This window comes from Dermacentor andersoni, chromosome 6, assembly GCF_023375885.2.
Source record: "Dermacentor andersoni chromosome 6, qqDerAnde1_hic_scaffold, whole genome shotgun sequence".
Classification (NCBI taxonomy): Eukaryota; Metazoa; Arthropoda; class Arachnida; order Ixodida; family Ixodidae; genus Dermacentor; species Dermacentor andersoni.
In genome coordinates, this window is record NC_092819.1 from 46,214,222 (window position 1) to 46,332,963 (window position 118,742).

A 118,742-nucleotide genomic window follows, 5' to 3' on the forward strand; every position below is an offset into this window, starting at 1 on the left:
CAATATCCTCCGCCAAGGCGGAGGTTTCTCGAAGTCCTTATAAGCACGCTTGGCATCAGCACGAATGTTCCCGTCTTGCTTTTCTTCGGAGCTTCCACGTTGGGTTACAGCCACCGGCCCCCGTACAATGCTATATATATGAAATATTTCGTTCTTGACTTGCGTAACCCGCATTCCCAACAAAGTAATTGTACTTTATTTTGCTATCTTTGATTCACTCCACTAAGATATCTAAATATAGTGTGACAGTTAACATGCATTTTACCAGTACATGCATCAGTTTTCTTACATTGTAAACCTCTTTCTAGACGCATTTTGTGCAAACCACAATTCGCCTTCTCAAGAGCTATTGTATTTGAACCGATATATAAACACACACGCACACACACACACACCCGTCCTGCGGCCAGACCTCCACTCTACCTCACATGCTCTGGGAGTGCGGGTCGACATACCCCAAGTTCATCAAGGAGGAGTGGGACTCGCTTCTGCGTAGCCCCGCTCTAGAAAAGCAAATCCTGGCCGTCCGGCGCGCCCGCGACCCGGCCGGTGGGCTAGACCTACCGGTCCCGACGTCGGACTAGCCGGGTGCGCGACGAGTTCGCGTCCTCGCAGGACCTGCAATAAAGTTCCTGTGATTTAGGCTGCTTGAATTGAGCAAGGTTTTCTGCAGTTGGGTATCGGTGCACAATGCCCCATGCTTTGTTTTGCTTTCTTTCGAGCTTGTCTGCAATCATCGTTCCACCAGGGAACTCATCTTCCGCGTGGATGACGCATTGTTTGAGTGATGAACTTTCCTGCTTCGTCAATGATAAAAGCGGTAAAATATAATATGGCACGATTTATACTAAAATTATAAAACCTCGTGATATGTACGTGGATTCCTTAAAACATTTCCAATTAGCTTCGGTTAGTTTCCAGCGAGGGATATGCGAACGGGAGTCGGGTTGTATTATTATAGGTTTAGTGTTACTGGGAGGTGGTTATTGGGCTGGGAAACTTTATTAAAACAATGGTCCAGCACTTCTAAATTTATTTTTTATTGCGTGCCATTCTAAATCAGGCAATAGAGAGGCAGAGCCAATCGACACGTCTATTGAGGAATATGAAATATGATAAATATTGTAGTACGTTGGTTCCTTCTGACTGAAGAGGCACGCACCACAGTTCAGGAGAAAGTTTTCTATAAGTCGACCTCTCGGGTCACATCGCGAGCCTCCCCACAACGTGTTGTGAGCGTTAAGATCTCCCACCAGTATATAGAGTTCCGGAAGCTGATCGACGAGATTATAAAAATCAGTTTTTTCAAGATGATAGTTTGGGGCTGTGTATATAGGACATACAGTGACCAATTTATTAAAAAGTATTGCCCGAGACTGCCTCAAGCGTAGTCTGGAGGGCCACATGTTGACAAGCGACAGACTTATCTGCAACTATTGCTACACCATCGGACGACGCTGCAACGTCGTCTCGGTCTTTCCGAAAAAATGGCGTATTGCCGGAGAAAGCTTGTTCGTATATGTTTAAGGTGTGTCTCTTTAGCACACAGCACCTTTGGATTAAACCTGTGTAGGATTTCTTTAACGTCATCGAGGTTATGGAGGAGCCCTCTGACGTTCCAGTGTAATATTTGTGTGTTCGTGTTTAATGTGGTTTTCGTGCTGTGCGTTTAAGAAAGAGGAGTTAGCTCACAGAGCCCTTTCCGGGCGTTGTGATGTGAGTTTTTTTTTTTTTTTTTTTTTTGAGCCGTCAGGAGCTCCGCGCCGCTCCTTTGGCGCTAATCGCACACCCCGTCTGGATAGGCGTTGTGTCCATTATTTTTTCAGAGGCGCTGAACACGCGCTCTTGCGAGCCGTGTGTTTGTCAAGAAGGCCTCATCTCAGGAGATGAGACCTTTGAGGCCACCAGCCCGGAGGTCACTGACCCCTTCTTTTGAAACGGCAGCGCAGCGCTAGCTGCAGCGACAGGGTGAGGGGGGGGGGGAGGGGGGAGAGCTGGATGGCGTCACTGCCGACGCACTATGCGTCCGTGCCGTTGTGTGTGTCCGGAAGCCGCTGTGGCACCGCCCCCTGACGCACCACTTTGGCAAGGCTTTTATTTGACAGGTATGCTACCCGCCTGCGTGCCTCTTTTAACGACATGTTTTCCTTGACTTTGAATGTTACTATTTCTTTTTCATTTTTCCAGGATGGTCAGGGCCGCGAATACGCGGCGTGCTCCCCATCACAGTTCACGCAGTGTGGAGTATTATCGCACTGGTCAGATGCGTGTTCTTGGGCACTACGTTTAGCGCAAGTCTGGCGGCCTCGGCAGTTCTGTGAGCTGTGGGAAAATCTTCGGCAATTGAAGCATCGGAGCGGATTGGTCATGCACGGTCTGACCCAGGTCTTTATGACGCAGACGCCCCTGCGGGGAGTCCCAGGTACGCCGTTTGTCGAGTAGTCTATGATCCTCTGCGCGAAAGAAAAATAAATTACCTAATTATTCCTTCCCTATTTTAGTCATGCTAAAAGATAGCCCTGCGATTGATTTCTCCTTCACAAAAATATAAATTTAAGTATCGCAATGACAAATGCCCTAAATTGAGATTAAAATCTGTAAAATACCCTTCACGACATACCTTTGCCCCCGCCTAATTTTTTAAAACTTTTTTCCATTTCTACGTGCTTTTTTTATTTTTATTTTCGAGGCTGACTAGTGTATTACGTATAATCATTACTTGATTGAATTATTATCAGTTTCCTTTGCATATTATTTTACCTCATTTTTGTTCTTGTAATAGTACCCCACCTTGGCGTATCCTCTACAGTGAGTTCGTGCCATTTTGATGGTTGAAGAGAAAGTAATGATGATGATGAGGAGGAGGATGAGGATGATGATGATGATGACGACGACGACGATGACGACGGCGACGACGAACGCTATATAACTTTATGAATCAATTATTTATTTCAGTAAGAAACGGACACTGTAATGGACAAACAAAGTCATTTATCAAGCTCTATGAGCTCTGCACAAAGAAGGCCCAAACTAGATTTCGAGTGGACTGATTTTCCTTTAAGCCTCTGCAGAACTGCTACGTCAGCAGACAAAGAAGACGAAGAAGAAGAGTGGCCCGCCTCCCATTCTTTGTTGTAGGCGCGTGCCATGCTTCGAGCGCTCATCATCGTCGAGTCGCGTTCCATTCTGTCTCGAGCTGGGAGCAGGACAAGAATTCAGAGCCCTTTTACCGTCCAACCTGCTCAGCATTGCGGGCCAGTGTCGAAGCTCGCTCTGATCTCTTGTATTCGTGGACGCTTCGAGTTTATCGACGTCGTCGTTGAACGGTGAGTTTGTGCGAGAACTGAAAGCGCTATAGACAAGAAGTCACAGGTATGCGACTTCTTGTACGCGTCAGGTATGTGCTGTAGGTATGTGTCACAGGTCTTGTCTCTGCTGAAAGCGGAGACAAGGGGCCGTGCAACAGCTTACTTGGGTCAAAGTAGGTTAGGCTAGGATAAGATAGTCTAGTCTAAGCTAGGTTAGGCCAGCTTAAGGTAAGGTTAGGTTAGACCTGGTTAGGTTAGGTTGAGTGTTCTTCGTTTGTATTGATGCGATTAGCAGTCTTTGGGAATTTCACGCACCCTTCAGGGGACCGACCGTCTTTAGTAGTTTTCCCGCCAACTTGGTTGCCTGGGTAGTCCTTCGAATGGGTACAGGAGTAAGGAAGCAAACAGGAATAGACGGAAAGACAGGGGCGATAGCCAGTTCTCAGACCGGCTGGCTACCCTGTGCCTGGGAAAGGGGGTAAATGAATAAAAAAGAATAGAAAATAGATGTTACAAAAAAAAGGAAATAAGAGTGAAAAAGAAAAGGAAAAGGAGAATACGACACTGCTTAAAGTCTGTCTCTAAGGCCAGTTCTCCACAAGAAGCGCAACAACGCTTTCAATGCCTTCTGTGCTACGGATGGTCTAGGCACAGAAGGCAGCGTCAGGATACTGTGCTGAGGAAACAGAATTCTAAACCAACCGTCGGACCAAGTTGGGTCACTCCGTATGTGTCAATGGGTATGTGAGCTTCTTCCACGCCACTTGCGTCACTGGTATACCTGCCACTGGATATGTGCCGTTCTTCTTTCGCAGCCAGTTTGCGTTTAAGTAAGCTTAAGCTGGTCTAGTTAGCCTACTTTCGCTGCAACACAAAAGCGTCAGTAGGGAACGACGGGAGCCTAATGTAACCCGCACCCAACTTACCGCCGCAGCGAGACAATGGGGGAGGCACTGGATCCGTACTACGTCCGCTGGTTCAAGCGGTCCACCTACATTCTGCGGATGCTGGTGGGCTATTCGGCGCCCCTCTTTTGCGTGCCGCTCATCGAAGTCGACGACAAGGTGAGGACGACTATTCATCGTATTTCGTTCGGTGGTAGTCGCATCGCTGCAAGTAGTGTTTCACGGCAGGGCGCTAAAACAGTGAGAAGAGGGGAAGCCCGTTTATCTCCTTCAAGCGCCAATTCTGTTAAGGTAGCATTTTGTTTGCGTACATGTTTATTTTTTCTTCTTTAGAATAATCAACAGCGTATGTTGCCGTAGAACAGATTAAGAATTTTCAATTCGTCATCAAGTTCTGTAAAGCTTACACGGTAAAACTCTTGACAGGAACGTCAAACGTGACAATATCAACTGTTTCATGTCGATGGCATTCTTTAAAAGCACCTATCCAGCCACTTGACACTATGTGCTCAACGTCGAAAATCCAAGGACACCTAAGCACTTCCTATGAGTTGGGAATGCGAAAGCATTAATGTCCAATTGAACGTCACTGAGCATTGAGACGCTTGGCGCGTTTTGATTTGGCCTTACTGAGGCGCATTTAGAACGCGGGTGAGAGCTTGCACGGACAAGGAAGGCGCGGATAACACAGGCTTCAGAGAGTGAGGGTGACGTAGCGTTGCGGTGATGCCCTCTCCCTCACGCAACACCTCAGAGCAGCCTTTCGCCCGCTCTGCTCCGTCGAGGAGCTCACGCGAAGTGACGTTGCAGCCAGTGGCGTAGCTAGGTTGTCTGGCACCCGGGGCCCATAGGTCTTCTATCACCCCCCCCCCCCCCCCCGCCCCCGGCTGTAGTCGAGGAAGGCGAGGATATCGACAATTTCCGGGTTTCAGCACCAGTACAGCCGCCTTCGATACCGCGCAAGTCCCCTGGATCCCCCTCTCCTTCGCTTTCTTTCCCAGAGATCACGAATGCAGCAGGTATTGGCGGCGAGGAGTTAGGCAGTCGCCATCTATCGGAAGCGCCTCGCTGGCGTAGTATGAAGGATCACGCGGCGCGCTTCTTATAGGTTTTGCTTTCAGCGCTCACTGAAAACACCACGCGCGAGCTCTCCCGGACATTTCTGTAAGTACTTTCGAAGCGAGAGAAGGTTTTTACTGTCTAAATTATAATCTTGGGCTAACTGAAAGCACCGAATGGTTTACAGACGCTATCTCTTTACCGAATACGTACAGTGAACGCCACTGTGCGCGGTCGCCGCGATAGAGTCTCCCGAACCGGCTTCTTGCGTGAAAGGTAGGCAAACGCTGAGAGCAAACTATGTGAAATATGTTCTTATAGTGTTTGTATAACTAAATTGAGCATAATAGAATGAAGCCTCAATGCAGCGATCGCACAGCTTCGCAGTGACCGACTGCGCGTCTGCATGCTTGTCCGCGCACTGTTTCGCTTTCTCCGCGTGAGCGTTTTCGCACCGTGCCATGAGCTTTAGGCCGCAAAATATGAGCATTTGACAGTATACAAGCAAGCATTGTTGCGTCGGCGCTATCAGAGCTGTTCAAAAATTATTTCATTGTAGAGACTTCGACGCCTACGGGGACTGTGATGTGCCGTCGCGACGATTCAATCTTTATTTTTTCTAAATTCTTGGACGTTTCAATATTATTTATCGAGTTGCATCGCACTATATGTTTATCGGTGTTCTCAGCGTGCGATTTCCCGGTGCTGCTTTTTTTGTAATCCAGTGCATTATTTCATAACACAAACACGACCATATGCCATGCTTTTTTTTTATGTCGCTCCCTTTCCACTCCAGCAAACTTGCCAGTATCTATAGCATCGATAAGTTCATAGACCAAACCTTCATGACGTTAGTCGGGCAGCGGACTCGGGAAAGCGTCTCAGAGCGCGTTTTTTCGAACATCGCAGACCCGGTGTGTTCCCAGAAATCTTCCTCGCGTCTGTACTTGCTGCATACCCGAGTTGTAGCCGATGACTGTTTGCCGGTTTTATGTTTCACGAGCCAAGCTTCACGCAGCTTCTTGTCCTGCGGCTACGTATGAATAAGGCTGACACTGGGCTCCGTTGCGTACGTCCGGCACCGAGCAGTAGCCTACCATGTTGCACTCCTTCAAAGGCAGCCACTACATATTGTAGTGCTTTCTATCGTTGTAAAGGAGACACTCGAAGCGGGAAAATCTCTCGACTAAATGAGGGCTGCAGCGTACGAGGGAACTTAAGCTCTCGTTTCCGGCTCGCTTCGGCGCTCCCGAAGCAGCCGACGCGGCCGCTATGTCCACGTGATCCCTAATAGCACGTCACGCCGACGGTGGCGCCAGCTTTTCCAGTGGTGCAGCTCGAGGCCAGTGCACGCTGTTTTTTCTGTGCCAAATAACACAGGGTGCTGCACTGATAACTTGTGATAAGCACATGTGCACATATTCTGTCAGACTGTAAGGCTTGGCAACCAATACAAATGCGGCATCGTGGCAAATACGGCTCACGTCACAAATAAAAAAATATTTTTATGAAGTTTTAATTACCAGTTTTAGCGGCAACATTGCATTTGCAAAATTGAAGGCCGACATTCATATCTTGCCCAGCAAAAACTTCACAAAAATCGTCGTAGGTACTATGGCCCGCAGTATTCTGGCTGTGGGAAGCCCTGAACGAAAACGAAAATTAAATTGTGTCTCAATGACGCTAATCTCCCCACCATATTACAAAAACGGAAAACGCCACCTGCCTCCCTGCTGCGCGGGCGCCAATGCTATGACAATTACGAGTTCTCTTTATTCTGATCAATAAAGCCTGGTTTTTATTTGCTGCTATGCGGACAAACGTGATTATCCGAGCTGCGGTACCACCAAAAGATTGGGAAACGAATAGAGCACGCTTCGCGTCGATTCTTGGCGTCACCATGAAGCCCGTGCCAGCGAAACCTGTTCGTCTGCACTCGCAATGGAGAGGGTTGAGGGACCAACGCCACTGGTCCACTATTTCATATTTCTTTCGCTACTGCCATACTGGGCGCCACCCGCTGTGCCAAAGTACTGTAGGTCGTAGCACCCAAAACGATTTTGTTTAAGAAAATTTTGTTGAGTTAGTAATATGACTTTGAGTCCTCAATTCTTGGAATTGAAGTGTTTCCTCTAAAAGTACTAATTAAGGAATTATTAAGGATATGGTTATTACCTATCTGCCATATTTTTCACGCTACCGAGTTCCTAGTAATCACAAAGACACATATAACTTGATAGAGTATCGGGAAATATCCTTACAAAATTCACGTTTTTATTTTTGTAAAATTCTGTGCAGCTGACACAGACACTGTACTTGTGACATGAAGTCAAACAACAACAGTTTTCTGAAACTTTCGAGGGTAGGAAGGAAAGCGTGAAAGATAACGGCAGATTTCGCAGCGGCTTCTCGGAGCGAGCGCGAGAGGGGAAGTAAAAGGCAAGTTGAACATCGCGGCGCCCGCGACTATATACGGCCTGTCGAGTCATACGCCGCCAAACTCTTCGGCCGCACCGAGTTTGAAGACGATGCAGAGAATCCCATTCGCGACTTTTGACGGCCGCACTTATGCAACGTCGCTCTCAACGAACGCTTCGCCGTAAACGCGAGCGCCGGGCGCGCTGGTTGAACGCCCTCTTTCTACTGCCCTTCTTCGTCTTCGCTGCGCGTTCTGAACGGAAGAGGGACCCAAGAGCCTCAACGCCTTATAACGCCTCACTGTATGTTTAGCGACGCCTGCTCCCAGCATGAACGCACGGCACGAGCGCACCCCACATGAAACGTTCCGCTAAGGCGAGTAGTTTAGCGACCATTTTGCGAATTAAATTTTTTAGCCCGCACATTCGTGCAATTATTTCGTGGGGTGTTGATAGAGCTGCAGCCGACAATTCTGCGGCTCAACGCGTCGGGTACATGAGCTCGGGCTACTGGATACTGGAGCATTCTTTGCCATTTGTGCCCAGTCAAGCCGGCAGAAAGAGGGGTGTCTTCAGGCGTATGACACCCCCCCCCCCCCCCCGACTGGCCCCTTGCACCCGGGGCCCACGGCCCCCCGGCCCCCCCTGTTGCTACGCCACTGGTTGCAGCCAATGGGAACTTAGGTTCCGTTTCGCTGCTCCAGACGACAGACGCCGGCTTTTTCGCACAACGGTGCATTTGACGCTTTCGCATCAATATTGTTGCTAATAGTGAAAGAAGTGAACCCGCTACACGACGGCATACTCGGCATACCAAGCGCGAACACCCAGCCGTGCCACTCGTTTTGCTAAAACACTTTAAACATACTACTCGTACTTACAGCACAGGTCAAATCGTGGTTTAAAATGGGCCCGACACGTTTTAAATGTCACTCTTTCCACCAGTGCTATTACATCTGATGCACCATTTCGGCATAACAAAATTGTGCGCGCAGTGCGAGAAGGGTTTATATACAGATCACGAGAGCCAAGGTGAGCATGCCGTTCGTATATATATGCAAGAACGATTCGTGAGAACGTGCACCGACCGATCTTTGCAGAAGCGAAGGCAGTGACAGGTGGCAGGCGATCGCGCGTGACAAGTACTCTTAGTGAATCCTCTCCCTGGATTGAGGCTGCCGCCAATGCTGCGCTCCACTCTGCTTCAATCTTGGTCGACAGATCGCAAACGATAACAAACGAGACGTCGACTATCAAATTACGCTTCGGTCGCCTCTCGAGCTTTTGTTTTCTCCGCTGCCCGTTCAGGGGGCATTGTTTACTTTATCATTTTAACGTATAATATTGTACCGGCTAACTGCGGGCTCAAGAGTCTGCAGTGCCTAACGGCAGGAGTTCTAGAACGCTTACAAAAAAAAAAAAAAATGACATGTCAAACTGCCACCATATTGTCTTTCTTTTTTTTTTTTTACGTACATGCCCAACTACAGGCGAAAATAAGAGCATCGTTTTTTTAAATTATTTCACATTCACTTATGCATAATGTGATTTAAGAAATAGGAGGGAGTGCCAAGAGAACGCAATACGTGGAGGGGGGCGGGTTGACACGCCGAGCAGCGCAGCGGCTGCCGGGGGCGCCGAGTGACGTCACGGCCTGTGTATACGGGTTCGAAAATTGATCAACGCACAGCACACATTCCTTGGTGCATGGATCACTCCTGAAGACTATAGACTGATCCTTATGGGAAAGCTTCGATGTGAGCCATGCAATATATGGCATCCTGGAAATGGCTCAGCGCTTCGCCCTATCCGATGCCATGCGTGCAAGCAGGTGATTGCGGGTTGCAAGCGCTATTAAGTTATATAAGTTATGTGTTTCAAGTGTATCGATATGGTCAGATCGTTGTGCACTCCTCGTTCGCTTTATTCAATGTGGCGCTTTCCTTGGGTGTTCTCTGCAGAGTCTGCGCTGCCTGTACGTGCTGATAGTGACGTACGAGCAGCTCTTGTTCGGCACCGTGCACCCAGGCGTCGCCAGCTTCCTACCGTTCGTGTATCTACCGCTACTCGAGATAGACACCATGTCTGAAGTCTGCAACAATTATTTCACGGTACGCTCTCAGGGTCTTCAAGTATCTTACTTACACTGGTTATTCAATCGTTAGCCGCACACTGTAAAATAATGTGCAATCCATAAAAGTGAAAAAGGGTGTAAATATCTCTATAACTCGCACAAAAAGTGTGTAAGGGTGGGAGTTATAGACAGATTTACACTTTTTACAGCGAACTGCAGCGAAGCTGTTAAGGGCTAATTCCCCCAGGATCGTTTCCGCGTGTAGACACCAAACTGTCATCATCAGAATTTTTAAAATTAAATTATGGGGTTTTACGTGCCAAAACCACTTTCTGGTGGGACTCCGAAATTGGATCACCTGCGGTTCTTTAATGTGCACCTAAATCTACACGGGTGTTTTCGCATTTCGCCATCATCTGGATTGGCTCCACCGCCGTCTTCCACAGCTGGCTCGTTCACGCCCCCGGCGCTACCGCGCGAACGCGCTGCCACTACTCCCGCGTTCGGCGTGATTAATTAATTATTAGGAAACAATGACGTAAGCAATTTTACAACGAATTACAGCGAAACTGTTAAGGGCCAGTTCCCCCTGGATGGTGTCCTTGTGTAGATACAAAACAACCCCATACGTGGACCGATCCCGAAGATAGTGCGATGCCGGGCCGACCCGCGGCGGAGGTGAAGCAGGCGTTAAGCACATAGTTTCTCACTATACTACCTAGAGAGAAGTCTGGCGCTGCTGCGCTGTGGTATGCATGGGAATGCCGGTATATTGTGACTTCGGATTGGCATCGTTCTCGGAGAACCAGGCAAGCAGCGTTCCGTCTGACACAATGATTAATTTTCTACTAAAACGCACGTAAAAAGCTGTTTTAGCTTTACTATTACAGAAAAAACATGTTTTGCTTAACTATGAGAACTTGCTATTGCATGTACAATTATATGAAACGCAATAAGTATCAGCGGACAGCTAAAGTTGAAGGACAGACGACGATATTCCTGCTCGCTTTGGAACAGTTTGTCGTCTGTTCTTGCTTTTCTTCGCTTGGTTATGCATTGTAGGTGAGTAAACTTCACTGGAAGATGTAATATGCGTGAATGGAAACATTTTATGAAGGTTTTATTTTGAGAACGCGCTGTTTGTGTAGCCATATCTACGTTTTAGACGAAGCCTCCTACAACATCAGCCAACACAAGCCTCGCAGACACATATACCGTCATTCCCATGACGGCACAGCGCCCCTTAGGGCGCTGTGCCGATTTTCCTCTAGGTATTATAGTGAGAAACTCTATGGTTAAGCACTCCCCATACGTGGGCCGACCCCAAAGATAATGCAACACCGGACCTACCCCCGGCAGAGGTGACACAGGTGTTAAGCACTGCCATACGTTGACCGATCCCGAAGGTAGTGCAATGCAGGGTCGACCCGCGGTGGAGGTGCAGTTCGCTATTAAGGGGCCCACATACACAGCTTCGCTGGTCACCTTTCTTCACAGAGTGGAAGGGCACTGAGTTTGTTTTTTTTTTTCACTTTTAAGGATGTAAGCTACCTTACAGTGCACCTGCCTGAAGAAACACAAAATTGGCGGCATGATTGCTAACTTTAGTTTGGTATCCCTTACGCTTAACGTGAACCCTTTTTTTCTTTATTCCATTTTTTCTCCGCACTAACTCGCCGTGACGTCATCAATTTTGAGCGCGTCTGCTCGGGCCCAGATATAAGTGTTTATCGCTAATTACAAGCTACATTACGCTCTAAAAGAGCCCAAGACCAAACTTCACAAGTTTCAAAAGAATTTACTTAGCCACAACAGCCAAAATACTAAGAAAAATAGGTATCAATTGAAATAGGTGACGTCACATATTGACGTACAAGCACGAAAGTTATGGCACAAACTTTCAAAATAACGAAATTAACGAAATTATAGTTTTGTAAGTAATTTATTAATCGAAACTGATGAAGCGCTTTTCTTTTGTGTCCGTGTAACCCTGCGCTTTCTTTCTTCTGTTTTTTTTTTTTTTGCCGTCCCCGTTTATAGGAGCTCTTCTTCACGTGCTTTGGGCAGCTGGCGTACACGGCTGCCATGACGACGAGCGGCCTGTGTCACCGGCTCGCACTCTGGTCGCTTCGACACATGGCGTACGGCATCGAGCTCGGGATATTCACCCTGATGGCCGTCTCCATGGCCATCTCCTTCTGGGTGGACAACGCGATCGCCACGCTGACCACAGTGTCCGTGGTCAACGAGACGTTCGGCATCATACAGCGGAACACCTACATCCGCATGACGCAGGACGCTTCCTTCAGGGAGCTGAACATGAGCTCTAGCAATAGCGGAGAAGGTTATGGTTCTCCTCCATTTCGAAAGTCCGAGACTTGCGAAGCGTGCCCGTTCCTCGGTCAATCCTATAGTAACATGTAGAAAGTTGTGGGAGTGGCGTTGGTGCGAAAATCTTGTTCTTTAAGACACCTCTTAGCTGTGGCCATGTGAACGGAAGCGCAGTCGTACTGGGTGATGCGTTAAATGCAAATTTTACAACAAGGAGTCTGCGCAATATGAAAGAGAACACTTCATTTGCATTCAAGACCGTAAGCTGGATTTGTTTTTCACACCGAAATAAAGACACACAGTTGGTGTTAGACTACTGCAGCAGCGCCGGATAAAAGGAGGGGTGGGTAATGAGGTACGAAGGCAGGGAGTCCATGACCCGATTCCGGAAGGCTGCCACCGCAAATACCCGACGAGGCAGTTCAATGGCGAGAGAGGCTCCCTGCCCTCATCTACCACTTCTTCAGACATTCCAAGAACTCGATGCTCCCTAACAGACTTCGCCCAACGTTACACATGGCCCTGACAGCAATATAGCAGAAGAATCTTGGAATAGGCTGGTTGGTTCATGGTAAACCGAAAATTTTCACCACGAGCGAGACAAGGATGAAATATAGGCACATGAAAATCAGGACCAGCGCTCACTTTCAACTTGGAAGTCGGTGCTGGTCCTGTTTTTCATATGTCGCTCTTTCGTCCTTGTCTTGTTCTCAATGCAAAATTTTTCGTTTAGCAATATAGTACTATTCCCAAGTGGGACAATATAGTGCTCGCTCATTAACACCAAAGAACTACATCTTTCGATCTCTTCCTTTGCAGACAACATCCCTATTACAGAAGAGTTGGCTGACGAATTCACGTAAGTGAGGAACGGATCCAGATCACTTTCTCTCCGTTTATTTTTATTTATGCTTTTCTGTACGGCTATTCATGCAGGAAGTTGGACCGTATGCGGCAAACCAGCTTGATTGGAGTCGGATTTTGCGCCACGCTAGGCGGCATGGGATTACTGTCGGGTCACGTGATCAACTATTACCTCCTCGGCTACATTAGAGAGTTGAGTAACGTGCACGCCGTGAGCAATGATCGCACGGCCATGCGGCGTATCCTTCAAAAATGTTTATTGAGCCAATATATGCAATACGTTTGCGTTAGACGTTTTTTAAATATACGTTTACAGATGTAGCCTAGTGAAACGTGCAGAGTTATGGCCTTACGTCTCCTTATGGTCTCCAGGCAACGACAAATAACATTACTTTGGTTCTGTCCGGCTACGTGACATTTGCATATATATAAAGGCTGGCTCAAATTACGTGGGACACGTCCTATACGTCCCAGAGTACAAGTTTATAAGGAGGCAATATGGTCTGCAAGAAGACTACGAGGCTATCTATACGCTATCTAAATTCATCTTTGCGAGGTGGTACTAAGGCTATTTTTTACTCATTTTGTAATTTGTGCAGCGCTCACCAAGATCCTGGGACAACAGAAACCGAAGTGCACAGGATATGCGCTGTCCTGTGCAACTTTTCAGTTGTACCGTATTTTTTGTAGGCTCTGCACAAATCACAATCACAAGGTGAATACGTACCAATTTGCACAGTTTATCCTAATGCTATTTCTTATGCGGCGCTCACAGGGAATACGGCTCGCTGGTCATCACTCCGCTGTCTTGGTGTGTTTTCCACCTTCCACTGTGCTTCATGCTACTCGTAGCCACGTGGGCTGTGCTTCACTACCTCGCGCTGGGCAACTCGTGAGTCTGGCATTAGGCGTCGTCTCACAGATATCGCGCCTGTATATACCTGGTGTCTCAGGGAAGTGCTAAGCGATTGTTAAAAAGTCGCAGTTTCGCCCGAAAGGCGACGTATCGATTGCGATAGCAAGTTATTGGAGAGCTATACGAAGTAAGGATGGTAGCTTTATCGGCCGTATAAACTCGTAAGCATCCACCTACGAACTGAATTAACAAGCGTCACGTCACGCACGCGCAGGCAAACAAAAACGCGTCTCATTCGACGACCGCGGACACTTGCTGTCAAAACACTGGCGTGAGGAAGAACGGCAGCAGCAGCGAGCGAATCTACCTTCGCGCTGCCTCTCGTTTCAACGCAAACTAAACGGCGAGAACACAGCGCACACGAAGCTATCAGCCCTCTGCGCACCTAGACTCTGTACTCATAGCAGATCGCTTTCAAGATAGGGCCCGCGCGACCGCGCTAAGCCTGCGCCATACGCATCTGTCGCCTGAGTGACTGCTGTGTGTGGCGCGTCTTACGACTGTTGATGACATAGCAATATATTAAGACAGAACTTGTATAGTCAGAAACTTCTAGCAAATGTGTCTAAGAAAGCTACTCCGGTTTTCTTCCTCCAATAGCCGCTTCATCATCAGCATAATAATTATAACAATCATTGCTGTCGTCTAGACAGTATAGTACAGCAAACTCTGTGATATGTCACAAACATCCTCGGCCATATTCTACTGCACTATTGCAGTTGGAGGGTATAGAAACTTTCTTGGGATTGTTTCTTTTTCAAACACTTCGCGAAAGATACGGGTGTCTCAAGAACAGTGTATACTTACGCACGGAAGCCCACAGTGCTGACAACTGTGCAGCAAGGCTTTCGTTGGCGTATCGATTTTCTTTTACGTATAATCTCTCTCTCTCTCTCTCTCTCTCTCTCTCTCTCACGTCTTAATGACAGGGTGGCATCGAGATACCGAGAGCATATCGACGAAGACTTACAGAAGGCCATCGACGAGCAAGTCGAAGCCCTAGGCCCGCTGAAGTGAGTTCAAGGACTGGCACAAATGCTAAAGACAGAACCACCGATGCAGTGGCGTGACAAACATTTCCTGCAAGCGTGAAACGCTTGACAATGTAACTCCGTCTGTAAAGGTTAAGAATGCAAAAAAAGTTATCAGCGTGAGCGTGTGAATCGATGACGTAAATGGAAATCCAGTGCTTGAGTTCACTTGCCACGCGCGGCTGCAAAGGAAAGAAAGGAAGGAAGAAAGGAAGAACTTAGCGTTTCGTGGAGTTCTGTTTCACGCGAAACGATAATCAAGCGCTCGTGTTTCTCCAATGCACTACGTCAGTTTCATCATGGTTAGTGGTGACCCATTTGACCATTTCATTACATGTTCATGTGACAAAGAAAAACTTTGTACTCAAAGGTTGCACAACACGAAGTTAATGGATGATATGTTGCGAAAATGCGGAGTCGCTTTAAGTATGACACACGTTGCTGGGTGTAATGATATTAATTACAGCTATAGTAATCACTACATCGTGTTAAATTGTCGGTCAAAATTCCCGGCCGTGGCGACGGCAATCGGTCATATCGCGCTGATACCGCGCCTCTGTACGAGATGCCTGTACGAAAGTTTGATCCCAACCCTTTGTTAATTCAGTGTGCATGGTTAAAGCTCTTCAATGAGCACTATACGGCATGCCTCGAGGCGCGCTCTGGCACTCGACGCTTGTAGATTCTACAAGAGTGTCAGATTTCATGAACCGAAGCTACGAAATGGCCCCGTTTAGTTATCAGTATACTACGCGAGGTCGCGCGTAGAATCTGCGTTCCTATTTTATTTTTCTACTGTAACTCTGTCTCTCTGATGCAAAGGCGGTCTGCTTCACTCTCTCACGGCAGGCTTCACGAGGGCGGCGTGCTCTTGAACTACATCCTGCTGAACGCCCTTCTCTTCCTGGGCAGCAGGTTCACGCACGAGCTCAGCAAGCGTTCCGGCATCTGGTTGTAAGTCCAGAAATTCTGAGAGCGTGTGCCGACTTAGGTTCCGTCCTATTGCTGATGCGCAGAAACTAGATGCTACCTTCAAGGAGTATACTGGCAAGACATTCTCAACTTGTCATTTCGTTGCGTTAACTGAAGGTCCAAACTCAGTAAATGTATACCTGCCGTGGTATATAGCTTAGTGGCTTCTGGCCTTGCACTGTTGAGCTTGAACTGATGTGCCCGATTCCAGCCACGTGGTGGCCGCATGTCGTTTGGCACGTAGAACCACAGAATTTCAAGCCCTCTAGAAGAGCTCCGTAAATAATTACTTGAATGCATGTTTCTGTAAGATATTTCCGTTTCGCTACCCAATCGGGCTAGGTGCGTCATGACGTCATGACACGTTGGGTTCGCCCCGTTACTGCAGTCGTTGCGGCCTGTCACACCGAGAGCGCAGACAGAAGACATGATGAGCAACTTTATCATGCCTAAAATTATTGTTGCATGACGTCAGCAAATATCGCGCTCTATCATGACGTCACGATCAAGTCTACGACGCCAAGTCCGGTATTTTGAGACGAACTTGAGTACTTAACTATCTTAATTAAGAGTGTTTCCCAACATTTCATACTCACCGTGTCGTCCTTTTCACGTGCGTGAATTAAGCGTACGGTAGAGTTCCTGTAACTTAGAAAACTTGTGTCAGGAGCGCATTGATTCTAGATTGCATGTCAATGTGGTTACGTACGCGTGGAGTGCAAGTCGGCCTGTTCAGATGGATTACCTGCAAATGTGAGCGGTATCTTGCGCAAATAATTGCAGTATCCATCTTTATTATGAGAGGGATTTACTAATTGACTTTCTAAGTGTTCACTTTAGGACGCACGTTCCAATTGCCAAAGCTGAAGAAGAACATTAGTATTTGAATTAGGAAAGGCAAGGCGCAGAAGACCAGGACTCAAGAACAACACAAACGACAGGACCGGCTTTTGTGTTCTTCTTGTTGAGTGGCGCCGGTCCTGTCATTTGTATTCTTCTTCTTGAGTCCTGCATCTTCTGCGCCTTGCCTTTACTAATTCAAGCATGAACCAACTAGCCCAAGCAAGAGTTTTACTTGAACATTAGTATAAAGTCACGTCTGCTCAGCAGTAATCTCAAGACTAGCGCCAAATGCGAGATGCGCGTCTCCGAAATCTGCAAAAAATGTGCACTGGTGTTGCAGTTAAGGCCATCCTGAGGACATGGCGCACACTTTTGGGAAACTGTTAGCCTGAAAGTCAATGTATTTCGCAGCGCAGTTTAAGGACAAATGCATCGGAAGTAATGCTAGACTTACAATTTCTCCTTAACAAACGTGATATTATTACCGCCTGGCTTCAATTTCGCTATTACAACATGTGACCCCGAAGCGAATAATAAAAAATAAATTTAAGCTTAATAGTGAACCAGTACTCACGTACGGGGCAGAAACCTGGAGGCTTACGAAAAGGGCTCTACTTAAATTGAGGACGACGCAACGAGCTATGGAAAAAATTATGGGTGTAACGTTAAGGGATAAGAAAAGAGCAGATTGGATGAAGGAACAAACGCGAGTTAATGACATCTTAGTTGAAATCAAGAAAAAGAAATGGGCATGGGCAGGACATGTAAGGAGGAGGGAAGATAACCGATGGTCATTAAGGGTTATGGACTGGATTCCAAGGGAAGGGAAGCGTAGCAGGGGGCGGCAGAAAGTTAGGTGGGCGGATGAGATTAAGAAGTTTGCAAGGGCGACATGACCACAATTTGTACATGACCGGGGTAGTTGAAGTATGGGAGATGCCTTCGCCCTGCAGTGGGCTTAACCAAGATGATGATGATGATGATGATAATGATGATGATGATGATGATGATGGTGGTGGTGGTGGTGGTGGGGATGATGATGATGATGATGATGATGATGATGATGATGATGATGATGATGATGATGATGATTGAACATTCTCAGTTGGCTACCTAGACGTCGCAATTCTTGGCACAGGTAGCGTCTGCCGCTATGCACGTGAACAGCGTAACAGCCTTATTCGTCAAAAATGTTCTGTTTTATCTATACAAGTTAAAAAAGATTAGAAAAAGATACAAAAAGAACCGAAAAATATGAAGCAGGTAGTAGAGCAAAAATATACCGTTTACCATTATCGGCGTACACTGGGATGATTTGTTGACCCACATGGTCTTGGAGGTCGTGCCGTGGAGCTGCGCGGCTATTCAACGTTGTGGTGTCTGCGCCACATTTCGGGCGAACGATAATGGCAACGTATTTTTTTCCTGCTTCGGTAACAAAAAGCGTGTATTTGTGCGAGCTCTTCGCGATGCCGCTTCTCGTATTTGGAACGAAAATTGCTGCACGGAGGCCTACTATATACGCACACTATCTATAAGTTAACTGTAGTCAAACAAGAAATGTCACTGGAGCCTGGACGTTTCTTCCATGGGACTTGCCTTGGAGTTGTTAGTCACATCAAGCGTCCATCTTCCTGTGAACTTCTTTCTTGCTTGAGCGTCTGAAACTATACAGCTTCTAGCACAGTGCAAAGTTTTGTTGCTTTTAATGTTACAGAAGCGAGCTAGCAATGGCGTCGCCAGGAGGGGGGGGGGAGCACACTGGGCACGTCCCTCACCCTCCCCCCCCCAAAAAAAAAGTTTCTGTGTACGAGGCCTGCCCACTTCCCCTGCCCCGTGTTCCCGGTCGGTCAAGAGGGTGCCCCCTCGAAAAAAAAAAATCCTGGCTACGCCACTTGTGCATAATCAAGTACCAAATACAAAACGCTAAATGGCATCAGCTTATATGTTCCGTTACCAGGACGGCGATAAGCAATGGCGGACGCCGGAAACAATGAGTGACGGAATGTGCAATTTGTTTAGGACGACAAGTGTGTTCATGCGTAACGCAGCCAATCGCCGCCATCACACGCCCAGCGATATCTGAAACGATTACCGATATTTGTCGTCACCTGTATTTACTTGTATAATAACCGCCCATCGTGCAATACACCGTAACGGGGTCTTTAACGTAGTAAAGTGAAGGGAAGTGAATCGTTCGCCCTTTCTCTTACTCTCCTGGGCTGAACTCCCGCTCGCAGCTCGCACAGTGCCCTGTGGGTGGGCTTCACGATCGTGCTCTTCGTGTTTCCGGCCGAGTCGATGACGCAATGCGACCGCGGTCGCCGGTTGCTCACGTGGACCGAGCTGAACAACAGCATGCCCTGGTACACCCTGCTGCTCGCCAACACTTGCGTGCTGCTCAGCACCTACTTCCGAGTGAGTCTGCCATGCGCATGCGCGAATGCATCACGAAATGAAAACAACACGTGCTTTGACATTGTCAAATATTTAACTTTCTATCAAAAATTGTTTCCCGTGAGCAATAGCTCAGGGGCCGTGGAACGAACCGCAACTGCAGCAAAAATTTTATACCTCACAAGAAGCCCAGTTCAGAACCAGGTTTAGTCGAGTCCCGTTGATTCGATCCTTGAGCGACCGCGAGATTTGGTCGAATTATCCGAAAGGTCAAATTAACAAATGACAGCAAAATAAACGAATTAAAATCTATTATTTTGTTGTTGTTGCTTGAAGCAGTGTGTAATGTATTTCTGCTTCTTCTTGAAGCACTACTCAACCAGCAAACCAGCACACGGCGAAGAGCACCGACAAATTTAAACTATGCCTCAGCGTGTCGTTGTCGATGCGTGGCCCACAAACCTCAACACTGTTCTCGGCTGTGACAAAAAATTTTAAAGAGACGAATGCATTAGCGTTATCTGCTGCATTTCATGTCTTTTCAAGGTTTTGGTGGGAAAGTGGGGTGTCAGTATAAGTGTCGAATAAACGGAAGTGCCATGCGCTCGCATTCAAACTAAACGAGTTTTCCTTCCATAGCAATGTCCTTCCATAGCAATGTACGGGACTTTTCCGCCCGTTCGAGTTAAGCGAAAAGTCGAATTAACTGAGGTCGAACTAACCAAAGTCGACTATATAGTGTAAAGTCATAGTGTGTTTGCCTTAGTGTAATTTCTTACGTTTAGAATGCTAGTGGATGCATCACGAAAAGCTCGCAAAGAGAGAATTTTGATAGCGAAAAAAGACCATGGCATTACTACACGCTGAAGGTGACGTGTATGCATTGTCTGGTTAGAAGCTACTTAAATTGTACTCATAACAAAGTTAGGCTTGCAGCTCTGCCTAAATTGCTCCAGTAACTTAAACCATTCGTTTATAACCAACTTAGCCCAAGTGAACTTTCTTGCTGTATGGTTTCGTTTTCGGGTTCTGTATATTTTTTTAATGTGGGGAGTAAAAATCTGACATTATTATTAATGAGAAAAGCCTGTGATAACTCGGGATTTGTGTTGGCTGGTATGGCCCAAAGCCCCGCATTTTTCTGGTAACTTTCACAAATGATTAACACAGGCAATAGTCTCCTTTTGAAAACACTTTTTGTTTAAAGAAGCTAAATCTCTCATTAGAACATATACCGACCAAAAGACCTGCTCGCAAATCATGTGACAATCATATTTATGGAAATATTCGTTAACAGGCACTTTCAAAAGAAACCACATAAGCAAAAACAAAGTCGTGCTTGGCGATCCCTTGTTTAATTCGTTCTCCAAACTTTTCTTTTTTTTTTTTTTTTAACAAGAGGGAAAATGTATGATTGATAGTGAACTGGGGCAAGCTTCACAAGAGGTGTAATGTTTGTAATTGTAAGTTTTTCATACCGTCGTTTTCATTATGATAATTTCTGTGTCTATCCTAGATCTGACAGGACTTCGGATGTACCTAGTTAGTCGTGAAAATATTCTCTCAACATCACAACTACCTTTCTCAATACGATATCAATGCTACATTCTCTAGGTTGGAGTATAGGGGTGGTGGCGCCTTGCCAGTATAGGCCAGCACATGAGTGCTGTTCTCGAAACATGAAAACGAACGCTTGTCCTGTCCATTTCACGTTTCGTGCCAGCGCTACAAATATTCCGATGTATTTGCGTACGCACAAATTCAACTACGAGCATACATGTTCACTAATGAAATCAAGAACATATTTTGCCGAAGACGCGTTATTACCTTAACCTTATTTCATCCTCAGAATCATCACTTAGTATTTATTTTAGGAAATACACATATTACTGTCATTTGTCGCCGACTCAGCGTGCACGTACAAAACCAAACAAATCAAACTGGAATGATGTTGCTTGTTTTGTCTAAACTTCTTGCTTTGTCTAAGCGACTTTTCTACATGTGCCGAACTTGTTCAGCTATTATCTCAGTTTTGTTTAATGGTTTACTTAGCAGCTTACTCACGAATCCATTGACTCCATGTTTCTTACTAATACCAATTACACTCTGTTTGTGCCTAACGCCAATTTTCTGCTGCCTAAATTTTGTTTTTTAATGAAAAAATAACATCTTCATTTACTCCTGTAAAATTGTCCGACGGTCTGTTTTATTTTCTGAGACCTTCTTTTCTGCATTTAAACTTGAGCGAATGCGTACCTCTACGACTATAATTCTATACACTGCTTCGTTTCATTATTATATGTAATTAGGGCATTGACTCTGATTCTCTCGATAGTGTTCTCGTTTCGTTTCTTTTTTACTTACAAAGTTCTTTTAGCTTGCTCGCTTTATTCTCTTTTATGTGTTTGCCTATTCTTGTCATTAACTGAGTGTCCCGTCGTAGTCTCGTCCGTATAACATACCGATATGCAATCCGCTCACTGTTTGAAAGGGTAGTAAACTAACGAAGTTCGTTGTGCTCGGAATGTTGCACGCAGACGACCGGCCTGCAGCAGCTCATGAGGGACGAAGTTTACGAACGCTCGCTGCCCAGGCCGCTCTACGTGCAGATAATTATTTCCGTCGTCACGTCGGTCATGTGCGAGCTTTGCCAGAACACGGTCGTGGTTGCCATCTTCGCACCGTACGTTACTCACCTGGCAAGTACATCGACTGTAACTATCACGCGTGACTTAGTGCGTCAGCAATGACGTCACACACACACGCAGTTTTAAAGGGATTCAAAACACGCGCGGTTAGTCAATCCAGAACAATGTACGGATAGGACGAACTTCGATTTAACGAAACCCGATTCTGTGAAAGTTTCGATTTAACGAAGTGCCGCTGATTTCACGCCACATATTCGTTCCGTATTCCTCTCGTATTTAAATGACCTGCCTGACAATGTGCTATCATTTTAAATCCGTATTTACGCCGATGACTCCGTTATCTATCACGCTATTACCAGTCATGAAGGTCACGATGTCGTTCTGAATAGAGCATTTTCCAACTTTTGTCCTTGGTGCAACAAGTGCCAGAGGGATATTTATTTTCGCAAAGCTGTCTTTATGTCCTTCTCGACACGTACTACACGTGTGTATCTCTTATTGTTTCGATGGCTTTCCTCTGGAAAAAGTATCTCGATATAAGTACCTTGTGATTCTCTTCACACACATTGTTATTTATTTTTCTTATTCTTTCAATGGCTTTCCTCTGGAAAATGTATCTCAATATAAGTACCCTGGAATTCTCTTCACACACAGTTTAATATGGTCCAAACATATTGACAACCTATTCTAAAGATCTAGCACGTCTAGGTTACCTAAAGCGTTCACTGCGCTCAGCCCCTAAAGAAACAAAATTGCTCACTTATAAAACTGTAGTGCAGTCCATCTTGGAATTCGGCTGTGCCATTTGGAGCCTATATTTGAAATCCGACATAAAAAACAATCTGTCCCAAAAAAAAGCTATTCGATTTATTTACCAGCGTTAGAACAAGGAGTTCTCTCCCTCTTCTAATCTTCCCTCCTTGAACTTGTCTTCCCCAACAGAGCAGTGACACGTAGAAAGCCTTCAACTGTTTGCACCACTGTTAACTCTGGACGTTGCTCATCTTTGGAGTGCATTAAGTTTTCTAAAGCATCTACTACCAAGAATTTTCACCCTCTATATATTACACCTCTTTAAGTCAGGACTGAAAAACTCAAATATAGTTGTTTTTTTCCCGATTCATCGAAATGCGACACCAGCTAGCCCCTAACATTCGGAATTTGCTATTTGACACGTTCGTTGTGGCAATCACTGGTTGCATGCCTTGTGATTCTAAGGACTATGTATTGTATAAAATGTATGTATGTATGTATGTATGTATGTATGTATGTATGTATGTATGTATGTATGTATGTATGTATGTATGTATGTATGTATGTATGTATGTATGTATGTATGTATGTATGTATGTATGTATGTATGTATGTATGTATTAAGGCCATATGTTTTATATTAATTGCACTTGTGTTTTGCTTTGTGCTAGGTACCTTTGATTTTCTTGTACCTGGCTCTTGCAATAACTACTCTTTGGGCTGCAGTATATGTAAATAAATAAATAAATAAATAAATAAATAAATAAATAATTTATGAACAAACAAAATAAGTAATAAATAAATAACAGCACAATGCATCGAAAGCCTAAAAGCGACGCAGTGATTAACTCAACAACTCGCCCAATTGGGCGAAGTTCTAGGGACAATTATGGTTATTATGAGTCAGGCCACAAGTAAACTGTTTTTTTTTTTCGAGATGCCTTAGAGTTTATTCACGTATTGCTACAGTAAACACATTACTATACCGGTTTAGGCGAGCTGATTTTCTTTTACAAAGCTGTCCATTGCGGGGCCTCTTAGTTGTAAGCTCAGCGTCTGCTCTAACTTGGGACATTCGCTGGTCAGAACGAGAACACTGAAGCCTGACATCTTCAATGATGTAAGAACTTAGCGGGCGCGCCACGATGAAATTTAAAGACGCCGGCAAATTGAGGCAAAAGTAAGTTTGCACAAGGAGCAATAGGCAGCTCGAGTAACCGGAAAGACAGAGAAAGGAAGAAGGCAGGCGTTCGGCGGAACGACCTCTTGTGTGTGTGTGTGTGTGTATATAATATATATATATATATATATATATATATATATATATATATATATTATATACACACACACACACACACAAGAGGTCGTTCCGCCGAACGCCTGCCTTCTTCCTTTCTCTGTCTTTCCGGTTACTCGAGCTGCCTATTGCTCCTATATATATATATATATATATATATATATATATATATAGAGAGAGAGAGAGAGAGAGAGAGAAAGAATTTATCATGTCTCTCGAGTACACAAAGTGATCGAAGTAAATAAATAAATTAGCTTGGTAATTTTCTCCCATCAATTTCGGCAAAATCACAACATAATATAGCCAGTCCTATAATATAAAGCCGTCTTGTTTTGAACGATTATTTCCCTATGTTTGACACCTTCCACATCCACAACCTATCTTTTCTGTATTGAATGTGCAAGCTCAACCGTGAGCCTACCAGCAATTTTGTCATATTCGTCGCCAAACGAAACACAATGGCATTTTTCATAGTTCAGCATGAAGGATGCTTACAGAAAAGAGAGACAGAGTGTGAGAACGCAAATGTATATCGCTACAAATTTACCTAGAATTATCTCCAAACAGTGGGTGCATGTCATCTGAAAGGCAGTTATTGATTGATTTAGTAGACTACACAGTAAATATTAGTAACTTGTTGGTGCGCTTGGAATTTTGTTTTATATGTATATTTAGCGTGGTCGGGTCATCGCATATCCTTGAACAACGAAGCACTCTGCGTGGCCTCCGATATTGATTGAGCCGAGCGGCCTCTACCCTCCTCTGCCACGCCGACTGATCTCGAAGTCTACGTTTCTTGTACGACGACAGCGCCCCTGTCCGACAGCCTTTTATTTTACCGTAGACTGCCTTACGTCAAAAATAAATCTTTTGCTTGCGTAACCTTCGAGATACCGGAGGTCGTGAATTTGTTGGTATCCACGTTTTTTTTTAATTACTTCACAAACGCAGAAAGGGGTGGGGAATAGGGAAATTTTCGAGGGGCGGGGGGGGGGGGGGGGGGAGATGCTCGCGTACCTGCCAGTGTGTCCCATTATAAAGCGTTTTTTTTTATTTCTTCCTGCGAAAGGCTGACGTCATGCAGGTGCATCCAATGTACTTCATCCTCGCTGTTTACCACGCCGGAACGTTGTCGATTATGTACCCACGTTCCTGCGTCTGCAACGAAATCGTCTTCGCAGAGAAGTTTATCAAGACAACCGACATGGTGCGTATTGCTTTCAGTGCCTTCACTGTTTTTCATTATATTCTACCGTATTTACTACAGCTGTTATTTTTTGTTTTACTTGCAGGCCGTTCCCGGACTGATCATCAAACTAATGGGGATAGTCTTGAGCCTCATATCCATCAACACGTCAGGCTACTACCTATTCAACATGGCTGCACCACCATTGCGTTTGCCTCATGACCTCTCAAACGCTACAAGCTCAAGAATGTTATAACCACCGGGTATACATGAATGCATCCTTGCGAAGAGAATTTTAAGGCTTATTATTATTTGGAACTAATTTGACATTCTGTGGTGTGCTAGCAACATTGTGTGACTACTTGCGCCACCTGTCAACTAGGATTTGATGCATTTATTTGGTGTTACTGCAAACTCTTGTTAATGAAGAAATCGTCGGAGGACGCTACTGACATCTGACTTTGGGGCAAGGCGTTGTCTGCATTGCAACTTTTTCGGCTTATTTTGTTTTGTGGGCCGGCAGACGCCTCATTTGTTTAACTGTTTTAACGGTAAAAGCCTTTTTATGGCCTCAGCATTGTTCGCATGCACAAGATGCAACGCAAGGCACCCGTTCGAAGAACTTTCTCAAGGGCAACAGCTTTGTAAAGTAGGTGAACAGTGCTCAAGTTTCTTGTTCATTGCTTTATGCAGATTCGCTGCGTACAGTATGAGCAGTTATTGCTATTGCGCTATTGATACTACGTATTAATTGCGAAAGTAATCGCAGTACATTGTTCCTGGCCGACTAATCTTTCAACATTAGGCTTAGTGCTGCTGCGTTTAGTTGAAGCAACCGGAAGGAGCTTGTTTTATAATACCATGACCTAAGCAAATGTTCATTACCTTGCTGTATACGCTGTACCAGCGAACTTCGATTTATATCATCAAATCGAAAGCAAAAGATTCAAGTCGATGCTTGATGTTTGGTCGCTGATTTACGCAATAACCGTGCTGTGTAGCAGATCACCGTTGTAGTGCTGTGCTGTACGCTACATTTTGAATTTGTCGTGTGCGCAAGTATGGGAATAGCGTGATTCACACGCACATCTGTCAAGGTTAAATGCGTAGTAAATAATCTTCAATGCGAATAGGTGACATAACGGACTCCAGAACAATGTTCAGAAGCTCGTTTGACGTCAGAGTGAGTCATAATGGCCGCTATCTCTCTACACTACGATTTAGCAAGCCTCGAGATACATGCGAGTGCAAATGACAAGAGCCAGCTTGTAGCTACTAATCGGAAAGTAGGTGGGTTAGCAAGCACATCGAAATCCTCGTATGGCATGGTAAGCGCCAGAAGTTGATCATGTCAAAAATCGCATAATATTCGCCTTGCTTTCCCAACACACCTGGTTTACGTGCGAAGGGATTTTAATTGCGTAGTAAGGATTGACGTTGTTATCGCGAGACGGTGGAGAAAGCGTTGGTTGAAATCAAATTTTGACTCTCAGCTGGAACTAAAAATATCTTGTGCACTAAAAGGCCGTATGTGGAAGTGATTGGTTTATGCAATGTTAAACGAGAATTGTTGAACGAGAACTTTTTACCGCTGACTGAATACGTATGTTGAGCCTTACCATGGAAGTTTGATACTGAATCTTGGCGGTTTCACTTCAACTGTTTCAGCTGGCCTTTAATTCTTTAGTGCTCCATGTCATGGGAATTGTCTTTGTTGTTCATTAGTCGCTGTTTCGCATATTGTGCCAATGAAAAGTGCCACCACTGCTGCATAAATTGGCTTGTGAAACTGCTTCACACTCTCCTCACACATTGAATCACCTCAGTCCTATACTATGTTCATACATAGCAGGGAACAGTATAACAGAGACACTTTTGTCATTGCTCATATTTGAGGCCAAGTAGTGAGTCACATAAAAAATAGACATATAGGGTATGTAATACCCCTGCCACACGGGCACAGAAAATGACATTAACTGGCTAATGGCTTAAACTTTAATGTAATTCACGGGGTGCCACACGGACATGCTTAATGGAATTAAAGCTTAATGCCATTCGCGACGTAGTGTGTTCTCGTAACTCACTTTGCCGTCAAATGCGTACTCTCGTTCCCAATGTCTCCACATTCTGATGTGACTAAACGAACTATTAGTGAAGAATAATTAATATATTCTTCACTTAATTTTAAAAATAGCTCTTTCTCCCGGCGTAGTGCGTTCTTACAATTATTACAACTCACTTGGCCGTCGAATGCGTACTCATGTTTACAATGTCCCCGCCATGACCGTAGTGACCACATTCTCACAATATTAAATAAACTTGTAGATAAAACAACTAGTATATTCTTCACTTTTAAGGAGCTTTTTATTTTCATGGAGATCAGCAGGCGATCTTGCCGCTACTCACGGCTAGAGCACTAATCGTGAGCGCATTAGCCTGGAGAAGCTGTTGGATTGCACGGCGGTGGCTCCTTGCCTTGTTGGCCTCCTACTGAAGCCTTCGAATTTCTCGACGATGCTTGACTCGAAGAAGCTCATACGCCAGAACAAACTGGAGCACACGGTCATATTCTTCAGGATCGCTGCTTGAGAGCTTTGAAGCTGTGACCGCCATTTTTCCAATTTCAATGCTTTGGCTACGCTATGGATTGGCCGTCTAGCTAGCTTTGGCTTCAAACAGTTTACGGCTGGGTGCAATAATGAAATTCCTGCAGTAAACTACATACAAAATGCTGATTAATGTTTCTCATGCCATTTCTTAAACATCTGCTCCCTAGATAACTGTTTTTTATTGTATTAAGATTGGCAAACAAACTTAACCGTTTTCACTGCAGCCATCGCAACGCTTGAAGTCATTAAGTATGCGCGTGTAGCAGCGATCAAAGTATAATGGCATTAAGTAACTTAAGGTCTTACACCTTTAATGCCATTAACCTCGGCTGTGTGGCACAGGTATAACGTTAGGCCTTCTAACTTTATGTTACAATATGTGACGAAATTATTACACGGAAAGTATCGCAGATTTTAACCCGGTTGAGATCAAACGAGCATAGTGACACATTCCTGCAACTAACTGCCACCTTGGCTTGTACCCGAAACATTTTGTATTACACAACAAAGATGCATGGGTAATACATGGTTTGATGTTACGTCCTAAAGTTGTAGTTGTGATCTATGAAGTACTTATTCCATGGAAAGCATTACAAGTAAGGAAGAACTCCACTGCAGAACATGCGCATTGAGACTTCTACGACCGCACTACTAGCATAGGTTCCACAGCGTTGCCTGCTAAGTGTGTGAAACAGAGTGTGATAAACTTAAAAAGCCGTGATAAGTCAGAAATGTGGCCTCACTCACTGGCTATTGACACTATGTGCGACTCGTCTCCATTATGTCGTTGCTATTTTACATTATCTTAGACTCTGGCAGTTGGAATGTGCTGCCCCTAAAGCAAATGAAACATGAAAATGCTTGAAATCAAACGTACAGTGCTTTATAGAATCTCATGTTGCTACCGTCATGGGCTGCATATTCGTTTTTGGTCACATATTTCATTTTTCAACTTTGGAAATTGAGGCCAAGTTGTAGGAACCTGCCGATCGGGGTTTTGTTCATGTGGTTTGTTATGCATTCTCATATTGATGGGACGTTCTAGTGGTGCTATTTTGTGGTACAGCCTGTCAACGTAGCGTTTAAATATCAAATGTGGTCACCATGGACTTTCTCACCATGTTACCTTGAGAGAAATATGGCACCACCGTTGGTGCGACTTTCGTAATGGTGCTGTGCCAACATAGGGATGTCAGTATGTTGGTTTGCGAGGCTTGTTTTGAATGCTTGGAACAGTCATTTGCACACAAGTCTTTGCTTCTCCATAATGCATCTCTTGGTGTCATTTACTTGCATTTAATATAAGCTTATGGAAAAAAAGAGAGGGAGTGATGGTTGAAATCGACGCAGTCGAGTGCAGACCTCGTGTTTCATCTTCGAAATTTAACAGCCAGTAGTACTGTTTGCATTACCTCTAATTGCACAAGCTAACGAACTCTCACAGCATAATAAAAAAAAATGTATTTAGAGTAACTAAAGAAAAAATCATTTTACATGCTGTTCATAAAAGTGTTTTCATTCTATCGTGGCTCTTCAAGAAAGATGCCTATCTGAAGCCACCATGTTCGGACGTTCCCACGCGCAGCAGTACCAGCTTTTCTAATAAGAAGTAAAATCTGTGGGGGCCATGTTACAACTCTTCTTCCTTTGTGAATGTCTTCTAAACATCTGTGATTGACATTGTTCCTTACATTGAGGAGCCAAAACTGGATGCATCTTCAGGAAAGTCAATTTATTTGCAGAAACAATGAGAAGTCTGCCAGAGTTTGCTTGCTCTGGCCTGCAATGCTAAGCCTCTTTTACACTGACGTCACAGAGGGCTAACTAAAATGTTGATTGTAAGATTTATCCCAGTTTGAGTGGTGTTGTGTGATTGTCCTGAAATTCGTTGTATTGCCTCCCTTCCACCCTTCTTGCTTTTTCTTTTCTTTTTTTTTTCCCCCCCAAAGCTACTCAGCTCGAGGTTGCAGGTCCAATCCCAGCCTCAGTGGCCCCATTCTGATGAGGGTGGAAGGCAAAATTTCTTGTGTGCTGTACATTGGGTGCACATTAATGAACCCCAGGTGGCCAAAATTAATCTGGAACTCCCCACTATGGTGTGCCTCATAATTGGAACACGATTTTGGCACGTAAAACCACTTTTTTTTTTTTTTCGAAGTTACCTCTCCTCAGCTCTGTGTTCAGATCTGTGCAGCTATATATATATGTTAACTGACATGGTAGCCACCTTGTTCAGTGGGTTCCACTTTCCAATACATGCAATGAAGGCTGACTATACCTAGTTGCTTTTGTGTCACTGGTTTGCAGCATCATGATCGACCATATCAGTCTCGCTTTCACTTGCTGACATTGGTTTTACAATGCACCGCGTTGCAACTATATCTTTAATGCAGATGGGTAAAGAATCATAAGGTCTGCTCAGTATGCCTGAGCTGTTTGTAATCAACATTATGCTATTGTATGACATGCAACCTTTGTTTGTTTGCTAATTTGTGCAACAGCTGTGATAAGTCCAATGCTATAAGACATGACACTTCTCAAAATCAGGAGATAAGGGCTGCGTCCTGAAGCAAGCATTTTTGGGATTATCATTTCCTGTGTGCATCAATAGACAGGCCTCGTGGAAAGTTTAGTACATGACGAATGCCACCAATGGTGTCCGTAGGGATAGTTCTCTGTGTACTAATTCATGTGAACGGTTAGGAGCATAAAGCTTTATATTTCTTTCCTGTTATAAACTGGCTTAACCACAAAGGATAAGATTGAAGGTTTCGAGGTTGAGGAGTGCCGCAGAGGCAGGGTTTTAAAGAAAAATTCATGCAACAAATAAATGTTTCTAACTTGTTATGGTCGAAGTGTCACATTGTGTCTCCGAAAGTGTTATAGCAAATATGTCATTTGATATTCTTGCTTGTGTTTCTACTAGCACATGTACTTACACTAAAACACACTAATGGATTACGAGTTATTCATTTCATGCTTTCAAGGTAGTGGGTATTGGGTCCTTTGTAACACACGAAGAGGACTGCCAAGGGAAATTGCCACTACTAAGGGAACTCTGGAAGTGAGGTCAACTGCCACTGCGATGTGGGCTTTTTAGAATGTTATCTTGGAATACCAGTGTAATGCAAATAAGACGAGAGAACAGCACAAGTCATAGAAACACACCAACACGGCTCCTATCGTTCGATAACAATGTTGTTTCTGCCATTCTTGATTTGTGGGACAGCCTTTGTATAAATTTTTATCCCGATTGTGCACGGTTGACATATAGCTCTGCTTGTTTTCTGCACGGTTCACACAGAACACTATTGCACAAGCCATTGCTTTTCACTCAGCCAGCACAAAAATTAACCTAACGTGGTCTTAACATGCTTGCAATACACTTGCTAAATATGTTAATTTGAGCTAGCAGTGTGTGTGGAAGAGTTTCAGTCTGCATTTCATGTACACTATACTGTCTAAGCACCTAGTTCGATTTTGCCTTCTGGATCGAGTGGAATTCCAATGTGAGGGGCACACTTAGGACAGGGCTGTGAGTGAACTATAGTAAGCACATGTTACCTAATACCTTGTTAGTCAAAATAAAAGGGTGAGTACATTTAAAAACGTTTTTTTTTATCCATTACTCATAAATTAAATGTAAGCACTTAGTATCTGAAACTTTAAACACTTATTGTTTTTGGGACAGTACTTCTGTGTCACAAAGCAAGCGTAATACTTTTTAGAAGTATAGATGCATTGAACAGTTCCCATGGCAACTGTTGCCACAGTATTTGGCTTTTTTAGGACAGGGCTGCTGCTGTGGCATGAACTTTTTTTTTTTTTTTTTCATTGTAAGGAGTGTTCTTGGTGTAAAAGAGCCATATACAGCCAAGGAGTGCCTTACAATGGTTAGATGATATGGTAGGTTTTAGTAAAATAAAATGTGTTAAACATCTAATAGGTCATAATGGCTAGTGTTTATCTTCTGTGCTGTTTGTTACTTGTCTCATGATGATCAGGATTTGTCCAAAGCCTTTCGCCAACCCTATCCAGACCAATTGCTATGTGGCATAGAATTGCTTCCTTGCGACTATGCAACTGTAACTCATCGCAAATAAATTGGGCACCATTTAAGTATTAGTGGGGAGTGAAGCATAAATACTTCATGTGTTGTATGTGTGGGTTTCGAGAGAGTAATGGAACCTTAAATGGGTCACTGCAACCCTTTGAACATGGTGAAAAGACATTTGCGATTGTAGTCAATGCTGCCATGAACATGCAAGCCAGATGCATAAAATGACATTTTTAATTGTGTTTATGATCTGCTCTGCTCAGACTGAGTGGAGTGTCAGGGATTCCCCACAGCCACTTGAGCATGTGAAGTGGGAGCGAAGCGTAAATGCCCTGCTGAAATTGTGAGCCTAGACCTGAATTTTGAGGGCTCTTCTAATATGTCCAGATCGTTATCTTTTTGAGCAAATGGTGAAGCAGCAGTTGTTGAGGCTTTCAGCACTGTTGGTCACATGCCGATCTTGAATGGTGACCATTCGAGGGCTGTTTATAAGGTTTCTATTGTCAGTACCATAATTTTGAAGCCTAATTTATTTGCCATGAGTTGCAGTTGCATAGTTGCAAGGAAGCAATTCTATGCCACATAGTAATTGGTCTGGAAGGGATTGGCAAAAGGCTCATATGTGAAACACCGTCTGAGGAACAAGGCATCTACGTCTCAAGTGTTGGAAGAGTTACCAGGTTTCTCTTGGCCACAGCTGTCTGAACCCTGAGAAAACATGTTCATATGCGTCAAAAGTTGACAGGGCAGAGGATTACCAAAAAAAAAAAAGCTTAATTTCCGCGAACCCTGAAAACAAACTTGTACTCAGTTTTGTTTGGCAGTGTCCTATACACTTTTGACGCTGACTGTAAATGTATCCATGCACACACATATTTGTATGCTCATTTTAGTAAATGCATTTGACCTGTGCTATGGTATGTACTCTTATATGTGTCGTAGATGTAGTTGCACCTACTGTCCCTGTTATTTGTCTGTTGCCATATGTGCCTGTGTGTTTACATATGTGCTATATGTAAAGTGACTGTTACCTCAAACGGGTCAGAGAAAAAAACATTTGTAGGTAGAGTTTCAATTTCTGCCAGCATTGTGGATGGTCTACCATGACGGCTATGAAGACAGCTTCGAGACTGAGTATTGTCTCTGCAACTTGGTGCCACTTCGTGTCGACAAAAAGTTTTTATGAAATGTATTACTGTTACATTTTAACTGCTTGCATTTGTTAACCTAAGAAAAATACAGTGTGGCCTGCTGTGAGTGCAGCAGAGCGTGACTATGCTTTCTTGTGCGCAGACAATGTTTCTGCCGTGCTTACAGGCCAACGTCTTGTTTTGACAGGAAGATACCCTGCATTGTTTTTGACTTTAGCATTATCTTGGCACAGCTGTCTTCTTTACCATCAGTAGTGATTATTAGAACACATCGATGATTGTCGTGGTGCTCTCTGTTCTTGTCTCACAGCCTGTACAGCCCACCATGAAGAGTGCCTCCACACTAGAGAGCTCAGTGCCTCTCGGCAAAGGTAAGGCAATGCCCAAGTTCTGTCCATTGGCTTTTTGTCTTGAGGCCCAGTGGCCTGCAGCTGGATCGCGTTGTGTGTTGTTTTGAGTCTCTCAAAGCGTTGCGGCTGCAAGTGGGTCTGACCCCGCGCGAGTCTTGCTTGGTCAACTATAATGGTAGTGAATAACCACTAACTGCGAAACCCTAAGTATTTCTTGTGGTCTTAAGCATGCAGTAAAAAGGAGGTAGTTGCACATTTTTTTTTTTTTTTTCAGGGGTGTGCGTCCTTATGGATATTAAAATCCTTACCTTTTTTCCCCCTCCATACAATTACAAGTAATCTTTGTTCACTCTGGTGCTGTTTAATCTTCACAATGCTTTTTTTTTTTTTACATCCAATGAATTTTTGCAGTGTTTTCCAGAGCGAATGTTTATTTTGTAATTGTAGTCGTGGACATTGTGATAGCATTTCAACATAAGCAAACGTATCAGTTTCACCTTGCTGATTCTTCAATACAGCCATTTAATAAGCCAGACAAGGGGAATGGGGCATCCTGCAAAGTAAAATAAATGTAACAGCAGCAATTTTTGGAAAGAAAAAAAATAGTTAAAACAACACACAAAGCTGTCCAGTTTGCATTACTGTATAAGAATAAAAAGAAAAGGTTAACAAAATATGGGCACTGAATTTTCTGAGCTGAAGGTGTGTGGAGGCACTGCTCATTGTGGGAACATCTCAGGTCTGTGTGTATCACAATTTGCTCTCTACGTCAGTTGCATCTGGACCAAGATGAATAAACACGGCTGCTGCAATCATCGTACATTCCACTGCCGAAATGTAACACTTGTTGCAATGCTGCAACAATTCTATCAGGATCACGCTTGATTTAGAAAATAGCTGAAAGCTAACTGTAAGACTGTACAGCGAATTTTGAGAATTGCAAAGCATAAAATCCATCATCCTAACTAAAAGTGTACGATTGGCCAGCCTTCCATCATATGTTAAAAAGCACTGGTGGAGACCCATCCCCCTTTGCTGAAGCTGACAGACACAAAAAGTGAAGTACATGTTGGTTGCGAGAGTGGCTTGTAGAAGGCTATCACTGGCATTCCATAAAAACAGATTGGGTGCATCGACCTCTTGTCATCAGCTAGGTTGCTTCCTTTTGTTGCGAGGTTTCACCATGGCCTGTGCTCAAAGTTGAAGGTGTCAACTTTTTTTTTTTTTTTTTTTTTTCGCTCTGAGAACACTTTTGCACTCTTGTGTGTATCACAGTCCTCATTCCTTCAACTTTTGCTGCTAAAAGGTAATTGTACTTGTTCCTCACTCTGAGCTGTGCCTCCACATTATTCTAGCATCATTACTACATTCTTGCACTGGTGCCAAGTGTCATGTTTCTGATGTCTACTTACCCTTTTTCTTTTCACCTGTCTTTTTTAACAGGACTGCCGAGGTGCTTTTCCCATCGTCAAGTGCACCTACTGCCGAACAGAATTCCAACAAGAAAGGTCGGTACTTCTATACATTCTTCCGCAATATTATCCTCTTCATTTTCAAACACTGTAATCAGCTATAAAATGTTAACATGCGTAGCATTCTAAGAGCAGCTGCAGGGGCTTCCACCTGTGTTCCAAGATTCTACTTATTAAGTAGATGTGTGACCTGGTTTTATTGCTGTAATTAAGACAAACTGCAACAAAATTTCACTTCAGCTAAATTTGTTGTACAGTGAAACCTGGTTAAACCGTAGTGGACCGGAGCTCGGAAAAAGTATGTATTAAACGGTAGAACTGCTTAACCGAAATAGCATGAGATCGCCCACTTACCTGTCAAAAACAGAACTCGGAGAGAGTGCGATGAAAGGGGAAAAAAACATGCAGTATTTATTCACTTCACTCAAAGAAAGTGTTATTTTCATTTGATGCTGCGGCGACCTAGCAGCGACGATAGCGGCCTCAAACTTACCGAAGCTGCGAGCCAGCTTTTTTCAGCCAGCCCCCTCCTCGGCAAACACTAGCATGGCAGATTCCTCGTTGGCGTTACGTATTCTCCGTGCACGCGCTCGTCTGTATGTACCTTATGATAAACTAGGCTTTTTATGTGGTCCAACATTTTGATGCAGTTGGCCTTCAAAGGAAACACCTATCTAGTATTATTTTGTCATAGATTACAGCTGAGACAGGGCATGAAGGCCTAAAGAATTTTTTTATGTGTGCAGCCTGAATAACGCATAATGTCAGCCACTTTTTGCTCGTAATGCTTTAAAAAATGTGGCAGCCATGTTGCCTTAATTACCAGTCATGTTTTACATGAGATTGTTTTACACAACACTGTACAGTGGGCTGTTCTTGAGTCACTGGCAAGGTTTTCTAAACCTATTCATTATTTTTTTTCCCCCATTTTGAAGCGGGAAACTCGGAACAGTGGTCATCTGCAAGAAGTGTGAGCAGAATGTGAAAGCCTATGGAAAGGTAAGGGTACCTGCCACCTGAGGGTGATGGTGCATGTATCCGTTGTGCTGACTTGGCGTTTCTCTTTCTATTCAAAATCAGCCGACAGCATGCGAATACTGCAACATCATAGCTGCTTTCATCGGTAGCAAATGCCAGCGATGTACCAACTCCGAGAAAAGATACGGACCTCCTGTGAGCTGCGAGCAATGCAAGCAACGCTGCGCTTTCGACCGTAAGGATGATAGTCGCCGAAAGGTGCGTATTATATTGAGTTTGCTCAACACAGGAGGTGCTCAGAGCAAGAGAGAATGCACCTTGTCGCATGAAAACAAGATATCACTGGAGTGCAGCTTGTAATGTGCCTTAAAAGGTCTCTGAAACAGTTTGGACAAATTTTGTAGATGGGTGTATTAGAGCTACAGTAAAACATTCGCCCTACACTTTAAGTGAAGTGTCTCATATTAAGAAAGCTGTGGGCAACTACAAGTTACCCACTTCGCTAGTCATGCATTTTCTCAACTCATTCGCCAAGTACAGTAGAACCCCGCTGTTACGTTCCTCACTGCTGCGTTTTCCCGGCTGCTACGTCGTTTTCATCCGGTCCCGGCATAGCTTCCATAGGATCCAATGTATAAGGAACCCCGCTGTTACGTTGTAGCTGTGAAAACGTTCCCGCATGATACGTCGCAACTTAGCACCCCGAACCCGCCTGGGCTAAAGTAGACAACGCGCTCCAACCGCCATTTTGGCTTTTGACAAGTTTTGGCTGGGCTTGGCCGGGCTTGGCTATGGAACTGGCTGTAAGAAGCCGCACGCCAGTTCGAGAGGCCGCATGAGGCCGCCACTAAGTGGCCATTCGTGAAAAATGATCTTACTATCATCACTGTGATTACGGTCACCGCATGGTTGTTGGACGGGTCGACTCACGGAGGAAGGAAACTCAGGAGAGGCCCTGACGTCACTCTTTGTGAAGCTAAAGTGAAACTGGAAGTTGGCGTTGCTCGTGGCGTTGCTCCGCCTATCGGGCCTGCTCTCCTCTCTTGTTTACGTTTCTCCCACGCCGCGCTGCGCGCAACCGGGCTGCTCGGACGCGCGCGCTTCGCAGTAATACTAAACAGTCGTTAGCACGTTAGCATGATTACGCCAAAGAGGGCAAAATTTCCCGCGGATATTCGTTCGTTCGTCCGTTGCCATTGCCGTGGCGCGGTGACGACAAGAAGCACGAGCCGCATGATGCCGGGGAGTTGCCAAATCCTAGCTTTGGAGAAGCCGTCGCGGCTCTGGACCTCCTCCGCAGGTACGTCGCACCTCACAGCGACGCTGACAGCAATGCGGCCTTCCAGGGTATTGAGAAACGTGTGGCGATTTCTAGCGAGCGAAAGAAACGGCAAGCCACCATTCTAGACTTTTTTTAAGTCCTAAGCGCACTCTGTGGAAATAACTTGTCTATAGTTGAAGCTGCACTTTTTTAATTCATTTTCGGAGCTTTCCTCACTGTTGCGTTTTCCCGGCTGTTACGTTTTTTTTCCCCGGTCCGGTGAAAAACGTATGAACGGGGTTCCACTGTAGTCTGGGCTAAGCTCCGCCTTCACTGGCTCTGCGTCATGATATGGCGTCTTGTCTACTTCAGCCTCTCTGCTAGCTGCCTGGCTGTCGGTTGCCAGCAAGAGCTATCCAAGTAGCATGTGTTGCAAGCGTTCTGTCGCAGCGTCACGAGTGCCTAGTATTGAGGTACCCACAGGCTAGCTGGGCGTTTTGACAGATGGGCAGAGTCAAACTCAATCCCCTCAATACTACCGAATTTATTTGAATATAGGCTGATAGTTTTTTTCAAATAATCATACACCAAGCTGTAGGATCAGCTTAGATTCGAGAATTTAAAAAAAGAACTCCCCACTTTTTAATTGAAATTGATAAATATTGTGCATAGCTAGTGCCATCTAGAAGTCAGCATCACAGCCGCTACTAGCCGTGCCATTAGCCAACTGAAGTACACGAGCGAAGTCGCCGTTTTGACCCGTGTCGGTATCGGCGTGCAGTGTGGCATTATTGTGATGGTACCAAACAGTCGATGCCACTATGCTACCGCTTTCAAATGAAAAGTTGTGTTAGCCGCATAAGCATTATCAAACGTTCAAGCTAGGCAGGACTTCGGCATCGATGAGAAAAATGTCTGTCCTTGGAGGGGCCAACGGGAGACGCTTTATGCGTGCGCCGGCCTTAACAAGGAGATGACAGCGACACGGAAGGTAGCCATGGGGAATGAACTCTGCATGTTTATATTCAGTAAAGGCTGTTTTCGTTTTGTGAACGTCGTCCTCACTTAACTGTGCAGCCTACATTCAAGTAAATACGGTACTACCGTTGTATTGAAGGAGCTTTAGCGTAGATGTACTTGAGCCTTTGAGCATCCTGATAGGCCTGCACAGTCCAGCCACCTGGTGGCGCAGATCTTAGGGAACCAAACACAGGGCTAATTTTTCTGGAACCAAGTGTAAAACACATTAAACATCTAAAAAGAGAACGTCTTCAACATTATGCTGCTGCTGAAAATTTACACCAGCACCAAAGTGGAATACACTTGGTTGCGCGCTCTGCTACCAGGTGGCTGCACCGTGCAGGACGTTCATGTTGGCGTTTCCGCTCATCCCGTAAAATTCCCAATCCACTTGTTGTGCTTTCATTTGCCCGAATGCTGGACATGCTAAACTCTATTGTGGTAGTAATCCTCCAGCATGAAGTGACGGCTGCAAATGCGTAGATCTTTGTGCTGATCAGATATCGACGCTGCATTTGCAGCCCACAACGCAACGGTGACGAACCATGGTGCTTACAAAAAAAAAAGATTTGAGTCCGCTGACAGCACAGCTCATTTCAACATGGAGGACATTGTAACACAAGCAGGCAACGCTTGCTGTGTGCCGGAAGTGCCTCAGTGTTGGGATAAATTGGCATTGTGTATTGTCTTTCTGTTACCTTTCTTTATGGAAATAAATTAACCATTATCACAGCTATTATGAACAACATTTGTTCACCATAAAGTTGGAAAAGTTATCAATGACGTGCCCTGGGTAGCCAATTGGATAGCTCACCCTACTGACGTCAGATGGACAACATGCTGAAAACTCAGGGGAGCGGCACTGCTGCAGTCGGTAGCGATGTACATATTTAAAACCTTGCAATAAATTTCACGCTTTCAGGGTGTCTACCAACCGGGAAAACTGAGAATTCTCAGGGAATTTGAATAGTCTGGAAATACACGGGGCAAACTCGGAGAACTTGTGCTTCTATCAGGGAGAATCAGTATTTATTTTATTGAAAGGGAGCGAGAGTCATGCCAGTGTTGGCTCAAGTAACAGAGGAATCGCAACTAATCGTCATTGACGCTGTGTCATCGGCTTGAGCAGTTGCCAGAGTACAGTTAACGACCGATTTTCCAGACTCTGGATTTTTCGGACATGCCCGATAATTCACACGGCTTCGTGTCACCACCACGTACCCCGTAGAGTCAATGTATAATAGCAATATCTGAAATTTAGGACGCAAGAATACTTCGCCATCCGATATTTCGGACTTTTTGCCCTGACTGCAGGTCTAAAATGGCATCAATCAAAGCCACCGGCGCTTTTGCACGCAGATCCGCTGTCGGCCGTAGCCACCACTGCGGCAACGCTAGGCCTAGCTGCTTCTATGTTCGCTACTAAGCTTCTTGCCATGCAGTGCGGTGTTTTTCATTTAAAGAATTTGCCGCTATCAGCAATGGCACCGACTCTGCCTTTGTAAGCCACGCGATTGGCTTTGAAGCTTGGAAGGCATAGCGCGTTGTGTAATGCCCATTTCCAAAAGTTAGCTTTGCCTCAATAAAGCGATGGTACGCGGTGAAGCATACACAACTTATTGCGTGAAGCTTAGCAAGCGTGCGAAGGAGCAATTGTCACGGGACACACTATGTATTGCTTAATTTTACGCACCTTTCACAGTACGCCTGTACACCTGTCACAGTACAAGCACCGACATGCCTAATAAGTGTACTGGCAGGCCTCTTTTTGGACGTGCTTGTGGCAGTTCGAGCCCTTATGGGTTCAGACTGCCCAATTTTTCTGGCGTTTTCGGACTCCTAGGGAGTCCGAAAAATCAGATGTTGACTGTACAACTGACCAAGAGGATAGTTCAAATGGTCCGTGGTTCGAATGCATGGCGGAGAGAGGACAAGAACAGAAAGGACCGATACAAAGCACACCGCTGCCTCTTTAAGGGAGCTTGAGCTCAAAAACATGTGTTGGCTCATGCCGAGATGCAGGTGTGTCTCATCCAAACCAAAATAAACTCTTGGAAGCAGTGAAACCCAACACTGATATGTTGTATACGGGCTGAGAGTATGGCATGACAGTTGAGGTTGACTTTCCAGCTGCTGAGAGAGAATCTTAGTTGTGACCAAGTTCAAGCCTCATATACCAATGAGCTTGCCATCAGTTGATAGAAATAGCTCATATTCGAAAATATTTACCTCTGTATGCATCTCCTTTTCATTCGTATTTGAAAATGTTCGACTCGGATTGGAATAGGTAGCACTTCTTTTTTTTTTTCAAATATATTTTATTCGCTGTGCATTTTCCTAACACCTTCATTTCATTTCTTTTTGAATAAATTTGATATTACTCCTTAATATTCAAACTAGATTGTCTTTTTTTTTTTTTTTTTTTTCAACATGCTTACTAGAGTGACAGCATCGGGCAACATGGTGTCAGCCCGTCTTGACATAACACAAAGTTCTATCTCCTGCAAAGAGAATTTGCAAAGGCGCTCAGGGCAAAAGCCCGTCTTGACATAAAACAAAGTTCTATCTCCTGCAAAGAGAATTTGCAAAGGCGCTCAGGGCAAACCTGAAATACTCTGGGAAGTTGGAAATGTCAACTTGGTAAACAACCTGGCTTTACACGGAGCACTTGGGTGTGTCACTGAATGGTCAGAAGGAACTACCCTAACGACTCAATACATTTGTGCAAAATTGTCACGATCGTTTCAGGGTTCCTCTAATAATAGGTGCCAAGTAGGGGTCCTTGAACAGTGAAACTTCTGGATCAAATAAATACGAATATTGGAGAAAAATTATCTTCAATCATCGAATATTTTATAAGTTTCTGAGCAAAGCGAAGTGCAAGTTTGCGTGGAGTCTATTTGTTAAAAAAGTAGGCTTATTTTCATTATTTGGTATAGTACATGCATGTAGTGCCGTTCTCAATAGAGGGCATCCAATCAACTGAGGAAATTGTAAATGAGAAACAACTGCTTTATGTTGTTATTCCTTATGTTAGAATATTGTAAGGAGTACAGTGGAACACATTTAGAATGAACTTGATAGTTCAGTGGAAAGTGGTCATTTTATCAGCAGTTTGTTATATGTGAGCTCGCCGTTCAATACGTGCGAAAATTACACTGAAGCCAACATGGCAATTACAACACCACTTTGCTCCGCAAATTGGATTTTCATTATCTTCATTTTTGTTCCCACTATTTTCCCACGTCTTACTGTAAGTTTCTATTCAAAACATCATCTAAAGGAGGAAATGTGACATCACAGCTCTTCCAATACGGCACCCAGCAGATTCTGATCACTTGCCACTTCAAAAGTTCAGCCGCCACCATTCTTTCCTCGAGAGCTTGTAGTATGTTTTACTATCAACGAGGCACGAGTCGATCCAGCATGCAATAATGAAGTACTTTAGTCATTTGGAAATGCAAACTACCGTATAATGCAGAATATAGGTCGAGGCGGAATATAGGTTGACCCCCTTACATTGACGCAAAGAAGTCAACATAAAAATTATAAGGCACGAAACTTTGTTTTATTTAGTGGTGCCGCCAGACTCGCCACCTGCTCATTCGTCTGAGCTGTCTGAACTCTCGTCCGAAGACGACTGCTTTTCGCTGGCTGCGTCCCACATGTCATCCTCGGTGCCGTCGAAGGAGTTGCTAATGCAACACTTCTTGAATGCCCGCACCACCATATCGTCGGGCAGTGAGCGCCAAGCCTGCGACACCCATGTGGCCACAGTGGCAAGAGGCGGCCTGCGCAGCCAGCCGGTTGGGGTCATCGAGTTGTCGCCGGCCATCCACTAATTATATTGTTCATGGACACGGTCTTTAAAGGGCTTGTTGAGCACGATGTCCAGTGGCTGAAGTGTTGAGGTCATGCCTCCCAGAATGACTGCGAGTTCCATCCTTCCGGCGCGGAGTGCCTGTTTCACACCTGCAATCAAGTGCCCGCGAAAGGCATCCAAGATGAGCATGCTCGGACACCGCAGGAGTGCGCCGGGTCGCCGATTCCAGACGGTCTTAATCCAATTGAGCATGAGGGCCTCGTCCACATAGCCAGCCCTTTTCATTCACGTGAACGACAACATCTCGCGGGAAAGCCTCTTTCGGCAGCGTCTTCCTCTTGAAGATTATGTATGGGGGCAGCTTTCTGCCGTCTGCAGTACACGCGAGCATCACCGTGAAGCGCGAATGCTTGTTCCCCGTAGAAAGAAGCTTGACTTCTTTTGCGCCGTGTTCGCACACTGTGGTGGGCGACAAAATGTCGAACCACACCGGCGTTTCATCCGCGTTGCCAATCTGTCCCAACATGTAGCCATGCTGCTGCTGGGGACAGATAACATAGCGCTGGAATTCGACCAGTTTGTCCTCGTATGCCTCTGGCAGCTTCTGGCAGATTGATGTGCGCCGTCCAAGTGCGAATCCCTTGCGTCGCATGAAGCGACGAACCCAATAAATGGAGCCCTTGAATTGTTCCTTGGGCAGTCCGGATTCTCGGGTGATCTCAATAGCTTTGATGCGGATGAGTTCCGCTGTCACTGGCAAAGATCTGGCACGATGCTCGCGGACGAAATCCGCCACCTTGTCTTCGAGCTCCGGGTGCACCGCGCGGCGCCCGCGAAAGGACGTCTTCCGCGCGTTGCAGGCAGACAGCTTGACTTTCTGCATTCGCCAGTACTAGATGCTTTTTTCCGAGACGCTGAATTGCCGCTGGGCAGACATGTTCCCATGCATTTCAGCATATTCGATGACTTTCCTTTTAAACGCCGCAGTGAACTGACGTCGAGTACTCGTGCTCATTTTGTGGGTTGTTGGGAAATTAGCAACGCCAAGAATGATCAGTGCACAAAAAGGGAAGATGCCGTTGGTCCAACTGCGTAGGCCGTGTTAACGTTGGGCCACGTCGGTCACCAAGGAGGCGATAACGATGCGGATGCCGAAAGGTCTGCGCTCTCACATGTTGCCAGACGACTATTCGTGTTGTGCCAAGGGCTGGTATATAAGTCGAGGGGTGACCTTTTAGTAATATTTTTTGGAAAACACCTTGACCTATATTTCGCACTATACGGTACTACAGCGTGCCAGAATTTTGCAAAGGTCTTGTCGTTACAGCTGCAGCATCAGCCACACACACACCGATAACTGCAAAGTTAATGTTTTCTATGTCGCTTAAGCCGAAAAAGTACGAAGTTCCAAAGGTAGGATGCCAACGTAAACCGCAATTTCTTGACAACTGCATAGTAACTGCCGACTCTGCAAACCTGCATGGCAGTGGCGCATGTCGCATTCACACCAACTCTGACAGCGTAAATATAGACAGTAACGATAAGATAGCAGCATGGGAGTGGACGTCGGTCCAAATTGTCGAAATAGGCGTAGTGCACATAGTGCCGCTCGAAGAATGCAAAAGCAAGTGTCACCGTTGTAACCTCCGAGATGGCACTGGTGTACACGGCCAGCTATCTCGGAGGCCACTGCCACCACTTTACTGCCTCGCCCTGATGCACACTGGAGACATGCCTTGAAAGCATGGATACCCTAGCATGGTTGAAAGCAAGCGACTTCTTAAAACTTAGACTCCTTAAAAGAAGCGATAAAACTACAAGTGGCACTTGTTCATCTCGTTGGTCGTATCTTCGTTGTGGTTGGTCCGCAGCAGGGGGCGTGCTGCCCTGCGCCCAGTTCAGGCATGCTTCCGTGCTTTGAAACTTCACATGTGCCTTCCCTTTACCTCGAGCTAGTTTGAAGTGTTCGTGTTAACAGTATGGTGCTTTTGAATATGTTTTATTGTATCTGGACGCAGTTTCCATAGGCACGGTCAGAAAATTGTGTAAGTGCATTGAAATGTGGTCGTTATGTGACTGATAAATCGTTGCAAGTGGGTTCGATTGTATTTGACATTTTCCAGTGGTGAATTCTCAAATAGAGTACAAGTTGAATAGCGACGACATTTCGAACATTCGCACACCCCAAGGGCCATATAGCCTAGCCCTTCCACCTGACAAAGCCAATTCCCCTTGTCAAAAAAATAGCTTCAGTCTCCTGAGGAGTCTTTTGTTGAACCGCTGTTAGATCACCTCAAATCTTAATGTTCCCGTGAAGCTGTGTCTTGCTTGGGTGTGTCGTGTGGTAGCTCTTTGTATCACTACAACCCAGAGTCGAGGGCAGCAGACAGTTTGTTGGAAAAGCAATGTCTAGAAATTTTTTATGTACAGTCGCCGACCGTTTATTTGGACCTTACGGGAACTGCGGAAATGTCCGAATAAACAGGTGTCCGAAAAAGCAGATTAAAAAAAATAAAATGAAATCCTTTATCCGGAACTGCTGTAGAGCCACTCTATTGAACCAGGCAGAAACGATGATGATGAGCGGGGATTTCCAGTAGCGCCACTTCGTGGGGCAGCAAGGAGGCTCCGTTCAAAACAAAAATGGCGTTCAGCAAGTCGAACCATGCACCGGCCAGAGTTGATGCATGGTGCTCTCGATCGAGTTGGCTCAAGGAGTGTCCGAAAAATCAGATGAGAGGTTGCAAGGTGTCCGAATTTTTTGCAGATATACATTATGGTCTATGGGGAGAATGGTGGTGCCGTGAAGCTGACCGAATAATCGGGCATGTCCAAATTTTTGGAGTCCGGAAAATCAGTCGGCGACTGTATTGACAATTTTGCACATGCCTTCGCACTGTGAGGGTGTGGCCTTCAAGAAACTTCAGTCTTAATCTGTTATGCTGAGTAAGGGCATGTTTTCAAGTTAGCTCAACATAGGAGACACCCCGTTTTTAAATAAAAGATACTCTTTATCATGCCTCATGCCTAGATATCATGCCTAGATACTTCTAGTTTTCCGTGTGTTGTATGGCAAAATTGATTTTCATATTTGTGATTACCAGCAGAGCAAGACTCCTGTAAATCTGCGGGATTCGGTTTTTCCACACAACTGCGGCTTGCCATTGTCTTTCTCGTCCACTTTATTTCTGTTTTGGAAAACTGGAAGCTTGCCGAGGTCCCCATTTACAAACCTTGAAATGGTCTGTATGTAAGGTCAGATTTGGTTGGCACGAGACAAAGGTAATGTGAGATTTTTGGGAAGCGTACTTATTTCACACTGATTATTTGTGGTGAACAATGAGAATCATAAGGAAGCAGCTAACAAGAAGTTCTAGACCATTGTCCATAAATTAGTATTGTGTAGATTGCAGATCACTTCCGCAAGGGTAGAATGCATTAATTGCATTTAGCATTGGGTCGTTGCTATTTTGCTTCTGTGCATTCAGTTTTCACCTGCTCAGTCTGCACCTGCCAATGCAAAAATGCTTGTGTACTGTGTATTGGGCCGCATGCTAAGAAACCCCAGGTGGTCGAACTTAATCCAGTGTTCTCAGCTACGGTGTACCTCATGATGTGATCATGGCTTTGGCATCTAAAACCCCACAACTTAATGTTTTTTTTTTCTTGGTAAGCAAGTGTTCTTTCACGTGTGTTGAAAGCAACCAGCTGGAAGTAGGTGCAGTCCTTGTTTCTAGTGTTTGTCCTCATTCTTGCTATAAATTTATGGTGATTGACTGACTAGCCCAAATGTGTACCCTTAGCTGAGTTGATTGTGAATGGGCCTGTGTGCAGGTTGAGGGCAAGCTGCTCTGTTGGCTGTGCACGTTGTCATACAAGAGGGCCGTGGCCAAGACCAAACACAATGACCCCATGCGGCATACGGCACTGGGCAAGGCCACCTTGACATCGCACCACAGCCACCACCACCATGGCCATCACCACCACGGCCACCATCACCACCGGTCGTCATCAGGCTCTGCTGCTGGAAGTACCAACACGGCTTCCTCCGCAGGACAGAACCATCACCACCACCGGAAGCACTCCCATTCTTCATCGTCACTCTCGAACCACAAGTGAGTGGGAACAGCATTTTGTGGTACTAGAAGCTAGTTACAGTCAAAGGACTATACTGTATACAGTCGCCGACCGTTTATTCAGACCTCACGGAGACTGCGAAAATGTCCAAACAAACAGGTGTCCGAAAAAGCAGATTAAGGGAAAAAAAATGAAATCCTTTATTTCCACGCACTTATTCGGGCTCGGCATAGGCTTGAAAAAAATCGTGAAGGCGCCGTTGCCCACTGTTCCGTTTACGTGCAATCAGATAAGCCTGAATCTCGGAGAGGGTCATACGGTCACTATAGGCGGCTGAAAGCACAGTCACTGCTTGTACATGCTCCACATGCCATGGAAGCATAGCACATGGTGCGTCATCTTCCGACTCGGTCATTGTCCAGCAGTGCAGCAGAAACCTGACGAATGATCTCACCGTCGTCGAGTTCTGCGCATGTCAGTACAACAGTGTCAGCACCTGGGAAACTGTCAAATGAGACGATGTCTGGAATCGCTATGCAACCAACCACTGCGCAGGTCTCGGCCGAACATTTTCCACGTCGGTAGGGAGCTCATCGGAAGGTGATAAATCTTAGGCCTTCCGGCACCCGCTTGCCGGCATTCCCCAGCGCTGTCGGCGCAGGCACTGTCGGCGCCATTAGACACTTGACACAATGTTTCCATATGCCGCATTGGATCACTGGAACCTCGACACAGCACACAAAGCAAACACCACCATGCCGACACCAGTCGCACAAACGAAAAACGTGGCCTACTCGCAGCGTCGTGCGCGAAGAAACAAATCAGCTGGATTGTCTTGACATGGCTTACTAAGTTGAAACCGGAACTGCTGTAGAACCACTCTATCGAACCAGGCAGAAACGATGATGAGCAGGGATTTGCAGTAGCGCCACTTCGTGGGGGAGCAAGGAGGCTCCGTTCAAAACAAAAATGGCGTTCAGCAAGTCGAACCATGCACCGGTCAGAGTTGGTGCATGGTGCTCTCGATTGAGTTGGCTCAAGGAGTGTATCCACCGTATGGGATCCCCATCAACTCACACTGAAGAACATACTAGAATCCATCCAGAATCGCGCAGCACGGTTCATCTTATCTAACTATTCCTGTTACGCCAGCATTACTTCCATGAAAAACACACTTACATTACCGGAGCTTTCATTGCGCCGTAAATGTTTTAGACTGTCTTTTCCATAGGCTGTATCACCACAACCCACTATTAAAGGATAATCTTATTACTCGCCCTTCATACATTTCATCCCGTTTCGATCACATGCTTTTAAAGTTGGTGTTCCATATTTTAGAACAAAAATGTGTCATGGTTCTTTTATTCCTAAAACCAGCGCCGACTGGAACAACCTTCCTCCCTCCATCGCTGCCATTTCTGACGTTGGCAATTTCAAGACTGCTGTATTTTCTGCCGTTTTGTAATACCTATTATTGTATAATTATGTACTGTTTTTTTTTTTTTTTTTTCACTTTCACTCCTTTCTGTAATGTGTTCGGGCCAGGAAAGTATCCGAAATAAATAAGTATGACCCTCTCGGAGATTCAGGCTTATCTGATTGCACGTAAAAGGAACGGCGTGCAACGGTGCATTCACGATTTCTTCAAGCCTACTGCCGAGCCTAAATAAGTGCGTGGAAATAAAGGATCTCATTTTATTTTCTTAATCTGCTTTTTCGGACACCTGTTTATTCGGACATTTCCGCAGTCCCCGTGAGGTCCGAATAAACGGTCGGCGACTATATTCGAGCCTAGGCTGATAGTTCTCTTTTTTCTTTTTTTCCCAAATAATCATATGCCAAACTCTAGGGTCAGCTTACATTCAAGGATTTTAAAGAACGCACCAGGTTGTAATTTAATATGATAAGTATGTTGCATAGCTAGCGTCATCAAGAAAAGTCAGTATTGCAGTCGCTGTTATCCACGCCAGTAGCCAACTGAAGTACACGAGTGACATTGCTATCTTGACCTGCGTTGTATCGGTATGTGGCGTGGTGTTATCGTAATGACACCAAGCAGGCGATGCCACTATAGTGCCGCTTTCAAATGAAAAGTCGTGCTAGCCGCAGAGGCATCGTCAAACGCTCAAGCCAGGCAGGACTTCAGCAGCGATGAGAAAAGCATCCGTCTTTGGAAGGGACAATGGGAGGTGCTTTTTGCATGTGCCACAACGAGGAGATGACAGTGATAAGGAAAATAAGTTCACGATAACAGAGGGAAGCTGTTCACCGAGATCACCTCATGTTTCGATGCGTACGAGTTGTGCCGTACTGACTGTGCATGCATGGGCGTGTGGACGCGAGCTTGCGCGCGTCCGCAAGCGTGCGTGCAGTCTGGGATATGGCGACGAGGCTAGTGCCGATGAGAACGTAGGGTGAGCTCAACATATTCATATTAAATGAATGCTCTTTTCATATTGTGAACGCTGTCCTCACTTTCTTGTTCGGCCTACATGCGAGGTGAGTTTTTTTATTCTTTCTGGCTTCAGACATTCGGGGGTCAGCTTAGAATTGGGGCTGGCCTAGATTCGAGTAAATACGGTGATCCGAAGTCCCACAGTACGCCGTGCCTCAACATCAAATCGTGGTTTTCGCACGGAAAGCCGCAGAACCTAATCTTCAATTGTCAGTGACTTCAAGGGGCCCAGAGCCACCCCTCAGGCTTGGTGAAATAACCGTCTGTGTCGCATACGCTGCTGTGAACATCTCAGCCAAGTTTTGCTGTCGTGCCTGGTGTGCGGAGCTCACAAGCGGAGTGCAAGGTCGTCTTTCTCTCAAACACTCTCAACAGAAGCCTACTCCCTATTCTCTTTTGGACGCCTTATTTTGTAGTAAAGCAAATTCCCTTACACGGCTGTTATTGGTAGCAGTGGTCTACTACGTAGCATAGATACCACAGCCGCCGCGGGGTGCCACCACGATTCCACTTGCTAAGCGCACTGCCGCTGGCTGAGGACCACATTTGGCTTCCGGTTAGCGGCCTCGTAGGCACCAAAATCTGAAGTCGTATCGTCTACGTTAGCATACAAAATTAGATTTGAATCGTGCGGCACGGCGACATATAGAAAGCGCAGCGTTGTGGGCACGCCCCACTCCTCCATAGCCTTTGCAGTGCAAGGCATTGAAGAATTAACGGTAGCACAGCGGCGACCGTGTTTGATTGCCAATGACTCCGCTTCTACGAACACATTGAAGTGCTTGTGGCAAAGTATTTCTGAAATAGCCTATTTTCACTTCAAATGCCTTTCTCCACTTCGATAAAAAGTCGTTCGGGCCCCTTTAAGAGTTTTGTGATTGGTCTTTTATTGTCTTTACACAAGGTTGGGACTTCTGTACACGAAATACTGTGTAATGTTGATGTGGGCATACAGACTTGCGCTGTGCTTCATTTCGTCTTTTGTATTTGATGTTGCAGAGTTGGCAGTGAACACGGTAGTGTCAAAAGGCCACGGCTGGACCCAGCTAAGTTGGCCAATGGAAGTACCCCTCTAAGGTGAGTTATGAGATAATACACAACACGTCACCCCTATCCTTTTGCGGTGGACATTTTTTCATGTATCCACTGCCCTAAGTGTAACCTGCTATATGAACCAAAATATAGTTCCAAGATTTTTAATTACGATGAGAGCTTTGAACGGTGCAATTTAAGTCTGCGTATGTTGAGTGCATCGACAACTGTGCATTTAAAAAAAGGCTGAGAATTGCCAATGCAAAGTTGCATGGGAAGTATGGGACAAGACAGTGTTGACATATGCCAGCTTATGAAGATGTGTGCTGAAAAAAGGGCATAAATGAAAAGATGTGCATGACAAAAATCTGCTTTGAAATTTGCTCATGGTGCCCCTTAAAAATTTTAGTATACCTTTAAGGTATAATTTTGCTGCCAAACAGTAGCTGTCGTCCACCTTGCACGATGGGGTTTTTTTTTTCTTTTTTTAATTGCTACTTACCTATCTGAACATCATGCCCGTCTTGGCATCCTGTAGTGCTCTTGACAAGAAAGGACCGTGTGCGCAGTGTTGTAAAAAGAAAGTGCACACGATTGAGGACTCAAGAGTGTGTGACTAAGATCTAAAAGAATAAAGAGTGTTGTTAAAATATATGGTCCCATGTCTGTTTAAAGTAAGCTTACTCTGCCCTGGCAGCACATTTTGATGTACTATGTTTACTCGAATCTCATGCACTTTTTTTTTTTTTTTTTCCGACGGGTCCAAAAGTTGCATGCACGTTAGGATCGAGTACGACCGTAAATCTGCGTTACCATATCACCATTGGCATCTCAAAATGGCCTCCTCGCACGCTTTGAGCCTAGCTGCCGTAGCTTCTTCTATGTGCTGTAGTAAGTGGGCTTAGGTTAATGCGCCATTCTTCTTCCTAGCCTTCCCGTTTTGTGCATTTGCTCTATCAGCATGGAAGTGCCGGCTGCAAAAACATGCCGAGTTCGTCACAATGCCGCAATTAAAAGCAAAGTGATCACGTGTGCAGAGATGGGCGGAAATCGGGTCGCATCACGGGCGTTCTGAGTTCCCGAAACTTGCATGTGAGACTGGTGCAAACAGGAGAAGCTTTCTACTCTGGCGGCTGCTATGCACAGTGCGGCCGTGTGACCCCTATCTTGAAAGCGATCTGTGATGGAGACAGTCTACGCATCTAGGCGCACTGTGCTCTGTTCTCGTCGCGGTACTGTGAAGGACTTTTCTTTGTTTTTTAGGTCGCGGCAAGCAGGTATGTGTTAGAATCGAGTAACTATGGTATCTTGTGTCCAGAGTGGTTTTTAAGATGGGACGTACTTCAGCTTGCATGCAGATTGTCTGATTCACCTTTTTGTCATTGCATGTCAACAACAGGAGCACGCCAGAGACTAGTGGTTTGTTGGACCCGAACAGCAGCGATCACGTAGTGGTGTTGACACAGTTGCGTGAGCAGGTCTCCTCCCTGCAGAAGCAGCTGAGCCTCAAGGACCAGCAGCTGCTTGCCAAGGACAAGCAGGTTAGGCACCGTTTCCTTCTGTTTCCATCATCATTACCGCCCTCCTCCCCCACCCCACCCCTCTTGCTGGTATCGGTGAGCTTAAGCTTAGCGAATAAAAGTTGTTTCACACAGAAATGCTTCTAAAAAATCCAGAAGATAAATTTTCAGTGCAAGGGACCTGCGCAATATTCCAGCAAACATGAAGTTTCTCGATATACAGTAGAACCTCGTTCATATACAGTCAAACCTCGATATATCGAACACGGATATATCGAATTATTGCGTATATCGAACACTTTCTTTATCACGTGGAAAATCGCATGCATTTTTAATTTTTTATTTCGAACGGGGCCGGATGTAAAATGGATATATCGAACTCCGCCGCCCCAGACCAAGTGCGCTCTGTTGACAGGAGGCGAGCTTTCCCGCAACACTCTCGAAGATAGCGGCGGCGCGATGGGCGTTCCGGACTTTCCGGACCAGGGTGCCTCGATGTCCTCCTCGCCCGGAGCGGCGGGCGAGGAGGACATCGAGGCACCCTATTCCGGACGGCTGCGTACGACAGCTGCCCACATCGGTTGCGCCGAGGGCGCCATTTGAACGTGGCGGCGTACACACGCGGCGGCTTGGAGCCAGCACGGCCGCCTCGATCAAGCGCGCACGGCGGGGCAAGCCGCCTCGATTACGCGCGCACGGCGGGGCTCGCCCCCGCCGTGCGCGCGTGATCGAGGCGGCCGTGGAGCCAGTTGGAGCGCTTTGTCGGTGCTGAGCCACACAGCATGTGCATTGAGGACTTCGTTGGCGGTGACGACAGCACCGGAACAGTGGCGGAGTTTGCTCGAGCCGCCCATCGCCGCAAGCCGCACGCATGCAGTTGCGCGAAATATTGCACGTATCAAACACTTGTGCACAAATTTCGGTTTACGATATGTAAGGTATACACTGTGCACACAGTGTAAACGGTAATTTGTGCACAAGTGCTGGATACGTGCAATTTTTCGCGCGACCGCAAGCGTGCAGTGCGGCTTGCGGCGATGGGCGACTCGAGCGTAACCGTTTGGACTATGTTGAGGACGCCGTGGTCAAGCACGCGGTTGCCAATATGAAGTAGGCTACGCTGCTTCAGTACTTTCAGCAAACAAAATAAATACTTTGTTTGAAGCTTCATGTGAGTATCTATTGCGCCACGATTGGTTCATTGATTGATTTGTGCTAGTTTCTGACGCGTTTTCTACGTGATTTTATATATCGAATTCTGGCTATATCGAACTATTTTGCGATCACCGCGCTGTTCGATATATCGAGGTTCGACTGTATTTTGAAAAAAAAAATGTGAGAGAAAACAACATCCGAAGTAAAAAAAAATTTGACAGACTCTACTCTTATTGACATCTAGGTAATGCGAAATGTCGCACGGATCGTCGCAGCATGAAACGCCGACGCGCATCGAGCTGGTGGTGCTCCAGCAGCCCGAGAGGTGTTATGTTGTTTTCCTATTGCGTCGTGTTTTAAGAGAGCGATGGGAAACCAGAACGAAATCGAGCTGATTGGTGATGCCGGATGCCGCCGAAGCGAAACATCATGTATGGCTACATCGCGCTGCCTACAGCAGGGAACGTTTGGATTGTCGCCTACTAAACGCATGCAGTGCACTACCAATGGCACTGCACACCATGTGCTGCTAAACAGACCGGTGAAGTTGCAGTACAGTCAAACCCATTTATAATGATACCGGTTTTAACAATATATCGGTTATAACAAGCTGCTGCACTGTCAACTTTTGCATGTTTTCCATGGTGAAATAACTCGCTTACTACAATGCCCCGATGCCGCATTATCGGTTACTGCGATGAAGTCTGGCTGCTCGGTGTCCGTGCCAAAAGGTAGTGAAATGTGAAATTTTTCAAAAGAAAAAATGAAAACGAGAAATTCGAGCCGCTCAACGATGGCCCCAACAGCCGCCGTGCACTCACTTTCCAGCCTTCTCCGCGCGCCTCTTTCTCCTCACCCTTCCATCCCTTTGAACACAAATGGGCTGTGCCCATAGCTGTACGCCACGCCACCCTCTGAAACACGAATGAACTGTGCCAACTGCGCTGCTCCCAGATTGCTCTCTGGCTCCTCATTCGGCACAGTCCATAGAATAAAGAACCAGCTTTGGCAGTTCTCCAAACAGCTTAATCACTCGCGTTCGTCTTTGTTGGTTGTGTGGAAATAGTTCCTGGCTACGTGTTTTCTCAGCCTCATTTGCTTGCCACCGAAATGGAAGATGGCTGATCCACCCCCTGATCATCGAAAGTGCACATCGTTGCCAGTGAAAAGAAAGGGCACGGCTATAAATTTTGAAACTAAGTGCTTCTAACTGATGAGGCAATCGTCGCGAATGTGCTTGCATCGGATAGCGGCGGCGATAACAGTAGCAATGATGTGGTAGGGCAGGCTGCCTCAACGTTTTCCTCACACGAGGCCCTGCAGATGATGCAGTTCCTCCAGTGCTTCGTTTTCGCGAGGCACCGACTGCCGTGCTACATGGAGCACCTGAATGCCTTGGAGAAGAATGTCCGCAAGTTTCGCGTAAGGCGTAATGCTGACGGACATAGGGTTTTTTTATGCAAGCCACTGAGAAGTACGTGGTGAGATGCTGGTGGCGATCTCGCCACAGTGTTTGTTCTGGATTTCTCAAGCTGTCAGGTTGCCGCGGCAACCGTCTCGCATTTTTTTAAATGGGCTCATTTGGGGCCACCCAAGCGATGGCTCGGCGGAGTTCGCATATCGCTTGCAACCCGTGAGCCCTCTTTGCAGTTGGTTTAGCAGTGCCATTCATTAACGCCAACAGTTGCGGCTTGTTACATGTTATTGGAGGAGCACCCAGGAACCAATTGGACACAATTGGCAGCCGGTTCGAGGAAGGTGGTGGGGAGGGGCGCTGGCCACCCTGCCATTATAGTTTTCTGACAACAGCTTTACCATCCCCTATTTTGATTTTTTCATGCAACCCAGTTACAACACAATGGAATTTTTGCGGCACTTGGATATTGTTTTAAGTGGGTTCGACTGTGTTAGTTTTGCGTGCTCTCTGGTTAGATACTGCGTCACCAGATATTGCTACCAGCGTTGTTCATGCTGTACGCTTCACCAGTAACCCAGCAAACCACGAACGACAAGAAGATTGCGGACACACTAAAACATTGCTAAAACGCTCTATTGCTGGGATCATACTACGAGTAGACTGCTGCGCAGACAAGTGCAGTTGAACATAGCGTTAACGAAACCGGCCAGGAACGCGAAAAAAATGTGCTTTCGCAAGAACTTCGTTGTTGCAAAATGAGACGGCACGCATAGGTAATGCGTCGAGGAACGAACCTTTACTTTCCAAATTCCATTAGCCTACTTTGGCAAGCTTTGCCGCATTGCCAACAACCGCATTGCTGACAGTACATAGTGTGGTGCATGCGTTGATCATCAGTGGCAGCACTGCTGTGGGGCGGTATTCTCAATCACTATTGCGAGATTTTGCATGACTCGGTACCGGACGCAGAGTTGTAGTGCTCCACGCAAGCAGTAGCATTTCTCCAGCGCCCGCTGTCGCCCATAGACACTGATGCGTCCGGTGCCGAACACGAAAGTGATTGTGTTTCGTATACCCGAAGGCATTCGATCGAGATTAACGCCCCCTTAGCGCAAATCTATGTCCGGTGCCGAATCCACACGCCATGCCTATCTGGTGGCTCTGAAACAGCGCTCTTGAAGCAAGGGATGCATGTTCCCAAACAATCGCTTAATCACGGCCATATTCCACATCGGTGGGATGTGGGTTTCCTCGTCTTTGATGCATTGTGCTCACCGAGGCGCACAATAAGCACTGCGCTAGGTGTGCAAAAACTGTTGTCACATGTCGGTAGCAACCTGCAGGCCACTTCGAAAGGGCGATCATCAAACAAGATGGCAGCCCTTATGTGTTTCCTGTGCAAGCGATCGCTCCCGGCACTTGGTTGTTTTTGTAAGCAAGAATGGCGGTACCCACAGAAGTGTAATGTGGGTGTCATTTACGAAATTTTAGTGCAAAGCAATCGCATTATAATGTGCACACAGTGTAAGCGGTAATTTGTGCACAAGTGCTGGATACGTGCAATTTTTGGCGCAGCCGCAAGCGTGCGGTGCGGCTTGCAGTGATGGGCGGCTCGAGCGTAAACAGGCCCTTACTGAATAAATTCGTAACTCTTGCTTTTATTTCGCAGAAGCAGCAGTTCTTGTCATCTTGTGACTGATTAGCACTTTCGGAGGCGAGAAACTTGCGAATTCCTTCACAGTGCAGCCAGTTTCACCATGGCACAAGACCAAGGTCTGCATCTGAGCAGACTTGCTTTCTGCTGCGTGGACAACCCGGTTATTCTTTCGCCAGTAGGCCGGTCAGCAACTGATTGTCCGTCAATCACGATGTAGTCGTGGGCCATGTAGCCGATGTAGCCACATGCCAGCATGTGGGCCATGGTAGAATCATCCTTGACAGCTTCAGCCACATTTATGGCATTGCACGTGTGTTGGACCAATGCAAAATGGAACCACTGCTCTCTGCAACTGCTGTGGATGAAACCATGGTCGTTATCAGTACAGTCATGGTTTTGCATGGTTGCCATCATGAATGGAAACCCTGCAGTTCTAAAGGCACGCAGCCAACACGTGCGCTGAGCCAGACAAAACTGCTGTTTGCCGCAACTGTGCTGTTATCAACACGATCAATGATGGCGGCTACGCAGTTCTGAAAGCGTGTGTGGCCATCGTGGTGCCACGTGCGGCGTGAATGCAAAAACACACAAATAGACATAAGCGTTTAGTGTTTCTGTAGTTTCTGTACGATTTCCGCTGATGACCGGGATGTGGACTTTGCCGCTTTGTTTAAATAGGGTGCTAGTGCCACTTATGCTCTTTTGAGTCACAAATTCGCGATGCTTTGCATTGTTCATATTGACTGGCGTGCAGCCAAATACGTCTTAATTGACAAGAGTTCGATCAGCATTTAACAATGCTTATGCCTGCCTGGACAAAAGGACAAGTCCGTATTCTCCAAATTAACAAGGGTTGAATTAACCCTTTCAGGGTCAATGACTTAAATATACGGCGCCGCGAACGAGTCCAAAATGTTTGATGCCATATATTTACGGCATCATCTGTACGTTTAAAAAGCGCGCCAGTTTCCTAACTTTTTCTTTCCTGGCATGTGCTGCCACTGTGTGGGAATTTTTCTCACACCTCCCTCTTTCGCTTTTCGTTGCATGGTTTGTTTTAGATCTAGTTCGTTTGCTCCGGCACATCTATATACTACCGCTCGCACATTGGCGCGCGTGCAAGCGGTGGTTAGTTTGTGTTTTGTTCCACGGCTGGTTTCGGCTTCTTGCGCTTGCAAAACTCATGGCTATCTCGTTACTAATCGCTCAAAGAGCGACTGCCTGTTACTCGCTCGTTTATTGCTCATAGGGGTGCGCATACGAAGGATGCCGCCGTGCATGTGTTTCCTTTCTTCTTTTGGAGACTTGCAAAAACTAATTGCCTCTGGTTGGCGGCAAGATGAAGACTACTGGAAGTTTGTCACACATTTTGCTTTTCTGATGTGCGCACAACCATACAGTTTTCTTAAGTGCGCTCACCTATGCAGTTCGATTACGTTACGGACAAAAATATTAGTGTAAAAGCAGGAACATTTGAGACTTGCAAATTATTCTCATACGCGCATTTTCTAGGCCATCAACTGTGTGTATAACGATGCATCAAATTTTTCATTCCTATAAGTTTATTTCTTTTTATTGTTATTCATGAATAAACAGTACATATATATATATATATACCAACGCAAAATATCTTTTTCTCACTTTACGATCACCCTAGAAATATTACGGTACATTTTTTTCAAAATAGGTCCCTCTGAAGATTTAAATCTGCAGTTTAAAAAAATCCACCCTGAAAGGGTTAATGAAGTTATACTGTTCCTTGCTATTACTTTCAATGCTTCACTGCTTGGGTGAAGCTGCCTAATGTTCTTTTGGGCCAAACACTCACGTTTCTTGGTTTCAGATTGCAGAGCTCAAGGCTCACATGTCTTCGGATGAACGCAATCATCGATCAAAGCTGCAGGCAGAGCAGAAGAAGCACTCGGAAGTGGTCCAAGACCTCACGGTGGGAACTCTTTGTTGGCGCGTTTTGCTTTTTGCGACTATCCTAGTCGAGCAGCTTGCAACTGTAAATAAAGTGCCATTACCAATCTCCATCTAAGCATGACATGTGGTCTATTCATTGGCACAAAAAAAAGAAAAAGCTGTTACGCACCTTATTTGTCTTCCTGGAGCATTTGCACCTTTTGTTGATAAAAAAATCTGTTCTCTGGAATTCATTTGCTTGTGCTTCAAGGTTTAGCTTTATGAAGGCTTACCATAAGGCATCCTAGAGTTGTGCTTTCGGTTTTTATTTTTCCAAACTTTGGCCTTGCTGTTTTCAGTTTGTTCCCACCTAAAAATTCATCCCCCACCTCCCAGTGAATATACATATTTTTTTTTTAGTTTCACAGGTATTTTTCTATAAATAATTTCTCACATTGAGCTTATCGGTATTTGTTTCCTTGGTGAACATTTGATAACTAACTGTTGTTGCTAAAACACTTTGTATGACTGCACATCCTGCTGTTGAACGTCATAGTTGCATCCGGTATGAAAAAACATTTTACAAAGACTCCCCGGATAAGTACCCGCTTCTTGCTTTTCATATTCGTCGTAGCGACAGGCAAAACAGATGTGAATAAGAAAAGAGTAAAGATTGCTTGGGCAGCAGGTGATTTTGAGCTCTCCAGGAACACTAGTAGATTCGCAGCTGTTATCTAAATTAGAAAAAAAAATTTAATCTTTTCTATTCCTCTTTTTTTTGCCCAGTTTAAGTGGAACATGCAGTCATAATTGGCATAATTTTTTATATGCTGAATTAAGGTGTGTGTTGTGAATTGAAGGTGTTTTGTTTGTACTCTTCCTTTATAACCTTGTACACCTTGACTTTCTGCAAGGGTGAAAGATACTTCAAGGGGCCATAAGGGACACCAAAGAGAAAAATAATTTGAGTTTATTAATGAGCTTTTGTTCTGCAATACCGAGAAAGCCACTCTTACCTTGAGAAGAGGCTTTATACGGTGAAAACCACACTTAAATGCAAGACTGTTCATGACGCTGCTTACTAGCTCCTGCGCTGGCTTGCCCTGATGTCGGGGATTTTATCAGTGCTCGGGCCTAGTTAAAATTTTACTGGTAAATATGGATTGAATTCTGTTCTAGAAGCACCAAAACTAAAGCTAGCGAGATTATAAAGAACCTATTCCAAGCTGCAATCCTGCAAAAACAAGAAAATGAATTTGTGACATCACAATAGCGTACTCCTGTGGTTCCGATGTGAAATTTTGACTTTCATTTTCTATTCTAGTAATGAACTGTAATAATGTAATGTAATACTGGGAGCTGGTTTCACAAGTTTCAGTTTAAGAATTGCACTCTCCCATGCTTTAATGGAAGCAGGGCCTTTTAGGGCAAAGTGGTTTTGAACTGAACTCTTGTTTGCAGTTATTTCCGCACACTGCGGAGTGAAAGGGGCGGCAAGTGAAAGTCAGATATTGTATTGCATGCTTGCAAGTAAAATTTGCCTGTGCGTGTTTGAGTGAGAATTAGCATGTTTTTATGGCTGGTAAGTCTGTAGCTGATCGTCTGCCATTGTGGGTTAATTAGTGCATCGGTTAGTGCATACCTGATCCACGTTCCCTGCCAACTACATACTAACAAGGTTTTACTGTATTGAGTTTCCTATGTAAAATTACTAGAGGGCTAGTGTCTAGGATGCGCGCTATGGAAGTTGCAAGTATGACGGTTCAACCAGCAATGGAATGATGATGTGCATGGGTCTGCCTAAACATTGTCCTTCTGGCATTGTATGGCCATGTGTTTTCATAAATTGGTTATCTTTTACAAATTATTGTGTTATATATGCAACAATTCACAGTGACTATGCGTGCACACTTATTGCATTCATGTGTTGAAAAATGATGTCTTGGGAATGTAGAAAGATAAAATGCAATGAGTGGTGCCAAAAACATCTGAAGTCACAAGCGCCAAGATTAGACAAACCCGCGTACTAACCATCATTCCCATGGTAGCTGCACAATTGCAGCGGCAGAGTGTCCCCTCTAGAAATTTTGGTAGGAAACTCTGTAACATATACAGTGCTTCCACGTGTGGCAGTAGTGGAGTAGTTCAAACACGTTCAATCCCCTTTTTGCTGGCGATGCTCAAGTGTCAGTTTGTGTGCACTTATTTCAGAACAAGCTGCTGACACTGCAGAAACAGATTGCAGCCAAGGCCAAGAGCAATCGAAAGAACACAATGGCAACAGACAGCCCGTCTTCCCTGATCACATGACGGAAGTCTCCCACATTTTGTCTCCCACTTTCTTTTCCCAGCTTAACTGGAAAAAGTGGTCATTATCCAATTTCTTCACCATCGCTCATCTTTGCCATTTTATTTTCCTTCCCCCCTCCTCTCCCCCCAGCCCTTTAAAAGCAGGCGATATCATCTCATCTCTGTTTCTTTCTTTATTTTTTTAATTTTTAAGATTTGTAGCAGTTGTGCGGGATTTTGTTATGAATGATGTGCAACCCACATTTAGTTGGGTGCTGGTTCTCGAATCATGTCCTAAGGTGATTGAAATGGCAGTGGAGTACTTTGATGTTTCAACAGCCCAGCTCATGGAGCAGAAGTCTTCAGCTGCAGAATCTCGGCACTAGCTTTTACAATCGTGGGCCAGTTGCTTGCAGCCTTGTCCGGCGCGAGAACAGGTTGTCTTTTCTTTATTACCCCTCCCCCTCCCCCCCCCCCCATGTGTACATGTGTTTATTTCCTGTAGACATGGTAAATGTTCAGATTAGGCAAGTAGTCACATGTACACGTCCAAGGTCGCCATCGACCAGGCACGACACATTTGGCATGTGCTGTATCACTTTGTGAATGCGTTTGCCACCAGAGGCACAAATTAACTATCAAAAAGGGTTCTATTGCCTTGCAATAACGTGCATGCCTGCACGTTTAGTGTGGACCGAAGGGCAACCTAATGAAATTCACGTAGTGGCTCCACAGATCCAGTGTACGTACTGTTGCATTCTTATCTGCGGCCAAGACTTATATGACACTAATGATCCATGACAGATGGACACTCTTAAATTTTGCATAGATTGTGTACAGTAAAAAAATACACTAATAATGGTTGCTGCTGGACTTTATGTAGTTGGGAACAGTTGTGCCTGGTTCATTAGTGTGGTGAGTGACAACTACACTGGATAACGGTGACTTGTAGGGTTGCTGTCGTTTCAGGCTTGGATCATCTTGCATTTCTTGCCTAAGTAGTGTATGGGAGTTTCATCTTTGTTTAGATGCCCTGTACCGGTCTCGTGGTAGAATGTTTTCAGTGGTTCTGGTCTGTAATGACATTTTCTGCTGAGGTTTTCAGTGGCAATTAGGCCTGGATACCCGATTTCAGGCCACCACTAAATTAAGAACGTGCAAGTTATGTACTGCTTTTTATCCATTTATTCTGGAAGGGAGGCGGCCAAGAAAGTTTGAGTGTGTCAAGGAGAGTAGTATGTACTCCATTGCCATACTGAGATGCTATCGTTTGGGTTTTAATGGTGGCAAGTCAACGTGTGGTGATTTCTTTAGCGCAATTCAGCGCCATACTGCCAGTACTGGCAAGCTGTAGGTTTTTAGTCGCTCGTGTGGAGCCTTCAGGCCCACTTCATCTTGCTGTTGTTTTAGTGGAAAGTCCACATTTACACACGCAGACAAGAATCAGTTTGCATGAAATGATAATTTCGTAATGTGTTTTTCTCTCGGAAGCATTGAGATCTCTATTGAGAGAACCCGCAGTTCACCTGGTGATTTTATTTTTTTACAAAGTCTCTTTTTTTAAGTGTGTACTGTCAAAATCATTTCCATTCTTGTTTCGTATATCTTGTGGAACCTCTTTGTTAAAATATGTTTTGCTCGAAGCAGGCTGGCAGGAGTAGAATTGAGCGATTTGGAAATGTCGTGGTATTAGTACTTTTCAGCGGGCAAAGTGGAGTACCCAAGTGTTTCTTTTAAAGAGCACTGTTGCAACAGCTTGGTGATGCCACAAATATTGACAAGAGCTTTTGCAACAGTGCTGTTGGAGCAATTCTGAGTAATCCTGTATGCCTGCTGAAAAAAAACGCCACTGGAAAGGCATAAAGAATTGGTTTGTGCAAGCATTACGTGTGTCAGCATGTGCCATGGATTGTGCTACTTGGTTGTGTCATGCAACTGTGAGTGGCGGTCTGCTTCAGCAGTCATCTTGCAAAGTTTGTTTGCAACACTGTACATTCTAAAAATGGTAAAAACAATAAATTTATTCAGCAAGACTGGCTTGTGTGTTGTTTTGTGGAAGCATGTTCATTTCATTTCCTTTGCAAACCGGTATACATTGGTAGCTAAAATGGAAATTGCCTATAGCAGTCCAAGGAAACCCTAAAAATATGGTATACAAACAGCTTCCAGTATCCAGTGTTCACAGATAAGCTATTTGTAAATGAAAGGAGTGCTGCAAAATTGGGTAAAAAAGGGTTTGTGGAGTCTTCCTTGAGACCTGGTACTGTGAACCATGGTCTTGAAAATAATTTTTAAAGGTTGTCGCTTTCAACTTTCATTTTATTGCAAAGAAAAAAAGGAAAAGTGTAAGCTCTAGGGTAATGTCCATGGTGTCCTCTTAATAATTTAAATAGTTTTCATGCAGTGATTTGCTTAGAGCAAAGTAATTAGTGCCGCAAGAACCGGCACTAATATTAAAGCTTCTGCGTGCACAACACTCTGTAAAGGTAGGGTTACACTGAAAATTTTGCTGGTGGCTCCACCAGCTTTGCCATTACAGGCCGTCAATATCTACAACTTCACTGTGATATCATTTGTAAGGATGCTCCAGACATGTTCATGCTGTTGGTGCATCCATACTGTTTGGGGTTTCACAGCACATGTGCGGCCTTGTATTGTGTGTTAGAAGTCGCATGATCTGCTTAAGGTATGAGGGCAACAATAAGGGCGAGCCGAGAAGGCGGGTGCCTTAGTGGCGCAGCGCCTTCCCATGCACCCAGTGTTGGTAGTCGCATGATCCGCTGAGTTTCGGAAATGTGGCACAGTGAAATGGTGAAAGGAGTGGCAGCATGGAACGCTCTCTTTGAGTCGAGCGGACATACCCCCCACTGCCGGCACTTGTCGCGTCAGAATCGTGGCCACTAGTGAACTTAGTTTGCGTCTTTCCTTGGCCACGTGACACCAGGCATGTTTAGTTTGTAAGAGAAGCTTACTGCAATTTGTACTGCCCATGAAACTGCAAGGCTTACTTCATGTGATATTCTAATACCTCGCTAATGCTGTCGATTCATCGCTATTAGCAAAAGAATTCGACCCACCTCATGACTGTAGGGTGGTGCTTCTAAAGGGCGCAAGGTTGCAAGTTAAAAGTCATCGCCACCGTAGCTTTGTTCCGATTGCGGCAGATTGAAAAAATCACTCTTGCACCAAGCCTTAAGTGCACATTGGGAAACTCCGGTCATCAAAATAAATCTTGAAGTTGCCCACTATGGTATACTTAATGGCAGGCACGTACGCAGGATTTTTCGGGGGGCGCCCAACCCAAGGTAACCCTTCTATGCAAATGAGGTGGAGGGTACTTTTATTAGTACAAATGTGAATAATTCCCACCATTTGCTGTAAAGACTTGTAAAGCCGTAAAAGAGAATTGTAATAACGTGTATCTCACAGGTACGCCTGTGAGACACACTTCTTCTTTACTTGGCAAACAAAGAACCACATCAAATGGACTCGCGAATGAAAGGTGTGCGGGAAGAACCTTGCCAAGAACAAGTTAACAAGCGAAAGTGCAAAATAAAGATTTCTAGTAACGCTTTATGAATTAGCCCTGGAAGAACTTCAGATAAATGTATATTTGCGCATCAGTCGCAGTTCTTTTGCATCCCTCGTTTACTGCTCTACCAAGCAGCAAAACCGACTCGTTTCGTTATTTGGGAAGTTGTGTAACGATGCATGGTCACCAGTCCCGTACAACTGCGTAGAGCGCAGGACACTGTGGTTCTAGACGTACTGCGCCCACCGCTGAAGGTTATAGCCCCCCCCCCCCCCTTTTAGCACAGCAGGGAAGTGGCTACGTCAGGTGGCTCGATTGATAACTGTAGAAGCGTAATTCAAAACACACGGAATTATTCTCCAGTTCCGGCGGCGTTTTCTCTACTTCCTTTTTAAATAAGAAGATGTTGATCCATAAATATTTTCACAAACAATTTTCGCTTTTCCTCCCTGTTTGGCTGTTGCCTTGGCTTTCTTGTTTAGTAGATCGCTTAATTTCGCATCTCCTTGCGACTCTTGTTTCCAGTTGCCAATTTTGCCCGAAACGTGCTGTACAAAAAGGGAAAAACCACACGGGGTAATGGGTGACTGTCATATTGCTTATGGGTTTAAGGGTTATTGCAGGGTCTGATAACAAACGCTTTTTCGCAATATCTTATTTTCCAACCTTATATAACCCATATCGTGGACATATGGTTCCGAGGATCTGCCAGCATCGCGGCGAGGTGTCACTCGAGGAAATAATGAAGCAAAAGGAAAAGTTAAACGCAACTGGCGTTTTCTCTGGCCACAACTCATTCCACGAGCTTACTCTGAACCAAATCCCTTTCCTGGCCCCTGGATTAGTATAAACAAAGAACATTGAACTAACGAAGCAACAGGGATGCGCGTGATCGTTGAATCGACGGTGACATAAAAATTGTGTTGGGCATTATAAAAAAAATAAAAATACAAATAAAACAATAAATAGATGGTGCAATAGATGGTGACAACTGAATTCATCTTGAGTTCATCGTGCAGGCACCGAATCTATGACAAAACTGGCATCCACACCCCAGGAGATGCCGATAACTACCGCCCTCCAAAAGGAGTGAAAAAATTGACAACTATTCCACTCCGTGAAGATGGAATGGCAGCAAAAGCTGACGACAGTCAAAGCTCTCAAACGAAAAGCAAAGTGTTTCACATCCGCTGCCAGTCGGCCTGAATATAGTGTAATATCGGGCCGACCCGCAGCGAAGTGAAGCGGGCGTTAAGCACCCGCATACGTGGGTCCATCCCGAAGGTGGTACAATACCGGGTCGACCCGCAGTGGAGGTGGATCAGGCATTAAGAACTCCCCATACGTAGGCCGATCCCGAAGATATTCAAATACCGGGCCCACCTGCGGCCGGGGTGAAGCAGGCATTAAGCGCTCTCCTCACGTGGGTCCATCCCAAAGGTAGTGCAATGCGGGGCCGACCCGCAGTGCAGGTAAAGCAGGCATTAAGAACTCCCCATACGTAGGCTGATCCCGAAGATATTGCAATACCGAGCCCACCCGCGGCGGTGATGAAGCAGGCGTTAAGCGCTCCCCACATGTGGGTCCATCCCGAAGTGCAATGCCTGGCCGACCCACGGTGGAGGTGAAGCAGGCATTAAGAACTCTCTATACGTAGGCCGATCCCGGTGATATTGCAATACCGGGCCCACCCGCGGCGGGGGTGAAGCAGGCGTTAAGCGCTCCCCACAGGTGGATCCATCCCGAAGGTAGTGCAATGCCGGGCCGACGCGCGGTGGAGGTGAAGCAGGCATTAAGAACTCCCCATATGTGGGCCCATTCCGAAGATTCCGAAGGGCACGTTATAGGTTCCCCGAGTCCACAGGGGTATGTGCCATTGATCTTGGACCCTTTTTGCACTATCACCAGGATCGGCGCACATCATGATTTTTTCTGTTAACGGACGCCGAAAAATACGGAACTTAGTCATACACTGCTTTCGCCGTAAAAGGCAGCAAAGTGTTGACCGCCGAGTTGATTGATTTGTCAAAGCTTTAGGAATGTGTGTGAGGAGTGGTGCCTTGGGCGGATAGGGGGGGGGGGGGATATGCCGCTTAATTTCGGGGGGAGGGGGGGGGGCCCCTTGGGTACGTGCCTGCTTAATGGACTCTGAGTTCCTTTAAGACAATACGCACCATACAATTGATGTGTAAGCAATTTTGTGGCCGGTTTAATAGCATCGGTGATACAGACAGTAGAAGTATTCACGGTTCTATTTCTGAACCAGTTCACAGAAGGGCAGTGACACTTCTGTACTCCTGCACAATGAGAGCCTAGAAGTGCAAGAAAAACAGCAAACTGAACTTGCACAGAGAATGCATCGTGGGAAACGAATGGCAACATGCGGGTGCCATCACGCATCACGTGTGTAATGAACATGGAAGCGCTAACCAAGTTCAGGAAGTGCAGGGATAAGCCTGCCACCAAGGTGTCCAAGAGTAATGAAGGAGGCTGAGGAAAAGGCTGCTGTAACACAGATTACACAGCCCTCAGCCCACTGTTGCAAAGGCAACACGGTACACTGATAAGAGCAAACTTGTGTAATGTAACACAGAATGCAGAGCTGCTTACCTTTTCAGGAGCCAATTCTGTTCATTGAAAACTTACTTTAACTGCATTTCTCGCATGTACAGGATCTCAAAAAGCATGCAGCTGTAAAATAAATGAACTTTACATTGTTTAGTGGGTTTTGTCAAGTTTACGCAATGTGAACTCCATGTGAAAACGCTACTGGAACATCAGACAAGTGAAAATCAACTATTTCATGTCCAGCAGGCTTGAAAAGCACTAATCCAGCCACATGAAAATTATGCCTGGTGCAAAACAATGAAGTTAATCCGCTACATACAAGGACCCACTGAATCTGGCAAAAACAACCGTCTACCTTCCTACTCGTTTTACTGTAGTAAAATGTTTTGCGCATGTTATTCAACCTTGCAGAACAGTTCCGATCGGAAGTGTTTCAAGATGCATGCGACACGTTTTAAATATTGTTACTTTCATCAATGCTTTTGCTGTTGATGCACTATCTTGGTGTACACATTAACGTACACATCACTTGAAAAGGGTTCAAGAATAACCCCTTGGACATATGGGAAGTGCCAGATATGATACTGAATTAGGGATTTAATGAGCAATGAGCTCCGGAGGTTTCGTGGTCTACATGTCATTACCGGATTGAAGGAGCCAGTTCAGTAACCTAAACATGGTGTTTCCAAACATCTGGTGCCCATAACAAGTTGTAAAAAGAGCTAGGTGCCAATGCTCAGATTTGTGTATGTTGCATATCAGTTATGTTTTGTAGCAAGTTTGCCATTTCAACTGTTGCATTATCTTTTCTTGTTAGTGGTGATGTGGGACGCAATAGGAGATAGTGGTTCGAAACGTGTGTTCAGTTTGCGCTTAGTTTTGCCTTGCACGAGTAGCCTTGGCCATGCCAACATCACCAGCCACGCCTCTCGGCGTGTCCTAGGCCAATCGCGTTATGCAAAACTGAACACAAACTGAATGTGCATCTTGAACAACGATTTCCGATCACACTTCTGTTGCAGTTCCTGTAGCAGGCTTAAATAAGAAGAAAGGGGGTTAACCGAGGGGCCCGATTTTTATTAGTCATATCGTAAGAAGCAAACAAACACTGACACCAAGGACAACATAGGGGAAATTACTTGTGCTTAGTAAATTAAGGAAAGAAATTATAAATTAATGTAAATCAAAGTAGATAATAAAACAACCTGTTGCAGGTCGGGAACAATCCGACAACCATGCGAAGGTTGTGGGATTGTTCCCCACCTTCTGCAAGTTGTTTCTTCATCCAGTTTGATTTCCATTAATTTATCGTTTCTTTCCTTAATTTATTAAGCACAAGTAACTCCAAAGCTCAGGGAGTGTCCCACTCTATCCCTGAAGCCTCAGAGTTACAAGAATTCTGTAGAAGCCGCACTTTGCGACTAAACACAGACTGCCCATAAGCATAGTGGCTCTGAAAGCTCTTACAAACATCTAGTAACCAGCTTCTTGACGATAAGTTGACCCACTTTTGCTATAAAGCCGGGAAATTTCATCTATAGACTTGCATGGCTGGCCTGAAGTGGTTACATGTTGCAATCCGTGGTCCGCAGAGATGCTCTTTTGCAGTATGTGTTGCTATTGTGAATGACACTTGTGTGCTGTACCTTCAGAATAGGGATTGGTAGAAAACAGCTGCATGCCATCAATCCGCTAGAAAGTGAGCTTGGGGCTGGTGCTACCAGCAGCAGCTGGGGAACGTTGGAACAGGGAAAACAAGTTGTGCTCCTACTGTCTTATTCTAACGTAACCTGAGCAACGTGGCCCACCATCTGGCAGTTCTCTTTTTAGCAGCTGGGATTGCGTTCACAGGATGTTTTAATGCTAACGGAGGACCACTTATGTTAAATGCACCAACTGCTAGACTGTTAACATTTCTGCGTAATATACTTGGATCGAAACAGGAAAAGTGAATACAGTTCAACTGCTTGCATTCTTGGAGCCAGAACATGTGTGCTTTCTGTATCTTTCCAAAAAGATTAAGCATGCATGTGGTGGCGTACAAGTATGTTATACACTTGTCCAAGCTAAGATTTGCTTGTGTTCCCTTCAGAATCCGCACGTGCAGCTGATGATAATTAAAATTCGGGACTGGCAAATTCACAACTCCCCGATAAAATGTTAAAGCAGCATAGTTTCAAGCTCCTAAGCCTAGGAGGAAGGTTGTTTCACAAGCTTCACAATGTGCCAAAAAAGCGTGTTGCAACTTGCATAACAAATAAAACTGCTTGCTGCGTAGCTTTTGAAGAGCAGAGGTAGACAGACTTGTAAATGCCATTTTACCAAAATTGTGGACTGTATGGAAAAAAAAAAACACTTCAATGCATGTACATTGTCTGAAAATATAACATGGCTGAATAGGTGCAGAAATGATAAAGCTATACAGCTTATGGTTTCAGGTGGCCTACTAAATGCTCTGTACATATTTGCAGATTGTTTGGCATTACTTTTCTTGAGGCTTATTTTGTTGTCGCACATGCTGCTGCTAAATGTCTCAGCGTGATTTATTCCTTCCAGAATTGGATAGACAGTCTGAACATCAAGGACAGAATACCCGTAATGATTGTTGCCAATACTTTGACACGTGCTTTTGGTGGAAGATGACTCGGTAGTGGCTAAGGATGGCAGTGACATGGGGGGGACAACTAATTATTTTGTTACATTTCATAACACTGTATCGGCTCGCCTAATCCTATCACAACTTTCTGCATCAGATTAAACTTGATCCTTTATTTAAAGGACAAAACCTTGCTTGTTTCTGCCATTTGGAATACAATATATTCGCGCGACAATTTCGGGACACGCTCCGGATGGTAGACAGCCCCTTTAAGCTAATTCACAGACTATTAAAATATTCCACAAATATATGTTTAGCTCAGTCATTTAAGAGAAGTGTTATCAGCTTATACTATATGTAAATCCCACAATTTTCTACTGAAGGGTGAATGACTTTCCTTAATGTTCCAATATGGCAAGGCATTGTGCAAGTTTGTGGCCACCATAATGAAATATGTTAAAGGGATACTATAGGAACACGAAATAAGTTTAGATTATTAAATTATGCTTTGCACATTCATTATTGTTTATATCATGTAACAGGTTAATATTAGGAGAGAAAATAAAAATTTAACTTTTTATACGTTGGTACCGAAACTGTCAGTGCTTGTGCTTCACTGCAATGTCAAGGATTTCAAGAGTATTTTCTCGTGTTTCAGCCATTATGGTGCAGTAGAAGTTCTTAAAACTAGCCAAGTTCTATCTTTGGCTCCATTAGAATAAAGCATAGTCCATTTTTACCAATAAAAGAATAATCTAGGCCCAAGCAGACGCAGTCAAAATCTGCGACATCATGGCAAGTTGGTGTAGGGACTTCAATGCAGCGTTCCCACAAATCTTTTGTTCTTACACCTTTTTTTAGCCCAACATGCTTCTCCTTACACTTAGAGATTCAGAGGTGGCATAGTATTTTTATTTTAGAAGTGTAATTTAACAGTTCAACTTATCTTTTTCTTCATAGTTTAAGCATGGATGAAACGCTGAAGATGGTTAACAAAGGAGCATTACAGATGCTTTTGTGAAACTGGCTCCACACAGCAATAATGCTTGACAATGCTAGACACAGCAATAACTAGCCCCATATACAGCCTCATAACCACCACACTGGAGTTGAACGGTATGACATTTTACTTACTCAAAAAATACAGGATCAATAGGCCATTATAATAACTAACCACTTTAAATGCATGGTCTATAAAACTTTTATTGTAGAAGATTCTGAAAGTTCTACAGTTGCACGTTGAACCTGTAATTGCTGCTCAATCCAGGAGTCAAATGCAATCCTCGACATTTGCGACGGGAGAAAATGGGGCACTTCTATTACCTTATATCCCACATGCCGCAACTGACGCAACTTCATGACCTCGATGCCCAAAAGCTTGTTAGTATTAGTGCAGTACGACCCTGGCCCGTGCACGACTACAGCACAAGCAACTTTTGTGTCACTTTTGCATGGTTTCCATACACCACTGGCAAGCTGCAACTCGCATTTTGACGGTTTTAACTTTCCTTCCTGTTCAACACAAAGCAGAATGTCAGGGTAGTGATGGTGCGGAAGAGTACGCTTGATAGTGCACACATCACCGAACTGGGTCTGCAGGCGATCTAAAACTTCTAGAGTAACTTGCTCTGTGTAGACCAACCCTTTTGTTCCTTCATCAATGTCGCGCCCTACGATATGGCGCTCCGTCTGTAAGCTCTTCAGTACGTGCAGGCTCAGAAATGGTCCAGTGTACTGGGGGAGTTCAATCTGCACAGAGCTCTGAAGTGCCTCCGCATGGAAACTAACGTCCTTGTGTTTGCAACTCCCATGCATACGATCGTCATTCATTGCCACAAGCAGCAAGTCCGCAGAGTATATGCCAAGAACTGCCAGATACCACAATGCTGACACAAATGTGTGATGGTGAAGTTCAATTTCTGCCTTCCTACGTAGGCTCGCCAGCTCATGCAATACAGATTTGTAATCAAACCCTGCAGGGTTATGGTTGAACAGTGCTACTGCTTTCAGTGTCCTTGTGATTTCCTTCAACCGAACAGTTGTTATCTCGGCCATTAAGTTCTGCAAGGCAGTGTCCAGGAGAACAGGGTGGTAGCTCTTGAGTGCAGTTGCCAGTGCCATTACATGCGCCACTGTGGCTGGCGCCCACTTGGCTACTCCAGGCTCGCAGGCTATCAGAGCTTTATCCCAAACAGATGTGTCATGAGCAGCCCGGCTGTAACGAAGTGCCTTTGCTACTGCTCCAATCAAGATACTGTCCGCTTCCACTACATTTTCTTCAAACGATTTCACGATCCGTGCCATAAGCCGTTTGTCTTCGATTACTTCCTGAGACTTGAAAAAGCTTTGACACACCAATGCAATTTCAGCAACATTGAGCACGTCAAAAGATGACAGAAGCTTTCCCTCAATGGCGGGCTTGATTTTCCGCACCATCCGCCGCTGCAGGTTCGTGAAGTATAAGTACTGAATCAATTCTCGGGGCGTTAGTTTGGTGATCGAGCGCCCAACAATATTAAGCATGGTTCTGTTGTACTTTGAGATCCTGCTGAGCCGCAGATGATAGAAACAGTCAGCCAGCAGAAGCTGGCGATGTTTGTCCCATAGAGAACACCGTGCGCTACACTCATTGTCAAGCGCGTTCCACAGCTGCTTAAAATGCGGAGTTGTGGTCGACTCCGTCTGCGGCCACAAGCAAAGTCCTGCAAGAGCACACTTTAAGCCATCGTTGGATACGGCAGGCAAGCTGGCAACGACAGTCTCTATAATCGGCTTGTGCTCTTTATTTTCGATACATGAGCTACGCTCGTCCGTGTGCACGGAAAGCTCGACGAAACGACGTACGGAGTCGTCTACTGTAGGGAGAGAAGCTCTAAGCAATTTGCGCACGCTGTCGCTGTTTGGCTGCGTCATCACACTGTGCTTCAGGTCGGGCTGCCTCTCCAGAACTTTGTGAAAATACTCGTTCTCGAGCTCGCGATGAATTTTCCCGTGGAGCGCTCGCCGAAACATCCAAAACTGGCACATCCGGCGCATCGCGGTCGCGAGCTGCGGAGTGTTAAACTTTGTGGCATGCATCAGGTATCTAAGAACATGACCACGGTGCTTGAAAGTTCTATCACGTTCGCACTCATTTGGTCATCGCATAAGTTTTAAAGGGTGCGATCCGAGCCGGCATTTGGAGCCGATCCGCGGATGGTCTTGAGTTGCGTGATTGTAGGGTGGCTAGAAGGGGAGGTGTGAATACCAGCGGCACTTTTCTTCGGGCGCTCATGACCCCCTTGCGCACCGATGCCACCAGGGGGAACGTGGCGCTGCTGCTCGCGGCGTGGTATTACGGCGTGGTACTCCCGCGCTGGCCTGCGCCCTCCGCTGTCAGTTGGTCTCGTCGCCTGTTTTGGAGCGTTCCTCCCAACATTCCGTCATTCGAGGGCGAAATGCTGTGGACCACCAAAGTTATGTTGAGCACCGCAGCGGCGCACGGCTAGTTTATTACATTGCAGGTTATGCGGCGAGAAGGCGTGTTTTGCCGATACATTGTGAAGACTGCGAAGCACCATAAAGGCAATATCCCCAGAGAGCTTCCACCAGAGGCATCCAAAGAGTGGGACCTTGGGGTCCTTTTATATCCCTCAGAATCGTTCTAAAGCTCGACAATGCCCTTGAAAACAAACTCGTTTATTCAGTGTAATAACCGCCGTGGTTGCTCAGTGGCTATGGTGTTGGGCTGCTGAGCACGAGGTCGTGAGATCGAATCCCGGCCACGGCGGCCGCATTTCGATGGGGGCAAAATGCGAAAACACCCGTGTACTTAGATCTAGGTGCACGTTAAACAACCCCAGTTGGTCAAAATTTCCGGAGCCCTCCACTACGGCGTGCCTCATAATCAGGAAGTGGTTTTGGCACGTAGAACCCCATAATTTTTAAGTAAGTGCAACACGCTAGCATGCCAAAGCTGTGGCCGAGATATTTTGCAGTCAATTGGTTGAACGTCAAAGATTGGTTGCCTAGACCATTCTGCTACCCTGACAGCCTGAGTTATACGTTTTTATTGCCTCACAAGGATTCACTTTTTGCTTAAAGGTGCCAATCAGCAGAGCAGTGAGAAGAAACGGAGAACACTGAAACCTTGCATGTTGTAAATTTCTTTTCCTCACTTATAAATAAATGATTTCGTGACCAGATCTGTTGCTTGACTGTCTGCAATCATAGTAAATTGCTTATATGAGCGTCAAAATGACATGCTACAGGTCTGCAAGCGCAGACAAAATGTGGTTTGTAAATACGTCCAGACGTTATCAGGTAATGTCTGCAGTTTACAGGTCTTACGGCACGCATAGGATGATTGACTGCTGATCTCGAGGACGACGGTCGCATATTCAGGGAGGCAATATGCAAGGCACCCGTGTGCCGTATGATGTCAGTGCGCGTTAAAGAAACCGAAGTGGTCGAAATTATTTCGAAGCCCTCCACTAGCCCCTAACACCCAAAGCCAGCTCACGAAATGCGCACAGACAAAACGCGTTTGAATCTCGATACAGTGCGAACTGGGCCCGTAAAATTTCACAGGAGTAATGATGTGGGCTGACATAACATTGTTTTCATGATAAAGATTCATTCTTTGACGCTCGCAGAAAGCGCGCGATACCCGAAACGGGCTCACTTTCACTTCGGTGGTAGAGATGCAGCCCATTGCAGCCGACGCGAGGCTGGCGAGGCGCTCATTTCGGCTGCGTGCTTACCCCGCCTTGGTCAACAGCGCCGCCCCGCGGCATCGGTGCGCTGTGGGGTCACGTTTGCGCCGCCGGTATTCACACCTCCCCTTCTAGCCACCCTAGTGATTGCGCCCATGCGGATTCGGATATGGATTGAGGCTTACACAAAAAAACAATCCAGCGAAAGGCCCAATCCAACAAATAAGGAAAGTGTCTGCGTTCACCCGGTCGACGGAACGCAGGCGTTAGGTTCACCCAAACGTCACGTCCGGGATGTCGCATTGATTCTTTGTTTTTCGCGTCCGTGATGTCACATCCGTCTTTGGTTTTGGCGGCAGAATGGCAAGCTCAAAGAGGAGCTACGCTCAAACAACTGCACAAAGATGTGGATCGTTTATTTTTCGGGGTTTGTGCTAGCGTAAGCTATCGTAAGTACTTCACTTTTCCATTCGATGTGCCTCTACTATGCAAACCTACGCTTTCGGCTGCCTGATACTTCATTTCCAGGTTCCTTACCAGCTTATTTTCCTTGTGACGCATCCCGCGGACCGCCGCACCGATCAGCCAGTGCTACAGTGTACTAGCGCCGAGAACGCATATTAGACGACACTGTTTATCTTAGGTTCCTTCAAACTTGTAAGAGCCTTTTTCACAATCACTTAAACGTAACATTACCTGGTTACGGTGCTGCTACACGGCAGAATGTGTAAATGGCAGATGACCCAAGTGCGGCATGTGCGCGCACTTGTTTAGAGAAAATAAGGAGTATTCATCATTTATTTCGCAATGTAAACGCACATTCCTGACACATGGTTCAGGTCTGCCGTCCGCCGACTAAGGGCGGTAGTGAATGAAGTCGCTAAATGAGTGCTTTGCGGCGTCATTAAACGCGCGGGAAACAGCGTTCCTTTACATAGTAATATGAGCCTTTACATAGCAATATCGCTGCGCTGTCAACAGCCATTCTCTGGTAACCTTTCTCCGCAGCGTAACGCTCGAGTGCTCTGTGCAGATGTGACAAAGGTTGTGTGTGCGGTCGGTATTTGTGATTTTCTAGAAAGGAACTTCATTACAAAGTGCGTGATCAGGCTGCGTGGTCGTCCATTCTACTAGAGCGGGACAATCAATAAACGATACAAGCATGGACATACACATGCTGTTGCCAAATAACCCTTAAGGTGGGTCCATTTAATACTGGTGATCTAATCGTGGATGAAGACTGGGATGTTCTCTTTATGTGCTTGCTTCAAAGTAGGATAAATCGTAACTTGGCCAACAAATTTTACTAGTGTCATAGGGTTTTGTGAGAAAGGGTGTTGTGTATGGCTTTGTAACAAGTCATTGTCTCCCATCGCACGTGTATATCCAGGCTGGAAGTTATGTTCATGTGCTCAAGAGTGCTTCAGAAACCCTCTGAGCACTTGCACGTTGATATTACAGCCACTTGTGAATTCTGGTCCTATGTAAGCATTAAGGGGTTTTAGCACTCATCTTAGTGATAACCTTAGACGTTAATTCTATAGTGTATATTGTTAACTGACAAGCTGGGTCTGGTAAGTTTTACATCTTGACACTAAGAACCTGTGGCATGATGAGTTTGCGCAAAAGAACAGTGCAGGTGCCATCATATATACATTCATTATCATTCACGCACACTATTGGAGGGACTCCAATCTACATTAAGTACAGTGCAATCGGCGCCAGTACCAGTGGTCGCTCAATGTGTGGTTTGGAATTTACGCCAGTGCAATAATCAGTACCATCTTCAATCACGCACTGACTGGACAGCGTTATGTGAACGAAATCCTTGAAGGAGTGGTTGATGAGTTTCTCAGCAAAGTCCCGCTGTCACATTTTCCACTTCTGCTGTATCAGCAAGATGGGCCACCTGCATGCAGCAGCAGCCGAGCACGAAACTGGTTGGGTGCTACTTTTCAAATAGATTGGAAGGCAAGAGCCTGTAAAGAGGCTGGCTAGGTCACGTGACCTCTCCGTTAAGTTTCTTTCTTTGGGGTTATGTGAAAGATTGTGCCGGACGTCACATTAGTTCAAGGTAAGGATAACGGATGTCTGCCATAGAATTCCGGCATCGGTCATCAAGAAAGCCACTAAAGGTGTGATAAAATAGACAGTACTGCGTAGCTGCAAAAGGAGACCTATTTGAACACGTCCTCTAGGCTGATGTTCAACGCAGCTTACGAATTAATAGATAGTAAGAGCACACAGTTTTTTTTTTTTTTTTTTTTTTTTTTTTTTTTGTCTGTGTGTGTGTGTGTGTGTGCCGACATTCTGATTGCCAGTTCGGCTCACAGAAGTGGTATATTTAATTTCGTGAACGCATTGGTTTTGCCTTTTCTCTACAAGTTGGTCGCTTTCCAGTGTGTTTATTTCGCTTTTATTTGTTGACACGAACCTGTTTTTGCAGCACGTGTACACTTTCATGAAAAATAAAACGCTCACTTTATATTGGCTTTGGTCCGAAGCAACTTTCTGGTGCGAAATATAACTTCGCCCGCACTCTTTCGATGCGGTGCGAGCAAAGTCTGGATTTTGAAACATTCTGTGCCTATTACATTGCTCTTCACATTTCGTGTGTGGTCAGAGCTGCACTTTGGCTGCGTTATCAAGGTGCTTTTGTTATCATTTATCAGTCGGCCTTGAGAGAGGGATAATAAGTGTGACATAGAGAGAAAGGAGAAGCTGCGAAACCTGCTGTTGGGGCTCCTTCCGTACCATTATCAAGGTGGTGCGCTGTCTCTTCGGGTTTGCGATAGGCAATGCAGTTACTTTCAATCAGCTTATTTGAGGGCACTGCTTTATGATGTGGGTGAGAGTTCGCTCACATGGTATTTTTCATAGTTCGTGAGGTTATTTTCCAGTCGGTAAAATTGTACGCAATTAGTATGTCGCTGAAAACACTGCAGTTAGATGTCATTTTGGGATGCCAACAAATGCCTCATTGACACTGAAAATTATGAGAGTACTTCTCGAGTTAGATAATTGTAATTACCAAATTAAATCTCAGTAACGAAAGAATTACTGGCTACTACTCCACTTTACTGGAAACAATATGCACTAGGTTTTCTTCGAGTAACGGAACTGTTTTTTTTTTTTTTTTTTTTTTTTTTTTTTTAAATCTTAGTGCATGATAGCTGTGGAACACTCTCTCTCTTCGTCCCTATACCCCGTTTTCCAGTGGAGGGTAGAAAAACGGACATGCGTCTGGTTAACCTCTCTGCCTTTCCTCTCTTCTATTTCTCTCTCTCTATAATTCACTCAGTAACCATAATGAGGCCAAGCCAGATTCACTCGAAATCAGAATCAACAGCAGTCATGTGCGGCAGCACTTATGCTCGGACTAGCAGAAAAAAAAAGAGTCTGCAGTTTTGCAGAAAGGCGAAGCAGTCTTAGTGATAGCCAAGTATGCGACAATTACACGAAGGAAGATTACACCAGCAAGGGGACTCAGGCTGTGAAATTGAACTGTCTCCTACTATGAGGTCTTGTATATGCTTAGCGCCGTTACTTCAGTGCTCAAGTCTTCGAGGTCAAACGAAGTTTCTTGAAGTGCAAGAAAAAAAAAAATATATATATATATATATATATATGTATCGTAAGGAACCGCTTTATTCCAGCCAAGCTCGGACTACTACCTCGAGGATTAAACTGTGCTGCTAGTGATGATATATGCAGATGAAAAAGATGTGCAGATGATGAAGTTGAAAGTCAGGCATGTGTTGTGCCCATGCTAAATCTCTCTCTCTGTGGAAGCGGCCGCCTGGCTGCGCGTAAGTACTATAAAATGCGTCAAGTATTTGGTTTTAAGCGGGAGACATGCACTGTCTCTGTGCCACAGCAACGGGAATCGGGTGGCGTTCTAACAAGCGAGACATGGTAATTGACAGGTGATGTCTGCTCAACGACCGCGGAAAGTCGAATAAAACACCAGAAATTTTTTGCATAAGCCAGGAACGCACACAGGAGTCCAAAGAACTTCGTCACCAGGAGAAAAAGTCACAGCACAGTGGGTCAAGTCGTAACGAAACTTGCGAGCGTCCTGGGAGACGCCTGTGTTAAGCAGGGCAAGGCGACTGCACTCCGCGAGGCAAGACACAAACTGTTCCAAGAAAGGAACTGATGGGGGTACAGGAGTCGAAAGGAATGATACATCAAGAATGAAACTTGGTGAACAGCCATAGATGAAGAAAAAATGTTAAAAGCCAGTAGTACGTTGCGTAGCCATGTTATAGGCGAATGTCAGGAACGGCAGGATTGCATCCCCGTTCGTGTGGCCAGGGCGGATGTACATCGCAATCATGTCAGAGAGGGTATGGTGAAAACACTCCGTCAAGCTGTTGGTCTGCGGATGGTAACTGGAAGTCGTCTTGCGAATTCTGTTAGAGGCGCACAGAACTTCGGTAAAGATAGAAGAGAGGAAGACTGCTGCGGTCACTGAGGAGAACGCGCGAAGCGCTGCGGTGTAAGATAATGTTGTGTAGAAAGAAATCAGCGACTTCAGCAGCAGTCCCGGATTGTAGAGATGCTGTCTCCGCATAGCGTGTTGGATGGTCTATGGCCGTTATAATCCAACGATTGCCATGTAAGGTCGTGGGAAGAGGACCGTACAGGTCTATTCCAACTACTTCAAAAGGCGAAGCGGGACAAGGCAGAGGTTGTAAAGAGCCAGAAGGAGCTGTTGGTCGTTTGCGGCTTTGACAATGAACGCAGGGTGCAACATACTTCGCAACGGCTGAAGGTGGGCTAGGCCAGGAGCAGCGACTTCATATTCTGTTGTAAGTCTTGTGGTAGCCTAGATGACCAGTCGTCGCATGATCGTGAAAGGCTTCAAGCACCTCACATTGCAGAGAACATGGTATGACCGCGACCCATTTGTTGCCATCGATGTGATAAATGTTGCGATGTAAAACCTCATTGTGCAGCTTGAATTGATTAAGTTGTCGACAAAGTCAGGCGTTTGGAGGTGACGAAGAATCTTCCATGCGTTGGAGAATAGTTCAGCAGTATGGGTCGATGCGTTGGTGGGACACAAGGACAGATGGGCTGTCGTGTCTTAGCCATTCGAGGGTTACAATGGGTAAAGCCGATGAAGAGGACTCGGGACGTACACAATTCCGGAGAGGTTATGGTGAATCGTCATGATTCTTCAGAGGGTAGCAAGAGAGAGCATTGGTGTCTTGATGCTTCTTTGCAGCCCTGTAGGTGACATTGAAATCGTACTCCTGTAGGTGGAGCACACAGCAACCCAGGTGACCTGATAAATTCTTTAGCAATGAAAGCCAGCACAGTGTGTTATGGTCGGTAACGACTGTGAAATGGCGGCCATGAAGATATGGGCGAAATTTTTGCACTGCCCAACAGCAAGGCACTCCTGCAGTAATTCTCTGCACTGGTTAGTGCACGACTAGCATAAGTAATTACTCGTTCGCGGAATGTGTTGTCACGTTGCAGTAGAATGGCACCGAGACTGACTGCTAGCGTCGGTATGAAAGATGGTGGGCGCGGTCGGATCAAAGTGGCACGTACAGTACTGGGTCTGACGTCAGGGAATGTTGCAAAAGCAGGAAAGCATGTTCAGGGTGTCTACCAAGTTGACATTTCCAAATTCCCTGAGTTTTCCAGGTTTTCCCTGAGTTCCTTTGCAAAATTCCCTGAGTGATGCAGAACTATGTTTTATATCAAGACGGGCTGAAACCATATCGCTCGATGCTGTCACTCTCTAGTAAGCATATGAAAAAAATTAAGAAAGACAACTTAATGAAATTTGAATACTAAGGAGTAGTGTTTATGCTATTCAAAAAAGGAATAGAAGGGAGGGGTTAGTAAAATGTACAGCAAATAAAAAGCCTTCGAAAAAAATCGCAAATCGAGTCGGACATTCTCAAATACAAATAAAAAGGAGATGCATACAGAAGCAAATATTGTCAAATACGAGCTATTTCTATCAAGTGATAGCAAGCTCAGTGGTATGAGGCCCGAACATTGTCACAATTGAGATTCTCTCTCAACAGCTCGTAAGTCAACCTAAACTGTCCTGACATACTCTCAGCCCGCGAACGACGCCTCAGTGTTGTGTTTCACTGCTTTAAAGAGTTTATTTTGGTTTGGATGAGGGACACCCGCATCTCAGCTGGTGGCCAACACTGAATTCTGAGCTCAAAACGGCGGCAGCACGCTTCCTTTCCCGTTCATTCCCCAATGCGTAGGTCCTTTCTGTTCTTGTCCGCCTTCCGCCACTCATTCGCCACAAGAACCATTTGAAGCATCTTCTTGGCCAGTTTCAAAGTCCACGTCTGATTTTTCGAACTCCCCAGGGGCCGCGAGAACTTCCGAAAATCGGCCAGTTGGAAAAATAAATGCATGTCATTTACTGCCCTTAAGGGCTCAATCCGCGACAGGCACATTCGAAAACGCTCTGCAGGCATGTTAGTACACGTATTAGGCATATTGGTGCTTGTACTGTGACAGGAAATACCGGGTGCACGCGTGTATAATTAAGGAATGCATACTGTGTCCCGTGGCAACAGCCCCTTCCCACGCTTGTTATGCTTCACTGCAATACTTTTGCATGTGCTCCACCAAGTAATTTTCTGTACAGAGGCGAGGCTGACTTTCGGTAACCGGCATTATGCAACGCACCGTGCTTTCCAAGCTTCTAAACCAATTGCGAGGACCACAAAGGCGGAGTCCGTACCATTGCTGACAGCAGCAAATTCTTTCAATAAAGAACGCTGCACTCAACGGCAAGAAGCTTCATAGCGAACGTCGAAGCAGCTAGGCCTAGCGTTGCCGCAGTGGGGGCTACGGCTGCCAGCGGATCATCGTGTGAGAGCGGCGGTTCGAGGCGGCGAGGTCATCATAATGGCAGTAGTCGTGGCTTTGAATAATGCCGTTTTGGACCTGTTGTCTCGGCAAAACGTCTGGAAAATCGGACGGCAAAGAGTTCTTGCGTCTGAAATTTCAGACGTTCTGATACATTGACTCTATGGGGTACGGTGGTGTCGCGAAGCCGTCCAAATTATCGGGAATCCGGAAAGTCGGTCGTTGACTGTACACTGGCAACTCCTCCAGCCGACGACAGGGCGTCAAAGACTATTCATTACGATTCCTGTCTGTTACTCGAGCCAGCGTTACCGCGACTTTCAACCCTTTCAATAAACTTACAACTAATTTTCCCTGATAGAGGCACAAATTCACTGAGTTCTCCCTGAGTTTTTCCAGACTACTCAAAATCCCTGAGAATTCCCGGTTTTCCCGGTTGGTAGACACCCTGATGTTCACATTCGTCGGACGAAACAAACGGTGCATTACTGGCGAGGAGTTGATGGAGCGGGGACGTAAGCGTAGCGAAGTTGCATATGAAGTGCCGGAAGAAGCAAGTCCAAGAAAACTGTGCATGTCTTTTTGACGCAGTAGACACAAAATTCGAGGATGGCAGTAAGCTTCTCGGGGTCCGGTCGAATACCTTCTTTGCTGACTATGTGCCCCAGAACTTTGATGGCCTTGCTGGCGAAACTGCATTTGTGTGTGTGTGTGTGTGTGTGTGTGTGTGTGTGCGTGCACGTGCGTGTGTTGAGCTGCAAGCCAGCATTTGCAAGAGAGGCAAGGACTTCATCAAGACGTTGCAAATGTTGTGAGAACATGGTTGAAAACACAATGTCGTCGAGATAGCACAGACAGGTTTTCCATTTCAAGCCACACAAGACTTATCGATCATGCGTTTGAATGTGGCAGGCACATTGCAGAGTCCAAAAGGCATCGCACTGAACTCGTAGAGCCCATCAGGGGTTGCAAATGTCGTTTTTTCTTTGTCGGATTTGGACATCGGTATTTGCCAATAGCCTGGTCTAAAGTCAAGGCTAGAAAAATATTCAGCACCGTGGAGTGAATCTAGTGCATCATCCATCCATGACACGGGGTAAACATCTTTGCGCACGATTTTGTTCAGCGCACGGTAATAGACGCAAGAACACACTGAGCTGTCTTCGTGACAATTGCAACGACATGAGTGTCAACAGCTCAAGTGACAGTTGATCCACGAGGCAACAGTTGGGGTTCGAGAGTTTGGTTTATTGCAGTAAGCAATGCAGACCCCTCAGAGAAGCGAATAAGGCCAGGGGTAATCAGAATTGCTCGAGATAGGGTATGGTCATAGGGTAGAATGAGTACGCCGCCATCCACAATGTTACAGGAGTTGACACCTATAATCTCTTCTCTAGGTGGCCAAAGAACGTAATCAGAAGAGGTGACGAGACGAATGCGTTCTTCATGGTTAGGAAAAGAATTGCCAGTGGCATCCAGTTGTGTGAGGTGCTGACGACAAGAGATAGAAGCAGACGCCAAAGAAGTCCCACCCCAAGATGAGTTCATGGGTCACTCACGAAATACCGCAAAAACAATGTGGTGAAGAATTTAGTCTATGGACACACGAACAGTACACGGTGCGATTGGACGAATAATAACGTTGGCTGCTGCACAAAGAGAAAGGCCGGAGTAAGGCAATTCTTGTGTTTTATAGAGTCCCGAACAGTCACATGGCAATAATCGCCAAGCGTCTTGTAACATGGAGCCACCTCAGAATTGCACCAAACAAAGATGATGGATGCAGCCAGTCTTGCCAGATAACTACATTTTGACTATTCTGTATTGTTTGCATTTATTGTGCAAAAGGAATTCTCGCAGAGAGTTTTATCTTCAGTGGCCTTCAGTTGACGTCATCTGCTACAACTAGCACATAAGTTAACTCCATAGCACCACTAGGATGGAGACATTGCGTCGTGGGATGCTTCCTTAAAAGTGGACAAGAAGATTCTAAAGGAAAAGTGTGAGATGGTCACAGTAATAACCAAGGCATTTGGCATGGGAATGACCCAGCTATGAAGGTATTATCAGATGTGGACAAGCATATAATACAAAATGGCGCCTTGCACGAGTCCCAAGTGTCAAATGTAATGAGTATTGTGCATTGAAAGGGCCAAAAATGTTTTGTACATGCAAGGGAACACTATGGGCATTTGATAGCAGTTGCTTAGATGTACTACATTAAAAGGAACCAAACGAATTCCCTTAGACATAAGCATGCAGCAAATTCAAGGACTAGATGAAGCTTCAAAGAAACTGCATTTCATGTAGGATAGGTGTGAATGACCTTTGTGCATGAGATCAGTGACAAAAACACTAAATGAATGCAGTACAGTGTCTGTATCATATCTTGTGCAGACCAAACTAGCCTGGAGTTTAAGCATTCCTTGTCAGTACATTTAAATAGGCACTACATTGTTCAAAGTGCAATATTGTTCTACAAAACATAATATGCAAGATGTAGCATGCTAACCCTTGTGGCTCAACAACTACTGAACCGAAACCTCAATGAGCAGTGAAGCGTCCTTGTAATTTTCATCGTAACCATACTTTTGCTCTTGAAAGTGAACCTCTTTAGTGAATTTGCTTGTGTATTAATTTTTCTTTAGGCAAGTATTTTTTATACATGTTAATGTCTCAATCCTGCTTTCTCTTTCCGGAGCTAAGACAAAATGCCTCTTATTTCAATTTGATCTTTTGACCTAGGAAGCCATCATCAGGTGCTGTGTACAGCAAGCACATGCTTCGGGCAAGGAGGGAGCGAGCACCATATCTACATCAGCAAGAACCTCGGTGCTCAAAATAAACATTTTCTGTGCAAATACCTGTCTTTTTATACTTCCAGCATGAATTAATAACTTTTTTTTGCCTTCACATGCAGGAAGGTTTATAGGAATAAATAGTGACTGTTGAATGCCCATGAAAAGCCTTGAAGCCATTCTACGTGTACAGTGATAAAGTACATGTGTACTTGAACTTGATAGTACAGAAACGAAAGGCAAAGTAACAGGCAAAATGCTCGGGGCAGCAGTCGTATAAATGGTAGATGAACACAGCTAATTGTGCTGTCCAGTTTCATTCAGTTTGACCAAGTGTTGCAAGAATTGCCTTCAATATGAATCATTCAGTTTAGCCAGCTAAAGTCGAACTCATACAAACTTTGGAATGTCTGCTGAGAATTTTAGCATACATGGTATGTGTGCATCCTTCAGCAGCACTACAAGCCCAATAAGGTTTTTGCGTTACTGTCCCCCCTCCCTTGGGGTTATTGCAGTGTCTACTTCAAGTGCTTGAGGGTATAATGGAGAATGACTCCAATTTGCTATAAATATGTGCAGTGTTGATGCAGAAATGAGAAGGCTATATAAATATGCAGGACAAGAGCTGGTAGGCCTGGTTATAAGCATGAATTAGAAATTTATAGATCAAAGGCAATATGAATACAATATGTTAAATGACATCCGTATGTGGGAACTGCCCACATGAAAGGAAAGAAAGTGCAATGCTTGCAACCTACCAACACAAACATCAGTCGGGAAGGATTCTGTGAGGATCCACTAAGTGGACTATTTCAGCACACACTGTTTAGGTAGAGCTCTAAGCTGGTAGAGCAAGCGGCAATCGTCACCGTGGGCTCTCGTGCTCTATTCATTCAGCGTGTACTGGAATGGACAGTCCACTTAGTCAACACTTACAGACTAGCCCCCTAGGGCTGTGGAAGCACGCAGTATATTAAGCTTAAGTCTGTGTGGAGTGCTACCTCCTGCTTATGTGGCAAGTCCTCCTGTTTACCTGTTCCTTTCAACTGAGAGCTGAGCACCGCCTAGGTTAAGTCAGAAAAAGCAACCAGCGTCCATAGAATTCAAACTATTACTATTTGCCCTATAAAAGGGGACAGTGAAGCCTAAAATGACACTTGACTTGGGCCATATTTTTCGCAATATGCCAGAGAATATTGGGATTTCCCATCAATTTTACCCTTCCTACATCACACAGTGAACAACCTGAAAAGTTAACACTGTTGCGCAGAGCGATGAAGGGTCAGGATTTGAGCGAGAAAACAACACGACACCTGAGCGCAAACTACAAACTGGTTTATTTTTCTGCAAGTGAAGCGTACATAAAGCCTACACGCATGCACAGGAGTCCTCTTCCCGGTCTACCTACACCCTCTATTGTCAGCGATTATGCTAATCTCTTTATTGCTGAGTGAAATAGACGGCGGGCTGACACATGAGCCCTGTGGGTCCACCTTGAGGTTGTATGCTTCCACGACTTCTCTTTTCCTTTGGTTCCTACTTTTCAGCAGAATCATTGTCTTGTGATAATCACGTTGATAGTTTGTGCTCAGGTGTCGTGTGTTGTTTCCTCACTCAAGTCCTGTCCCTTCGTCACTCCGCACAACAGTGTTAAGTATGTTGAACCAACTAGCCCACTGCACAATTTTCCTGAACTTGAAAACAATTGTAAACTAAAGTCCGTGAGAAACGAAGTGTTCTGTCATGACATACAGATTTATGCATGATCACTTTGCTATATAAAGATACAATTTTAGTCAATGTTAACGAAGAGCTTCACTTTTGGAGTTCACTTAAATAATGTCTGTGATGCATTGTGACAGTACAAGGTCCTGGAGATGCTACTGTGGAGATATGTCAACATTGAGCCTATTCCTGTTTAATCTATGGATAGATGCCTTCACGAAGAGTTGGAGAAACTGTACAATACAATGTTTTATATCACATGTAATAATTATGCTGTGATAAAGTGTACACGCTGAGCTTAATGTTTTAGAAAAGCTCAAGAAAAGGCTCCAGAATAGGTATGATGGATAGGCAACCTTTTATTTGGCTCTCTTCATAGTGAAGTCTAGACGCATCACCTCAGCCACACTTAAAAAATCTGTGGGCTCGTACTGCCCATGCCTTTACTGCACAAGTTGCCTTGGTGCTCCCAGTCTTGACAGGTAACACTTAAGCACCCTCTCATGCACATGTTTGTTCCAAAGCTACAGTTGCTAACTAAAGTAACTCCCGCATGCGATTCTGTAACTCTAGACCTAACTGCAAAAACGCATGCAGTACTAAGAGTTTGGCATGGAGTCCACATGAAATGTGCACAACTTCAAATTTCGTATAGGCAACAGATAACTGGTAACCTGTTAGAGTAACAAAATGGATGCCAAGGAAAATTCACCCAAAGCCTTAGGCAGGAAAATGAGGTGTTGTGATGAGATAAATAGCAATCACATGTGATCGACTGACTAAAAGCTGGCAGGGGTATTGCATTTGACATGATTGAAATGAGCTGCAGCATGGCATGGTAACTGTGGCAGCCTTTACAATGCCATGCTCTCTGAATTACACTTATGTGCATCCATATGCTGCAGCGACCAACTGTTTTTATTCAAGAAAGCCAGGTTTGTGGTTCAGCATGCACACATCATACGCTGGCAAACTCACTGATGAGTCAACTCCTTCAGATCATCCCATGAGTCTGAGTGAGCCCAGCTGAGCAGTATTTTGGCGAGTTTGAGCACGAGTGGGCTCGGCTGAGTAGTATATTCTTATGAGTTCAAGTGAGCAGCTAAGTATAATTTTTGCGAGTCTATAGTGAGCTCCGATTATTTTGCCAACATATATATGGTCCGTGTACTTTCGAAATTCAGGTACGACACTTGCGCATAGGTTGGAAATTAAGCTTCTCGCCAAGTGACTACTGCAGAAATGATCATAGAGCTAGAGAAGAACGATACGCCTTAATGATGCAGCGTGCCGCGCGGGATCCGTGGTGTGCAGCGTGCCAGTGGATGGGTGCGTGTTTGGGAAATTAGGGGGTTTCGACCCATCCACAGATAATTTCCATAATACCTTTCTCCATAGTGTATTATTGCGATAGCAATTTTTGGACACCCTAAGCGAATTTTCGCCATCGCCCTGATGTTTGGTTTAAAGTCCAAGTGTGACAAAAATTATAGTGCCCCGTTGCATCCCACGTGCTGGGGTTAATTGCGAATGAAAGGGTGCGAGGGTGAGCCGAGTAGGATGGCAGCTTTATGCGCGCTGTCCACGTCCCGTGATCAAGCGCGCGCTAGGGTAGGAGAGCGCGCGAAGTCTCTTGCCCGGCCGTGCGCGTGCATACGGCTGTCCGCGCGCAGCAGAGTGCATACACGGCCCGCGCGTGCCACATTTTTTAAAAGTAATTTGCGGCCGGTGTAAAGGCGGCAAGCCGACGTGGCTGCTGGTTTCACGAGTGTTGGAAGTAGCGTTATTCAAGTTTCGGACGAAACTTAGAGAACAGTGACTTAAAACAGTGACTTCCTTAGAGGGGCCAAAATTTTGGGGCGCATGCGCCCCAAAATGCCGCTCATGCATGAGCGGCACGTATAGTAGAATGCAGTGTTCCATTGTAAAAAAAATGTTTGATGTAACAAAGTAGAGTGCTGAGTGTTACGTCTTTGTTACATCAAGGTTCAACAAAAATTAAGCGCTGGAAATCAGCGCTGGGCGCATATGCAACTGGATCAACACTGAAAACATTTGTGAAAACATTTTTTAAAAAATACTCTGTACATTTGTATAAATCCCTACCTGCAGATATTCCTCTGGTTTAGCCTAATTATGTGCTGCCTACTTAACTTACTGACGCAGCACACGTATCATTGCGAAATTTGCTTTTAGAAAAAGCACTGAGTTATTGAATTTTGCGAACAGAAAAAAAATTGCAACTTCCAATATAGCGCGTTTCCTAGGCTATTAAATAGCTACAATGTTCAAGGAACGTACTGTTTCCATGAGTGATTTACTCATGCAGTAAGATATGTACTGCTCCTACACCTTGTAATAAAAAGCATATGCATCGATCGACACATAGCAGCTGATATTCTTGCTTATTTTCTCATCACAGAGGTAGATGGGGCACATGAACCTATATGCTCACACAAATCAACGTGACCAACTACTGTGGAGACATGGCAACGAATTCTTTGTTTACCTTGTACACCACAAGTGCGAGGTTTGCGCATTCATTTGACTTCATGAAACCCTATTTATACTACAGGCTTTACGGCAATGCTTGCATGCAGTGCGGTGAAGCGCTCGACAAAACTGCACATATATTATATGGTTTGTTTGATATTAACTCGAGATGCAAACGTTTGTGCAGGCAGGCAAGCAATGTTTCCATTCACGCAGCGCACCAAAAGAGCGTGGTATATGCATTGATCTGGTTTCATGACATCGTACTTTTGCCACTAGCTTTACGGCAGTGCTTGTGTATAGTGCTGCGAAGCACGACGGAACTGTACATTATTATACGGTGTGCTCGAAATCCACTCGAGATGCAGACGTTTGTGCAGGCAGGAAACGAATGATTTAATTCACGTAGCACAACACGAGAGCGCGCTCTATGCAGTCCTTTGATTTAATAAAACCCTATTTCTGCCACAGGCTTCACAGCAATGCTTGTGTAGGGGGCTGTGAAGCTCGACGCAGCTGTAACAACATCCCACGGTACACCCGATTTTTACCGCGTTTGTTTTAAAGGGCCCCTCACAGGCTACATAACAAATTTTGGTTATACGCTGAAAGTTGTTACGTGCTCTCGAAGAAGTGTTCTACCGCAAGCATTTTTCAAATTGGTTCATTAACAGCAGAGAGAGAATGATTGAAGTGCCGCGAACACGATTTCAGGAGGCAAGCGTCGCCGCCTTTATAAACACTCTCTCGACTTTCCCCGTTTCGCCTGTGTAAGCGAATTTCCTTCACTGCGTTCTCCCATACCGGAGCCGAGGGGTCGCGCGGCGGGTATACCCTGCCGTCTTCTTTTTTTCACCGTCACCGGCACACTTCCGGTGACGGTGTCGTGCGAGCTGTTGCGCTTGTCTCGTTTCCTGTAGCGGACGATAATGCGCGCTCTACACGAGAACACGTGATTAGCGGTATAAGTCAGTGCCCCAGCACTGAGGCAAACGCGAGGGGATGAAGGAGCATGATCGCAATGCTGGAACACAGTAGACAATGACGTATAGTTTCGTTCTCTGCGCGCGTGCAAACGTCGGAAAAAGGAGACGAAACGGAAATTCATATTGCTACAGTGCGAAGTAAAACAAAAGCACCCAGACATTCGGGTTGTATTTTTCATTATTTCTCTTAACTTTAATTAGTCCACTGAAGCAACAGATTCAACAAATAACTGCTGCCTTGAATCTAAGTCACGTGTCACTCTGAATGACATCACAGCACAGCCTGTGCTCCTACGCAGCAGCAAAGTTATGGGCATTCATCTGCTTGCTGCTGCGATAACATTATGACACTTGAACTCAGAGGTACGATTTTTGTTGTGTGAGGTTATAGATAGCCAGTAGACTACTCGTCTGATGTTAAATGCTATGACCCACTGGCAATCCACGATGCACTCAATGAAAACGTTTTTATGCTGTGTGCGGCGTGACTCTCCAGTGACCCACACGCAAGAATTCTCGCTCTTGTGTTGCCATCTGAGGTTTGAAATTGCAACTAACATATATTTTTATTGCATTGGACACGGGGTGGCATGTTTGTTTCGGAGAGTCGAGTGGCGGCGCATTTCTCAGTTGGGTTTCTTGCAAACTTTCGCCGCAGTTTTTGAAATACGTGCCGTTGGAATAAGTACCTGCATTTTTCCTGCTACTCCCAAACTTTTCAGCGTGTCTAATAGATAGATCCTCATGCCCCTTACGGATGCAAACAAAAAAAAAAAAAAGCACAATGCAGAGGATACAAATAAACTTAGTTTTGGGCCAGAAGAATGCACCAGGAACTTCGCGATCACCAGCGGATGAGTCAAGTGCTTCAGTTTCAGATGTTCAGCAGTGGACAGACAGTGAAATCAGTGACAAAGATAGTGTTTACGAACCATCACAGACCTTAGCCAGCATGTCGAATGGAGAGTCAGACCTGACTGATGATTCTGAGGTGAATGATTCAGGATACGATGCTCTCATTTCCCTCAGCCCATCTCTAGAGAAATGGACACCGGCAACAACCACTTCGCCTAGTGCGACACCGCACTCTAGGCCGCCCACTATCATTCAGTTGCCATCTAGCCGTTATGCCCCATCTTTATGTTCACTGTTTATTACGGATGACATTTCGCAAATGATGGTCAATGAAACAAACAGGTTCACACAACAAGTGTTGAAGTCAACTACTCCTAAATCTAAATCACGGTTGAAAAATTGGACGGAAACCAATGCCCAAGAAATTAAAGCATTTATTCGAAAACTGATTTGTATTGGTCTCCTCTGTCTTCCTACTCCCAAATCTAAATCAAAGTTGGAAAATTGGATGGAAACCAATCTCCAACAAACGAAAGCATTTGTTGGAATACCAATTTGTATTAATCTCGTCCATCTTCCTATCTGAGTCACTACTGGGCAAAAAGTAACCTGTATGGTGTTGAACTCATTCGTCAAAATATGAGCCGTGGCCGCCTTTTCCCTACTTTTGAGGTTCCGGCATTTTGCGGACAATTAACTGGTTGCAGAGTTGCAGGATCATGTCTTTAAGATCCATCCTCTGGTAGAGAAATTGAACCAAAATTTTTGCCACTGTGCTTGAGCCGGGAAAGGAGGTTGTGATAGATGAAACAATAGTGCCATGGCGTGGCAGACTTTCGTTCTTACAGAGTCGGGCTGTTCAAGGCATGTACCAAAGACGGTTACAGGCTAAAGGTTGATGTATATGCCGGAAAGTGTGACTGAACAGTTGGCATCGGACATGCCGAAGATGTATGCTTGAAACTCCTGCAAAATTACAAGGAAGTCGTGTGCCCGCTGTACGTAGACAACTTCTACATGAGCTTGCCGCTCACTCTTCGCCTTCTAAAGGAAGACACTTTCATTCGTGGCACAGTTCGCTCAGTGAGGAAAGGGCTGCCAAAAGATCTCACTGAAGTAAAGGTTGCAAATGGCAGTGTTACCGGACTTCAGTCCAAAAATGGAGTGAAGGCACTGAAGTGGATGGACAAGAGGCCTGTTCTGATACTCACATCTGTCGCCAAATATGAAGCAACTTTGGTGGACAGTGGGAAGAAAACAAGGGACGGCGCACCAATCATGAAACATCAGGCCGGTCTCGATTGCAATGCAGCAAAAAAGGGCGTCGACTATAGTGAACAAATGACGTTATACCACAACTGCCTTAGAAAAGGACTCAAGTGGTACAGAAAGGTAGCTGTTGAGTTGCTTGTTGGAAGTGCCATCATAAATGCGTGGAACATCCATGGCATGCTTGAAGGAAACTCTACGCCAATTATAAAATTTCAAGATGAACTGGCTCATTCACTGTTCGGCCCTCGTCAAGACAACATTGAAGAAACTCGTGGGAGAAGTGTCCACATGCTAAGAAGAACTGGCACATCGGCACACGACACTCAGTGGCACTGCACTGGCTGCTATGCGGCAAACAGTACCAGCAGTAGCCCAAACACTACGGTGAGAGTGAGAAAAGTGACCACTTTCTGTGGATGACACCCCGGCAAGCCATTCATCTGCTTTAATTCTAAGCACAAGTAACCTGAGAAGCAAGCTAGCTTCAACTGTAAAATGAGTAGGATGAAAACTTTAAAACATGGCTAATGTTCATACTAAATTTTAGCCTTTCTCTAACTAATACATATTTCTAACACAGGAACTGACTTCTTGTCTTTTCTAATGGCAAGCACTTTATGGTTCAACATAAATTTCTAGCATCTTGAATCCATTGAGGGGCTACAGAATGTATTAAAGAAAGATAAAAATGCATAATGTTGTGCTGAATGTGATCAAGACACATGTACAAGAAACTATAGTTATTAGTTCGATGAGGACAGTAATGTGCTTTAGCAAGTTAGAAATTTGTTACCAACTTGCCCACATTCACATCTTAACAGATTTAACAATGTTTCCACTACGTGGAGAACCTTGATCTACAGTGCTTTTATCATCCTGAAGAAGGTTGGTGTTCCTATTATAACACGTGTACTTAAGAAGCTCAATCTCTCAGGATTTCATGTTGTTTTACTTGACATAAGCTTACAAGGCTTACAGATTACGTGCTCATATCTCAACGTGAACACTTACTTCCTTTTCAATGATTTTCATTTCTGTAAAAGCACAGTAAATTTCGTCAGACGAGAAGTGCAAATGTGTTTTTTATTCTTTCATACTTTGTGCTTGCTATTATACAACTTACTTATATTACAACTTGCTTGTTTAGAAAACTCATAAAAAACACTCCCCCCCCCCCTTTTTTTTTCTTCTTTTACTTTCCATTGACTCTGACTTTCAGTATGTTAATTAACTTCAGAAGAGCTTGCTCTCAGGCTAGTTTGTACACACTGCTAAGAATGAAAAAATGGAGAGAAAACAGGACAAGAAAGAAAGGCCTACAGAATGTTGATTTGCGCGCGGCAATTTATATCAAGGATGGGGTGCTGGACCAGGGAAGCTAAGAAGCCGCCACAACAAACTAGGGGAGCTAGGTGAATGGCTTCGATGTCCACACAGAAACATAAATATAGGAATGTTAGAGAATGCTGTGTCATTCAACAACCCCATGAATGTTGAAAAGTGCGACAGTGATTAGCTGAAAAGAGTTTCAGAGAGCTCCAGGGAGTGGGAGGTGGATAAAGTAAGGGGGCTAGGGTGGTGATGCGCATTAAGGGAGTCAAGAATGAAAAATTATGGAACATAGGGGGATTGTCTCATCACTGCTCGATCGCTCAACACCAGATGGCCGTGGCCAGTTGCCTTAGCCGAGATTCGCCTACCCTGTCATAGCATGTGCTGTGCTTGCTGCTCTGCAGTCTTTAGAATAGCCACGTGTCAGGGCAGCATGCCCCTAATGTCTGCAATTAAGTAATAGGCGACTTGCAAAATAGTGCCCGCTCTCTTCCATACACAGCCATGGCTGAACCACTCACTAGCAAACCTGGTAAGAAAATAACGCTGACCTCCACTGTTACTTGGGCTGCAACAAGTCTGGGCTGCAAACAAGAAGACACAAGACAGAGCGCTGTCATGTTTTTAGCACAGTTTGCTTTCCTAAGTAATGTACCAACTAGGTCATAATATACATTATATAAGTACATCAATTTGTAAACAAGATGTTATTTTTAATATAATCATTTTTAAAAACAGCACAAGGATGATAGCATAATTTTAAGCATAGTGGCTGCATGCCTTAGCAATGAAAAACTTTTGTCAGAAGTTAAGCAAAGTTGTTTTGACAACGTAAAAATGTGCATCCTCATTGCTAAAGCATTCCTGTCCGGGGAGTGCTAGGAGTTTGTCTTGGTGTGATGTAAAACCCTCCACACATTTATATAGTGCGAGAGAGAGAGGTGATGGGGGAGTGGTAATGGCCAGTGGAGAATCCTTTCCTGAAATAAATTTCTGGCTACGTCACTGAATGTCTGCAATGCCTTGTAATAGCAATAGGTCTTGGATGGAGACACTATAGATGATACCAGTGAACCTATTGAGCCTATTCCTGTTTAGTGAGGTGATGGATGTTTTCCCAAAGAATTATAGAAACTGTACAATGGAATGTTTTGTACCACCTGTAATAACCATGCTGTAAGAAAACAGTAAGGCTGAGCTTAAATGTTGTAGGAAATCTCTTAAGAAGCTCGAGGATAGGTAAAGATGACTAACTCCTGTATTCTCCACTCACCACTCCACCTGGATTCAAATGCACAGCATCCCCGCTCCTTGACAGAGGTGGTTGCTTAGCTTTAATTAAACTTCATGTCAATTACTGTGAAACACAGCGTCGGCTTCAGTCGAGGGGTGGCACTGCGCTCAGCTCAGTGGAATGAAGCTTCCAGTCATAGATGGTTTCAGAATACAGGGCAAGTGACCTCACATTTTACTCTCTTCGTCGTGAAGTCTAGACACCAAAGCCTTGGTTTGAACAAGTAATGCTTTAAGCGCTCTCTCATGCATATGTTTGCTTTAAGGCAGAGTCAGCTTACCATTTCCTGCTTCTGCCACATGCAAATGACACAAAAATATCTCAATAAAATGATTGTGATTTAAGTGGTAGACACCCTCTGCAAGGTGATTAAATGTTTGTAATAAAGGAAGCACTACTCATGTGCTGGTCAGCATCTGCAGCAATATGTTCACCAAGGTATTTTTTTTGTCTCAATATATTCGATATTGTTGCAAATTTAAGAGGTTTTGCAGCTAACATGTAGCTGTTTACTTGTGTCTCGAGAACATACAGCTTTAGGTGAGAGGAGCGCTACATTGCATGATACAAAGGAACATTTTTAGATTGCTTGTTTTATTTTTGTGTGAAAAACAATTGTGAAGGTTTTAATTGCAAAGTAATACAGTAGGTGTTGGCAACGCGAACAAGCCATGCAAAGTGTATGCATTAGAAATGAACTATCCAGATGAGGACCCCCCCCCCCCCCACTGATATATGTCAGTGCTATAATATCAAATGCTGTGACATTTAACACATATGGTGACAAAAAAAAAGATAACTAAAGCAAGAGCAGCATTAATTAAACAACAATATCAACTGCAAAATTTATATAATTTTTCTCAAAACTTTTATCTTCGCATAAACTGTGGCCTCACACACTGTGGGCACCTTTGCTAACAACCTTCACATTTCACTAGTGCTAATTCTAGCTTCCCTCTAGCTTCTAGCTCAACTGCAATGTTTTGAACGTCAGGGCATGTGCAAGTGAAAATTAGTTTGTGATGGCCATGTGGATCTGTTTCTTTGCCTTAATAATAGGGAGAGGAGGGCAATATAATTGCCTTAAACTATTAAGCAGAAGAAGCATGGTGGATGAGGAGGAGTGGCCAAGATAAAACATTTCAGGAGTTCAATGTGGTAAGGATACAGGAGTAATATGATTAACTTCACAAGAATATGAGGCCATTATAACACTAAGGGAAACAGACTGGCCCATCACAATGAATTTTCAAATATTGTAACTGATCTAGAACACCTTGCACGGCTGCTGTAATTAGGAAAAAAAAAATGTAGCATTGCCTTAAAAAGACAGCTTTTTTGTTTGTTTACTCTGCTATGCCACTGTACACATTATTACTAATACTTTTTTTTCTTTTGAAACAGAAAGTCACCATATGCCTGGAGGTTTTAGATCACCTTCTTGGTGTGCTCCCGATATATGAACAGTTCGAAAACATTAACATTGTTGCTTGGTTTATTGCCCAAGTAGACCGGCACGTAACGACTGACTAAGGGAGCAGGCGTGTGAATATGCACACCCTGTATCCAATCAACCCCTATATCAATCAATTTTGTACAATTAGACCTCCATATATTGAACTTTAATGTAACAAACCGTTTTACTTTGCAGAACTTATTTGGTGTGCATATAGAAATCTTCAAGTTATTGAATTCTGTTTAACTGCAATTTCAATTTACTGAAAACATAAATTCTTCTAAAATTTAAATGAGGATATGTGTTGCATTTGAACTGTAAATTCTATGGACGTACAAGCGCTTTCCGGGAGTAAAGCTTCACGATTTCCTTCCCAAGTTTATTCGACTTAAGGACAAAATTTTGCAGCAAAGTTATAAAACGACCACAGGTGACAAGCAGCTGAATGCGAGGTATCTGGTACAGACCGACGGGGGAAAACTTACAAATCACAATAGCACACATTCAGGCGAGTATGTAAACAGGCGAACTAAGCAGGGAACAAAAACAACACAGCACTGCTTTCATAGGTCCCAAATGATCAGAGTTTCGTCAGAGTTGGTGCAAGCACGCATCCGCAGATAAAACGGGCTCCCACCGTGCATTGCCCAATACTTCGAGAGCTGACGCCTACACGACCACCGGGGTACGTTATAGCACTTGTTTCTGCTCTGATTGTATAGTGTTCGAATGATGTCGCGACAACGCAAGTACTTGCAATAGGGGCGACGACCTTCCACAACTCCAGAACATCACAAAAGAGCGTTTGCACATGTACTAACCAGCCAAACAAACTAACCACGGCAGTGAAGACCACTTAAATCGAAAATACAACGCAGAAACACCTCGTAAAGGTTTCACCATAGAGAAAGGTTGCACCCTGTTTCACAGTCGCTCACAAGAAATGTCCAAAGCGCACCACCGCTGCCTTTTAAAAATCCAACGGGAGCCAAGCCAAATCAGTATTAGTTGGCTATTTGGGTGAACGCAACGCACCCGTTCGAACCACCGGGTACGCGCAACGCCGGCCACAAATAAGTCATCGCTAAAGCGTATATTATCAGTACACTCTACTCACTGCTTTCGATCATAGAGAAAAGAAACAAAATATCAAGGGGGTTTAAATAAAATTTGCAAAATAGAAGAGGCACTGACGTCACGTTTTTGAAGCCGGAACTGTAGCCATAGAGTTTCTCTATGACTGTAGCCATGTTGGTGTGCCATCTCCCTTTACGCCTCCAATCAGCTTAGCGGAGCTGACAAGCGCGAGCACGGGCGCGAGCTTTGAATTTGCGTTGCTACGAGCCGCCAGAATTGAGTGCTGCTGACGCGTGTCAAAACAAAGCCTACGAAACTTCTGTTACAGTTTTAGTGAAGCCTACTCGCTCCTGTGTTTTTCCGTGGCACGAAGACGACGAAGGCCCGCGCTTTGATGACTTGAGTGTGTCTGCTGCTGGCTGACACTCACAGAGCCAAAACACAACTTTCAAGCTTACACACCACACTCCGAAGTCGGCTTATCTCGCGAACAGAACGTGCTGCGAGGAAGACACGGGCCGAAAAATCTCATCTCACTTTTCAGAGGCCGAGAGCAGCAGCGACAACTTCAAGAGCGCAGTTGCTATGGCAACGTTAATGTTTGGAGTACCAGTCCCAGTACCCTTTTGCGATATACAGCATGTGAGTTCCGTCACACTTCCTCCAACGCTTTCGTTCCTCCATGCGTCCGATCCTAAACGCGCACATGGAGCAAGTAGGGAAAAGTTATGAAATTCATGGAGGAAAAAAAAAAATAAGCGTAGGAGAGGACCGACCCGGCAAGCCCGGATCAGTTGAGGAGAGTGGCGGTCAAAATAGAGGTTAAAACCGGAAAGGTTTGGGGGAGGAGATTCAGGCTAATTTTTGCACACGAGAGCACGTGACGTTAAACATATCTGCTTATGTACACACAGGGCTTATAGTAAGGGGTGGTTACCGGGGGGCCCGAGACCCCCACCAATATATATATTGGGGTCCTGGCCGCCTAAGCCCGTTGTGATCAGCAGTAAATAGGCGCACACACGCACCCGCATACATACATACATACATACATACGTACGTACGTACGTACGTACATACATACATACATACATACATACATACATACATACATACATACATACATACATACATACATACATACATACATACATACATACATACATACATACATACATACATACATACATTATGGTTGACGTTTCTTTGTTCTTTAATTCATTTGTTTCCAACCAGGCAGATATCTGTCAAATGTTTACCTTTGATAGCCCATGTATATATACTCATGTATATATGCAAAGCCAATGTAAGAAGCCGAGCCGTGCTCGGTCGACTTGGCTTCTTCTCAAGAAAGGTGGCCACGTTCCCCAATACTATAATCCGCTGTTGCTCGTATCACATGCGCCGCGTACGTTTTGTTGATTCCCCGAGTGCAATCGATATCCTGCAAAACGTTTTACTAGATGAACAATTGCGTAGTATTCAATTAACCTGCCGCTTCCCGAAACCTTCACTTCAAATGGTTCATGTGCCTCATAATCATATCATGGTTATGTATGGCACGTAAAACCCCAGAATATTTTTTTCACTTGTATTCCGAAATTTGTATTGCATATGCATACTCTTTTATTGCTCATTTTCCCCCGCATACATCTGGGGTAGCGCGCACCGGTGATCAGGCACCTGTCATTGCTGTAATTCACGCGCACAGGCCTTAGCTCAGCGAAGATGAAGAAGAAAAAAGAACAGCGTGCTTCACATTCGCTTGGTCATCGGCTGGGTTGCCTTCGTTAGCGAATTATTTGGTCCGCTGGCCTACTTAGTGCAGTCATCAGCTGAAAGACATATCTACTGCTGCCAAGATAAACGTCGACAAAGCGGTGAAGGGAACGGAAGCGTTCGAAAGCCGTCCTTTACCGATGTCTGATCTGGTGCATTCCGAGTTGACCGGCGGCACCTACAGCGAGAAAGAAGGCGGTTCCGCAGGTGCTCCTGCGAGGTATGAGCCACATTTTGACGACAGCCATCATGCCAACCAATCACCTGCTTCCGGCTCGGAAGGAGTGATCGCTCCGGCATCCGTGCAGTCACCGGAACAGCAGTCGCTGCGCGACCTGGCGCCGACGCCCGATACCGGTCCGGACGACTTCGCCGTGACAGTGCAACAGGATGGCTCCGACGCTCCCCCCCACAGCTTCGCCGGACTTGTCAGGTCCTTGACCGACGCTTTGAACGCCTGGCGCGGCACGGCTCCGCCGCCCGCGCCATCGGACAAAGAGGCTGGTCGCCCCGCCAACGATCCAGGAGAGAAAAAGAACGCGGCGCGGCCCAGCAGTCCAACCGACTCTCGCAAACAAGGCACCAAAGAGTCGGCTGCTAGGGAAACGGTCAACGAGAGGACCGCGAAATCTCGCGATTTCCTCGATGACCTCGTCGTGGACCACATGTCGCCCTCGGAGCTCCTGGACGCTGAACTGCGTGAAAAGGCCGAGGAGGAGCTGGCCGAGAAGTACCGTGAATTCGAAATCTTGCGGCAGGCCGGCGTGCCATCCGACCCCGTTGAATTAAGTAACTTGGAGAAGGAAAGAGAGGAGCTGCTGTCCTCTCCGCCCACCGCCAGTTTTTTGTCGCCATCGAATGAGGAGGAGGAGGCCGCCGACGACGAGAGATTTGCCGTACACTTGGTCCCCGTCGCTCCCGGCGAGGAAGCGACGCAAACGTCGTTGGCCGAGTCGTTTGCTCCAGCGTCAACGTCAATCGCGAGTCCAGCTGCAGACCAGGACGGTGCCGGTGTAGAAGAACTGGACCTCGGCGACGGTGAAGGCGAAGCTTTGGAAGACGGCTGCGGAGAAGACAAGCACGAATCTCACAGTGAAGAGCACCTACCGGACCACGGGACCGAGCTGGCAGCCGGAGAAACAGAGGCAGCCGGAGAAACAGAGGCAGCCGGAGAAACAGAGGCAGCAACCGACACTCACGCAAGCGAGTTCGGACCTACATACCTGCCTCCGGATGTCGTGCAGAAGATCGCCGAGCTTCCGAAAGACCCCGCCAGTGCTGTGGTTTCTCCCGAGAGCCAGCCGGTGTCGCCGCAGCAGGCTCCCACGCCTGGAACACAGGGCACCGAGCTGGTCTTTCGTTACAAGACGCCGGTCAGGTTCACCGCAACGCTCCTCTTCTTGACGTTGGTGGTGGCGTTCAGTGTTGCGATCGGCCAGTTCACGGTCAGGGGTGGTCAGCAGGAGGGTCGCGAGGAGGGCACCACGCTGCCGACCTTTCTGGAGTGGAACAAGAGCGAGAACAGCCGTGCTCAGCTTATGATACCGGAGGAAGAAACCGAAATGGACATTCTCACGCTAGACATCAATTAGGGGCAGGCGCTGTTGTCTTTGACATCGCTTTACATTCAATATTGTTTTCTTAATGACGCCACTTGTGAGTCGTGTTACGCTGAAACATAGGCACCGCCTCCCCCCCCCCCCCCCTTTTTCTTTACGTTATATTTTAACGATGGCGAATTACCTTTTATTGGCATGCAAGCGAATTGAATATAGTGCAATCTGCCCTGCTCGTTCCTTGGAGAATAAAAAAAAAAGAACGAAAACATGTAAGGCGCAGTTGATGTCGTCATAGAACTGTGTAGATATGTATAGCTTGTTGTGTTAGAAGGACATGCACGCCGTGCTTTATTGCAGCGTAGCACTGAACAGGACATCTGTGAGCACAGTTAGACGGAGGCTGCTGGCTATCGCCCGTAAACAACCTCCACCCCATACCTGGTGGGCTTCGTGTAGGCGGAGGTTGTGCGAGCCGTTCTTGCCATACCTGTGTGAACGAGGAAAACGTTACGCGTGCAAGTGCGATAACCGCCACAATGGTGCGGCCGAATAGCATGGTAGTTTATGCGCGTCGGGCACGCACAATCTGCGGAGCCGCAGGCGTGATCAGTCACCGGAATTGTTTTCAAGTTCTCTTAACGATGTTTTGACGTGGACGATAGTTCAACGTTGTTTAAGACCACCCAGAGCAAGATGACTTCTTTTCCGCACAGACCTAAAAACCAAAGATCGTGCGTCTTGCCTGACCTGGGGCTGAATTCTCAAATCTTTTCGTTCGTAAGGGTTATCTCCTGGCCGCATTCTCTAATGTCGTCAGGTAACAGCTTTCTTTTTCTTTCTTTTTTCTTTTTTTGTGACTAAGAGGGCCTGGTCTGTTGGTTCTCTGCAAATAATGCTAAATGTATTTGCCCCGCTAGTGGCTCGCATGAAACTGCTGTGGACATGGGCATAGTTCGAACGACCACATATGAGACACAACAGAAGAAAAAGGTGGGTGATCGCTAAGCTGACAGTATCCTTTCTAATTCGTCGCAATACGGGTCGTGTTCTTTTTTTCCTTTCTTTGTTAACAGAAAGTGCTTTTGGACGGCGTCATTCGATATTCTGGCTGTGCATATCGCGCAACGCATTACTGCCATACACATACTGAATGATCTATAATTGTGCCGCGTTAAATCTTGTTCCATGTATCGACGTAATAAAAGGATGTCAGCTGGGATTGAAACACCGAATAAAAACGTGAAGTGCAAGAATTCGCACAAGATATTTAGCAATCATTACAATAGAATTCGCGTTTGTTTGTTTGTTTGTTTGTTTGTTGGTTTGTTTGTTTGTTTGTTTGCTTGTTTGTTTGTTTGTTTGTTTGTTTGTTTGTTTGTCATAGAAAGTGCTGCTGAGCAGCAAGTGTAATTATTGTGGCTGGGCATACCGCGCAGCTGCCGTATACGTATACTCGTGAGAAAAAGTGTACGGACCACAGACTCATGAGATTGCCGAATGAACTGGAAAGTACGCAATGCAATGTTTGGTGCGCAGTCCTCAATTTCAAGTTACATTCCCAGGCTGAGCAGAAAATCGGCTTTATCGCGGTCCGTACACTTTTGCTCAGGGGAGTACGGGTATAACATGACCTACACTTGTACCACATTAAAGCTTGGTCTACACATTGACGTACTTAAGAATGTCAGCTGCTTGAGCGGAAAGTTTTCAGAAACCGATGTTGTTTTGATAACACCTTGTAGGCTATAGTGTCAAGGTCCCGAATGATCTACAACAAGAATATTCTTAATCATAGTCCACTCTTGCAAAGTGTATACTTTTCAGTAATCTGTTTTTCTCTATTTCACCATATCTTCATTTGATTTTCATATTCAATTTCTTCATTCTTGCCTTTAAGTACTGCGATTTCTTAAGTGCACTTTTAAGAACGCCCGCTTCTTGATCAGTCTCCCGTATGTGCTTATGCACCATCACTTGGCAATCACAATTCTTTTTGCTCTTCTGCAATAGAATTAGAATCAACAAATCGCCGCTTACTGGGCTGTCTTTCGTTTCTCCTCCCCGAAGAAATTGACTTTGCAAATTCCATTGCGATAGGCTGACCTCCCATTGGACTCTCCTGTGCCGCTCTTCCTTTCCCCATTGTGGGTCCGTGCAATATCCTTTGAGGTATCATCATCATCATCATCATTATCAACAACAACAACAACAACAGCAGCAGCAGCAATTTAGTCCGCGAGAGTCACAAATTTCGTTTTCTGTGGCACTGCATCACCGATCTCCACTGGAGGGAGTGGACATGTCAGTGCATTCCATACATCCCCTTGTGCGCGCGGCCCGGAATTCCCCTTGAGTGGGCAGGCGCCCCTGCATCTAAGATTATGATCATCATCAAGAAGAGCACGAAGAAGAATGGGCCAGTACTTCTGCCTTCCAGAAGCAACTCCGGTCCACGACGATGACGCGGAGGCGCAGCTTGTGGACTCGGGAGACGACCCCACCGCGGTCGCGGTTCACCAGGAGTCGCAGCTGCATGGCGGTGGCAAGGACGCCGGGGCGTCCGCGGATGTCGTGACGTCGTGCGCCTCACCGTCGGGCGCCGGGGCAACGCATGCCGGAGTCGGCGACTCTGCCGGGGGTGCGGCCGGCACGGTTGCGGCAGCGGGCGACGCGTCGCAGTCCGAGGACGCTGCGGCCCACGCCGCCGATGGAACAGCGACATCCGCGGCGTCGATCAAGCGGAAGAAAAGCATGCGCGCAACGGGAACCTCCGCGGAACGCCAGTGAGTGGGCGCTGCGAACTTCTTGCGCAGCGTTATTAAATTGTACGGGTTTAGCGTCCCGAAACTGCACGGTGGGTAATGAGGCATCTATATGCTCCGACTCCGGATTAATTTTGACCACGCGGTGTTCTCTGACGTGCACCCCAAAGCGTGGTACGCGGGCGGTTTTCTTTTTTTTTTTTTTTGCATTCCGCCCCGCGCACCGCGGCCGGGAGTCGAACCCGCGTCTTCGTGCGCAACACCATAGCCACTGAACAAACTTAGGGGGTCGTTTGCAGCATGATGGATATATATATATATATATATATATATATACCTCCACCACTTTATAATACCGAGACCGACCAAGTTGTCCAGCGCTGTTTATTCCCAAAAATGGCAACGCCCCAGCGCATGCGCGAAGAAGTCGAAGAACAGGGAAGGTGATGATGGCTATGTACAAATAAAAACGACGAAGTTATCTATATATATATATATATACGTTTATGGAAACTGACAAGTTCTGCATTTTTTTAATTATGATTTTTTTTTGTACTTCGTCTGGCATGCATGCAAAAGTGACGCCGGGATATCGCATACATATATGGAATCGTATTCCAGAAAAAAGCCAAACAGCTGGATACTAAACATAATAGTATGCAGTTTTAGTAAATTCAGGTGAAAAAGGTTAACTTAATTCTGGTGCCAAAAGACAGGTACTCGCCAAATATAAAACAAAAGAAAAGTTGGCTCTCCCGCAATCGAAAGTAGATGTAAGCATGAAATCATCATCATCATCAGCCTGGTTACGCCCACTGCAGGGCAAAGGCCTCTCCCATATTTCTCCAACTACCCCATGAAAGCATGAAATGGCAACCGCCAAAGCAGATTGGTTGGAGGTGCACATGCACAATGGTGTAGTGCACGTTCGGTACTGTGCACTGGTCCATATGGACGCTGCCCAGCTAGAAGAAGAAAACCGGTTGATGGCGGCTCTTAGGGCAGCCAAAGACGCCAGGGAGACTGAGCGCACTCACCAGCTATAGAAGAAAAGCGCCTGAAGGATGCGCGACCAAACGTCTCAGCAAAGGTCGATTCTTGCTCCATGACCTCGACGCGAGAGATCACGTGTTGTGCCGCCACTGGGCACAGGGCTGGCTTCACGGAGCGTTCGCTTGCCAAGGCTGGCAGTGCCACGTAGTGCTCTCTCCCAACTTTTTTCCTTCCACCATGAACGCAAAGCCAAGGCTCGAGGTTCTTTTTAAACCTCCTTGTGGGAGCACACCAACGCTCTACCACATCACATGGGAGTGCACAGCTCACACAGAAGAACAAGAAGATAATAACACGAGAGCGAGGTGGGAGGCATTGCTATCCACCTCCGCCCTCGGGGATCAGCTCAGGCTCGTCCGGAGGGCAGAAAGGATGGCGAGGGCCAGCGGTGCCTTGGAATAGGGGCCCGACCACACGGCGTTACCCCGTTTTAGGGGCAACGAAGTTCTTTCTCTCTCTGGGCAAAGCAGCGCATCAGATGCTTCCGCCGTCACGCCACGCAGCGGCTCGGCGAGTGCAGTAGATCCGCAGCAAGTTCAATTTCCCAGAATTGAAGTGTATGTTGCCCTACGTATCTGCCTTTTGAACGCCACCTACTGGGAATGACAAAACTTCAGCGTACTAGAAGCGCTACAGCTTCAGTGATATTGTGAACAACCATTAGGAAGAACTCGGAAGCAATATATTTTGTAACGTGTCTGGGGTAACGAGCGTATGTAATGCGGTCCTGTACAAAGTGAGGGGGGGGAGATCTCGTTTTATTCTCGCAACTTGCCCGGATGTTCTCGTTTGTGTGCCCAGATGTTCTGGATAACGGCTCTAGCTTTTGGCTCGAGGTCACTTGAAGGCCGCCGACAACGGGAGCTAAAAGTATTTCATGCTTGAAAAGAAAAAAACGAAACGTTTCTGGCCCTGCACAGGTCACTTTATCATAATGAAGTTGTAAGCATGTGCGCGCGACTATAGCATGCCGACTATATAATCGACATGATATAGTCGACATGCTATAGTCGCGCGCCATATGGCTTGACTATGGCATGTCGCGCGCCCATGCTTACATCTTCATTGTGATCAAGAGAACTGTACGGGGCCCGAAACGTCGGTTTTTTTTTATTTTTTTTAATCCTTGGCTAGTGCATGTTTTTTGGCACCAGTATATTTCCTCGCCAGGCGAGTTTTCATCGCACACCAGAGTATAAATTAATTCACAGTTTATCCGTGGATCTAACATTTAAAAAGCAACTGCACTGGGTACCTGCTGACATATATATGTAGTAATTCAATGAATAGAAAATTGTCATTTACTCGATTGCTAGCACGAAGCTACAACGGAAACACAATGCGGGTAAAGAAAGCTGCGCTGTTTAAAAATTCGCCCCTGTCCGAGAGTCCTTTGCAGCTTTGTGCAGCAGTCGAATGGGTTGTAGTTTTATTTTTATTTCTTTTCATGAACGTTGCTCCTCGCGGGTTTCCGCAGAACTGATTTCTTACATACAGCATCCCTTTGCTTCAAGTTGTCAATAAAATGGCCTCGCTCAGAGATCTGCAGCATCCTGGTTAGTTCTGATGGTATAGAACGATTGTGTCCCGAAAAAGGCGTTGGTCTCGGGTTCGGTTCACAGGTCAGGACGAAGTATTCATCAAATGCCGAAGCTTCCCTCCTTAGAAACCCATGTTATGTTTCCTTCATAATTTCGTGTCTAAGTCGGGTGGATGACAATGACCATTGCTGACCTGCATGGTCATCGCGTGTAGACTGCGACTGACACGCGGAACACACAGCTCGCTATCAGTTGGAAGTCGACACCGATACCGACAGCTTCACGCTTCGAGGCGGTTTGCCGAGTAAACAATTTGAGCGGAGTTAGTTCCTTCAAATCACTTCAGGGGCCACTGGCGTCGCGGGGGCGCGGGCGCATAATTAAGGGGCGCTTTTTCGTACTGCGCACGTCATAAAAGAGTAATACGCGGAAAAAATAATTACCCAGGACGGAGCGCGCTGAAAGCGACTGAAGTAGACGTTTTAGGACGCACGCAATAACATCAAAAAAGAACAAAAACAGAATTGAAGTGGTAACTTAGAGCGATAAAAACCACAGAAACAAGAAAGGCGGACAAGGACAAGCGCCTTGTCTTTTTCCACCTTTCTTGTCTCTGTGGTTTTTATCGCGCTAAGTTACTAGTTCAATTATGGAAAAACCAACTAGCCCAACAGTCAACTCTTCTAGTAAGAAAACAGTTTTCCCGTCGGAATTCACGCCCTTAATTTGTAAATTAACGCATTGATTATTGAATTATCTCTATTTAACCAGGTAATAATAACACAATAGGTTATACTGGTACCGGAAAAGAAGTATATTGTACATAGACTATAGCGTAAATTTTTTTTCGACAGCTCGGCTGACGTTGACTGGGACATCCTGCACGTATATATAGTTTGCCCAACGAATTGTTCACAGTTTACACCATCTCGGCATGCCGGCCCGTGTGCCATCACAGGCACGTGAAAACGCACTGTTCTAGATATTGAATCACGCTACAGAATAACTTTTGTGTGGATTAAGCGCTCGCTTGCACAAAGCCGGCGTCGTCAAAGCATTGCTCGTTTTTAAGCTGCGACGCTGCGCTTTGAGCCCGAAATCTCTCCACTGCTTTTACCGAAGGGCGACGGCCTCGAAGCAGAAGGAAGCCGTCGGGGCGGATCGCGTCTCGGGAGAGCCGCTGGCCGAATTCGCGACCCCCACAAAGACGGCCGGCGACAGTGGGCCTGCCAAGAAGGTTGCGAGCACCGCGGACGTGCACAAAGCCACGGCCTTACGGAGGAATCGCAAGGGCGACGCTCCAAGGAGCGGGGCCGCCGGGAAGCAGAAGCTGCACGGAGGAAAACCTGACAAACATGACGTCACGAAAGTCGTGAGCGGCACCGCTGTAAGTTGGATGTCTCACGTGTATGCTGTGGCGTGATCGCGAACGCGAGTTTAGTTGTGTAGCTTTCTTGTAGCTTTTTGACGTCACGAAAGTCGTGGGCGGCACCGCTGTAAGTTGGGTCTCACGTGTATACTGTGGCGTGATCGCGAACGCGAGTTTAGTTGTGTAGCTTTCTTGTAGCTTTTTGACGTCACGAAAGCCGTGGGCGGCACCGCTGTAAGTTGGGTCTCACGTGTATACTGTGGCGTGATCGCGAACGCGAGTTGTGTAGCTTTCTTTGATTCAAGAGGAGGGGGGGGGGGGACTTTGGGCCAATTAATCCGACATGCTTAAAGAGGAAAAGAACCGCGACTTCAGACGGGACGTGACGAAGGAGTGGACAGGACGAGCGGTAACTGTAGCAACTGTGACGAAGAAGTGGACAGGACGAGCGGTAACTATAGCAACTGTGACGAAGAAGTGGACAAGACGAGCGGTAACTATAGCAATTGTTCTCGTCCTGTCCACTCCTTCGTCACGTCCCGTCTGAAGTCGCGGTTCTTTTCCTCTTTAAGCTTTCTGTGAGGACGCGTTGAAAATAAACATTAATTAGGAGGATTTGTACGACAGTGTCAAATTATTATTGAACATTATTTCGAATAATATAACTATGTGGTCCTATGCTTTTCCTTTTTTTCTCTGATACGTCTATTCGCTCGGGTTGTTTCGAAGGCTATCACTGAAAAAGGCTTACAGTATGCATAAATAAATAAAAACTAAAACCATTTGCTGTCATTTGGAGCGCAAATGATCTTACGCGCACAAGGAAGCGCACAGTGAAGTACGCAGCACAGGGGCGTGCGGCATATACTTTAGCGTCTATATAGTGTTTTCGTGTGTTGTATATTTGCGCTCTAATGACCTGAAATGGTACGCCTAAGCAGTTAGCTCAACAGAAAACTCTTCTGGGACGAGATCTTATAAGGTACCGAAAGCGAACCGTTCGCTTGGCCTTCTTGATTATTTGTTCATTTATTCTGTTACCTCAAAGGCTCCAAAAGAAGTGAGGGGCAGATACAAGAAAGTCAAAAAAAAAGAAAAAGAAATGATGCAGCTCTATGACAAGTAAAGCCGAAATATTCAGTCTCTTCCTTAAGTATAAAGCAACGAAGGAAAAGAAAAAGGCGTATACAACTTCGCCAGATAACTAATATACACAGCGCTGCTAATGATGACTCATTATGGAAATAATAGACTTAATGAAGGTTGCAGGTTCGCGAATGTCAACTGTGTCGGGTGGTAGGTCATACCATGCTGAATGGTCCGTGGCGAAGATCATCATCATCATCATCATCATCCTGGTTACGCCCACTGCAGGGCAAAGGCCTCTCCCATACTTCTCCAACAACCCCGGTCATGTACTAATTGTGGCCATGTCGTCCCTGCAAACTTCTTAATCTCATCCGCCCACCTAACTTTCTGCCGCCCCCTGCTACGCTTCCCTTCACTTGGGATCCAGTTCGTAACCCTTAATGACCATCGATTATCTTCCCTCCTCATTACATGTCCTGCCCATGCCCATTTCTTTTTCTTGATTTCAACTAAGATGTCATTAACTCGCGCTTGTTACCTCACCCAATCTGCTCTTTTCTTATCCCTTAACGTTACACCCATCATTCTTCTTTCCATAGCTCGTTGCGTCGTCCTCAATTTAAGTAGAACCCTTTCGTAAGCCTCCAGGTTACTGCCCCGTAGGTGAGTACTGGTAAGACACAGTTATTATAGACTTTTCTCTTGAGGGATAATGGCAACCTGCTGTTCATGATCTGAGAATGCCTGCCAAACGCACCCCAGCCCATTCTTATTCTTTTGATTATTTCCGTCTCATGATCCGGATCCGCCGTCACTACCTGCCCTAAGTAGATGTATTCCCTTACCACTTCCAGTGCCTCACTACCTATTGTAAATTGCCGTTCTCTTCCGAGACTGTTAAACATTACTTTAGTTTTCTGTAGATTAATTTTTAGACCCACTCTTCTGCTTTGCCTCTCCAGGTCAGTGAGCATGCATTGCAATTGGTCCCCTGAGTTACTAAGCAAGGCAATATCATCAGCGAATCGCAAGTTACTAAGGTATTCTCCATTAACTTTTATCCCCAATTCTTCCCAATCCAAGTCTCTGAATACCTGCTGTAAACACGCTGGCGAAGATGATTAATTGAAAATGGTTTGACCAATGATCCGCTGGAAGCTAAGAGGATTATGCAAACGGCGAGATGTACGTGGTGGTCGAGTGAGCGGCAGGGTAGACGGGTGCATATACTGTCGATTATTTTGGGACACAGCCAGAGCCACGATTCTACGTGATTCAATAGACGAGAGGCACAAACACAACTTGGTGCTGTAGTCGCGCGCTAGAGTGGCGGTGATAATCTCGGACAGTGAAGCGGGCAGGGCGGTTTGAACTGACATCGAACGTCGTGATTAGGTAAGCTTGATTATGTGACCAGATAGGGGCCGCAAATTCGAGTTCAGGCCTAACGAATGTCTCATAGGCAAGTTTTCTGGTGAGGATTAAACGTAACCACGAAATATTAAACGTAACCAGGAAGGTTACGTTTAAGAGTTTCGAGCACACGTGACGCTTTAGCAGTTATTTTTTTCGATGTCGCGGACCATGACAGGTTAGGTGCAAGGAGAATGCCAAGGTACTTCTAAGAGTTAGGGCCTGTAACGGGGATATTATCTAGTGAGTAATCAAAAGCGGGAAATGTCTTTTTGTGGGTGAATGTTATCGGTTTGCGTTTATCAGTGTTCGGGGTCATTTGACAAGAAAAGCACCATTTAGTAATACGGCCAAGATTTCGTTCAAGAGCGACCTGATCGGAGAGATCAGATTTGACGATAAATTACGCAGTCGTCTGCGAACAAGCGTATGGATGATGTTATTTGAGGTGGCAGATAATCAATATATGTAAATCAGAAAAGTAATGGTCCAAAGAGGCTTCCCTGTGGCCCGCCAGACGTTACATCGCCAATGCTGGGCGTGAAGTTATCGACGAGGGTTACGAATTGCTTACGGAATGACAAGAATTTTTTATCCGGGATATTGTTAGGGAATCGAATGTTTCGATACTGAATAAGCATGAAAGTTTCAGCTATGAGACGGCAGTCAGTGACACGATTGAAGGCCTTGGCGAAATCAACGAATATGAAATTTGTCTGAGCGGCGCACGTCCATGTATAGAAAGATATCTGTAATGAATTCGATTACCGGTGTGTCACACGACAGTCCTTTATATATATATATATAACCATATGTCAATGTTTAAAGCAGAAGTATAAGTTTACCAATCTTCCAGTCAAACGGAGCTTCCCCCTTTGAGAGTGACTGCTGAACAGAATGGCGCTTTCGTCAGCGAAAATTCGACTTTATGAAAGGAAAATATGGTTGAGGTCCTAACAGAATAACGTTTATGGGCTCAGCGCCGTGGCTTCTGAGCCAGACGGCCAGCTCAGGCTCTCAGAGACTGATACCACGCGGACAGGAACAGGGAGTCGCCGAATTTACTCGGTCGCATCTGGGCACCAACTGCCATGACTGTCAGTGCAGCTGCCCGAGCCGGCCCGACCACTCGCAAGGGGCACCTGCCCTGGAGCACCACGACAGCAGCTCACATAGTTCGCCCGCAGTTTATATGTATAACAAGGTGCAGCGAGCCCCTTTCGTCTTCCGTTGCATAGAAATGCTAACATTCAAACACAAGCATGACACCTCCCCACTCTACACCCCCCCCCCCCCCTTCCTTAAATATATGAAGCAATATATTGCAAAGAAATAGCGCTAATAAGAAACGGACTGAGAAATCAAACGACACACATCGATTGTTTCTTTCCGTTACGTCGTAAGAGCGAGGCCGATGTTTCTCCCGCACTCATAAAAAAAAAAAAAAAAGATTGCCTGATCTCCGCAGGTGAAAGGTACGGACGTTGTGGCCCAGCCATCATCGGCTAGCGAGAGCGCGGCCAGCCGGATATCCCGCACTGAGGCACGCGCACCTCCGACTTGCAACTCGGCCGCATCTCTGGCTTCGACGCAACCGCCGGGTGTGCGAGCCGGCACACATGTCCCTGCTGCATCGGCCACCTCACCATCGACGTCACCGCCGCCACCGCCTCGCGACGAGGAAGTAGAAGAGGTGCTACGCGAATGGCTTTCTTTGGTTCTTTCGGCCGCGTTTGCGTGCATGGTGGTGGGGAAGAACTTTGGGCGTGTTCGTAGTTCAATCGTAAACTGGGATACATAGCGCAAGAACGACACAAGGACGAAGCAGGAACACGGGACGTGTTCGTCCTTGTGTCGTTCTTGCGCTATGTATCCCAGTTTACCATGGCGGTAGGTGGTGGTCACACTTTCACTGCTGACACATGCGCGCGCCGGTGCGTATAAGGCCACGGGCGCTCGCACAACCGAGTTGCAGGGTGGGTTCGTCGCCGAATGCTTACTGTTATTTATATCTCTTTGAGAGGCGAGCGCTGTAGCCCGAGAGCTTTGAGGTGTCTGAAGGTTTAGATGTTCTGGGGGAGCGTCCGGGGGAAGGGCGACCGGCCGCTTCTTCTCCCGCCGCTCTCTCAGCCTGTGGCGAGCTACGGGAGAAGGCTCCCAGTCGCTTTCCAACGCATGCGTTCGAGCCACTGAAGACCCCTCCACCTATGACGAATTGGCTTATGTGTATCGCCACCTATACTATAGCCACAGATGTGCTGGTTAAAGACTCTGTTCTCTGCGGAAATTACGCGATGAAACAACAAACACTGCCTAAATATCTTCACTGCAACAAGTATGCGCAGCAAGCATACAGTCAATAGCTTTTCTAGAAGTATTCGTATGTATGTATGTATGTATGTATGTATGTATGTATGTATGTATGTATGTATGTATGTATGTATGTATGTATGTATGTATGTATGTATGTATGTATGTATGTATGTATGTATGTATGTATGTATGTATGTATGTATATGTATGTATGTATGTATGTATGTATGTATGTGCATACGTGTGTGTGTGCGTGCATTCACATGCGTTTTTTTACGCGTGCTTGTACCTACAGCCAGGTACAAAAGTAATGCAGTGTTAACGAAGAAAGTACTCCCTCTAATTTTACTACTGCGTCTATGCGCCAGTCGACGGCGCTGCTCTTCTTTTTTTTTTTTTTTTTTTTGCTTCCTATCATATAGTCCGTATGCCTGCTGCGAAAGAAATAATCACTGTGACATTTCTAGTCCAAGTAAAAAAAAGCGCTATCAATCAATCACGGCGCGAAGTCAGGGCCAAGGTGGTGTGCGAATCGATCAATCAATCATAACACGTGCAGGCTCAACGACGCGAGCGGCATGAAGCTCGGTTCAGGGCTGCTGTGCGTCGCATGTGGCGTCACACGGCGGCAATTTTCTGCGTGCTGCTGGTTCTCGCCGTAGCCATCGCCTCGGCGGCCTTCAAGACCTCCGAGCAGCGATCACACCTCTTCATGGTGCTGGACCTGGACCGACACACGCCTGCACCTGCAGCCGGCAACACGTCGGAGCCACCTCCGCTGTGGCCCGGGAACGAGACGATCATCAACGAACCCAAGCCTGATCAGCTTCTGCTCGATGGAATTCGCGGTCAACGCCGATTTCGCGACCAGCGTGACTGAAGGTCGTTCGCGTCTCGTATCGCTCATCCCCTGCGCATAGGAGACGGCGCAGGGGATGTGTCCTATGGCGTCGACGCACCACGGACGCCTTAACGAATGACGTCACAAAGCGTAGAGATTTATATTTACGCACTCTCTTTATTTTTCCACTCCTAGTGCTTGTTTATCTTTTTCTTGTAATTTGCGTTCTTACACCGTCATTACGCAGTTGTCTCGAAATATGAAATTAAGATAACGTATTTTTACTAATGCTTTAGTAGCGTGCGATCCTGATAAAGATGCTGACAATAATTGTGATAGAAGTGTCCGCGGGCCTTTTTGTATATCGGACAATTTTCTGCGAGGAATCTAGCACGACGTACGCAAGTGCATGCACTATATATACGTCGTCAAACCACCGGCGAAATGCTGCGAATGCGGGGTAACGCGGAAGTAGAAAAACCAGTGTGGGCAGTCCAACGAAATTTTGCCAGCCAACTGCGACATGGAACTCTTCGCGATACTGGGTCCGTCTTTCATATTGCAGCTTGGAAAAACAAAATATAATATTTCACGGCAGTGTGAGACAAGTAGCAACAAACACATTAAAAAGCGTTGTACGCTCGCGTGAAAACAGATCATCGATGATGTTATGCCTCGTGTGAAAATCGCGTCACTGCGTAGGAAATAGCGCGGACGATGGACAACGGCCTTTCGAAAGCAAGTTCGTCGTGCTACCGTAGTATTATATAATAATCTGAAAACGATGAAAATTTGCAACAACGTGTTTCTCCTTTCAATGACTCTTATTGTGGAGAAGCTAGCTCTACAGGGGCCTGATGCTTATGTGCATGTACGGGAATAAAAAAAATTATATATTCTTCTCGTTGTTGTTCTTACTATTTTTATTATTCCGCTTCTGCTCCTTTTTCTCCTGAGACACGCGGCCGATTTGTCATACGTGCCTGCAGTTTCCGGATTGTTTAAGATATTTTGTGACATAACTATTTTTCAACCTATTTTTTATCTTGACGGTGTGCTTGACATGTCAAGTAGAGTGTGCGACAGCAAACGACAACGGAACACGGATCTTTTGTATATTGGTAGTGACGTGAGCGACAACTAACATTTACGGTACCACGTTTTCTTTTTTTTCTTTTCTTTTTTAACAGTACAACGGAAGGCTTAGAGTGTGCAATCCTGCAGTAGTAACACGGAAAACGTCATGGAATATTTTTTATCGGCGTCTTTCAGCCTGCAGTCGCGATCATGTTTACGAACTCCGTAAGCTGGAAACATGCTAGAAACAGCGATAGGCGAGTGCGAAAGCGATTTTGTACCGGAACTGGTGGGAAGCGGACAAGTGTGGCGATAGTTGCAAGAAATTAATATCTTGTTTACCAAGGCGACGTTTATGCGATGGCTTTTTGTATCTCACAAGAAGACCGCAGAATTCTAGGTATTCGCTCGCTAACTCGTGCGCGTACAAAGGCATTCATATGCGTCGCCATGCAATGATGTATGCCACAGCTCGACACGGTTCTGGATTTCCACTCGTTGCCACGAAGGCAGTACCGCTCGTTAGCAGGAACTTTTTGTTTTGTGTTTGTTTTAGATCGTAATACGCAGAATAAAAGGCTGGCGCCAATATGACATAAAGGCTGCCATCTTAAACGGTACATGCCGACTTAGGTACAGCCGACTTAGGTACAGTAAAGGCAAGGCGCAGACGACCAGGACTCAAGAAGAAGAACACAAACGTAATGTGCGGTTACGTAATGTGCGGTTACGTATTACCAAGGCTTCACCGCAAAGTGACGCGGCACAACATTCTCGCGACTCTGTACCAATTTAAAATTGCAGTCACCACTTAAACAGCAAACAGCACGCTCAATTCTATCACAATAAACCAAGATCGTTTGATTTCCATCAACATCTCGTGACAGGTTCTGGGTGATTGTCGGTCTCTTTAAAAAAATGTTTAACATGCGCCAAATATATAACGAAAGCAAAGCACCTAGCAAACACCGACAGTATGCCAGTAACTGCACTGTGGTAACACGTTCCACATTTTTGCATTTAAAAAAACACGACCAAAATTTGCGCTTGCGAAGGTAGGCCACACCAAGACTTCTTGTTTGCAAACAAGAACAAGTCACGCAGTTGGTAGCTGCAGGTGTGATGAGATTGGAATTTATGCACAATATCTAGGTTCCTGTGATGCTCAGGAACTCAGGCAGCAGGTACCAGTGAGCAGTCTCTTTCATACTTGAGTAACAGTAACAGTTATATCCTGTAGACAAATTCGACTTCACAGGCAAGCAAGATAATATAAGCGCTATCGGAAGGAGCAGATTTGTAAGTATTAACTGCGTGAAGGTTGTGTGAAACTGATTGACCGTAATGCTAACGTACTCTCCATGAAAGAAACTGTCGTCCAACCGGGCCCCTAGACTGAACTTACGTAGCACTGCGGAAATTCAATTTGAACAGTGAACTGTAGCGGATGCACATTCACGTGAAAGCAAGTCGACTGCATTATCTTGTCTAAAACTATATTTGAAGAAAAACGAACACACTTTTTACAGCATCTTTAAAAAGTGACCTGGGCGCAAAACTGTCGAGGCTGCGCACAAATTCGGAATCCACCGACTGAGAAGGTTCAAAGTCTAGTTCTGATGATATGCCTCAGATATAACTTGCCCATATAAAAAGTGGCATGCGCATAAAACTGTCGAGGCTATGTACCGGCAAGAATCGGAGGCCAACAGGTTCAAACCTTATATTCTGATGAGACACTCGGTCCCGAAAAGCAGGTTCATGTCTCGTCGTTCACGTCCAAAATGGCAATGTCGTCACCTTTGGCCTCTTCTTCGGACATGAAGACAAAAATGCGTCTGGTTCGGTTTTCGCTTGCTAGCCGGGCCGTTGGATGGACCATCTCGGTCGGCGTCTTTGTAGACGGCGTCCTGGGCGATGTCGCGTCGATGGAATCTCTATCGGAGAGATAGTAATCGGCCGCCACCGATACGACGACAAGAATCACCATGATCGCGAGCCCCAGCGTAACAAGCCCGGCAGCCTTGTACCGCACCACGACCTCCGTCTGCTCGGGAGGATCTCGAGGCGCCGGCGCGGCGGCGGCCTGCTCTGCGCGTGACTTGTGCGGATCCCGAACCTTCTGAAAAACGTCTCCCGGTGGAAATGACGGTTGAGCCGGCCCGTTCTTGTTACGCTCATTTCCTTTTTCCTCCGCTTGCTTCCGAGACGCCTCGCTCTTATGCGCCCCCGCGCTGTCATCCTGCTTTCGCGCCGCGGGTTTGACCCCTTCGCTGTCTGAGTGGGAGGTCGTGTCCTTGCCGCGAGCTTCCCGGTCTTCTGAATATTCCAAATACGCTTCCCGGTCGGTCCTCTGTTCGACTTGCTGCTCCTCTTCGGAGTATAGGGGTGACTCTAGCACTAGGTCGAAGACTAGACCGCGTTCACCTCCGTCAAACCAGTCACCTTGAGGCGTTCTCTCGACGACGGCGTCGTCCCAGTAGACCGGGTCTCCGTCATCCAGAGGCGGTTCGTCAACGACCAACTCCTCCAAGCCAACGTAGTCGTCTTGAGGCACTCCTTCGGCGACCGCCTCGTCCGAGTCCCCGAGTGTAATAACGACCTTTGGGTCCCGAGGACGCTTAGGATGGCAACGGCCAAACTGGACGTCACTTTCTTTGGAGAAAGGAAAGCCGTGCCGAAGGCCAGGGACATCTTCTAGGGAAACGCATTCGGACTCGCTGCTTCTGAGAAAAGGCAATGCATCGGCGCTAGGCTGGCCCTCCGTGGCAGGACGGCTCGCAGATCGAATCCCTTGTCCTCCATCGTTCAGTGCATCGGCTATTGTTGCCAGGCCTTCGGCCAGGTACCTCAAACCCCGCGAAGTTTCCACCTTGAGTTTGGCTTGTGATCCAGTATTGGTACCTTCTCGAAGATCTCTGGTGTCTAGCGCCGATTTTTCTGCACCTCTTCTCGCTTCCGCTGATGTTATTCCGTCCGTTGTAGCGGGCTTGTCTCTGTCTGTACTCGAGGAGCTCCCCGCAGACCCGGCATATTTCCTGGGTGGTTTCGACATTTCGGATTTCCTTGGCTTTTCTGTGGATTTGCTTTCGGCCGTAGATTGCTCTTCTGCAGCGACGTCAGTGACTTCTGTCCGCGGCTGCTGTTCCATGACGAGTCCGTGGTCAAATCCGTAAGTGCAAGCGCTTCGTACGTCGGTCGTGACCGTTCTGCCTGGCAAAGCTCAGCGCGTCGACGGATATGCTGGTTTCAACTCGGTTACAATTGACGTTGTAGCGCTTACCAGGGTCACGTTTCCGAAATGCTGCACAAAGAACAGCCTCAGCGAACTTCCCCTTCTTCCTCGTCTTCTTCGTTGTCTTATGCAGGGTGAAAATCGTTGAGGTACAGAAATTGGTTTTATAACAAATAAAATCAAAATTAATCTATCCCACAAATCGCGCGTGCTGTAGTAAATTGGAGCAGAAACGAGAGGTTCCCACAGAAAGTGAAATTATTGTAAGGGCATCACAAAAGTTTGCACACATACATTACGGTAACCGTTAGTACACCTTGAGATAAGGGATGCTTTAGGAGAAATATATCGTTCCCGAGCCGAAGCGATTTCGCTGGTGGTCGCCGCCGAGGCGCCAAATATATGAAAAACATCTGTCATCTGCACTGACAGGATAGACGCACAGGTGCAGTGGTGTCGCAAGGCCCAGGCAGATTGATCCCAAGGTCATGTCACAGTTTTAGTACGAAATGCGTAAGTTCTTTCCTATTATATCCCGGAGCTGTCGCTGCCATATCCGTGCGGCTTGACAGAGCACTGTGATGCTTATAACTATCATCCTAACAGTCTAATAATGACCGTTTCGGTGAATTTTGGGGTTGCCACTGGGCCTTCTTTCCACCGGGACAGTCAATGTTCTCCTCACAGCGTCGGTTGCCGGTTCTACCCCCACACCGGCACATCTTTTGCCGGTTCTGAGGCTCTCCCTAAATTGGCGCATAACGTGTATCGCAAGCGCTCTGCCCGGCGCTCATAAATAACAAACAGGCAAAATGTTGCAAGCGGATTAATTTCTAGGTAATAATTTAAACTGTCCACTGTCGTGAAACAGCCGCGTTAGCTGAAGTTGTAACACTAAAGGGTCCATTCATCGAAGGATTTTTTTCTTTTTCTTTTTTATTTTCTTCTTCAGCGAAGTTGTTAACGCGAACACAGAAGCGCTCACAAACATTAAACGCCAGTTTTCACAGTTTTCTGAAAAAGAAAAGAAACTGTGCCGTTCGAGAAGTTTATATTTTACTGGAATGTGGGGAATGTTGGTGGCAATAGGCAGGCAAAGTTTGAAGCATGTGTTTCAATTAGAAGTGAAATGAAATTTACTAAATCCTCGTTTTTCGCCCGTTTAGAGGCGTTGTAAGAAATGCCTAAACAGTTACCCCATATTCCTGGGAGGACCATAAATGGCAGAAATTTCGTACTTGCAGGAAATGTAGACCACTCTATGAGTGGCGTGTACCGAAAGTATGAAGTGTGCAACTTAATTATGTATCTTCAAAATAATTACTGAATACTGGTCTTCATTCAGTTTTTTTTCTTTATACAAGTCATCTAGTTGCTTTTCCTCGGGCTTCTCGATAAAGTGTGCGGGGCACAGTGCTTACACTTCGTTGAAGAAGGAAGCACGTTATGAGTGAAGAACGTTAAATGTTTAAACTACGCAGGTTAATCACAACCTTTCTGGAAAGTTACTTGTTCAAGCATTCCACAGTGTCATACCGCCGGTGATCCGCAATGTTTCACTGAGTCCTAAAAAAACTGTGCAAGACAGCAACTTCAAATTCAGAGTAAATAAACGATATGTTAATTTTAATATGTGGTCAAACTCTCACGTTACCTGCTCAATTAAAAGCAAATAATTACTGAACCCCTGTTTTTTTCTTTCCTATAAGTGGTTCGTAGTTGGTTTCTCCAATGTCCACGGGGAATTTAACTCGGCACCTTGTTTATATCTAGCCAAAGTGAGGGACACCTTATGGATGATGTGTAGGACAAATTTGGAGATTGTTGGTTCTTTGCAGCCTTTGAAATAAATTACGTATGTAAGTGCTCCGGAGCGTTGTCAGTCTGTTTTACGAGCGGCGCAAAATTGAGCCCGCTGCCCTGTAACTACAAACGCCCATGGATGTACAGTACGTTCTGAACTCTTTTCGTGTCTCATAATGATTCTTTTTTTTTCGCCGTTTTGAAAATTTTATAGCATCAAGTTTACTTCTGAATACACGGTATCACAGCATATTTCACGTCTTTACAATCTGAATATTTATTCATCTCCCTTTCAAAGCGAAAAATCACACGTCGCAAATTAATATCTCAGCATGACTTATTTGTTTTCTCATGCATTTCACTTATGCTGCATATCGAAGATGGTCAAGTGCACAGCGCTGTAAGCCGATCGCAATGAAACTTAAATGACAGCGAATATATATTAATTAGAAGTATAATCTTTCACACTCTGTACTTTTACATTAGAATAGAAACTTGTAAACATAATGAAATGAGCGCCAAATAAATGGTTCGAACGGATATTTTCCGGAATGATACAGGAAAAGCATTGTAGTCGGGCTACCAGAAAATAAGTTTTCCCAGTTTCTTTTTCTTACACCATGATTTCGCCCTCACCTGCAATATATAACATGACAATCATACAAGGAACGCTTCCTCGATCAAGCTATCTTGGGTGCGGCCTTCTGGAAACTAACTGGTATTATTTTCGAGAATAAAGTGGGAGGGATAAAACCCACTGTATGGCGCGTTTTCCATAGAATGAACCTTCCTAGACAAACTATACTGCCAAGTCTCAGAGCAGCGTAAAAATTGCTATACTTAGTTGTGTGTAAACCGGATTAGGTTTACTTTCCCAGGAGGCGCACGTTTCGTAACGTCATATATGGTCACATGGGAGCAGGACATCGCGACGCTTTGACTCTCGCTCCAGTTCGCTCGGTAGTCTGCTGCTGCTACTCATGGAGCGGGCCAATGTAGCAGCACAATACCAGTGTCACACTGCTACTTTTAATCGCGATCCAACCCGATTTGGTTGGAAATTCTGGACCATGATTGGCTCCCTTCTGCAGATTGAGCAAAGAAGACAATCGCAACCGAGAAATTCGATCCATATATCGGGTTCGATCGTCATAAAAAGTGCGCCTTGTGATATCCGTAAAACAGACCACCAGGCGAGTGCCGAAATATAGGAGGATACCTAAGCATTTCTAATGAGTTGTGAGTGCAAAAGCATTAATGTCCAATTGAACGCCGCTGCAGCGGTCCTTCGAGATATGAACGCCTCGTGGGCAAGCGAGTGCGTTTTGATTTGGCCTTGCCGAAGCACAGTTAGAACCCAGACGACAGCTTGCGCGGGCAAGGAACGACTGGATAAACTTCAGAGAGCCAGGGTGATTTGGCGTAAAACCCCTTAAACTTTGTAAAGTAGTGCCACGCTTTGATGAATGCCGTCGCTATTGGCCTAATAGCATCACGTGGGCCCTCACGCCGTGCATCAGCGCCATTTTTGCTCGGGAAGCGTCTACAGAGTGGTCGACGCTTCGCCGTGCTCCCTCACGGGTTGCAGAATTAAGCGTCCTTTCTTTCTTTAGATCACTATCATCACAGAGTGGCGAGGAGCGCATGTTGGCGCCATTGCTACGCTCGAGCAGTGTAGGCGGCGCCACGGTCGAGGAGGGAGCGCGAAAGAGAGGAGAAACGAGGAGGAGTGCAGGCGGAGGAGGAGAGTGCCGCAACTTTACGAAGTTTAAGGGGCTTAAATTTGACGTCGCGGCGATGCCCTCTCCCCTCCCCACGTGCCCCTCACTCAACACCTGGCGCGTTATTGAGCAGCAAGTGAATCCTTTCACCTGCTCTGCTCCGTCGAGGCCTTTGTCGAGGCGCGATCGTGACGTGGCGTCGCAGCCAATGGGAATTTATGTGCCATTTCGCTGCTACAGACGCCGGTTTTTTCGCTCAATGAGCCATTTGACGATGTCGCATGAAAAGGTCGCGATTAGTCGCGATGGTCCTGCTCTCACGTGACCACATCTTGCGTCGTGACGTCACGACACATGCAGCTCCCGGTTCCGTCGTGGGAGACGCCCACTCCATGAGAGCCCAAAGCTCTCGTGGCGTG

The 118,742-nt window shown here is 45.6% G+C and overlaps 2 protein-coding genes and 1 long non-coding RNA gene across 3 annotated transcripts; 2 read left to right on the top strand and 1 right to left on the bottom strand.

Moving 5' to 3' along the window:
• Nucleotides 1–3,163: 3,163 nt before the first annotated feature.
• LOC126522019 (Na(+)/dicarboxylate cotransporter 3) lies at nt 3,164–61,262 on the top strand. Its single transcript, XM_050170792.2, has 19 exons — nt 3,164–3,326; nt 4,243–4,372; nt 9,651–9,800; nt 11,804–12,107; nt 12,914–12,953; nt 13,031–13,150; nt 13,734–13,850; nt 14,804–14,887; nt 15,755–15,859; nt 18,961–19,138; nt 21,655–21,816; nt 34,612–34,676; nt 35,576–35,639; nt 35,721–35,876; nt 45,557–45,837; nt 49,254–49,331; nt 50,686–50,827; nt 56,879–56,980; nt 59,152–61,262. Exons 2-19 carry the CDS (start codon nt 4,250–4,252, stop codon nt 59,248–59,250), a joined length of 2,370 nt encoding a protein of 789 aa, XP_050026749.2. The 5' UTR covers nt 3,164–3,326; nt 4,243–4,249; the 3' UTR covers nt 59,251–61,262.
• A 7,846-nt stretch (nt 61,263–69,108) lies between these two features.
• On the bottom strand, nt 69,109–71,136 carry LOC126522021 (FAST kinase domain-containing protein 5, mitochondrial-like). Its single transcript, XM_050170794.2, has one exon. The coding sequence runs from the start codon at nt 71,001–71,003 to the stop codon at nt 69,117–69,119; it is 1,887 nt and encodes a 628-aa protein (XP_050026751.1). The 5' UTR covers nt 71,004–71,136; the 3' UTR covers nt 69,109–69,116.
• Nucleotides 71,137–72,864: 1,728 nt separating this feature from the next.
• LOC129382330 (uncharacterized) lies at nt 72,865–82,341 on the top strand. The gene is made up of 2 exons (XR_008610409.2): nt 72,865–73,068; nt 80,878–82,341. It is a non-coding gene; the product is annotated as an uncharacterized lncRNA (long non-coding RNA).
• The last annotated feature ends 36,401 nt before the right edge of the window (nt 82,342–118,742 follow it).

Excerpts from the sequence above, each read along its gene's own strand:
- LOC126522019 (XM_050170792.2), top strand. The coding sequence starts at position 4,250 with ATGGGGGAGGCACTGGATCCGTACTACGTCCGCTGGTTCAAGCGGTCC. Across the intron at positions 15,860-18,960 it reads AAGCGTTCCGGCATCTGGTT|CTCGCACAGTGCCCTGTGGG; the intron begins GTAAGTCCAGAA and ends TCCCGCTCGCAG. Across the intron at positions 49,332-50,685 it reads AATGGAAGTACCCCTCTAAG|GAGCACGCCAGAGACTAGTG; the intron begins GTGAGTTATGAG and ends TGTCAACAACAG.
- LOC126522021 (XM_050170794.2), bottom strand. The coding sequence starts at position 71,003 with ATGCATGCCACAAAGTTTAACACTCCGCAGCTCGCGACCGCGATGCGC.